The 113562-nt window shown below is 41.0% G+C and overlaps 2 protein-coding genes across 3 annotated transcripts; both read left to right on the forward strand.

The window, feature by feature from the left end:
* The first annotated feature begins 367 nt into the window (after window positions 1-367).
* Window positions 368-64075, forward strand: LOC127584273 (myosin-13-like). Its single transcript, XM_052040928.1, has 20 exons — window positions 368-1717; window positions 4137-4303; window positions 10231-10378; window positions 14315-15022; window positions 30845-30901; window positions 31467-31538; window positions 32296-32425; window positions 34360-34499; window positions 36120-37643; window positions 38501-38593; window positions 38683-38793; window positions 41504-41656; window positions 45356-45532; window positions 48756-48887; window positions 53917-53973; window positions 54232-54408; window positions 56495-56546; window positions 61063-61205; window positions 63898-64005; window positions 64043-64075. Exons 1-20 carry the CDS (start codon window positions 383-385, stop codon window positions 64073-64075), a joined length of 5517 nt encoding a protein of 1838 aa, XP_051896888.1. The 5' UTR covers window positions 368-382.
* LOC127567306 (uncharacterized) lies at window positions 64036-112779 on the forward strand. Of its 2 annotated transcripts, none has more exons than XM_052010034.1 (10): window positions 64036-64140; window positions 67764-68157; window positions 68922-69052; window positions 72470-72523; window positions 76566-76751; window positions 80950-80994; window positions 94231-94365; window positions 102013-102096; window positions 105335-105453; window positions 111672-112779. In XM_052010034.1, the coding sequence occupies exons 1-9, from the start codon at window positions 64099-64101 to the stop codon at window positions 105425-105427; spliced, it is 1164 nt and encodes a 387-aa protein (XP_051865994.1). In that variant the 5' UTR covers window positions 64036-64098; the 3' UTR covers window positions 105428-105453; window positions 111672-112779. The 2 variants fall into 2 exon arrangements, with proteins under 2 accessions (XP_051865994.1, XP_051865993.1); XM_052010033.1 differs by having other exon boundaries at window positions 105335-105423.
* Window positions 112780-113562: the final 783 nt, after the last annotated feature.

Consider the following 113562-nt stretch of genomic DNA (forward strand, 5'->3'; position numbering starts at 1 on the left):
AAGGACTTTTGAAGCTTAAAGACATGAGTGAGAAGGAGCTGACAGAAACTGTCAAGGATCTTGAAGCCCAACTTTTGCAAAACCAAGAGAATCAAAGGCTGCTTAGCTCACGCTGTGCCAAGTTGGATCAATTGACAAAGCAGAAGGAAGATATTGAAAGCAAGCTAGAGGAGAGGTATAACCAGGTGGAGCAGAGCTACAGATAGACAAGGAAAAATTCTGAGGAAGAGTACCAGGAGCAACTCAAAATATTGCTTGATGAGATCAAGGAGCGAGACGAGGCTCATTCCCAGCTTGAGGCGATAAACAAGACTTGCTTCAGAAGATTGAAGAGTTAGAAGAAAGCAGAAATGCTCTTGAATTAAAGACTGCCAAATTAAAAATGGACCTGGAAGAGAGAGTGAACTGTGAGTTGAAGTTAAAAAAGCAATGTTCGGATCTGGAAGAAACGATCCGAGACTGGGAACATTTTGAACAGCAAATGAATGAGCAGTTCAAGCAAGTAGAAGGGAAGCAAAATAGCAAAATTAAGACCCTGAGGAAACAACTTGTGGATAAAGATGAAGCTTTGAGAAAGACCTTCCAGGCAATGGAAGAACTGGAGAGAAGTGCCAAGAATTCAGAGGGCCTGGTTCACGAAAGGCAAGAGGTCTCTCTGGAGGTTCTGAAGGAAAAGGCAGAACTTGAAGCTGAGTTAAGCAGAAAGACAGAGGCTGAAGTAGACCAAGCAGGATTCATTGTGCAGATGAGAAGCAGGTTTGAAATGGAGCTGAGTGCAAAGAGCAAAGAACTGGAACACTTCAAAGATAAAGCCGAGCATTTAACTGAGGAGATTGGCGAATTGCAAGAGCAGCAAAGGCAGCAAAAAGAATCTGAGAGGAAGTTGCAGGAGCGAAACAGGATGCTGGAAGAGCTGATGGAAGAGGTGCAGGAAGGAGAGGCCAGGAGCTTACAGGAAAAGATATCTCGCATGGAGAAGCTGCTCATTATGAAAGAAGAAGCTGAGGAGAAATTTCAGGCAAGGATTTCTAATCAGGAGTCTCTTCTAAAAGCAATGGAAAAGACACAGGGAAGGCTGGCACAACGTAATGAAGAATTGGGTATCAAACAACGTAGAATGAGTGAAGAACTGCATCGATGGAAAATAAAGTGTTCCAACCTTGAGAAGTTTGAAAGGGAAGTTAAAGTTGAAACAAGATGTCAGAGAGACAGGATAAAGGAGTTGGAGACTGCTAAAACTAACCTCGAAGCACAACTTCGAAAGAAAATCTGTGAGTTTGATGAGCTTGACATTTTGAAGAGAAAGGAACAAGCAAATATAATAGCAGAGCTCAACAAAAAGATTGAAGAGCTCGAGTTCAAAGACTCTGCCTGCCAAGTGGCAAGGCAAAATCTCGAAATGCAGTTGAAAAAGAGGATTAAAGAATTTGAAGTTTCTGAGGTGAATGTTAAGAGCCTTAAGAGAAAACTAGAGGAGGCAGAAGAAAAGCAGTGTGAAATAAAGAAAGTAGAAACCGCTCTTCGGCAGGAAAAGAAAGCACTTGAAGCTCAGCTTGCCGAAGAGTCTCAATTGGTCATCTCTTTGGAGGCCATGGTTAAAGAGGAATGCCAACAGTTACAAACTTTGAAGGGAGAACTGCACACTAAAGAAGCAGCTCTACGATCACTACAGGAGGAGCACTCACTGCTGCTGGCCAGAGTTAAGGAATTAGAACAGGTAGGCACAAACTGTGACAGGACCAAAACCTTGGGGCCTGAGAGGGTAATAGCGTGGAGAACAGTTGTAAACCTTGGAGCCTGATTTTTTGAGAAAAGATAACCTCTGTCTCATCAAGCTGAATGATGGCCCCATGCACTGTTTCTGTTGCAGAGGAACATTATTCAGCTTACAGTAAGGTCATTGTCTTAGATGATATGGGATTAGTGCAGGAAAATGCTGTCAAGATGAAAAAAAGATCAACTGGATTTTATTGAATGGCAAAGCAGATACACGGGGTGAATGACCTACTCCTGCTTCTATTTCTTATGGTCTTATAGGGCTTCAATTACCTGAGCTGCAAACCTAATGGTTGCATTATTTGAGCATGGATCTTGGTTTCCAGAGCTTTAATGAGTCAAGTGTTGACATTGGAACCTCTGTCCCCTTGTACCCAGCCTCTCACTTGTTTAAGAGAGATTTAGAGTGAGGGAAGATTTCCAGAAGATGAAATCGCCATGGATGCCTGAAGAATGCAGGTACATTCTGGGACCTGGGTGATGCACTGGGATGTCATTGACCTGCACGATGCACATCGCCAGTGTTCACTGACCTGGTGATTACACAGGCATTAGTAGAGGAGAACCTCTTGCCATTCATGAATTTAGGAAATCATGTGACAGAACCTACAAGGTGGCAAATGAAGAGCCAGCGATGCCTGCAGTCTGTACAGACATTGGAGGCCTGGCTTGGTGGTTCCAGGTGCCCATGAGGAAAGTGTTTCTTGTAGAATGAAGCCATGTGCTTAATATGCTCTGACATATTACTGATATAGGCCCTGATGGCCCAGTTAGTGCCTGAGACAATGAAGTTCAGGGCTAGAAGAGCATGAGATATAGGAGCAGAATCAGGCCATTCGGTCCATCGAGCCTGCTCCACCATTCAATCATGGCTGATTTTTCCAACCCCATTCTCCTGCCTTCTTCCTGTAACCCTGAACCCCCTTACCAATCAAGCCTTTAATACACTCAATGATTTGGCCTCCACAGCCCTCTGTAGCAACAAGTTCTACCGATTCATTGCCCTCTAGCTGAAAGAATTCCTCCTCATCTCAGTTTTAAAGGGATGTCCCTTTATTCTGACCCTGTGCCCTTGGGATCTGAGACTCTCCTACTAATGGAAACATCCTCTCCACGTCCACTCTATCCAGGCCTTTTGGTATCCGGTAGGTTTCCATGGGATCCCCTGTCATCCTTCTGAACTCCATCAAGTACAGGTCCAAAGACATTAAACACTCTTCATATGTTAAGCCTTTCATTCCTGGGATCATTCTTGATCTGCACAGACATGGACTGTGACAGCTCTGGCACTTGGTTCAGTGACTTGCTACAGGAGGACAGAACTGAACCTGTAAATAACATTAGAATGGTGAGTATTCCTTCAAGCACTTTGTCCTTCTGGTTGGTCTCCATGTGGTGCAGTGGCACTGGTGCTATCTCACAGCTCCAACGACCCAGGGACCTGAGGGGCAACTTTTTCACACAGAATGTGGTGTGTACATGAAACGAGCTGCCAGAGGAACCTGTAGAGGCGGGTAAAATTACAATGTTTAAAAGACAGTTACATGGATAGAAAAGGTTTAGAGAGATGTGGGCCAAATGTAGGCAAATGGGTCTAGCTTGGTCGGCATGGATGAGTTAGGCTGAAGGGCTGTTTTCAAGCTGTATGACTCCATGACATCATTCAATCCCTCTAGGTCACCATGGTACAACCCTATTTTGTGTTTATAAAATAATAATATAGTTAGGAGTTGGTCACTGAATACTATTTCTTTGTCACTACTGATACTGATCACATAAAACATTGTAGAATAGAACTAAAAAGCCTTAATTGAAATCTTCCTTAGGGGAAGAAAGCAGTTCAGAGGAACAATTTCAATGATTCCCTTTTTAAGATTTGAATATAAAGGTTGTACATTTGTAATATTGAGACCTAATAGAAGCCTTTGTGCTAATTTTATGTGAAGGCTCTTAATAAGGGCATTGTTGAAGTTCTCATGCTGTAATGTTAGAGTGTTGTATCAATTTCACCTGCCGGTTTGTCCAGTGGAACTGAAAAAGTCATGAATAATGAAAGAACATTTTCACGTCTTTGTTGGAAATGCCATTTTAGCAGCAGGTGACCCCCCCCCCAGTAAACCAACAAAGATTGACTCAGAATGAAAAGAACGTACTGTTCGGAGGCAGGAGAGTCCTCAGCCGAACATCTTTCTTGGGTCCAGTTGATTGCAGTAATATCTTAGGCAGCATTACTGACACTGCAAATGGAGCCCTCTGTCGCTACGGTGCAGGAGTTTAGTTATCACATTATCTCACCCAGGGAGGAAGGTGCAGATGTACTGAGCGTAAACATAACCATTGGTACCCCCTGGCAATTGCAGGGCCTGGAGAAGGCAAAGAGGGAAGGGCCACGCCAAGAGGAATGGGAGACCAAGAAGCGTGAAATTGGTGACATTGACCAGAGGTTGGAGGACTTTGCACAGTCTGAGAAAATACTGAAAGAAACCGTTGGCAACTTCGTAAAGACAGAGACTGCTTTACAAGAAAGGTAATGAAAACAGCTGTGCCACTAATTCTGCTTCTCTTGTTTCCAATGGTTTCAAACTGGTACAGATAAAGGGCCTGTGAGGAGACAAAAGGAACAGCTACAAACAAGTCTCTTGAGTTTCAGCTGCTCTTCTCTGCTTTTGGGTGAGAACACCAGGCCAATGACATAACCACTCTCATTTGAGAGTTATAGCGCAATTCGAGTGGAACTAAAAGTGCCAGATTCTGGAATCAATATAACCATATTGACAGTTATCTGTGGGGAATTCTCAAGAAGAATAATCTAATTTAACCTAAATAAATTTAAAATATCATAAAAGAAAGGTTAAATTTTCTGGCCAATGGGGAAATAAGCATTGTGGGACTGCTTTTTCAGTGAGGCAGTGCAGGTACAATGGGCTGAATAGCCTTGTTCTACATAACTTTAGAGTTTGTATGTCAAGATCCCAAAGCAAAAGCATTGTGGTGAAGCTACGAGAGCTGCTATCTCACAGCTCCAGTGACTCAGGTTCGATCCTGACCTCCAATACTGTCTGTGTGGAATTCGCATGTCCTACCTGTGACTGTGTGGGTTTTTCCTGGGTGATTCCGTTCCTTCGCATATCCCAAGGACCTGCAGGTTGGCAGGTTAATTGGTCATGGTCACTGTAAATTGTCATCTAGTATGTAGATGAATGGTAGAATCTGGAGGGAATTGATAGGAATGTGGAGACAAAAATAAACTGGATTAGCTGGATTGAAAAGAATGAAATAAAAGATTGGTTCCACTTGAATTTGGGAAGATTGAAATATGTAAATAGACAGAAGAAACAGTGAAGATCTACAGTAAAAACAGTCAAGAATGTACTGTGAAAAAAATAAAATATGAATATTACAACTGGGCAGTCAAATAACAATTCTTTCTTAAAATAAAACCAAAGAACTCTCTTCTGTAATTGGTACATGGCCAAATATTAATCTTAAATCTGAGAATGATAGATTTTGTTTTGAACACCTAAATTATATCCTTTTAGATCCAAGACAGAGTAACATCTAACATTACAGACAGTGTTTCAGCTGTCCTTAAATTCTAACACATTTTTCACTACATATAATTTCAACAGTTGTGTTACAATTAATAAAAAATACTACTAGCCAAGCAATTTGAAGCTATTTGATGAATAGAATATTCCTTAAAGTTTTCAATGTTTATTATTGATAAAGCACCTGTAAACAAATTGCAAATGTTATGACTCAATGGATCTTACAGGGAAGAAATAACTAAATGTGTAACTAAGTGGACAGCATAGATATGATGGGCTAAATGGGATCCATTGTGCTGTAAAGCTCCATGAATCGACAATTGTGGGAGACATTACCACTCCAAAAGTGAAGTTACAGCTTTCACTATCAGCCCAACCAGTCCATTAGGAGTTTTTTTGACAACCTTATCAAGCTGAAGTGCTGCCTATAACGTGATGTAAACCCCAAGTCTCTCTGCTCACCCACACTGCCTGGCCTGCTCCCATTCAAAGTGGAATTGTGACTGTTCCTTTCCTTAACTAAGTTTTATCACTTCCCATTTAGTGGTGTTGAACATTATCACCCACATTTTATACGTTCCTACCATTTGATTCACTACTGACCTTTAGGGAAGGAAATCTGTTCTTTTTCTGTTTTGGTACAAATGTGACTCCAGTCCCCTAGAAATCTTAACTACCTCCTGAAGTGCTCCAAAAAGCCATTCTGTTCCAAAGCACTTAGAAAAGGCCAACAAATACAGGCCTTCCCAGCAACATCTCAGGAATGAATTTAAAATATTTCAATATCATTTCTTATATAACTGACAGGAATGACCCCAGACCTGAACCATATCAGACAGCAGTTCCCATTTTAAAATTGACCTTAATTCATTATATTTTCTCATTTTTTTATTTATCACTTTTTCATTATTTGCTTTTGATCATTCTCTTTTACTACCATTCCTTCCTTATTTTCTGCCTTTCTTAAATATATTGGACCAGAAAAATTTTTAAGTGTCCAATTTTTTTCTAAATTATTTACTCTATTTGTACTAGTTCTTGAATGTCTCTTAAATGTCAGAGATATTTAAAACCATTGACAGGCAGCAAAGCTGAGTGGCATGCCTCTTCTGGCTGTCATATCCTGTGGGAGCATTTTAGAGGTGGGTTTCACCACTGGCCTATTGGAAGTCAGGTCTTACCATTGACAAACATGATAGGGCCTCTGCATCTTGAGTGGGTACATTTGATCACAGGACAAATGTAGTTGCTGATTGCAGACAACAGGCCTGTGCAAGAGAGAGCTCCTTCACAATATCCCAACATGCTTATTTTCAAGTTAGGAGTTTGAAAAAGAAAGCAAAATAAATATTTTCATTTTTCCTAATGATGTTGATAAATCCAGCTATTTTAAATAATTCCAGCCAGTTCACTCAGTTTATGAATTTAACCTATTTACAACTTTTCTTTATTTTAATGATTCTTTAGTCTGATTTACCCCTACATTTATGTCAGTACTTTCTCTGATTTATAAATGCTAAATACTGTATAATTTTATTTTCTTGCTGCAAAGTACTAAAACCAGATAGTTAATTGCGTAACTACTATTATCCTCCATTTTCCCTTCACTTTCCTCTAATCTTACTTGAGTTAATTTTGCAATGCCCCCTGCATCCCAGCTTATATATCCAATTATTTCGCACCAATTGGTAGCTTCTCTCCACCATGACCTGGAAATTTATCACTGTCCCTTATCTCCTACATGGATCATAATAACGGTTTCTACTCCCCACCTTGCTCAATATTTCCCATTATATGCAACCTTTCTCCTATCCAACAACCTGTGAGGCAAAATTTGGAACTGTTGGCCCAAATTATGAAAAATAATGGCAGTTTGACCAACGACTGAATCTTCTATTACTATAATGTTTACATAGCTGTTAATGTATCTGCTCATTATCTAGTCCTATGCTTTGGGAATCTCAGTCACAAAATGGAATGTAAAGGAAATGATGTCAGGACATTATAAAGAGCTTTATTGGGGATGGAGGGTAAAATGCTTATAAACTGTTGCAATTTTAGAAACGCAGCAGGCAATTTCTGCAATGCAAGTCTTCACAAACAGCATTGATGCAATGACAAATCTGTTTTAGTGATTCTGGAAGAGGAATAAATATTTGTTTGGATGCTGGAGATAACCCCATTATTTTTCTATTTCTTCACACTATAGGAAAGGTTTTTGCTAAATAAGCTGAATAAACTATGGTAATTAGCTGGTGATGTGTGGAAAAGTATTAGATGTGTCAGAAATTTGACTATTTCTCACCCTATATTTGATAAGGCCTTGTATGATTAATAAATCCAAATAGTTTTTTTTTAATAATACTTGATTTGACACCTTACTTAATTTTATGCTGTTTCTCTACAAATCCATTGCAAAATTCCTGTAGTATTTTATTGGAGAGAAAAACTACAATATAATTTATATTTGGATGTCTATCTTCAATCCACATCCCTTAACTCTCTCCCCACCAATGAACCAGGAGATTCAGTTTTGCTTATTAAAGCAACAGGCCAAGGAAATGGCTTCTTGTCACAATTTTAACATGTTCTTTTCTACAAATCATACAGGGTACATCAACCAACTATGCCTTCAATGTGATTGAAACACCATGTACTACAAATGATTAAGGAATCAGTTCTTGCAAGCTGTCCTTGAGTCACTCAGAAATAGTGTGAGAAACAGGAACCAAAACTGATGACAAGAGTGGTTGTCTGCACTTGGCTGGCTGCTCACTGTGCCATTTTATATCTTAGAAACAGAGCAATCAGAAAGACTTTGAGAGAAAACAGTTGGAGCCCCAAACACAGTATTGTTAGTTTTCTTATTATGTGCAACTCAGGCATGATTTTCGTACAAAAATCACAAGAACTGCAGCATCCAACTTGATCTGGGAAGGATCAATATATTGTCCTACAAGAGCTCAGTTTATACCTCCTCTCCACTTGCTATTTCATGAAAATTGTATATAAACTGCACAAGACATGTAGGATTAGCGTAAATGGATGGTTGATGTTCAGCATTGACTCAGTAGGCCAAAAGGGCTGTTTCCATGTTTGACTCCGTGAACTCGAAAATCCAAGCTCCTTCATTGCCTAAATTAACCAAGCATTATAAGCTCTTTAAAGTACAAATTGTAATCTGTTGAGTATTTGAGAAATACCTCAGACATCTCCAGAACCAGCAGAAATTTCTAGGAGCTGTAATAATAGGAAAAGAAAGAAAAGGACAGAAAGGAGGAAGATGATAAGTGGCCAATAGAGAAGGAAAAATAATTGCTGAAGTTAAAAAAAAGAAATAAAAGCTTGATTAAAAAGCTGGAATTAAAATGTAATCACACCATAACATGGTGAGGAGAGTGGCCTTCATGAGGTTAAAATATAAAAAACAAACTGCAGCTGCTGGAAATCTAAAATAAAAACAGAAACTGCTGGAAATACTCAGCAGTCAGACCTGATGGGGCTTGATGTGCTGAGTATTTCCAGCATTTTCTGTCTTTGCCTTCGTGAAGTTGTCAGACGTGATATACCTGATGGGACAATGAGTTCCTATTTATCAGAAGAAGTTGGTTGAACAGAGCTAGAAAAATAGAATTAATGGAAACTGGAATGGTGAAAGTTGGAGAGAAGTTTAATTGTGAATCAGAGGTCCAAGTCTACAACTGGCACCATTCCCCAGTGTCATGAAGGGGTAAGTTTACAGGTTCAGTCTTTGTTCTACTGTGTTCACACAATGTTGGGCAGAAAGTGGAGGCACTGGGGGAAGCAATGTTGGATGGAAGCCTATAAATGGTTAAAGAATTGCCAATTGGGTCAAATTTAGGAGGAGGCTATCCATCTAATCAGACATCCATAGGCATGACATCCATTGGCGCAAGTTTGAAAAACTGTGGTTAAACAACTATCGAGCTAAATAGTAGGAGTTGGTAAGAAATTAGATAAATGAGCAAAATATTGCAAGGTCATTTTGGTGTTGTTCCAAGGTTTGTAATGACATGGAATCTGCTGTTCTATATAAGTAACATGCAAAGATGAGATTGAAAAAGGTTCTGTCTGTTTTTGTTGATCAACAGATACACAACAGTGATGTTGCAGTATGTATTTCTGTCTTAAAGGTATATGACATACAAAGATCACTGGAAGCTGTCTGGGCATCTCAAAGATGGGGACTCATTCAAGACAGGACAAATTTATGTGCTGGATTGAGCAATCTGGTTCATAGCTGTTCTTCAAGAAAGAACTATACCATAATTAGGCTGGTTTAGCTCCTCTGTGATTCAAGGCTCACCAGTGTGGTTAATTCTCATCTGCACTCTGAAATAGTCCAGCAAACCATTCAGTTCAAGGGCAATTAGGAAAAGATTATGAATGCTATCCCTTGACAAAGAAGCACTCATCTCATGAACCAATAAAAGAGATAGATATCAGTGCACGTATATGTTTTATCACTGGGTTTGAGCTTCAGTGGGGTCCTTAAGGTCTTAATACCTGATTTTAACATGAGTCCTGAATGCGGAAGTAGTCATGGTTCTTGGTAAGAGTCAGGACAGATAAGGCCTGATAAGGCGAGCTGTATGTTGTTTTAGTTTTCCTACCAAACAGCCTGCCAAATGATTAAGAACTCTAAAGTGGTCATTTAATTGGCGATGTTTAATTTAGTAAAGCAAATGTAGCATTAGTAGATGAGAGGAAAATTATTCTTTTGAGGGTGGAAGTAGGGCACATTTATTGGAACAGAATAGTAGAAGTTGGTTCAATTATCCAGCAACTAGGAGTGGCTATGGTGGGAGCTACTCAATATCTAACTTAAGCATTGAATAGTTTTTTTTGACTCAATACAGTTTGTTACCACTAATTGATTGTTTAGAATTCAAGATTTAGAACGGTCGAAACAAAAGCTTCTGGACAAAATCAATGAGTTGATTTCCAAGTCACAGCAATCAACAACCAATGATTCGCAACTCACAGGAAAGCTCCGATGTCTGCAGATTTCAGAGAGGGACCTCAGAAACATGGTAAGGCTTGTTATAAATCTTGGGTCCCAATATTCTTGCTACTCTGATGTTTCTGTGTCACAGCAGCTATCTTCAGCCTGTGAACCATGTGAAGATTCTTCAGTGTCGGGCGTAGAGAGGGCAAATCTGCACAAAATCATGTCTCATCTTCTGAACACCATAACCCCATCACCACCACCACCAAAATCTGTCCATGTGAATCTATTGAGGGAGAGAAGAAAGCCTTTGGTTAATAGAGAAAAAGAAGCTGTCACTTGATTGTAATCAGGAACAGGCACTTTGTTAAATTATTTCCCTGCCACTAGTTAGAAGGTTGGCATAATAAATGAATATATTTGCTTAACTGAATTCAGCAGGCTCTGCACGGATTGGTGTTATATCTTCTCTGTACAGTTCAGTTTCCCACTTTACTGAATATTTAAGTATTAAGGCAGCAAAATGGTGCGGTTGATGGTGTTGCTGCCTCACAGTTCCAGTGATCCAGATCCAGTCCTGACCTCCAGTGCTTCTGTGTAGAGTTTGCATGTTCTCCCTGTAAGTTTCCTCTAGGTGCTCCTGTTTCCTCTCACATCCCAAAGAAGTGTAGTTGTTATCCTAATTGGTCACTGTACATTGCCCCTAGCGTGGGTGAGTGATAGAATCTGAAGGGAATGTGGGGAGAATATATTGGGAGGAGTGAAGGATTAGTGTAATTGAGTGCATGATTGTCAGAACAGACTTGGTGGGCTGTTTCCATGATGTGGCTCTTGGGTAGCAGAGTTGGACACTTCATTATAAGTCTATCTCATTAATTCATGAGAGATGGCCTTATTGCCCATCCTTAATTTCCTTTGGATTGAGTGGTTAAGCGCCAAGTTCATTGCTGTATGCACGGAGTTCGAAACAGACCAGACCTGGAAATATTCTCTAAGGGACATAAATGAACCAGATGTTTTCTATTAAGACAATCTGGCCATCATTACTGATTTTTTTAATTAAATTCCAGATTTGCTTCATTCATTGAGTTTAAATTTTTGTGCTGGTGTGGTGATATTATGACCTCATATTTCTAGATGCTTGATCTAATGCCTAGATTACTTATCCAGTAGATTATCCAACAATTTCAATCTAGTTTCAGTCCAACCAGTAGAAGGTCCTACATTCAGCCAGTTGAACTGGATTAATGAGAGCTTTATATTCCTTCTATCCATTACTTTTAGTGATGTTAATAATAAACTAAAATATGTTCCCCTTGTCACCACCCAACTGGCATTGAGGCCTGTTGATATTGTGGGTTGTGTGTTGTCCCAGGGACTCCTGAGCTTTGTTAGGAGTTGCACGGGTGTGGGGCAGCTAGTGTGCTGAACATATTTATATTTATTTTTACCTTCCTTTGCAAACTGTCTCTTAACTTGCCTCAACTTTATTAAAACATCAAGGCCCCTGTAATGTTCAGCATTCCTACCCTCTGTGTGACCCAGGAGGGCTGTGTACTCCAGGTTGGAATCCATTGATTGTAAATAGTATGAGAAAAGCTGAGCCTTTTTGTATATGACGCACAAAATAGAAAACTGTGTTTCCATTTATTTACTGAGAAGCTCCTAACTTAGAAAACAGATAAACACAGTAATTCTTAAGTTTTTGTAACTCTACACATTGTACATCATATAAACAGGGCAATACAATTTCTCCAATGTTTTGTGTCATATTTATGGTCAGAAAAAATTAGTAATAATAATAGCACGAAGCTGATTTTATTACTGCTATTGCTTCTGACTTTTTTCAGAAAATGTAAGGGTAAATATTTACTAAATTTCAGAAGAATTTTGATAAATCCATTAAAGACCAGTGAATAAAAAGCTGAAAAATAAAAGTTACGATCAAAGAAAAACAGACTAAAAATGATTTTGACCAGTAAAAAATTATCACTGTTGGCCAGAGGGTTGGCAATATATCTGGTAAAATGTCTTTAGTTTACAGTGGAGTTGTATGTATATATAGGGAAAAAATAATGATTTTGTCCTTTTGCTGAAAATTTTTTCCCCAGACTTCCACTGCAGTTTTGTGGGTTCTGAAATGGCTCTTCAGGCCTCTTCCACTGAGGGATAGGAGGAATTTAATGGGGGCGGCATAGGTAGTTTGTGAGGAGGTCTACTCCCACCGCTTATACAGGGCTTCTGTGGCTCTTGATGCAGGGATTCAGGATTCTCAATGCCATCCTGAATGCTGCTCCTCCATTCTGAGTGGTCATGTGTCAGAGGTTCCCAGGAGTCAGTGAGGATATTGCATTTCTTCAAGATGACTTTGAGCACATCCTTGAATCTTTTCTTCTGTCAGCCTGCTAATTTCTTTCCCTGTATAACTAGGGTCTCAATGCTGGGGATATTGGCCAGGGAGAGGGCACTGATGTCTGTTCACCTCCTGTGAAATTGGAGGATTTTGCAGAGGATTATATCTCTCCAGTGCTGAAAATAATGGACAGTGTAAACCTTATTGGCTGCTTCCCCATCCCGCCCACCATCTTTGCCACCACTTCCAATTGTAATGCTAAATACCTTAACACTTCCACTCGATATAGTTTGACTCCATCAATAATTGGGAAGTCCATATGTTTCAAATAATGGTTAGCTAACAGTGGAGACTCTTCAACACAAGCAATCATGAAGTTTTATCTTCTTTGAATATTAGTGTTTGGCTTCCACCAAACTCAAATTATATGACTGACAATCGAACATGAGTGAGTCCAGCATCTAAGCCTCTCCAGAGCTGCCTCATTTGTGCAGCTCTTTCAATTTTTATGTTGTCTATTTATCAGCATTACCTTATTGTTTGTTTTTTCTGGTTTTGTCACTCGTGTGGATCGTAGCACAAAATGAACATGCTTGTAAGTTGGCTTAACGTATTAGTTCCTGGTGCTTGCAACAGTCCTTGTACAGAGTATTACTCTTATTAACATCTGTTTTTTCTTTTGACTTCAGATAATAGATAGAAAGGTAAGAGAAATGTAAAAAGCATAGAGAGTCATAACACCTTGTAAATATGAAGAAGTTTTTAAATGGTTTATTATTTGAGGTATCAAAGATCTGGTTAAAGTTACATACTGGAAATTTTTCATCATATATTTCATTTAAAGAGAGGGTAACTAATCCAGGGCTGCAGCCTCCAGCTCCATTGACCCAGATTTGATACTGACCTTGGGTGCTGTGTGTGTAGAATTTGCAGGTTCTCCCTGTGACTGTGTAGGTTTCCACAAGTGAGTCAGTATCCTCTCACATACAAAAGACATAGGTTAAATTGTCACTGTAAATTAATGTAGGTAACTGGTAATAGAATCAAAGGGGAGTTGACGGGCAGGTGAGAAAAAGTAAGGATTGCTCTGCTTGGAGGCAGCATGGACCCAATGGGCTGAATAGCCTCCTTCTGTGTTGTAATACACAAGTTAAACTCATTCAATGAAGCTATCAGGGAACAGTTCATGTTGGTAGGAGTGACCACCACGTAATTCTTGTGCAGACTAAGTACTTTCTTTGCATGAAAAGTATCATTGCCATATGGTGGTAAATGGGATTAAAGAAAAACAGATCTGGCAGCTCAAAACCAGACAGTCTTGAGGCAAGGTGGGCCATTAGCAAGAGCATTGTTCTTCCTTGTAATCTCTGAACATGTGGTCTATGTGGTCCTAACAATTAAATTAGGTTAGTCTTCAGAATTCTCTGATGTACATCAAATTATCACAAGTGATTTCTGAATATTGGAAATAAAATTAAAGAAAACAATATTTGAGTGAGTTAATTTCATGTTTTGCATCTTTTTCTGACAGTGACTTTGAAGCCACATGTTGTGACCAGCTTGTTTACATGTACTGATATTATGGTTGAAGAGTTAAATATTGTGTTTACTGCAGATGATTGGTGCTGAGTTTGCGATCAATAATCATAATACTCTTCTTCTTCAAAGCTTACAGAAAAAGAGAGGACTGAAGAGGTGCTAAAGGGTAAACTGTGGCGTTTGCAGAGTCAGTTGAGAATGAAGGAGGATGAAATGAATAAGCAGTCCGAGTACTTTGAACACTACAAACAAAGGCAGCAGCAGCTAATGGTGAAGCTGAGGGAACGTGAGCAGTCCTTGCAGAACCAAGTCTTCAAACTGGAGAGAGAGAGAATTGATCTAAATGCCACCAGTATTGTCCTGAAAACTGAGCTACAACAAGTTACAGCAAAGTTCACAAAGCTGGAGAAAGCATGTACCAGGAGGAGCAAAGACCTTTCAGAGCACGATATGGATCTCACCAACATGGAAAGCTGCCTGTTGGATGGAGAGAACCAAATTAAAGAGCAGATTCTGGTCCTGCAGGATGACTTGAAGCGCCTTCTGGAAAAAGAAGCAGCAAATAACCAGGAAAGGGAGCAATTCCGAGAAAGACTTCAACAAGCTGAAGACAATGAGAGCTTCCTGACACGCAAACTGGAAGACTTCCGCTCACGGATCCATGAACTGAAGCTATCGGAGAGCAGCCTGCAAGAGCAAATCGAGGATCTGGAAGAGGAAAATGAGAAGCTCAGAAAAGAACTGAAAGATGTACAGGAGCAAGAAAACTACCTGAATGTGCTGGAAGGTGAAGAAAACCTGGAGAATTTAGTGCAGGACATGAATAAGACCTCATTAGTAAGTACCGATGTCACAGAATGTGAAAAAGCTCTAAGTGAGGTTTTTGTTTTTGGTCTGCAATGTTTCACAATGAAGTTCTGTTATTTTAAAAGAGAGTCTTGACTCTAAAAAGTAATTTTATTTTCATATGTTTCTCTCTACGTCTTACCTTTTGAAGGTGCTTACGATATGCTGTGGTACTTCTGTTGTTTGGGACCATCCTGGCACTTGTTTTTTAAAGATATGAGGAGAAGCAAGAGAGGGAACAGAGGATGGCAACAATTCATCCTCCAGCAGAATTTCTGAGTTGAAGTGCCAGCGTAAGAATTCTAGTGAAAGTGGAGCTTGTGGAAAGGAAGTACAATTGTGTGAACTGTAGGGAATGAGAGCAAAATCTGATCCGGCAGGACTTAAAGCATTTGTACTGGAATTGCAGAACTAAGATATAGTGAGGGATGAATTACGTTGCTGACTTGCCAACCCCTGGAATGGTTTAGCACATGGGCTTCGATAGTCCACGACGTATTTGAAAAATTAGCTCTGACAGCCAAGATTAGAAAATCCTGTTCTCAGGTTTGCAGCTAAAAGGGGATTTAAGAGGTTGTCTTCCTATGGTTTTGAGCCAGGGAAATCATTTCCACCCACACGTCTATGAAGGAGCACCTACCCCGGGGTTCACTGTGGCCGTTCCCAGAGGTGTCTTCCGAATGGAGGTAGAATGAGCAGAGGGATAAGAAATGGGAAGAGAATTACAGTTCAACACTCCTCCAAAGGAGAAGAGGACAAACTGGAAGGTATCCTTTCACCGAGAGGGGCCTGTCCAAAGCCATAAGAACGTGGTTGCTATTACTTTCTGCTTCAGCAGTTCACCAGGAGCAGTGGTCACAGCATTCATTTTGAATGTATTGCCTGTTCTGGAGCCCTCTGTGTTTTGGGGGTGGATCAGTTGTGAAATCTGATCTGGCAGGACCTAAAGCACTTGCACTGGAATTGCTGAACTAAGATGTAGTGAGCGGTGAATTACATTGCTGACTTGTTTGTTTTTACTTTCTCTGGAGGCAAGGCATGAGGGGACTGTTTTTGAGCCCTTGGGAAGAATACAATATTCTTTCATACTTTGTGGGAGGATCTTTTGGTTAGTACTTCTTGATGTGGCAGTGGGGAATAAACAGAGGTTCATCTAAGAACGTTATGGGGAAAGTTAATGGCGAATGAGAGCAAATGTGAGCCAGCATATATACTTGATAGGGGAAATAATAGCCTCCTTCTATGTCATAAGAAAATATGGATATCTGGAGTAGAGTCATGGAGACAGAGATACAGCACAGAAACAAGCCCTTTGACCCACTGTCCCCGCCAACCACCAAACACCCAGTATTTACACTAATCCTACCTTAAGCCATTTTATACTCCCCACATTTCCAAGAACTGCCCCCCTCTCCTCCCCTACCCACTGCAGATTCTACCACACACGAGGGGCAAGTTACAGTGGCTAATTAACCTCCCAACCTGCATGTTTTTGGGATGTGGGAGGAAACCAGACCACCTGCGGGAAACGTATATGGTCACAGGGAGAACGTGCAAACACCACACAGACATCACCCAAGGTTAGGATTGAATCGAGGTCATCAGAGTGAGGCAGTGGCTTAATGAGCTGCACCACTGTGCTGCCTCTGAGTGGAGGGGAGGTATCTTGGCAGCAGGAGCTGGAAGCCAGAGTGTCTTAATGTGAGACATGGAATTTGTTTCCAAAAGGGTTGTTGGAATAGAACATAGAACAGTACAGCACAGAACAGGCCCTTCGGCCCACAATATTGTGCCGACATAGCTATTCCCTCCTACAATACAGAATGCCCATATCCCTCCATTTTCCTCTCATTCATGTGCCCATCCAAGCCAATCTTAAAAGCCTCCAATGAGTTTGCCTCCACCACCCTGTCAGGCAACGCATTCCAGGCATCCACCACTCTCTCAGTAAAAAAACGTACCCCTCATGTCTGTTCTGAGCCTGCCCCCTCTCACCTTAAATGCATGCCCTCTGGAATTGGATTGATCAATAATAGGAAAAAGATATTGCTTGTCCACCCGATCTATGCTCCTCGTAATTTTATACACTTCCAACAGATCACCCCTCAGCCTCTGATGCTCCAGAGAAAAGAGCCCAAGTTTGTCCAGCCTCTCCTGATAGCATATGCCCTCTAATCCAGGCAGCATCCTAGTAAATCTCTTCTGCACCCTCCCTAAAGCCTCAACATCCTTCCTATAGTGAGGTGACTAGAACTGCACGCAGTACTCTAAATGTGGCCTAACCAAAGTTCTATAGAGATGCATCATAACTTCTTGACTCCTATACTCAATACCCCGATTAATGAAAGCAAGCATTCCATAAGCCTTCTTAACCACCCTGTCTACCTGTGTAGCCACTTTCAATGAATCGTAGACTTGCACCCCAAGGTCTCTCTGCTCTTCAACACTGTTAGGGGTCTTGCCCTTAAGAGTATACTGCCTCTTGACATTAGTCCTACCAAGGTGGAACACCTCACGTTTATCCGCGTTAAACTCCATCCGCCATTTCTCTGCCCACATCTGCAGCTGATCTATAATCACACTGTATCCGTCCCCAGTCTTCCACACTGCAAGCTTACTAACCCATCCATCTACATACTCATCCAGGTCATTTATGTACGTCACAAACAGAGTGACAGAAATTCTCAGAGGGAGAAGATATAAAAAAATAACATGGGGGAAGAAGGATAGGCAAATTCCAAAGATGATTAAGATTGAAAGCTGAGGCTGAAAATTGAAGAGGATTTTAACAGGAGGAATTATAAGAACTTACTTTACAATGGCAAATGAATGGCAGGCCATTCAAAGCTCCGTGAAGCTGCCATTGGTTCTTTGCCTGCAGCTACAGTGCTGCAGATGGATGAGGTAAGCAGGGTCGCACAAAGAGCCAGTCTTGGACCAGTGGTGAGTGATAGGGTGGGAGAGGTTAAAGATCCAGTGAGGACTAAGACCATGAAAGCATTTGAACATTGGGTACAAATCTAAGCTGAGGTGCTGCTGGAGTAGGAACTGAAGGTGGATTAGCATATTTCTGTCTTACGTTGGTTAGTCTAAGTGAAGCCAGTTATCCATTGTTTTAATCAGCAATGAAGAATGCCATAATAACCATTGGTATTGAGCTAGGTACAGTCGCATAGCAGTTAGCGTAACGCTTTTACAGCGCCAGCGACCCGGGTTCAATTCCAGCCGCTGTCTGTAAGGAGTTTGTAACTGCGTGGGTTTCCTCCAGGTGCTCCAGTTTCCTCCCATATTCCAAAGACGTATGGGTTAGGAAGTCGTGGGCATGCTATGTTGGCGCCGGAAGCGTGGCGACACTTGTGGGCTGCCCCCAGAACACTCTACGCAAAAGATGTATTTCACTGTGTGTTTCGATGTACATGTGACTAATAAAGAAATCTTATTTTATAATCTTATCTTAGAGCTCCAAGATATTCAGACATGGATGATACAAGTGTCTGTTCTGTAAATGAGGGAATAACAATGGAAATTGGGAGTATAAAGGCTTGGAACTTCTGTTCCCACACCAGCATAAGTGTTGGGATGTAACTGTGCTTCCCTGTGAAGTCCTGGTTTCTAGTGCTGGCGTGGACCTCCTGAGGCAGATGCTGCATCTCCCACTGTGTGGCCAGTGCTGCTGAGCCCTCACAGAGACCTATGGGGCTGCATGAACATCCTCTGGCTTCCCAGTTCTCAGGCAGCCTGCTGATCCTGCACCAATTTAGACCTGAGCCAAGCACACAAGAAAATAGGAGGAAGAGTAGGCCAGCAGGCTGCTCAAGCCTGCCCCGCCATCCAATATGATCACAGCTGATCTATGCTGGTCTCAACTCCCCTTCTGTGTGGATTTCCATAGAGCGTTCTGGGGGCAGCCCACAAGTGTCTCCACACTTCGGGCACCAACATAGCATGCCCACGACTTCCTAACCTGTACGTCTTTTTGGAATGTGGGAGGAAACCGGAGCACCTGGAGGAAACCCATGCAGACACGGGGAGAACGTACAAACTCCTTACAGACAGCGGCTGGAATTGAACCCGGGTCGCTGGCGCTGTAAAGTGTTACGCTAACCGCTACACTACCGTGCCTGTGGAAATTGTCCTTCTGCTTGGCTCTGGTGAGCATGGCTAAAATGCTGTAGAGTTCAAACCATTGTAATAACCTTTTTTGACCTCAAAGTCTTTGACTCTGTCAAGTAAGAGAGATAATGGAGAACCCTTCTGAAATGTGGCTGCCCTTAGAACACCATTACCGTTCTACTTCTGCTGCGCAATGATGTGTAAGTTGTAATCTTAAAAAGCAGGTCCATCATAGACGTAATTCGAGTACAGACCACAGTCAAGCAAGGTCATTGCACCAAAGCTCTTCACAACATTTTGCACTGCAGCACACCACCTAATCTTCAGCAGGTCAGAATCAGATTTATTATCAGTGATATATGATGTGAAATTTGTTGTTTTGCAGCAGCAGTACAGTGCAAGACATAAAAAGCTATAAATTACAAACATAAATAGTGCAAAAACAGGAATAACGAGGTAGTGTTCATGGATCATTCAGAAATGGCAGTGGGGAAGAAGCTGTTCTTGAATCGGAATTTGGTCTTCAGGCTCCTGTACCTCCTTCCTGATGGTAGTAACGAGAAGGGGGCATGTGCCAGATGGTGAGGACCCTTAATGATGGATGGCACCAAATTGAGGCACTGCCTCTTAAGATGTCCTCAACGATGGGGAGGGTTGTGCCCGTGATGGAGCTGGATGAGTCTATAACCCTCTGCAGCCTCTTACGATCCTGTGCATTGGAGGCTCCATACCAGGTGGTGATGCAACCAGTCAGAATGCTCTCCACCGTACATCTGTAGAAATTTGGTTTCTAATTGGGATTCCACAAAATGAGCTGGAAACTGTTCAATGCCAAGATCACCCCCAATCTCAGCCACTGACTTACTGCAGGCAGATGTTGCATGATTTTGTGTCCATTTGGAGGCCACCTCCAAGTCATTGTTGATTCCTTCACTGAGGTCACGGGCCTTGCACTAAATGTTCAGAAGACTAATGCTCTCTACTAACCTGCCTCCTGTGCACAACTCCAACCCCCAATGACAAGGACCCTGGAAATTGTGGGCAACTTTCTATATCTCAAGAATCATCTCTTAGCAGCGGCAGACACGGATGATGAAATTCACTATCATCTTCTGTGTATCAGCCGAGTCTTTGGCCAGTTGAGAAAATGGGTGTTCAAGCACCAAGATCTCAAATCATGCACCAAACTCATTATCTGCCAAGCAGTATTGATTACCACCCTCCTGTACTTTTTAGATTCATGGATGCTCTACAGCAGGTACCTCAAAAGACAGGAGAAGTGTCACCAAACTATCCCTGCAAAATCTTCTATCTCCATTTGAATAGTTGAAGCAATGTCCTCTCCCAAGCTAACATCACCAGAATCCATGTTCCGCTCACATTCAACCAGCTATGATGGATGTTTCTCTTCATCTGCGTGCCTGGCATTAAATCCCAAAATACACACTCTTCTCTGAGCTTTGTCACAGCAAGAGATTTTGTGGGAAACAGAGAGAATGCTTCAAAGACATTCTCAAAGTCTCCTTAAAAGATTGTGGCTGCCTGTTGACCCATCCGAACCCACGGCCCATGACTGCTCGTAGTGGAGAAGGAGCATCCAAGAAGACACCAAACACCTTGAGACACAAATGGTGGGAGCATGCAGAGGTCCTGTGCAAACAGTAATGGAGCAGAGAACATCCCAAGCAATCCTCCCACCCTTCTGACAAGGACTGTCTGCCCCATCTGCAGCAAGGCTTACAGATCCCACACAGGACTCCTCAGCCACCTCAGAACTCCCGGAATTGGAGTTGGAAGCAAATCATTCCCAATTTTGAGAGATTACCTTTGAAAGGAAAGCTGAATTGTGTCTTTTACAGTACAAGTACAAATCTCTCTGCCTGTCTCAATCTTCCTGCCTGTCTGCATTGGGCTAAGTTTTAATATTGTCATTTTTAAAAATTCTAGCAGAACTGTGAACTCCAGTTCAGTTCAGGTGAAGTGCCAGATGAGGGGATTACACTGGAGGTGAGAACAGCTGCTCTGTCTCTTTTCACTCTAGAAATTCTTCTGATGTTGTGACTTTTCAGTCGCTTGAAAATAAAGTTGTGTGGGGTAAGAGAGGCTACAGTTTTGCCATGAACCTGTATCACACTACTGTTTCTGACGCTGAGGTCAGCAGTGTAAATTTAATTCTGTATTCAGCCTGTGACAAATTTATGACTGATGATCAGACTCAAATGGAAAAATGGATGATTCAAAGATGAACTCCAAACAAAAGTGAATGTGCTGGTTAAATGTAAAGTAAATGCATCTGAGTGACAACCAGACAGTTCTATTTAAAGCAATTCTCTCTGGTACCCTGATTAATATTTATACCTTTGCCAATGTCACATAGGAAATCCAAATAAGACAATTGAACTTTAAACGGTCTGGATTCTATGCCTTCCCTGACAATAAGTATAAAAAGGAATACACGTCCCATAGCTGAAACCAATTATTTATCACATTGTATTTGTTTGATCTTGCTCTGCTCAGGTTGGCTGCCACATTCTCTGCATTGCAACAGCGATGACACCTCATTGACCATTAAATATTTTGAGATGTCCCGAGCAGCTAAAAGTCTTTCTTTCTTTCCTTCCATAACTGATGTCATTAGCCTTGAATTTCCTTTGGGTTGCTGTGAAGTCCCAGTATGTGACAAATTCCGCCAAGTTCAAGGATGAAGGAGAAGCTGACCCATGTATTCACCTTGTAAATAATGAAGGAGAAGTTATAACTGAGCTAACTGTTGGGATGCTTATGACATCTATCTAAATGGATTTGAGGTACCCTGTATTGTGCCTCAGATGCTGTCATACAAACTGAAGTGAAAAGATGTATGCTTCTTAACTTTACTGTCAGGGCAGTTGGTTCCTGAAAAAATGCTAGAGAACTTGAAGGTTATGCTACTGATGTCAAAGCCAGTCCTACAGAACCTAATGCTGTGAGACAGCTGAGGTCCAATTTCATTTGTAATGCCTTTGCAGATGCCTAGATGTTTTTATTTCTAGAGTCTCAGATGATTACAGGTGTGTCTTTCCTACCTTATTAAAAGCAAATAGATCCTGAAATCCCTGTGAGGATAAACAGAATAACCTGTGGTCTATCAAAAACTCTTCTCTGTATTCCCAGGCAAAGATTGGTTCCAATTTTTACCAATAATTGATAATTCTTTCTCCTCATGATTAGTTAATTTGAGAATATCTGCACCTCTGGCTCTAGTGGTTAAGTGCAGATAACAGCCATCAAATCCTGTAGTTATATTCTGATTGGATTAAAAATGTTAACAGTTTACAATTATAAAGCACAATTAAACATAGAACATTTAAGCACAGAACAGGCCCTTCGGCCCACAATATTGTGCTGACATAGCTGTTCCCTCCTACCTACAGAATGGCCATATCTCTCCATTTTCCTCTCATTCATGTGCCCATCCAAGCCCCTCTTAAAAGCCCCCAATGAATTTGCCTCCACCACCCTGTCAGACAATGCATTCCAGGCATCCACCACTCTCTGAGTAAAAAACTTACCCCTCATGTCTGTTCTGAACATACTTCCTCTCACCTTAAATGCATGCCCTCTGGTATTGGATCGCTCAATAATGGGAAAAAGATATTGCTTGTCCACCCTATCTATGGCCCTCATAATTTTATACACTTCCAACAGATCACCCCTCAGCCTTCACCGCTCTAGAGAAAAGAGCCCAAGTTTGTCCACCCTCTCCTGATAGCACATGTCCTCTAATCCAGGCAGCTTCCTAGTAAACCTTCTCTGCACCCTCTCTAAAGCCTCGACATCCTTCCTATAGTGAGGTGACCGGAATTGCACGCAGTACTCTAAATGCAGCCCAACCAGAGTTCTATAGAGATGCATCATAACTTCTTGACTCCTATACTCAATACTGATTAATGAAAGCAAGCATTCCATAAGCCTTCCTAACCACCCTATCTACCTGTGTAGCCACTTTCAATGAGCCATGCACTTGCACCCCAAGAGGTCTCTGCTATTCAACACTGTTAAGGATCTTGCCCTTAAGAGTGTACTGCCTCTTGACATTAGTCCTTCCAAGGTGCAACACCTCACAGTTATCCAGGTTAAACTGCATCTGCTATTTCTCTGCCCACATTGAGATAGTTAAACACCCCAAGACCCATCACAGGATCATCATCAAATAAAGTTTGTTGTTCAGACACAGAAAGAAAGATTCGGGGAGATGACCAAGTGCTTGGTCATATAAGTTGGTTTTAAGGAATGTCTTAAAGGAGGAAAGAGAGGTGAAGAGATTTAGGGAGGATAGGATTTTGGTTGCTGAAGACTTGACTGCTAATCGTGGAGAGATTCAAATTGACTATATGCGAGAGGCCAGAGTTTGAGGAATACACTATCTGGGAAGATTCTGGTGATGAACATATTTAGACAAATAGTGAAGGTAAGGCGATGGATGGATTTGAAATCAAGGATGAAAATTTTAAAATTGTATGTTACTTAACCAAGAGCCATTGTGGGTCAGTGAGTACAGGAGAGATGGGTGCTGTTACTTGGTGTGAGTTGGGATATGGGCAAATGGATTTTGGATTAGACTTGTGGAAAAGGTACTGGTAACATAGGGTGAATGAAATCAGGAACCTAAGATGGATATTCATTTTGTGAGGATAGTAGATGTCTTCCAACATTATTAGCAATGCTCTAGCCATGTCCTTCCAAGGTAGAAACAGATTGTGCTGTAACATATAGCATCCCCTGGTTTCAGGATGGATTTCCAAGCTAGGTTGAATCAGCTGATCTCATATTTTGCCTGAAAGTTTGCAGGAGCAGCATTAGGTTTGAGCTCCATTCCGATTGTCCATGAGTCAGCACCTTTAGCAAAGACAGGAACATTGGAAAGTGTATGCCATCACTTGTGGCACCTGGTAGCAAGTTGCTTATTTTTCTTTACACAATACCACATGTTCTTTCTTCTTGGCCATTATAAAAAGTCATGGCACCAGTGGCATCCCTAATAAATTAATGAATATTGGAATGTACCTTGTCAAGCCCACCATGTTGTGGTATTATGGCCAACTGGCAGACTTGCTGATTCTGTGTTGCTTTATAATGTGCTAGCTAAAATATTTGAAGTGCTTTTAGTTTTAGAATGATTTTGTGCATCTTTTTGTCTTTTAAGCTCCAGTTCTAATATTCCAATAACAAATCCTGACCTGCTGAGATGTTCCAGAATTTTCTGTTTGTATTACAAGTCGCATTTCCCTTTTCTGTCTCCTTGGCATCCTCTCCTGTAGATGCTGGTCCATTAATGATTGCAGTTATATCTTTGGATCTATTTCCCTGCTCTGTCAGAACAATTAGCCACATAAAACACTGTCACCAGTGCGGTACTCTGCTCCTTCATTGAGAGCTAGTCCTGGCTGAGCTTAAGTTCATTTTCCTTTGCAAAGTGTTAGATGCAGAGCGTTCATATTGAAAAATAATCTATTTGAGTTCATTTGGTTTTATTGTGGTCTGTCACTTGATCTTATTGTGAAGCTACCCAGTTCTACAATATTAGGAAAAGATGGGATGGATTATGCCCTTATGGTCATGGTTCATGACAGATGTATATCATACCAATACCAATACCAATACCAAGGAAGGAAGAAGTTCAGACTGTCATAATTAAGAGCAGCCTCAATATCTCCATCCCATTCATAGAAGTGAAAGAAAAGTATTACATTAATATAGAACTTAATATAATACAGTCCAGTTAATCAAGTGCTTTGGAAGTATAATCACTCCTGTAAAGTAGGAAATGTGGCAGCCTGGCCCCACAAAATGATAATCTGATAATGAACAATAATCTTCTTAAATAATGGTTGTTGCAGACTAGTTATTGGCCACAGCATTGTTTTCAAGGTAGCAGAGAATCCAGACAGCCTGGAGTTAATGACCTCATCCTGATTATCCTGAATGATGTTGACTGGGAGATGAGTAATAATTAGGCCACCAAGAAAAATCCTGGCTTGTTACTGATTAGAGACTTGATCACTGACAGGGACGTACCCCCAATAAAAACGACCTCCACTCTGTCTGCGGCTGTTATGCCAGAAACCTGCTGCGGACCCCAGCCCTTCCACTTGCTGTGCTGGAAACCTGAAACAAACCCCTGCCCTTTCTGCAGCTGTGCCAGGAACATGGGTGTTGGGAATCTGATGAACCATGGCTCTCCCCGGCATTCCCACAGCAATGAATTTTCCATGGCTCCGTGTGAAGAGGCTGCTGTGACGGCTATTTTTTTGGTGAGCTGGGCCAAGCAGTGTGGCCATTCAATGCTGAGATGTTGGGGGGGGGGGGTGAGGGGGAGGGCTCAGGGATGCACTGTGGCCAGCATGGTGAATGTAGGCTGTTGCTGGGGACAGGCTGTGACTGCTCCATGTGTCAACCCGATCCTGTGGTCTCTCTCTTCACCTGTTGGACACTGTTCATAGAGAGTCATAGAGTCATACAGCATGGAAACATTTCGTTTTCCCCACCAAGTCCGTCCCAGCTATCAACCCCTATTTACATTAATCCTGCATTAATCCCCTTCTTATTCTCCCCACATTCACATCCCCTTCATGGACTCTGTCTATACCTCTCGCTGGCTTGGTGAAGCAGCCAGCATAATCAAAGACCCCACCCACCCAGGCTCCTGTACCTATCAGGCAGAAGGTACAGGAGCTTGAGGGCACGTACCACCAGGCTCAAGGACAGCTTCTATCCCATGGTGATAAGAATATTGAATGGTTCCCTTATACGATGATAAGATTTCTTTATTAGTCATATGTACATCGAAACACACAGTGAAATGCATCTTTTTTGTAGTGTTCTGGGGGCAGCCCACAAGTGTTGCCATGCTTCTGGCGCCAACATAGCATGCCCACAACTTCCTAACCTGTATGTCTTTGGAATGTGGGAGGAAACCGGAGCACCCGGAGGAAACCCACGCAGACACACAGGGAGAACGTACAAGTTCCTTATAGACAGTGGCCAGAATTGAACCCGGGTCACTGGCGCTGTAAAGTGTTACGCTAACCGCTGCACTACTGTGCCGTTACTCTTAACCTCACAGTCTACCTTGCTTGACCTTGCACCTTATTGTCTACCTGCAATACCAGTATCTGTGACACTTTACTCTGTTATCTGTTATTGTTTTTACCCTGATCCACCTCAATGCAGTCTGTACTAACTCAATGTATCTGCACTGTGTAATGAATTGATCTGTACGAATGGTATGCAAGACAAGTTTTTCACTGTACCTCGGTAAAAGTGACAATAATAAACCATTACCAATACGATACCAGATTCTCCCACTCACCTACACACTAAGGACAACTTACAGCAGCCAATTAACCTTTCAACCTGCACATCTGGGAGGAAACCAGAGCACCCGGAGGAGACCCACGCAGTCGCAAACGCTCCACACAGGCAACACCCGAGGTCAGGATTGAACCTGAATCACTGGTGCTGTGAGGCAGCAGCTGTGCCACTGTGCCACTGCTGTTGCAGTCACCCATTCTTTTTGTTTGGTCGTGCATCTCTCCCCAGCCCAGAAATTTCTCCCTAGCAACAAGCTCAGTGGTGATCACTGGCCATTGAACTTGCTATAGTGCAGCAGAACAACAGCTTCCATCTCATCCAAGAGGGGGTGATGTGAGAAACCAGAGATCCTTGGTGGTACTGGCAGTCCCCAGCATTGACCCACACTCGCTGTGCCATCCATAGCGCAGCCATGAGCCCATATCTGAACGGACACATCGCTCTCCCTGACCTGCCCAGCATTAGCCCTCACTGACAGCCTCTCGACACTGAGCTGTGGGCAATTCATTGCAATTGAGGGCAGGGATTCACGTCATTAGTATTAGCCATAAGGAGAGGTTGGACAAACTTGGACTGCTTTCTCTGGAGCATCAGATGCTGAGGGAGGGGCTACCTGATAGAAGTATATAAAATTATAAGAGGCATAGATAGGGTAGATAAGTGTCTTTTTCCCAGGGTGGAAATGTCAAATACTAGAGGGCATAGGTTTAAGGTGAGAGGGGGAAAGTTTAAAAGAGATTTATGAGACAAGTTTTTTTACACAGTTTTTTTAGGTGCCTGGAACAGGCAGCCAGGGGAAGTGGTGGAAGCAGAAACGAAAGCAACGTTTGAGGCATTTAGACAGGCCCATGAACAGACAGGGAATGGAGAGAAACAGAGGACTGCAGATGCTGGAATCTAGATGAAAAACGTGATGCTGGAGGAACTCAGAAGGCCGGGCAGCATCTGTGGAGAAAAGCAGGAGATGGACCATGTGCAGGCAGATGTGCAGTTTAAAATGGCGTCATGGTCGGCACAGACATTGTGGGCTGAAGGGCCTGTTTCTGTGCTGTACTGTTCTATGTTCCCAATGCAGAACTAAGGAGCTTGGGGTTTGTGCAGATTCCTGAACTCGTCTTCCCAGCACAGCAGCCTGAAGCTGTGGGTAGGGCAGGATTTTGTGTCAGGTTCCTGGCTCCCAGGTTCCTAGCACAGCAACAGTGAGCAGGGCAAGGGTTTGTGTGAAGTTCCTGACGTGTCAGTAATGCATCTCTCTCTATATAACCTCACTATAACTCCGTTCAACACCGATTGCATTTACATTCTAGTTCATGGGACTGCATCCCAATCGTTAAGTGAGGTACAAGTGTGCTTACATTGTACATACGGGACAATGTCAGTCTTTGTCAGTCATGCTGAATATCAAATTTGCAGCCCATTTAACCCCACATTCGATTTTATTTTCCAGTGACTTAAAAAAAAAGCAATGCTGAATTTACAGTTTAAATATTAAGAAGTAGAAACTCACCTCAATTGCTTGCACTAAATGCGCTTTGTATTGTGCTCCTCATCCAAAATACCGTTCCACTGAAGTCAATTTAACTAAATTTTGGAACTACAGTACAAGGCACAACCACTGCGGTATTGATGTTTAGCAAAAGCAGCTGAGGTGAATTTCCAACTTGCACCCAGTAGTGATCCACACCAGTGGAGCCAGCGGCCTGATAATATGTTTTATCATTGTTGCTTGGGAAATAATCATTAGCCAGAACCCTGATCGTCAAGATAAGCAGAAGATCCAGACATCCTTGAGATCTCGGTTGATTGTGCTGCGCCCGTGCTTGTATGTTTGAAATTAACTTAAGATGGATGCACAACAGCTTTGGAAAATATCAAATCATTTATAATTGACCTCTCTTTCCAACATTTTGATGGTAGATTATTTAATTGTAAAATACAGATGATTCTGGGGTTTGTGCTCATGGTTCAGATAATATTTAGCAAAATGTTCCTTTATTTACACACTGCTTGTTCAGGTTGTGTTAGAAGCAATCTGTATACGTGAATCACAATTGAGTGATGAATTATTAATTTGTCAATAATGTATGCATGATAAAAGGAGAAGGTGAAAGATCAAGTGAGAATAGATAGAAGAAAAGTGAGAATAGACAAAAAGATGAGTTATATCCAGGGTGGAATCACAGGATCTGAAATAATTAAACAGAGGAGAATTTTTGATTAAAAGAATCAACATGTGATGGAAAAAGAGAAGCTGAAATTTTGAAACCTTATTTCAATAATTAAACAAGCATTACCATCATAAGAATATGTTGAGCATAGACCCATGAAGTCCTGAGTGATGGGAACTGACACTGAAATGCTTGTTTGCTATTGCAGGATATCCTGCAGTAGTCTGGAATAATGACCCAAACTGGGATTAATAAGTAGAAATCACAGGAATCTTTAGATGAAGTCAAATTTGCTTTGTCTTCTGCAATCCAGATAGTCAAATGCCACAACATATGGGCATGGAATAACCCAGCAACAGTGAACGTTTAGTTAAATGTTCAGCACTACTACCACTATTTGTAAATGACAGGAAAAGCTTGTCTGCTTTAGCTATCCAATTAATGGCCATCTATGTTGTCAGGTGATAATGAAGGACCTGTAGTGGCAGACTTGCTGAGCAGGTGGATTGGGTGGTCTGCAACTTGTATTAGGTCATCCCTCGTCCTCCGATGGCCAAAGTGCCCATGCCCAATGTGGATTTTGTTAAGCATTGCACTTGAAGCAGGCCAGAGAGCTTGGCGTTTTGACAGTGTGAGGGATTGGTCATTTCATTCAAAACAGAGATAACTAGATCTATGAATATTAATTGAATGAAATTATTTGGGAATAGTGCAGAAAAGTGGATCTGAATTTGAAGTTCAGCATGATCTTGATAATTCGCGGAGTGGGTTTAGTCAGATGGCCTACTCCTCCTCCTTGTTTTTATGATTTTAACATCTAACAGAGGAACAATGACATTGAGCTGAATGATAGGACAATGTGGAGCAATACTTGGAGTGGATTTGATGCTCCCTAAACCCATTCACCTGGTGGTGTCTGGCTGCAGATCCCTGGTCATTGTAGGGCAGTGTCAGGACAATGAGGTGGTTCAGGGTTCTGCAGCAATGTGGCCAAAGAGTCTAGTGAGCTTCTGCGTCAGCTTGACTCTGGTTTTTATTGGAGACACGAGACTGCAGATGCTAGAATCTGGAGCAACACCCAAGATGCTAGAGGAACTCGGCAGGTCAGGCAGCATCTATGGAGGGAAATGGACGGTCGATGTTTTGGGTCGAGAAGAAAACGTTGACTGTCCATTTCCCTCCATAGATGCTGCCTGACCAGCTGAGTTCCACCAGCATCTTGTGTGTTGCTCTAGCTTTTATTGTTTGGATGTGTGTTGATAAGATGGGGGCTCATAGGAGAGAGTCATGTCTGTGGGGAAGCTCAGGATTTTTGGGTGAGCCAATCATGGTTAAAACTTCCACAGAGGAAAACATTAAGGGCATTCCCAGTGACAGTGACATTCAGAAAAAATTCTAGCATGTGTCCTCTCTGGATTGAAGGAGAGGTGCATAGTCCTGAAGTAGCTCTGCACCTGTCAGTGTCCTGCATGCTTGCGTAAGTGCTGGCGCTTATGCCAGTAATGTTACAGAAGTAGTAAGAACAGAAAACACAATTTGGCTCCTTCAGCCTTGCTGATGTTCTATTTCAACGCCATTTTCCTGGCTTATCCGCAAATTCCTTCATTCTTCAAATATCCAGACATCTGTTAATTTCTATTTACTTAATCAGTACTGAGACTCAGCAGGACTCCTAGGCAGAGAATTCTGAAGATTTACTAGCCTCTGTCTGAAGAAATTTCTCCACATTTCAGTCCGAAGTGGCTACCCTTATTCTGAGGCGGTGATCCAGAGGGGAACATCCACCCTCTTGTGCCCTTCATTTGTTTCAATGAGATATCAGAGAATTATGTCATTGTTACAATCAAAATTCTAGGACTTGGTACAGGGCATGTGTGCAATAGAAGTCTTAAGAAAGGCTCCATCCAATCTTGTCACCAATTTGGCACAGAACCCATTAGGCTGTTGCTAAACCCAAGAGATTATTGGCATTGATATGAATTTCAATAACACAACATGTCGGTGTCAAATCCTGCTGATAAGTCTATAACACCAGTTTCAGTTTTCAGTTGCTTTATGCACATGTATAAGATGAACTTTGTAAGCATGAAGCATATTTGTGCAGGGAGCTGTGAGAGAAAGCACAGCCCCGCCTGTGTTAATAACAATTGTTGAAATAATTATTTTGTTTCCCCTTCAGGCATCTTCAAAGTATAAGCATCTGAACTGCCTCTGCAACGCAGTGTTTCAACATATGGTAAACCTTCTAACGTTTGCTTAGCATGAATTTAATAACATGCAGTTCAAAAATCTTCAGGGAGAAAGATCATAACTTGCTCCTCAGGTATATTAGCTATCATACATGGAACAATGCTGGATTCAGGTGCCAGACCCTAAGGAAGATTTTACTCAGTGTCCAATGGGTTTTAGTTTTCACTGTTCCAACTGAAAGCAACTCAATGTCACACTATAAATAGAGATATCTGAGATTAGCGGTTTCATTGACTTTGTAACTTTATCTCTCATGTAATTTATATCAATAATATAAATACAATCAGAGACTGTTTCTATGCATAAAACTGTGTGGCATACTGAAAAAAACAGAATTATATCAAATGAGGTTTGCTGAGCTATCAGTATTTACCATTGATATAATGTCTTGGGAGTGTTTCTTCCAGATCATCTAACTGAAATTTAAATAGTTTAGATTGGAAAAAAAATTAAAACATATTACACTTTCTCAATTTTTGCGAAGCAGATTATTTGGAGTGAAACATACAAGTTGTCAGTTAATTTGACGTTTTGTTTCCTTCCATCCCTAGGAGGACGAGAGCTCACCCAACACGTACAGAGACCTAAAAAACTCCTTGACCCACTTACGATCTCAGCTGCAGGTAAAAGAATGCTGAATCCGGTTAATGGACTCTCTACTTTTTAGGATACGTTTGCCACGTTTGCCAAACAATTCAGACACGTGATGTGCTATAGATTTCTGTTTTAAATGCGATCAGTGGCTGAGCCTCTGTGGCATTCCTGGGTAGAGAATTCCAAAGATTCACCATCCTTTGGAAAGGCCATTGTTTGTTACCCATCAGTTATCATTGAGAAGGTAGGGTGAACTGTCTTCTTGACCTGCTGCAGTGCATCATCATATTCTGAAGGTCAACTGGGGCAATAAATGCTGGCAGTGTCAGAGAATCTGATATCTATGAAAGAGTGAAGAAGGAATTTTTTATAAACATTGGTGCACTCTTTGCTATAAGCAAAAACTAAATTGTAAGTTAATGACATACATGCTAAAGGGTCAATGGCATCATTATGAAAATGTGAAAATCAAATGTCCATAAATCGAGAAATTGCTACAATTGTTTCTAGCCGGTTTTAACTGACTGAGAGCTTGTTGGATGGCACCTAATACTGACAGATCTTGAGGGAAAAAGATTGAGTGATTCAATAGGTTTTGCTTTTGAGTGGTCCTTATTCCTGATTGCTAATTTTCTTGATCATTTGAGTGAGTTCGTTGGATGTCATTTGTTATTTGCGTCAATCAGGTAAGTACAGCATTTGATTTCAGATTTAATTGATGTAGTTTTTACCATCATACCTCTGAGAACATACGTTTATTAATTCAAATATTTTGGTTCCAAACAGAATGGAGACATCTTATTTAGAGAAGAGTTAATGCAGCAGAAGTGGACAGCTGTACTGGATTCTGCTCGGAACAAGAACACTCAAACTCCCTCCATTGGACAGTGTGTTCAAGAGGCCATGATCCTTGCAAGTGGGACATTGCATTATGAAAGCTTACACTTATCTCTCCAGGCCTTTATTCAGTAACTCTCATGACAAGGACAACTATTAAATAAGAATTTGTTTTAAATGATGCAGATGAGCAAAGACATTTCAGATCTTGTCAGAATTCTAGCATAAGAGCTTTCAGATTTGTTCAGGCAGCTGAATTATTTATTCCTTCCCTTAATGTTGCAAATCATACACAGTTCTTTCTTATGAATGCTATGTTTTTTAATGTTCAGATTTTCTTTTTGAAATTCACAGAAATATTACACAAATATAGTAATTATTATTTTTCAAGCACACGCCCTGTAACTACATGCTTTATCAAAAAGAAAGCTCAGATTCTGCTGTTTGAGTTTCACTCATCTTTTACCACCTTGTGAATGTATTGCTTAGATGAGCACCTTTAGTTTGCTTGGATCAACTATATGTTACTGTATTATGTCTTCTGGCTTAGCTTCCTCTCATGAAAGGAATCATAGTTTGAGTGATAATCGGAGAAATGGCGAATGATCTGAAATTACACTCAGGGATTTTGCAATCATTCCCTGTAGAGCAAAAGCTGCTTAATAATCAGTAGGGCAGGAAGCAAGAATACAAATATGCAGTGGGCCATGTGGCATTTCAATTTAAATAAACCCAAATTTAATTTGACTGAAAAGGAAAACAAAATAAAGCCAAAGAAGCTGAATGACTAAAGAGTTAATATATAGCTACATACTTTGGAAGCCTCGGATTTTTCACAAGCTCCTGCTAACTAAAATATGCCATTACTTGGATACAAAGCACATGTTCTCCATGATCCAATGTAGGTAAATTGAAGAGTAAAATAATTGGTGCACAACAGAAAGAAGAATATATTCCAGATGTGATTGAAATGTAGCTGGGTTATTACTTCTGTACATTTGAGTTTTTCAACAGAAAAAGCTAAGCCCCAAGCTTGCTGCCTTAAAAAGTCTCTACTGCGAAAGCAGAAAGGACTACAGTGTGCAGCAAAGAATCTTCTGGGGTATCCAAACTTTTCCTTGGTATATTTGTGTTGCAAGCTTTGAATCTGCATTTTGTATTTCCTTGGGCCATTGACCTGTTTTAGAGCTTTCTCTCACTGTGGTTAAACATACAGTCATTCAATTGTGTGACCCATGGGGTCATGACAATGAAGTTATCCTTGTGTGAACTAAATAGCATAGTTTCACTCATTACCTCACAGGTGTGTCCATCCTTTTGAAAGATGAACTTTCCAGTGAGGCGCGCCTTTTTCAAAACAAATGCTTAATTCTTAGCGCATGTAATAGATGTTTGAATTTGTCAGAGTGAATTTCATAAAGTACCTTATAACAGAGAAGGACACAAAGCTGCCACATGTCCCTAATATTGTGTTGCAATTTACTCACCATAGTTAATCTTAAGGAATACCTAGGCCTCAAATACACAGGAAGTGAGTTCAATTCCTCTGTGTTTGATGCCTGCTGCAGTTGTCAGTTGAGTCTCAACCGGGAAGAATGTTAAAGACAACATTTGAACCTTCCCCAGCTCTCTATGTTACCTTTTAACCCTGCTACTGCTCTACAAGTTGTAGGTCTCTGACAGTTGCCTCCTGCATGCCCACTGCTCCCATTCCAGTATAATGTCTGTGAATGTCTATTGGAATATCTTGTCTGATCCTTATTGTCTGAATGTGATATGAGATGCAAGAAAACTAACTGGATCTAATTTTCTTTCCTAGAAGTCGTATGTTCTGTAGTAGATTTAATTCATAATGAGCTAAGTTTGTTAACCGAAATATTTTAACAAAATTTAATTGATAATCAGTCTAAATGAACTGATCAATCTGACAGCAGGTTTTAAAAATAAAAATGGTATAATTGACCTGAAAAATATGCTAATATGTTGGTGTACCTTCTGTCTGCTTTCCAGCAGAGCTGGCTTCTGAATGTGCCTGTGGTTACCCTCAGCTGTCTGAGGCTGTAAAGGAAGGGCGTCCTATACCATTGCTTGAAGCAAACTCATGTATGTTGGCGGATCTAATGCAGATTCTTAGGACTGGGGATGTGGAGAAGGTGAGGAGCACCTCTCATGGAATTGCAACTGAATGGAACTGAATAATTTGTGTCTTTGTGTCATTGAGATCAGTTCCCACCCTCCCTTTCCCACACCGGGACCCAGTTCCTACCCTCCCTTTCCCACACTGGGACCCAATTCCCACCCTCCCTTTCCCACACCGGGACCCAGTTCCCACCCTCTTTTCCCACACCAGGACGTTCCCACCCTCCCTTTCCCACACTGGGACCCAGTTCCCAACCTCCCTTTCCCACACCGGGACCCAGTTCCCACCCTCCCTTTCCCACACCGGGACGTTCCCACCCTCCCTTTCCCACACTGGGACCCAGTTCCCACACTCATGTTCCTACACCGGGATGTTCCCACCCTCCCTTTCCTACACTTAGCCCCTGTTCCTGCATTTCCTCTTGCACATCTGGGCACTGGTTCTCGTACTCCCTTTCACACACCAGGGTCTCGGTTCCTGTACCCCCTTCAATTCCCTGGGGTCCTGGCTCCCATGTTCCTTTAAAATTCACCTGGTTCAGTCTACCATGTCACTTTACTTACGGGGGCCTTGTGAATTAAAAGTGTATTGGTGTATTAATAAGGACAACATCCAGGTGTCCAGAAAATGACTAGTCTGGCACCATTAAAGTCCAGGGCACAAAATAAAATTAATATTATTTTTTCCCATCAATATAAAATGAGGAACATACGTACGAAAGGCAAATAAAAGAAAAATAATTAATAGCCTTCTCACATCCCAAAGATGTTTGAGTTGGTGGGTTGGTTGGCCACTGTAAATTGCCCCTAGTGTGCAGCTGAGTGGTAGAATCTGGGGGGAGTTGATGAGAATGGGGGGAGAAGAAAAAATGGGATTAACGTAGGATTAGTTTAAGTGGGTGGTCAATGGTCACTGTGGATTGGGTGGACTGTGGGGCTTGTTTCCTTGCAGTATGACTGTCTGACCTTATGACTCCGTGAACAACTTGGAAAGAGGATTGTTTGCCTTTTTCCATTCCACTCCCTCCACAAACTCCAACTCTCAGTTCTCAAACTTAATCTGTCTCAACTCTTTGGGGAATCTACCAGATCTCCTACTACCCATATCCACAACCCTCCCCTGCCCCAAATATACACACACAGTGAGCAAACTGCAGGGTGGCACAAGTTAGCAGCTCACCAAGTCAAGTTAAATTAAGGCATTCATGGAAATAATGTGGGACTCTTCCACAATGGATGAATAGTGCATTCACTGCAGGTAATTGCAACAGTTGTCTAAGATTGTGTTAAGTTCCTGCTGGGGGGTGTGCAGGGGAGGAAAAGTGGATGTATAACAGAACTTGATTCTTTTTCATCTGCTTCATGCAATTGTCCACAGTTGAAATGATCCCCATTCCATGCACTGCAGTCTTATGTGTTCTGTAACTAAAAAGCATCATTCTTGTTTAATAGATGTACAATTTAAATGGATTTGCTAATACAAGTGCAAAGGTATTTAAAATTAAAAAAGGATACTCACCTGACTTGTGTATTTTGTGAATGTCCATTTAATTTTGATAATTTTGTTCCTGCTGTCTGTTTAATTTACTAATGTAGACAGAGCAATACTTAATTTATCGTTGTCTTAACCTCAGGTCAGAACGGTCCTTCAGCTCCCCGAAACACAAAGAGAACTGGCCGTGCTGTTGGACCCTGAAGTAGGACAATTGGCAGGTTGTGACCTATCATCCTCCATGGTTGAAAAACAAGAGATCAGGCAATGCAGAGGTGCCCTAGCGATTGTCAAGGAATCAGTGAGTGATGCTATCATTCCCGTAGCTACCATTACTGATGAGTTACAGTGTGATCAGTTGGACCCTGGGAGCCAGGAAGCTGCAAAGTTTCTGCCTGCACCTGAGCATGTGGATTGCAATAGCAGTGATGCAGCCAGCTGCATGCTACCAAAGCCCCCTTGCAGCATGAAAAGAGAATCTGCGAGTAGAGGCACAAAGACTGCGACTGAAGAAACCATTGCAAACCTTGAAGCTGAAGTAGGAGAGCTTCAGGCAGAGAAAGCAGGGATGGATCAATGCTTGCAGTGTGTGAGCAATCAGTTACTCGAGTCAGCTGAAGAAAAGAGCAGATTGGAGGAGGAATTATACGCTGCAGGAAGAGAAGTGAACCATTTGGCTCAGAAACTTGAGGCAATAACAAAGGGGAAGATACAGGAAGAAGAATCAATGAAAAACAACTTGAGGAAAGAAAATGAGGTTTTGGAGAAGAGAAATAAAGAGCTTCTAAATGAGATCGCAAAACTGGAATCCAGCCAGCGAGAAATGGAAGCAGAGTTCGAAGAAAAGAGTGAAGAATGTTTGCATAAAATATCTCAACTGAAAGAGGAAAAGAAGAAGATGGAAGACAAGTTTAACTGCATGCAGCAAGAACATGCAGAGAAACTAACAGAGTGTCATCAAAATATTGAAAAATTGAGCACACAAAATGAGGAAATGAAGGGAAGATTATCAGAACTGCAATCCGAGGATAAAACTCTTACTAACATGGTGACAGAACTGAAAGAGGAAGTTGAAAAGCTGATGAAAGAAAATGAACACCTGCTGAACAAAATTAACGAAATGGAGAATGAGAAGATGAGTATGATTCACCAAACAATGCATCATTTAACAGAAGACAATGAACGTCTTTTAGGAAAAGTCAGAGAACTGGAAAATGAACTGGAAAATTACTTCACTGTGAATACTGCAGCAGAAGATAAAATAAGTCAATTGGAAAATGAAAACACCAAGTTGATGAATTTGAAAGAAAATTTAATCAAAGAGCTGAAAGCCCAGGGAGATGCTGAAATAAATAACAAGCAGGACAAGTTAAAGAAAATGTCATCACAACAAAGTGATGCTTTATTACAAGGAGCTACTGGCTGTGACGACAACAGGAAGATGATGTTAAAAGCCAAAAAGATGTGTGAAGTGAAACAAAGCAAGAATGTGATGGAACAGGATGTTGAACTTAATGATGTATTGACTGAGACACCTACAGTGAAGATCACTGGAAGATCTTGTGATCACAAGACCTTGGCATCCAAAGGGAATGCAGAGGATGAAAATCCACTCAATGAAGAAATGAGAACGATTATCGAAACATGCTTGGAAGAAATTGAGATGGTGAATGATGAGGCTTTAAAGGCCATTAATTACTCTGACAAAACCAAATTGTTGGGAAGTATTGTTAAGGGAGGAAAGTGGGAGGAAGACATTATTAGATAAATAAGAAAGCTTAGAAGAATATTTATTATCAAACTTACTGTGCAGTTCTGGTCACCTGCCTACAGGAAAGATGTCAATAAGCTTGAGAGAGTGCAGAGAAAATTTACATGGATGTTGCTGGGACTTGAGTTATAGGGAATGGTTGAAAAGTTTAGGACTTTATCCCCTGGAGCGCAGGAGAATGAAGGGAGATCTTATAGAGGTATATAAAATTATGAGGGGTATAGATAGGGTGAACGCATGCAGGGTTTTTCCCCTCAGGTTGGATAAGACTAGAACTAGAGGTCATAGGTTTAGGGTGAAAGGTGAAGTATTTAAAGGGAATCTGACAGGGAATTTCTTCACTCAGAGGGTGATGCGAGTGTGGAACGAGCTGCCAGCGGAAGTGGTGGATGCGGGTTCAATTGTAGCATTTAAGAGAGGTTTGGATAGGTACATGGGTGAGATATGTTTGGAGGGCTATGGTCCGGGTGCAGGTAGATGGGACTAGGCAGAAAACCATGCCAGCATGGAGTAGATGGGCTGAAGGGCCTGTTTCTGTGTTGTGGTACTCTATGACTCTAACTATCAATTATTTTCATTATTTTTCAAGTTACGTTTGTACTACTGCATTAGTCTGTTTTCCCACCTATTTTAACAAAATAATAGTTTTATAGAAATGTATTTGAATAGGAATAATTTGTTGTTTGGGTAAAACACCAGCTTGCCATTATAAATTGATATATCTTATTAATTAATCAATCCCACACTTAAAGGAAGGAGTCTTATCCCCAGAAGAGCTACTGTTGAGCTACGATAGTCTACAAAAGAAATTGCCAGATGTTGAGAAGTCAGGAGCTACCATCAAGGTAAATTTTTAAAGAACCCTCAAACATTGTCTTTATCTTCCATCACTTTCTTAATCTAGTGAACTTAGTAAAACAATTCTTTTAAATAGCAGGCACAATTGACTTCAGCGGAAGGGAAAAATCCACTTGAGGAACTACTTGAGAAAGCAGAATTGGAGCTGAAGTCTAAACAGGAAAAGCTGGATGATACAAAAACTGAGGTACGTCGACACATTTTATTGGCCTGCTCAATTTATGAATAAGATGATTCTGAATGGACATTCTGCACAGAATTTACTTTATAATTTCCTGCATATTCTTTTGTAGAGATTTACTTGCAGCTTTAGATTTGGTTCCACTGTGTACAATAACCTGTTTTCAGTGGGTAGCTGGTGACATTTCCTGACAGAAGTTCAGGAACATTGATGACGGGTCTCGACCCGAAGCGTCGACTGTTTATTTCCCTCCATAGATGCTGCCTGACCTGCTGAGTTCCTCCAGCATTTTGTGTGGGTTGCTCCAGATTCCAGCATTTGCAGAATCTCTTGTGTTTCAGGAACATCTGTAGTTTTTGAAGGCAAGCATTGGTAGGTTGTCACCATTTCTTCAGCTATGTTTGTGAGCTGAGCCAGTTGTGCCTCCTGCGTGCGATGGGATAATGTTACAGAAGGCCTTGCAGTGCAAATTGACCTCAGTACATTCACACTTGTAAGTTCAGACCTCATGTGCAAGACTGCAGCAAGCACTATCCACAAACTCTGGGCTAATGGTTCATCTCCTATCTGGGTGTCTTTTGCTGTCATCTTAAAAACAAGTTAACCTTGCCATCTGTATCAACAAAACAGATTGCCTCATCAGGTAAAACACTGGTGGATTTTGGAAAAGTTGAGGAGGAGGAAATAGAAAGACTTAACATGTGCAGAAAAGTAATCCACAGAGTATCACAGGGTCAAATATGACACTAAGGTTGCAAACAGTCAGTTTAGTTTCAGACTATTGCCAAGGAGGGGGATGGGGTTGGAAGAATAGAAATATAATTTGTGACAGGGACAATAGACAATGGCTAAGATCTTCCCAATATTTCTGCTCATCTAATATTGGATATTGGGCAAGTGGTCTGTCAATCAGTGCAGTGGTGTTGGTGAGGAATAGCACCCGCTGTATGGAATCTGATGGATGACATGGCAGACTAGCAGTTTGATAACGAGGAATGGGAGAGGGCTGAGGATGGATCTTTGGTGGGGATGGGGTTTGCAGAGATAATGGTACAGGCCCAAAGAGGGGAGCTGACGCAGGTGATTCATGGCTACAGCTGGATAGATAAAGATGGAATCAGGTGAACCCTGTGCAATTCAGCTGGATGATGGTGGATAAGGAGAGTGGTGTGGTCACCTGTGTCAAAGGCACAGCAAGGGACAGGCATACCATGTGACTCTGCCATCCAACGGGATCACAGTATGTCCCCACATATAGATGCACTGTAGTAACGGACCGAAGGCTCAGTGGTCGCCTTTGTTTAGGTGGTGAAGGCATATCTGAAGGAGAGACTAACAGTCCCTGAGGAGAGAGGGCCCTTACATGGTACCAAGAGGGAAGCTGAATGGTTGGTACCTCTGTGGGGAATAGTTTGAGGAAGCAGGAATTGAGTCTCATGGATAAAATGAGGTCAGAGAGCAGGGACTCTGTTAAGAGAGAAACTGGGGAAGGATGGAACTGGGACTAGGGTATGGGTACATGACTTGAGTAGTGGGTTAAGAGTCGGGATGGAGCAGCAGAAGAAATTGCCGGTTAGTTTCATTCTCAGCAACATTCTCCACAAGATGCTTACATATTGTTGGAACTGAGGGTACGAAAGACTGGATTTAAGAGGACGATCTGTATTCAGTAAAAGAAGATGGGGTTGTCTCTGGATTCCAGATTGATACTGGAACACTTCGGCTACCTCGGCAGATGAGAGCAGGGCTCCACGTGGCCCAGCCATATCTGCTGCTAAATGAGTCAATTGGACATCCAGCATATTTATTCCAGATCGTATCCCTTACATTTATAAAAGTACAGATGAGCTGTATCATGTGGAGTGGCTGTACTGAGAGACAGAGTACATGGGTGCTGGCAGTGAACGTGTGACTGAGTTGCAGCCAGCTGCTAGTTAAAACCCATTGAGAACTTTGCATGGCCCCTTCTTTCAACTACAGCCTGAGGTGTCTTTCCTGTCACTTTCTTCAGTACCAGTAATCCGTGCTGTCACTCGGGCTCTGGAGTTTTCTCACTCATCCTCTTTCCTGCTGGCTCCTTAAGGCCTATCGCAATAAAACAAGCTCTTGGGCAGCTCACTGACAGTATTTGTCTGGTAATACTGCACTGAAGAGTTGTGGAAGGTCCACTGTATCGAAGATGATAATATATATATTTAAATTGAAATACGTTTAAATGCTGTATACTTGAATCTATGCACCAAATATTTTAAGTGTCTTCATTTATTGGAGGCATCCCAATTGAGCCTGACTTTATCCTCTCCCAACATCTGCATGTGTGCATTCAAACAGGAATTATTGAATATCCACAGGGAATGAGGTTACATAGAACTTAGATTCTTCGATGATTCTCCCTCTCCCTATTTTAACAATTCTGCACTTCACTGCAGACTAAAGATTGAACCTGGGACTTCTTGGTTTGCAAGGCTCAGTTTGATGTGAGACCCTGTCATTACCATCAGAACCACTGGTGGGAAAGTAGCTCTTCATGTGTGATTTTGTACACTAAAATATGATTGGGATGAAGAATCTTATAATTGTTTGTGTTCTGGCACCTTCATCCTGCTGCACATACTTATTACTCTGAAATATAGGAAATAAAAATGAGAACATCTTGTCACATAATGCATGCAGTTTTTTGAACTGAAGCAGGAATGACTCATGTGATTGATTCCAGGCCCAGAAATGGCATCGAGAGGGGGGCTTGGCAGAAGCTAGATCTGAAGAGATGGAGGAGGACGTAATGCAAGCTTTAACTGAGATAGAAAAGCTGAGGGGAACCACAAAAGAACAAGGGCCTCTGCAAAGGCAAATAAAAGCAATGGAAGAGGTAAAACAAAATGGTTCACCTCTCAGTGAGGAAATTCCTTCTACTGCTGTAACCTCTCTGAAGGTGGCTGGAAGTTCAATTTACACGAGCAATCTTTCAACCTTAGCAGAAATTCTTGGCCTTCATTTTAAAATATATTCTGACAAGGTGACTTACACAAGATGTCAATCTTTTTACAGACGCAATGGAACTCTTTGTATGAGATAGATTGAGCCGTGGCTTCTCAGCTGCAATTCTAAGTCAGTGGAAGGAGTTTTGCCTCAAAATTGGATAGTGTACGAGCACATTTTATATATGCTACAGGATTCAATTTTGATTAAATATCAAACAGAAAAGGAAAACTTACTGTGCCTTCTAATTTATTTGCAATAGTCCTTCCAGTTCATCTGACTTGCTAACACCTGGAGGATTCAGACATGCTTTGTGTAGCCCATATTATTTCAATGGAACATGCCTTTGGACACCACTTCTGGATGTTTGTCCGAACATACATTGCAATCAACTGAATCAGGATGTTAACAGTTAAACACAGGAGGATATATCATGAGGCCTTTGCAGTCTTGACATTCATTTAGTTCAGTAGATTGGAGTTCTGTAACAAATGCTGCAATTACTTTTTATATTGTAAATTAATGCATGTTTCTAGACTGAACTATGAAAAGAGGCAAGTAGCTTTATAAGACTCTGCATTTAAATAAAATAAGGCTTAATTTAAAAATGCTACTGATCTCCCACTATTATTAATAAAGACGCAGCTGACTGCTATTTTCCTCATTTAGGTCCCAGTTACTACAGCAATAGTGCCCTCTATTGAGAACTAGTTCATTAGTGTCTGTGGAATATTATTCCGTACATTTGTCAGGAGTAGGATTTAATGGTGCACTTCACACATTAATGAAATTTGAGAATCCAGATTTGGGGTTCACATTTCAAGAACATGAGCAATAGAAGCTGGTCATCTGACCCCTCATTCCTGCTCCACTACGATGGCGAATCTTTACCTGAATGCTATTTTCCTGCACTAATCCCAGATCGTTTGATTCCCTTAAAATCTCAAACCTAGCATACTCTGCCACTGTCTACTATCTCTATGACAACAAAAGAAATACTTTATAAATTCAGATTAGTGAAATACATGAGTAGTTTGAAAAGAAATTAAAAGCATATATTCATATTTCCTTGTGACATGGAAGGAGGCCACTTGGTCCATCTTGTCTATTCCAGCTCTCAAAGAATTCCTATCAAGCCCATTTCTCCAGTTATTTCCCTGTAACCTACTCTCTCGCAGATACCAGTGACACCCTGATTGTCCTTCAACCTACCTACAGTAATCAATTAACTTACCAGACAGCACATCTTTGGGATGTGGGAGGAAACTGAAGCGCCTGGGGCAGAAACCAACACAATCACAGGGAGAACAGGCACAGACAGTGCTGGAGGTCAAGACTGAACTTGGGTTGCTGGAGCTGTGAGGCAGCCGGAGTACCTGTAGTGTTGCTGTGCCACAGTTTGTGGATGAGAATTGAAAGTAGATTTCATACTGTGACCCTGTATTTATAGTATCTTCTATGAACGCCCATGTGTCAGCAGAGTTTTTCACAATTGTTAAGTATATATGTATTACAGTATTGATAAAATACATATTTTAGAGAAAGCCTCGCTCACTTTCCCCTTACAGTTGACAAGAACAATTAATCACCAGTTTTAGTTTGGTGTTCCTTTACAGTAGCAGCATGGTAGCATAGCAGTTAGCGTAATGCTATTACAGTGCCAGCGATCGGGGTTCAATTCCCGGACTGTGTGTAAGGAGTTTGTATGTTCTCCCCGTGACTGCGTGGGTGTCCTCTGGGTGCTCTGGTTTCCTCCCACATTCCAAAGACCTACGGGTTAGTAGGTTAACATGGGTGTAATTGGGCAGCATGGGCTCGTTGGGCCAGATGGGCCTGTTACTGTGCTGTATAAATAAAGTTTAAATATAACTTAACCTCCTAATATTGGATTGACCTGTTTATTCCCATTTAATTAAAGCATGTCTTGCCTTAGTTGGTTCCCCTTATCAGGCACCTTGTCGTTAATGAGAATGCAGGACAGATTCCCACTCCCAGTAACATGTTGCGCCAGCTCTTAACACATCCCACAGGAGAAGCTTGGTTAACAGTCAGTCCTACCCTTGTAACTTTTCCTAATGGGCAAGATATTTGCCTCCATTTGTCAGTTGAAATCAATGGCAACTACTTCCACTTTACGATGCTTTTAACATGAACATTATCAAGATGACTGCAAAGAAACAGAGAGTACAACAAAACCTGCCCCCTCCCACCCACCTTGATAGCTATTAAGGAGAAACAGCAACTTAGTGCTCTATATCCTCTATATCATCAATCAACATATGATAAACTCTGAAATCATTTGATTACCTGATGCCACACAATATTCACTTTGTTTTGTATTTGATGGCCACTTTGTTACATATTAAGTATTTTGGGGGTATGTATTGTCTGTTGCTAAAAGCTTATTAAACATTGATTTTAATCTATTATAACATGCTGCTTTGATTTAAAAGATATAGTTTTGGTTGCTATACTGAGATCTTTGCTGGATAATGTAAAATCTATCTTTGTGTTTTATTTACACATTAAAATCCAATTACAGAGTCTGGACAATTAAGAAATAGCAAGCACTTGTGTCCAATGAAGTAAATGGCCATAGAATGCAAGTCTAATCATTAGAATAATCAACATATTATTGAGAACGTATTTATATCATGACTACATTTATGAGATAATTTGTCCAGCAGAGGGAGGTACAAGATCTTTTCATGCACTCCAAGTATAGACCAGATACACCTCCGCGTTATATTGTGTGTGTTTACGTTTAGGTGTCTAAAGGTATGTTGGTGTTAATGTGTAGTGGTTATGTGGCTTCTGTAGTGGTTGTGTGGCATGTGAGTGTGTGACTGTGTGAGTCCGTGTTTTTGTCTGTAGTCACATATTTTTCCTTTTCCTGATTTCCTTCCAGCCCAGATTCTGAATCACAAACTGTGAAAATGTTGAATGGTGAGACTAAGGTTCATGCCTATAATCAACTGCAAACAAAATGTGGATGAATTCTTAAAAAAAATGTATAAATCATATCCTTATTAAGTTGGATTAAAATGCAGAAAATCCTTTGAATAGATTGTACAGTTCCAGTAACCATAAATCTATTTGACTAGAGATAAATTAAATCTGGGCCTCATTCTTCATTGATGAAGAATCAGTGATGAAGGGCCTTGATGAAGGGTCGCGACCCGAAGCGTCGACTCTTCATTTCCCTCCATAGATGCTGCCTGACGCGCAGAGTTCCTTCAGCTCCTTTGTGTGTTGCTCGTTCTTCATTCTCTTTGCTTCCATTTTTAAACACTTATGTGTATTGTTGGGAGATTGTGAAATTATAAAGTCGCTTCACCAACCTTGTATTGTGGACTCACAATTTTAGCATAATCTGCAATGCTTGACGTATGTGTCACTGAGGTCCGTTCTGGTTCACAATTTCAACATGAAATTAAATAACTACCAAATACAAATTCTGAGGCTGTTTCAACGGGGATGCTTTTCTGCACAGTGTTTTATGATTTATTGGGAATTGCATTAACCAACAGTGGCAAAAAGTGATAAAAAGGATACTAGCCTCACCTTTTAGTTGTCTGTCCTCTGTCAGAGTGTTCCAGTGAAATCCGTTGGCCAAAAAGCAGACTTCAGCTCTGTGGACATTACAACTCTTCAGCAGCAGATTCTCACGTTGAATTCCCAGCTTAAAGATCAGACAGCTTTGGAGAGGAAGCTTCAGGAATTACAGTTCAAACTGGAACTCCTTCAAAACCAGTTTGACGTAAAGGTAACTCAAGTTTGCAACACATATTCATACCTAGTGTAGGTAGCCCCAATTATGAGCTACTAATGTGATCTTTAAGTTCTTGTCCTTGAATATATTATGTATCTTTTAATATAAAAAAGTCCAAGAAAATGTATGATAAAATAATCATAATCTAATACATAATCCAGATTCCAGCATCTGCAATCTCTTGTGGCTGTCTATATGATGAAACTATCTTTTGCCATTGCTGGTTTGAGGGCTGATGGACACAGACTAAAGTAACATGTGGTTACTCCATTCTGGGGCAGTAACGTGATGTGAGCTGATTATAGTTAGAGCTCATAAAATTAGAGATTATAGTTGGATCTACCAGCATTTGGATAGAATCTGATTAGGAGGAGTCAGCATGGCTTTGTGCATGGAAAGTCATGCTTGATGAACCTTTTAGAGTGTTTGAAGAGGTAACCAAAAAGGTAGATGAGAGTAGGGCAGTGGATGTTGTCTATTCGGACTTCAGCTAGGCCTTCGACAAGGTCCCGCATGGTAGGCTGGTCTGGAAGGTTAGGTCCCAGGGAATCCAGGGAGATCTGGTTAGTGGATTCAAGATTGGCTCAGAGGTAGGAAGCAGAGGGTGGTGGTTGAAGAATTTTTTCTTGGAATGGAGGCCGGTGACTAGTGGTGTGCTGCAGGCGATCGGTGTTGGGACCCTTATTATTCATTATTTATATAAATCATTTGCATGCGAATGCACAAGGCTTGATCAGTAAGTTTGCAGATGACGTGAAGTTAGGAGGTGTTGTTAATAGTGAAGAAGGTTATTGTAGATTACAGGGGGGTCTTGATAAATTAGGGAAGTGAACTGAGGAGTGGCAAATGGATTTCAAAACAGATAAGTGTGAGGTGATGCATTTTGGAAAGTCAAACCAGTGTAGGACTTGTACTATGAATGGTAGGGCACTAGGGAGTGTAATGGAACAGGGGGACTCAAGAGTCCAAGTGTATAGTTCATTGAAAGTGGCATCACAGGTAGACAGAATGGTGAAGAAAGGCGTTTAGCACGCTGGCCTTCATCACTGAGGGCATTGAGTATAGGAGTTGGAACATTATGTTGTAGTTGTACAAGTCATTGGTGAGGTCACACTTGGAGTACTGTGTACAGTTTTGGTCATCCTGTTGTATGAAAGATGTGGTTAAAATGGAAAGAGTACAGAAAAGATTTATGAGGATGTTGCCAGGACTAGAGGGCCTGAGTTAAAGGGAGAAGTTGACCAGGCTAGGTCTTTATTCCCTGGAACGTAGGAGAATGAGGGGCGACATTATAGAAATGTTTAGAATTATGAAAAGCATAGATAAGGTGGATGGTAACAGTCTTTTCCCTCAGGTAGGGGAGTCCAAAACTAGGGGGCATAGATTTAGGGTGAAAGGGGAAAGATTTAAAAGGGAACTGAAGGGCAACTTTTTCATGCAGAGGGTGATGAGTATATGGAATGAGCTGCCAGAGGAAGTGGTTGAGGCAGGTACTATATTAGCATTTAAGAAGCACTTGGAAAAGTGTTTGAAGGTGCAGGGCTCAGAGGGATATAGGCCGAAAGCAGGAAATAGCTGGGTGGGCACCGTGGTCAGCATGGACTGGTTGGGCTGAAGGGCCTGTATCTATGCTGTATTGCTCTATGACTCATAAATTACGGAGCTTGGAGACCACCATTATAATCCCCTACTGGTAACGGGCAGACAATTACTTTTCCTTCACAACTACAAAAGCTCCACGTTGGAATTAATCAATAATGCCTCTTTGTCCATTCATTCCATTACCTTTCAACCTGCTCTGCAATTTCCCATTGGTGATGCACGTTAGACTGACAATCACTCCAATAACTTTCCTAATGTCGAATGTCAGGGTGGCTGCACCTTGGTGTCACCTTGTCCTTTTCAGTCATGGTCTCCTGATCCTGAAGTAACTGGAACCTTGAGGGATTGAGTTGGGACTTCTTGGCTTTGGTTGTTGACCATTTCCTCAATTAGAAGAGTGCCAAAGAAAAGTCTCATTCTTATAACATCTTCAATAGCCACTAATCTTCCTTTTCAATGAATGAAGCACTTCTGAAATTAATTGTAATTGCCAATTAGGAAACATGGCAGCCCATTTGGACACAACAGAACCCACCAAACAGAACCAGATAAGGTGTCCTTAATTATGTTTGAAGGATAAATATGGGGATGACCCTGTTCCTTTTAATAAAATATTATAAGATCTTCTGCATCCACCAGAGAAGGCAGAGAGATCTTTGGTTTAACTTCAGTGTGAAAGGCATCTGTTCCACAAATGAGGTTGCCCATTGATACCACACTTTAATGTCTGCCTAGATGCTGATAAATCTCTAGAATGAACCTTGACCCCATCTTTCTGGATTAAGATTGCTGTCAACTGAATCAGGACTGACATGTAGATGGAGTATTGAATATTTCAAGTCTTTGGAAAGTATTCATAGAGTCATTCAGCACAGAAACAGGTCCTCGAGTCAATACTAACCATCAAGCATCATTTACATTAACCCTACACCAATCCCAATCCCAATTCCCCTCACCCCCCCCCTCAAATTCTACCGCTCACCTACACACAAGGGGCAATTTACAGTGGCCAATTAACTACCAATCAGCACATCTTTGGGATGTGGGAGGAAACTGGAGCACCTGGAGGAAACCCACGCATACACAGGAGAATGTGTAAACTCCACAGACACAGCACCGAAGGTCAGGATTGGATCTGGTCACTGGAGCAGTGAGGCAGCATCTCTACTAGCTGCCCAGTTCTCCTTAGGAGCAGATGAAAAGGGAAATAATTGAGGTTGTTTCCTTCCATTGTGAATGCTCATGCCTTCGTTGGGACTGACCTTCAAGGTCTGGAAGCCATATCAATTACTGGTCACGATATTTCAACTCAAGAATCTTTAAAAGTCTGGATATGAATGCTGAAGAAGTATCAATCTCTGACATTTCATTAAAACAGCTGATTAAAGACATCAAATGACAAGCTTGAATGCATTTACTCTGCACAAGAGTTGCTGCCTCAACCAGATTAAAAGACAGGCTGGGATACATGCATCAATATGGAGAATATCACTGTTTATGCTACAGCAGCAGGGTGCAATGTGTAGTAGAATATTCCATATAGAATTTCATAAGCAAGCACAATTACTGAATGAAAAGCTAATGTTCACTCTACACGTGCATTGTTGCTTTGTAGTCCAAGGTCGAAATGGATCTAAGAATGGAAAACTACTGCATGAAAGGTCAACTTGATGCTTTGGAAGAACACGTCAAAAATGCAGAGAACCTCAGAGCAAAGTACAATGAAATGAAAAGCGAGACAAATGTGGTAGGTCAAATAATTATTTTCCCATTGCAGACCCGCAAGCTTTAATGTTGTTTACAAGCCAACAAAATAATATCCTGCAAGAATATTCTATTTTAAATATATTTAAAAAATCAGGAGATGTAATTAAATCATTATTTTGTAACAATACTTCTACAATTGATAAGAATTTTGATCCTTGGAGCTGATTTTTGCTGTCATGCATTACAACTTCCAAGTGTATCAGAACATCCCTTTCTGACCCAGTTGATTGTTGCTACGTCTCATCAATATTTCAGTTGTGTGGCTGCAGTCTTTTACTTCACCTATAATATTTGAGTGAAGTACAAAGATAGAAAAGAAGTTGATTATCAGAAAGATTTATGCTGTTCTTTCACTGAAACAAAATTGGTTCAGAACATTATAAATCTTTCTCCTATAATTGAAAATATCCTCTAGATGCAGGCAGTTATGATTTTTCCACAGATAGCATATAGAGGAAGTTTGCCATTTGAATCATGTTGCTGATTGTTGGCCATTTGAAATGCTTAAATGATCTGAGTCCCATGACCTTCCAATGCTTTTGTGAAGCTGGAATTTATCAATGGAGTCTCCAATTCATATTCTGATCTCTTCCCCTCTCCCAGTTCCCAGGCTTCTTGATGCCTGATTAGCATAGACTTCCAGCTGTGCACCATGTAACTGGATTTAGTATCTTATTTGATGATTGCTTCTTGAAGTTTAATCATTTTCTTTTCAAACCAAATGTGATTACTAAAGTTTTATTCTATCCGAAGTGGCATATTGCAAGCATATATGTACTTAATAAAAGACGAAATTAAATTTATATCACACACTCCAAAGATATATTGCAGCCAAGTGAATACTTCGAAGTGTTGACATCATTCAGAGTGGCCTGTATGTGTGCAGCAGGGTCACAGATAAGGCAGGTTTTCTGATCGGGCAAGTTTGGAGGGACTAGACTTGTATCCACTTGAGTTTAAAAGAGCGAGAGGGGACTTGACTGAAATAGACAAGGTCCCGAGTGTGGAGAGGATGGGTGTGGAGAGCATGTGGGAGGATCTAGAACTAGAGGCAATGTTTCAAAATAAAGGGCTGCTTTATTTTTCTCAGAAGGTCGTGAATTTTTTTTCTCACATGGTCTTTATCCCTCCATCCCCTGCCTGTTCAATGTTGCTATCGTGTCTACTTCCACCACCTCCCCTGGCAACGGTTTCCAGGCACCTACCACTCTCCATGTAAAAAAAAATGCCTTGTAAATCTCCTTGAAGCTTACTCCCTTTCACCTTAAAGCTATGCCCTCTGGTATTTGACATTTCATCCCTGGGAAAAAGATTCTGACTATCTGCCTTATCTATGCCTCTCGTAATTTTATAAACTTCGATCAGGTTGCCCCTCAGAATTTAGTGCTTTAGAGAAAGTAGTCTAATTTTGTCCAACCTCTCCTTATAGCTGATACTCTCTAATCCAGGCAACATCCTGGTGAAGCTCTTGCTGCACCTTCTCCAAAGCCTCAACACCCTTCCTGTAATGTGGTGACCAGAATTGCACACTATACTCCAAATGTGGCCTAACCAAAGTTTTATACAGCTGTAACATGACTTCTCAACATTTATATTCAACAACCTGACTAATGAAGGCAAGCATGCCGTACACCTTCTTTATCGCCCTATCTACATGTGTTGCCACTTTCAGGGATCGAAGGACTTGGACCCCAAGATCTCTCTGTACATCAATGCCTCTAAGAGTTCTGCCATTTATTGTATACTTTCCTCTTATGTTTGACCTCCCAAAGTGCAACACCTCACACTCGTCTGGACTAAACTCCATCTGCCATTTCTCCACCCATATTTCCAACCGATCTATATCCTGCTGTATCCTTTGACAACTTTCATCACTATCCACAGCTCCACAAATTTTTGTGTTGTCTCCAAACTTACTAATTAGCCCACCTACATTTTTGTCCAAATCATTCATATATATCACAAATGACAGAGGTCCCAGCACTGATCCTTACACAACACTGCTGTCACAGTCCTCCAGTCAGAATAATACCCCTACACCGCTACCCTCTGTGGCCAAGCCGATTTTGAATCCAACCTAGTGACTGTGGATCCCTTGTGCCTTATTCTTCTGGATCAGTCTACCGTGAGGGACCTTATTGAATGCTTTACTGAAGTCCATATATATAACATCCACTGCCCTATCTTCATCAATTATCTTCATCACCTCCTCACAAAACCCAATCAAGTTTGCAAGACATGACCTCCCCTGCACAAAGCCATGCTGACTTTCTCTAATAAGGTCCATGCTTTTCCAGATCTGATGAAACACTGAGTAAATATCCTTCAGTATCTTCTCCAATAATTTCCCTACCACTCATGTAAAGCTCACGACCTATAGTTTGCTGGATTATCCCTATTGCCCTATATAAAGAAATAACATTGGCTATTCTCCAGTCCTCTGGGACCTCATCTATGATTAAAGAGGATAAAAAGCTCTCTGTCAAGGCTCCAGCAATCTCCTCTCTTGCCTCCCTCAATAACCTGGGATAGATCCCATTAAGCGCTGGGGACTTATCCACCTTAATGTTCTTCACAACATCCAACACCTCCTCCTCCTTGCCCTTGACTATCAGTATACCCCTCCCTGATCTCACTGTCTTCCATGTCCATCTCCTTGGTGAATACCGATGTGAAGTGCTCGTTTACTACCTCACCCACTTCCTCTGGCTCCAGGCATCAGCTATGAATTATTGAATTGCGGAGCAGGCTCAAGGATTAGTGGCCTACTCCTGCTCCTAATTCACATATCCTTATATTTATATAATAGAGTGGCCAAGGAAATGGCTTTGGTGATGTTGGTGGAGATAAAAATGCTGACCAGGAGAACTCCTCTGTTCTTTTTCAAGTAGGACCATTAGATGTTTTACATTCTGTTGAGAGGGTGGACAGATTATCAGTGGTGCACAGCTTTAATGTGTTGGACATATGTGGCCCATGAGAAGGCTTGCATTGGCTTGTCTTAGTGAGAGGCAAGCCTACCCGCTCCCCCCCCCAATCACCCCCACCATGCCTGCTGATCCCTTATCCACAGTCATGGAGGATGGAAACTTGTCTTTGGCCCACTGACTCCACACCAACCATCAACCACACATTTGTACTAATGCTACATTAATCCCATTGTTGAATCTCCCCATATTGTCATTCAATCCCTGCAGATTCACCTGCACATTAGGGGCAATTTACAGTGGCCAATTAACCTACCAACCTGCACATCTTTGGAGTGAGAGAGGAAACTGGGGCACGCAGAAACCCAGGCATTGACAGGGAGAATTTGCAAATTCCACACAGACAGCACCTGAGGTCAGGATTGAACCCAGGTCTCTGATGCTTCCTTGGTTACATTTGACACCAGATCCATCAGAGGAGGAAGCCCTGGAGTCATTAACATTTACTCCAGACCCATGAAGTCTCATAATGTTAGGTCAAATGTGGGCAAGGAAACCCCTTGCTGATTACCAACTATGGTCCTCAATTGATGAATGTGGATGCATCTGCCCACAACAGTATTGGTAGAAGACCACTGCCCAGTCCTTGTAGAGACAAAAGTCCCTTCATCACGCCAAGGACACCTTTCATCTCGTGTGGCTAAATGATACTAAGTGGGATAGACTCAGAATAGTTCTGAATAAATTTAATAAAATGGTCAGGCTGCTAAATAGGTCAGAATTCTTGTAGCATCACCCAAACCTGCACAATCCACTGGGCAAGTAGGGAATTAAAATTCCTTGTAATGTTGTCTCCAATTCAAAAACCATTTGTATCTAACTGCCCAATGTCCCTTATCTCTATCACTATCCCAATTCAACTGCTTTTAAAACTTTGGCCCATGCAGTTTTGATGACTCAAATTCTTTCACTGTCAGTTTCCCACCATTGGCAATAAATTATTGAGTTCCCTTTGAATTACTGACTGAAAATCCCCCTTAACTCTTCTTTTTCTCTCAATCACCTCCTCTTAAAAACACTTCTCCACACCTCTCTCTTTGTCCAGGTTTTAGTTCATCTCCTGTGAGCTCCTCCTCCTTGGCATGGCACTCACTCCCATGCAACCCAGGGTTTTTTGTTTATCTTGAGCATATTTGCCCAGAAATTGTTCAGTAGGTTGAGTTGCACTACCTCGGAAATTCAAACAGGGAATTCCCATTGTGAATCACCCTCATGCAGGTGAGCTGTTTTCCACCTTGGATACGGACATAATGGCACCATTCCCAGTACTTGTTTAGACCACTGGTGAGAGAAATTAGGTTATGTTGATCCCTTGAGCTGCTTTCTCTGCAGTTGTGCCATTTAAAGGGAACTCCCTGAGCAAGCTTGGGCCTGGTGCTGGAAACCCAACTTGGGTAGATCCACCCTTAGTAATATACTGGTTCGAGTTCAGACCTCCCAGTCACCCCATCATTCTACCACCATTGTACCAGCCTCCACAAGCTTGCTGCCCTTAGCTGACTTGTGCCAGGTACCAATCATTGAAGCCCACCCATCCTCACACAGTGGTTCCATGATCAAAACAATAGTTGGTGCACAACACAGTGACTGATTAACACACCTCTTCCATAGCCAAGGAAATTCTCAGCCTCTTCCACACTGACTCTGCTCCAACCTCTTCCTCAGGCTGCAGAAACCCTGATGCTGACTTTTACCAATGTGATGATTATTTCTTTAGTGACCTCTCCAAGTCATTTTGCTTCCTCCAGTCCACAAAGGACCACCATAACAGAAGCTGCTGCCACATCCAAGATCTCCTCTGGTCTTTCCAAACTCTGCCAGTTCTCTGTGTACTGCCCTTGTTCCTTTCTTCGAACATAGCAAGCCTGCTTTATCATTGGACTCTGTCAGGGCTCAGTTTTTTTTCCCCTCGTTCGTATACAAGTGCTTTGGGATGTTGTCCCACTCATTGGGAACATTATAGAGATATTGCAAGTTAAGACAACATTCATCAATTTAAAACAAAGTCTGTTTCTTTTTCAGTTTGGGGGACTGCAAAGTGAAAATGCAAAATCCAAGCTGCTGATAGCTCCACTCAAGGTATCCCATGAGTTCAATAAGTAGTTCACATATCTGAAGATTTTTATCACATTAATTAATTTGCTAACGGCAAGATACATTTTTATTTATCACTGCTTTTCTTCTATGCTTTTTCTCCGAATTTTTGTCCTGCAGTTTTACACAGTGTTAAACCTGTCTGCTTCATTTATTCATTAATGTCTTTAAGAATGTTGCAGTAGGTTGGGAAAGCCCTCAATAAATGCATGTAACATCCCGTTTGTTGTGCTCCACTTACAGGCAAAGCTGTCCTGCCTGATTCAGAAATGCCTTTGCAGGAACAGTCTCATTGTACATTTAGTGAGGGAACTGTACCAGCATGGCTTTCCTAATGCAGGTTTGATAGAAGAGGCTGAAGATATGTTGAATGACACTGCAATCCTGGAGTACACCCGCCTGTTTCTGTCATCACAACAGGTAGGAGGCTGGGTCTGCAGAATATGCAACCTAACGTCAATATGCATTTGTTACTCCCTTCTCCCGCGTATCTTGGGTCATTTCCCTCCATTGGGGACACATTATAAATTCAAGTTATTGTTATTGATAAGCAGAAGTAATATAAAAGAAGAGCCATCTGAACTAATAATGCTGCAGATAGACTGCACCAATGCCTTTTAATGTTACAGCTCCATATAAAGGAGAGATTGAACAAACTTGGATTGTCTGAGGCTGAGGGGAAACCTGATGGAGGATTATAAAATTATGAGAGGCATAGAGAGGGTAGATAGATTCTTTTTCCCAGGATAGAAATATCAAATACTGGACAGCATAGCTTTAAGGTGAGAGGGGGGAAGTTTAAAGGAGATGTGTTTTTTTTACACAGAGAGTTGAGGGTGCCTGGAATGTGCTGCCAGGGGTGGTAGTGGAAACAGACATGATTGTGGCACTTAAGAGACATTTAGATAGGCAGATGAGCATGCAGGGAATGGAGGGATGTGGATCATGTGCAGGGAGATAGGTTCAGTTTAATTTGGCATTGTGTTCAGCACAGATATCATAGGCCACAGGGCCTGTTCCTGTACTGTTCTATGTTCTATTGATGAGATTTAATTACAGATTTTATTACTTAATTACAACAAGGTTTGTTAATGTTGAAGTCTGTTTATTATTTAGGATGTGTAGCTGTGTTGTGATATTGGCTTTGCTGCTTGTAGTTCATGAGTTATTTCCTGTAGAAGGCCTGTGGTCTGTAACAGGCTGATGTTGAGTGAAGCCGATGGGCCTTTTAGATCCTCTTAGATCCAGTCTGCCAGTCAGTCTAAAACTTACACCTACCATTTATCCCAAAGTTATGCTTTTCACAATTGGATTTGGAAGGCCCTTTCACAGATACAAGAAGGTCTTATTGACTGGGTGGATGGAAAGGGGGATTGATTGAGTAGCAGTCTTATGATCCAAATTGCAATGTGAATTTCAGCACTGCTCTGTGATGTCCAAATAATTATATCCTTGTATCCTTGTGCGAATTGAACTTTGGATATTCTGGCTTGCCGTTAGTATGATCATTGTTTTTTCAATCAATACATAAAGGGAAACTCTTAAATATAATCATAACTATTATTTTGCATGTTCACCTTATTGTGTGGTAAAGTGAGTTCATAACTTGAAACTACTTTTACTTCACACAATTCATCTTTGAAGAAATCAAAATTTTGTACATGCCAAAAAGATCTCGATCACTCTGCTCTCCCTCTCTCATCAGTCCTGTATCACGGCTCTCTCAATCCCCAATACTCATTCTGCTCTCCCTTGCACCTTTGACCCAGTCATACCTGTTTCACTCAAATCTCCCTTCGTCCCATCATCTTCTCCACCAACAGCCACGCTAAACCTCAGTCCTGGCTCCCACTAATCACTCTCGCAGCTCTAGCTCACCCTACTCTTTGTTAAAGTACCCACGGCACAGAAGCAGATCCATGCTAATGCTTTTACTCAGTATAGCATCCTCAGGTACTAAACACCTACCTACCATGCTGTTATGTCCATCTATTCCCATCTCCCCCATCTATATGTTACGTCTCCCTGAATCCATTATTTCTATCTGCTTCAATTATTGCACGTGACTGTGAGTTCTGCATTCTCACCACTCTGTGAGAGGAAATTTCTCCTAAGTTGTGGCCATTTGTTACAAATCCACTCTCACTGGAATTTCTCACACTACACTCTATGGCCTCTTTATTGTTCTAAAGACTGTAACAGGTTTACTGCTAGTTTTCTATTTTCCAGAGGAAAGATTTGCATTCTGGCAAATCTTTGATCAAGTAGAACAGCGAATGCATTTCACAAGTTTCATGTCTGTAAAGTGCTTCATGATGTCTGGAAAAGCAATGCGTGAGATGCCACATCAATGCAAATCTGTCTTTTCATCCCTGATAGTTACATCCTTCCAATCCAGGATGTTTTAGGAAAAGGACCAAAATCTGAACAAAATCACCCAAATCTTGTAGAAGAGGGCAGTTTGAGTTCTAATCTTCCCTAACTTAATTACGGTCCTTTGTTTTAGGGGAACATGAACAATAATACAACACCAGCTGGAATTCCTAAACAAGATCAAGGTCAGTAATGGGTATCCTAATTACATTAAAGAAAGATCATGTTCTCTGTAGACAGAAGCTTAGTCCTGAGTTAATTCAGAAGAACTCATTGGAATTTGTATACACTTAAGTCATCCATGAGGACAACAGTGATTGACTGATGTTTTCCTATCCCACCTACCCCACTGTAATTACTGTCACTTACTGCCATGCCACTTATCATTACTGAGCTAGAAGGACAGAGAGGTAACCTGTTCCCTGGAGTCACCCATTCCCAGATGTTGGAGAGCATTGCACATTGCTTTGTAATGACTCTTATGTTCGCCCTACCATCGAAGGATTGTAGATGGCCATGTCCAGATCAGATGCTTCAAGAAAGAGTATTGTGGCTACAGATCTGTTAGGCCCCAATATTCTATGATAAATGAATTGAAATACTGGCATGCTGTCAAACTGTACTATTCAGAAGTTAAAAACAAACTGTTGGAGGACCTCAATGGGTTGAGCAGCATCTATGCAGGTTCTCGAACTGAAATGTTGACTATTCCTTTCCCTCTATAGATGCTGCTCAACCCACTGAGTTACTCCAGCAGTTTGGGGTTTTTTTTTGCTCCAAATTCCAGCCTGTGCAGTCTTTTGTGTCTCTGTTCAGGGGTTAAAGGTTATTTCACTCAATCCCTTGAGATATGATGAACAACACGTTTGTTTAAGTGAAGCATAAAGCAGAATAACCTCTGAGTAGTCAAAAGCCAGACAGAGTATACTTTGTATATTTATTATTTCAGAACTGAGCTTTAAACCTGACTACAAGAACATCTCTTTCATTGGTGCATTTCACCCATTTACAAATTTGGTCAAAATATATTCTTTAAATTACTGCAAAAGTAATTCAAAACATTTTCAAAAACATTGGGTCTTGTCACTAAGAAGAAAGATTGGAATAGTTAAAGGTTCAATGCTGTGCTCCCAATATAGGGATACATGCATTTTTTCATGTGATACTGAGTTACACAGTGCACAAAAGCACAACAGTTTGTTCAGAATTAGCTGAGGTTGTGTTCAGGGAGCTACTTTGTATCTGTCAAAGATTTCTTTTAACCTCATGCCTTGTACTCATGGCCATAACTTCACATACTGGAATTTCACATCACACTTTAAAGCCTTTACATTGTCTCAAAGACATTTAATGGATCAGTTGTTAGTTTTTCTAATTTCCAGAGGGATGACTTGCATCCTGATCAACCTTTGAAACAGCAGGACAGTGACCACATTCCTGTGTTGTGATGGGGGAAGGGGGAAAAGTGGAGGAAATCAATTCCAACTTATAACTACTATCCAGTGATCTTCCTGGAAAGTATGTACTTATGGATGCTGAGCAGTAAGTTTGGGTTCAGCAACTAGTTGGACCACCCTTCCTGTAGTGCGGTGACCAGAACTGCACACACTTTGGAGTATTGTGTACAGTTCTGGTCACCGCACTACAGGAAGGATAGGTTAGTCAGAGTGCAGAAGAGATTCACCAGAATGTTGCCTGGAATGGACAGCTGTAGTTATAACAAGAGATTGGATAAACCGGGTTTATTCTCACTGGAACGTAGGGGGCTGAGGGATGACACTATAGAGGTTTATAAAATTATGAGGGGCAGAGATAGGATGTATTGTACTTTTTCCTGGGTAGGGGAGTCTAGAACTAGAGGGCACAGGTTTAAGGTTAGAGGAGAGAAATTTAAAGGAGATCTAAAGGGTAAGATTCTCATATAGGATGGTGGTTATCTGGAACAAGCTGCTAGATGAGGTGCTAGAATCAGATACAATTACAATGTTTAGAAGGCCTTTGGACAGGTAGTTGGATAGGAAAGGCTTAGAGGCAAATGGGCATGGATGATTTGGGCAGAAATGGCCCATTTCTGTGTTGTATGATTCTATGATACAACATGATAAGCAGTAAATATCTGTTTAATGCCTCCCACAATAAGTGGTGAGTGGTCATTCTTTAGCAGAGATGAATCACAGCTAGGGAGTTGCAGGGATAAGATATTAATTCTTGAAATATAGCTACTTGTATATATGCTAAGATTGGAGGTTGTATGTTATGTTCTGTCGTAGGTAAATTCTGACACTTAGCGACTCTGACATTTCAAGAGGACTAGAATATAAAAGCAGGGATGTAATGCTGAGGCTTTATAAGGTGTTGGTCAGACCACCTTTGGAGTATTGTGAGCAGTTTTGGGCCCCATATCTAAGGAAGGATGTGCTGGTGTTGGAGAGGGTCCAGAGGAGGTTTATAAGAATGATTCTAGGAATGAAAGGGTTAATGCATGGGGAGTGTTTGATGGCTCTGGGCCTCGCTAGAGTTTAGTAGGATGAGAGAGGATCTCAATGAAACCTACTGAATATTGTAAGGCCTGGATAGAGTGGACATGGAGAGGATGTTTCCAGTCGTGGGAGAGACTAGGACCAGAGGGCACAGCCTCAGAATAGAAGGACATTCCTTTAGAACGGAGGCAAGGAGGAATTTCTTTAGAAAGCGGGTGGTGTATCTGTGGAATTCATTGCCACAGGCAGCTGTGGAGGCCAAATAAAGGACCTATCAACCTTCATTTTAAATATACTCAATTTAAAATGGAGGTTGATAGGTCCTTTATTAGTAAGGGCATCAAGGGTTACGGGGAGAAGGCAGGAGAATGGGATTGAGAGGGAAAAATAAAGCAGCCATGACTGAATGGTGGCACAGACTCGATGGGCGGAATGGCCTATTTCTGCTCCTATGTCTTGTGGTCATATGGTCAAAATGTAAGCAGAAAGGTAAGGAAACAATGACTTTCAGTGTAAGATTTATTTAAAAATATTGATTTGCATGAAAGATTTAATATTATTGAATGATTTCTAGCAATTGTTCTATAAATATCAGTCCTGTTTGGATTAAACTATTCAGGCAGGCATTGGTTGGTTTGATATTCTTGATCTATAAATACAACTAGCTGATGTTAATCATTGCAAAAAGAAAATATACAAGGCTAGAAATTCAATTGCATTGGGCTGGATTGTGTTGATCCTAACCCACACCTTATGGGCATCAGCGTGCTAGTTCTGCATTACATTTTTACACCTTGGCAATTCCCCTCTCTATGGTGGCATTTTTGCCACAGCCATTCCGTGGAGTACAGTGGGCTGCCTGTGCTCCCAGAAGGTCTTTTCACTGTTTCCAAATATCTCCAATGAGCAGAGACTTTAATCATTTTTTTAAAAAGTTTAAAAAATAAGTTTATTTAAAAATGCATGACCCTATTATAAATTCATTAATAACAGATATACATTGAATTAATGTGACTAAATTTTTCATAAACAAGTGAGGTTGTGAAATGTGGCTGGTGTAAAGTTGAGGGGCCAGATATGAAGTGCACATGGCCCCCTTGGTTCAACTTACAGAATGCCTCTTCACACAGTACCAAGCTGGATCTGTTGAATAGCTGATAGTTAGTTCCAGTACAATGGCTACTTCCATGTCACTTTGCACACTTTGGAATTACAATTTCCACATTGGGAAAGCATGAGAAGATGATATTCTCCCATACAATGCTCTGTTTGGAACATTGAAGGGAGCTTGGTCTAAATTAACCCAGACTAGCCATCAATGGTCACTCCCAGGACAATTAGATCTTACCAATGCAACACTTCTTTTGGAATCCTTATGAGATGATTCCAGGTACTTTCATCAATTCCAACCACTCCATTTCACTCAAACCTCCAATATTCTAACCATCCAGCTGCACAATTCACCAAAGCTCATGGTGGAGACTTCAATCTACAAGGCCCCTCCCCCAAGATTTGACCTCATTTCCACCCTCAATCCTTGGCCAATCATTGACCCAATCCTGGATCACTTTCCTGATCCTTGACGAATCATCAGCTTGATTTCTCTTCCTTCCTCTTCTACCTCTGATCACACAAGCATGCGCTCCAATTCTCCCTCCCCAATGTGATCATTACACTGATTTTTATAAATCCTTGTTTTTGTGGAGCTACGTCAGTAAGACCTCCCCACCTTGACTTTTAATCTCCTTTTTTATCTAATACTTCTGTTCCTTGGCTGCCACATCTGCTGTCTGTTGCTAGCCACTTGGTTCGACAGGTCTAGATTTAAAAAAAAAACAGGCCATGTTGGAGAGAGAAACAGGGTTAATGTTTCAAGTCGATGATGCTCTCTCCACAGATGCTGCCTGACCTGCTGAGTATTTCCAATGTCTGCTGCTTTTATTTCAGATTTCCAGCATCTGCACTATTTGATTTTAGCATCCAGATAAGCCTCTCCCCATTAAGTCACCAACCAGGGCACTGGAAACTTCAGTATAGTTCATGTTCTGTAGAACAAATTCCTTACCTTAAAAGCTAAAAAGGCAGCCATTCAATAATAATTTAAGAATGCACAAAATAAATGACTTCCAGAAACAAAACTATTCAAGAAAAATATACATTGAAAAATAGAATTAAATTAGGAAGTAATTTGTACTGAAGAGTTGTTGTCTCTATATTTTAGGTTTGAGCCCTTGTTTTCCAAGGTCTCTCTCTCATGGAAGCCAAGGCTTTGCTGATTCTAGAACATCTTTGACCCACAGGGCATGTGTGGCCACTGCTGACTATCATCCTAATCCTCACATGCCCCACACTGTGCTGCCAGTGGTAAGTCATTCCCAGTTTGGGATTGAACTGCTTCACTCTCTGTTCTCCTTTCATTTCCTCAAGCCCTTTTATCTTATAACCACACTGAACAAGGCTATTAGGGCCATCAGGACCATGCTGGCTCCCAGCAGTGCAATCCCATTCACCCCATTTCGCCTCTCCTACCAAAGGGATATTTACAGTGGCCAGTTAACCTTTAGCTTCGGGTCACCAGTAGTGTAGCGGTTAGTGTAACACTATTACAGCGCCAGCGAACCGGGTTCAATTCCGGTCGCTGTCTGTAAGGAGTTTGTACGTTCTCCCTATGTGTCTGTGAGGGTTTCCTCCGGGTGCTCTGGTTTCCTCCCACATTCCAAAGGCGTACAGGTTAGGAAGTTGTGGGCGTACTATGTTGGTGCTGGAAGCATGGCGACATTTGCGGGCTGCCCCCAGAACACTCTATGCAAAAGATGCATTTCACTGTGTGTTTCGATGTACATGTGACTAAAAAAGATATCTTCTTCCAACTAAGCAGCTAAAATAGTTTCCTTATGTTGAATCATGATGCATAATGATGACCCCTATGAAATGAAATAGTGAGGGGGAGAAATGTGGCTGGTTCATAGCCTTCCTGCTGGAGGAAAATATTCTGTTAAAAATTGGAAAATGCAGTGAATGAGTTGAAAACTGTCCTGACCAGTTGGCTGATAACTGGGTAATTGGAATATTGGCAAAAACTGGGTTCTGAGCAGGATCTTTGTAACTCAGGTTATAACTTAGGGGTTTTTATTTTCCTCATTTTTTCTTTCCTTTCTAGTGAACACCCATTGGGACCTGATGTTTAGATGTTCAGGTACAAAGATTAAGAACTGTTACCAGTGTACAAGTTAGGTATGAAACTTAGCTCACAGTGGTCTTGGTTTGGGTCACTTTCTCCTATTTTGTTTGGGATTTTATATAATTTGCCAAAGCAGGGATATATAACTATTTCAAAGTGAATTATAAAATAGCAAATGCAATAAATTTATACATTCTGCAAAAATTGCAAAATACAATATTGCTCAGCAAACTTCCAAAGATCAACAAGATGGCTGTTTGAATGAATTCTCCCCACGAAGATTAATCAGATGAAAAATTTGGATAGCATTCATTAAAGTCCAACATTTGCAGTAACTTTAGTATCTCACATATTTATCTTCTAAGCTGTCAGAGTAATTCTACACTAAAAGTAAATGCATTAGAAGCTGTCTTCCGTAACTGACGATTGCAGACTAAACTATCCTGGATACTAATGGGATGAAAGACATTCTTCTGACAGCTATGAAGGATTATAAGTGAAATTTAAAGAGCCTGGTTAATTCTCTTTTGATGTGAGGTGGTATCAGTGCAAATATATGTGATTTGTCTGGCTGGCACAAATAGGAAACAAAGGAATCCCGATGCTGCACTACACACAGCCCCTAATAAGATGGCCACGGGTGTTCCAGGCCTTGCACCTGGAATCCACAGAGAATTCAGGATTTCACTGTTGTTATTGAGAATGATTTAGGATTTAATTTCATAGGCAACTTATCCTTAGGTGTCCAGTAGTTGCTTTCTATTCTCTGCTTAATTCTGGCACTATCTCTGTGGCGTACAGTAGTCTTGACAATGTGGGTGGACAACACCTGCTTCTTCGTGTCTTTTTCTATGAGGTACGTAACAGATGCTGACATCAGGAGTTGGGCACTGAAGGCTGGGGGCACTGAAGACTAGGGGATTGAAGGCGGAGGCATTGAGGGTTGGGGCCTTGAAGATGGGTGTCTGGAAGACCAAAACATGAAAAGCCAGGGACATTGAAGATCAGGACACCGAGGGTCAGGGATTGAGGGTCAGGAGATTGAAGGTCAGGGCATCAGAGGTTGAACATGCAGTCAGATGGTAAGGGAAGTCCAGAGGTGTGATTGGACCAAGGTCCAGTGAGGGGGACAGAGGGTAAGATGTCAGAGACACAATCAGGAGTTGCAACTGATATCAGCAGGTGGGAGTGGGGGCTAGGGTGGGAGCAAAGATGAAGAAAAATCTTAAACCAGATCCTACCTTCCAGGACGCTGATGCCTCTGACTCTTCACTACAGACTAGGTAGGCCAGTCCCTGTTAAGTAACGCTTGACAACACCTGCATCTGTGTGAATGGCCTGTGCTGCTCACAACCCTAGGATGTGTGTTTCAATTTTGTGTGTGTCATCACAACACACCCACACGCTCCATGCACATGCAAGTTGGACAAGTAGAGGACCTAGAACTTATTTTGGAAGATAAATGACCTGCACACAAAGGATCTGCTCAGATTTAGTGACTGGATTTTAGATTAGATTCTTCTGCGTAGCACACAAAAATATTTGCTCTGTGAAAGAATAACTTTGCAACTGAACTGCTTAGAATTCACACTTCAGTGTTTAGAATCCTGCTTTAATACTTCACTTCCCAGCTCCCAGTTCAGCTGCAGATCTTCAACCCTATGGGATCCTCAGAGCCACTGGGGAATTTTTCCTCTGACTCACAAAGATAAATTTCAGCCAACTTTATAAGACTCACTTTCTGCAAAGGAAAATGTTTATTGTTCTCAGCTGCAGCTTACGTACCTTGTTGAAATTTAACCTCAGGGAAATGAATACAACAATGGGCTTTATTATGAGATGTGCGATAAAGTGTCAACATTTTCTATCCTTTAGCTGACTCTATCTGCTGGAGATGTAGTACATGTCATTGGGAAGGCAGACAGCCATGGGATGTACCCTGCTGAAGTGAACGGGAGACTGGGATTGGTTCCAGTTGCAATTGTAGAGGAGATAGACGAACTTCATCAAATGTGTTCAGCATGCAGTGATGCTTCACCAAGTCCCAGAATAAGCAGCCCAGGAAGAACCGAAGCAATGAGGGAACAGCTCCAACATACGCAGAGCAACAATCGGCAGGTCAGTAATTCTCAAATGATTTTGCTAAAGTGTTAAAATCTTTAATTGTGCTTAGGGATTGAAAACAAACTACAAACGTGATTTGAAAGGAGGAGTGATTCAAATTTTATTTTCTCTCTCCTTCCCCATTTGGGAAAAATCCTGGACCTCTTTTGGTACCTTAGACAATTGCAAATCTGCAGTTTATCACACCATGCCATCAATCATCGGTGTCAACCTACAGCACCGTGGCTTTATCAAGCCTGCCTTCCCCGGACAAGCAGAGAACAATTGGAGGCTAATACTGAACCACTTTGAAAGCTGAGATTTCTCTAATTTTTAAGGGCTCTGTGGTACTTGAATTATTTTGTTACTTAATTTGTCTGATGTTGGTTTTCGTAAGTATATTGGTAGCTTTGTGGGGACCAAGTAACCTATTCACAAAATAAAGCAAGTACATTGGATTGGGTGGAGCCAATTTTTATGTGCTACAGTATCCAAGTTTCAAAGAAAAATAAAACATTATGTAAAATGGGAGCTTATTGTGAGCTGTACAAAGATTTTCCTTCTGGGTCAATGCATCTTTTTTTACTGTGATCTTCATTGGGAAAGGGTTAAAAGGATGACAAATCAATGATGGATTATCTGCTGCATCCCAAATAGCAACAGGGACATCATGTGACAGCTGTGCACTGGGTCGGATGATAGATTGCATCTCTCAACGATGCTCTTCGATTATATGACAGTGAGCAGCCTTTCCATGTGCAGGCCATCTACCTGAAAACCTCTGATGTTCTTCCTTGTCTCCCTCCTCTTCATTCTGCCCTTCTTTGGCTTGACTGTCTTATATAGCATCATCATCACTAGATTGGTATTGGTATTGGTTTATTATTGTCACTTGTACCGAGGTACAGTGAAAGCCTGTCTTACAAACCGATCGTACAGGTCAATTCATTACACAGTGCAGTTACATTGAGTTAGTACAAAGTGCATTGATGTAGTACAGGTAAAAACAGTAACAGTACAGAGTAAAGTCTCACAGCTACAGAGAAAGTGCAGTGCAATAAGGTGCAATGTCACAACAAGGTAGATCGTGAGGTCAGAGTCCATCTCATTGTATAAGGGAACCGTTCAAGTCTTATCACAGTGGGGTAGAAGCTGTCCTTAAGTCTGGTGGTACATGCCCTCAGGCACCTGTATCTTCTGCCCGATGGAAGAGGAGAGAAGAGAGAATGACCCGGGTGGGTGGGGTCTTTGATTATGCTGGCTGCTACACCAAGACAACGAGAGGTAAAGACAGAGTCCAAGATGGGGAGGCTGGTGTCCGTGAGGCACTGGGCTGTGTCCACAACTCTCTGCAGCTTCTTGCGGTCCTGGGCAGAGCAGTTGCCATACCAAGTCGTGATACATCCAGATAGGATGCTTTCTATGGTGCATCGGTAAAAGTTGGTGAGAGTCAAAGGGGACAAACCAAATTTCTTTAGCCACCTGAGGAAGTAGAGGCACTGGTGAGCTTTCTTGGCTGTGGCATCTACATGATTTGACCAGGACAGGCTGTTGGTGATGTTCACACCCAGGAACTTGAAGGTCTCAACCCTCTTGACCTCAGCACCATTGATGTAGATTGTGAAACAAGCGGTGAATCACTATAAAACTCTTCACTTTCTTATCCGAGTACCACAGGTCCACGCTGACCAGTGATGCATCTAAACCTGTGTTCCAGGACCTCGGTAGTCTACACAATGATAATCCACATGAGTGCTCAGCTGCTTCTAGGGTTACTCTTAGCCACTGACAATCTTGCTTCACCAAAGTGCAGAATTACACAAGTAACAATATAGTGTTTGTTGTCACAGCTGTAATTATAAATGTTTAGCATATGGATGGAACTAAATAACGTGTGAAAGATAATGGCATTCTTGTTGCTGTATGAATAATATGAAAGCAGAAAGTCCTCGTTTAGTCATCTCAACAACTGACTTTTTATTATTGGCTTCTCTGAATTACAACTTACCCAGAACAATCCAACACTTATCTCATACTCTCCACTGTCATCAACACAATATTTTCATTGCTTCATTTATAAAGATAAGAGACTATATTAAGGTCTTCCTGGGAGCCAGAATAGGCAGAAGTGGTGGGGTGAGCAGAGGAAATCAGAAGGTGAATGTTAGGAAGAACGGCAATGCTCTGTGTGATTAAGATAATGAAAGGTGAAGATGCTCATGTGGGAGATAATATAGGAACAGTAAGTTTTCCTGGCTGCATTGTGTGGCTGTGAAGGTTATGATCCTCAAGCAGAATGTGACATATTCTGTACTCACGATACAGGTAAACAATGGAACAGAGAAGGCAATCGTGCTTGCTAAAGTCAGGAATGCAGGAAACAGCAGCAGGCAAGCAATAATAGAGTAGATGAAATGGTTTACCTCACTATGAGACATAACTCTGTTTAGTTAATAGCTATTGAATTATGAAGAATCAAATGTCAATGGGATAAAAACAGACATTGGTATGTAGTTGATATAATTGTTATCTGTAGAGACCCCACCCATCAGGTCACTAGGACTTGGCACAGAGACATGGCAACCGGGTGATGGATTGGGCAGGGATGTTCACTGATCAAATGTGTCGCTAACAGGAGGGAAGCCAAACAGGAGTTAGAAGCAGTGAGGCTGAGCTGCAATCGTATCACTTGTTGTTTATAATCTTGACCAGTCCTGATGCTGTGGGAAGGGAGGAATGTCATGAGTGGGAAGTTTTGGGAATGTAAGAGTGAGGCTGTAACTGGTTTAGAGTTTGGGGGAATAAGTAAAGCTTAGAAATGGGCAATAACAAAAACACTTCTTCCTGAAGTTGGTGACTGTAACTTTGTAGCACTTAACAGAAGGTTGGAAGTGGTAGATATGAGATTGATGATGGGAGCATGGAAGCTGGAACTGTTCAGGTTTTTGTGCATGGGATAATTCTGAGAGGATTGGAAGGACAGAATGAAGCATGAACAAAGAGAAGGTATTTAATTAGTAAAGGGATTGTGGGTTGCTTTGATTGGAGGTATAAAGGATACAGAGACACATATGGATGGCTTTGAAATTATATCCATAAAGACTTTTGGAGTGTGATGCTTAAGCTGAGGTTGAGATTCATGAAGTTTAGAAGAATTCTTCAAGATATCAAGGATATAGATAAATCAGTACTTCCATTAGATGAATAAAATCCCTCACCAAAAGCTGATCAATTAAATACAATTAAAGGTTTGAAGTAATAAAGGTGACTACTAAAATTTGGCATGGGCCAATAGGTTGCTCAGAGGGATTGAAGTACTGTTGCCTTCTCTTTCTGACTGAATGGTTAATTGATGCAACCAATTCAACACAAACTATCTTTAAATCACATCTTAAATGTGTAATATCATCAGGTTAGTACCTAAGGTCTTGTTGCTGGTATTTTTATGAAATCCCTTAGTTAATGATATTTCAACCACAAAGGGTCAAGTGGTATGGGGAGAGGGGGAGAAAGGAGTGTTGAGGCCAAGATTGGATCAGCCACGATCTTTCTGAATGGCAGAGCACTCTCGACAGGTTATTTGGCCTACTCCTGCTATCTGTTCTCATGTTCTAATGTGAATCATATTCCCACTGTAGGTGGCCTCCACAGAACCAAGTCATGGTTCACTGTCCACTCCTTCTACAAGTAACAAAGATGCTTCTCAGCTCCGCGTATCAAGTTTACACAATGAATTGGAACGTACAAAAGTAAAGGCTCATCTGCAAGCTCGAGAAAAGGGGAAGGAGAGACTGCGCCCATCAAAGTTTGCTGAGCAATTTTACTGCAGCTCTGAAGATTGCTTTGAGATCCCGTATGGCCAGGCATGCAATGATTCAAGTGACTTAAGAAGCATAATGAGCTCTGGAGAGACTGACATACATCTGGGAATGACAGCAAGTAGCAATCTGTCAGATAGGTTTGCGTTAGATCTTAAAGGGCACAGCAAGAAGCATCCATATGGTGGATGGAGACCGTCAAAGGTGGCACAAGGTAATGGATTCATTCTCATCTGCAGAGAATATTTATGAATTGAATAGACTTCTCCCTGATTTGTGATAACTAGTTTGATGAGAACACTTCTTCCAGAAATTCCCAGTTGGTTATATCAGGAGTGGAAGCTCTTTCTTTCTCTTATTAGATCTCTGATGGCAAAAGGGTGCAACTGGGGAGTTAATAAGTTAGGAATTTTCACTTTTCAGCACAGTACAACCCAACTGAGGATAAATCAGCGACTCTTGGTATGATTGAGTTTCACCTAGGGTAAGGAGTGGTGAAGACTCTGGGGGCAGTATGGATGGACCCTTGAAATAAATACTTACCTTTCATTTATTGGCTCAGCCCCCTTCCACACTGGACAATATGTGTTAGAGCTGCTCAATCCCAATCTCATTGAACTCTGCCATTGCAGACGAGCTTTGGAGAACTATACAGAGAGGTCTGACTATCCTCTGGATCAGTGCAGTTTAAGTGTCCTACTATTGATCCAGAAGACTCAGGAGGGTCACCTAGCCATTGGCTCCACACACTAGTAAGTGTAGATCAAATCTATAGGTGTTAAGCTGGGACGAAAGGGTCAGATATTGTAAAAAGTAGACCAAGTTTAACAATGGTCTAAGAGAAATGTACATCATCAATGCCAGTAGTGTGTAGGTTTTTTTTAATGTTCCTCTGACAACCAAGTCTGGAACAGTTTACTTGCTTTATGGGGCTTCTGTTTTATTCACAAGTTTTGTATTAACATCTCTTTTCTCCAGAGCCTCCTGCTCCAGTTGATTCAGTGCATATTACTGACACAGTTGGCCAGAATGCCCTGATGATTGTTTGGGAGCAGCCTTCTATGGATGAAACGGAATGCAGCAATGGAACATTTGTTCAAGGTTACAGGGTGCGTAGGAGACTAATACGTGCAAAATAATTTGAATTATTTGAAACTTGGAGTTGTAAAAACAGAAGGTAGTATTTCAGAACTCTGATGTTTTAAGAAAGCAGGCTTCCAATGAAATTGAATTTATGATTACTTCAGATCAGTAAAACTTAATTGCCTCAGGTTTAAGATGGTGTATGATCCCGTGCTCAATGTAATATTAGTTGTGACTGGCTGGTGGAAATGTTAGGAGCTCTGCCTCTGCAGAGAAGGAGCAACAAACACAACACTGGAGGAACTCAGCGAGTCAGGCAGCATCTGTGGAGGGAAATGGACTGTCGATGTTTCAGGTCCATTTCCCCCCACAGATCTTACCTGACCTGCTGAGTTCCTCCAGCATTGTGTTTGTTGCTTCAGAATCCAGCATCTGCGGCTTCTTGCGTCCCTATTAGACAAGAATCCAACTTGCATTATCTCTCTTAATTTGAATGATAGAGTAATGCTAAATTAGTTATTCCAGGCAAATGCTCAATTAGTGATACAACTTTCCCATAAGTACAGCAACTTAAAACAAAACCAAACTTCAATTCAAAGCATGAAAGTGGTCCTTAAATTCTAGTACTTTTTTCTGGAATTTCATGTATTGTGTAATAAGAGCTGCTTATGTCCGGTTGCCATGTGTCACTAGATCAGTGTTCTAGAGGTAGAGAGCTGTTGTTTTGTTGCCCTACCATTGAACTACATGCAAAATAACAGCTTACAACTTCTGTATACAAGTCTATTAGTTGTGCAACATAAAACTACTGCAGAGAAGATTATGTATAGACTATGGAATCTGAAGAGCTGCTCAGAAGACAATGGTCTATTCAGTGATTCCCTGCATCCCAAGATGTGATTAGTGCCTTTGGATTATTCCTAGGCATGCCATGCCTTTCTGATCATATACAATTTATTTACAATGTTCTGAAGACGGTGAATTAGTATCTGTCAACACATTCCACTTGATTGATGTGAAATGACATTCCAACTGACAGACAATCATTACTCCAAGATCCAACCGTCATTTTCCCTTCTCTCATAAAGATCCAGGATCATGTTGATGCACAGTTATATTGGTGCTCACAGTTCTTTGGTACCTTATCCAAGTAATGGCGTTGGCAGAAGAGTAAGCAAGTGTGGTCTATACAGTTAAAAAACCAAAGGTGGAAGGGCACATAGGTCACTCACCAACTAAAACTGGTGGCCTTCACAAGAGGGTTATTGTAAGCTTAGATGCAGGCGTGATAGAGGTGGAGCTAAGAGAGGAAGGCGAATTGCATTTTTGATTAGGGAGAACATCATGCCAGTTGTTAGGATATTCATGGGGAACATCCATTGAGGCTATATAGGTAGAATTTTGGAATAAGGAGGGGGTGATCACTTTGGTGGAATTGTACCATAAGCTCCCCAGTAGTTAGTGGGAATTAGAGGGGCAAATATGCAGAGAGATTGCAGATAGCTATAGGAATAATAGGGTTGTAATAGTAGGTGATTCTAACTTGCCTAACATTGACTGGGACTGCCATGGTACAAAGAGATTAGATAGGACAGAATTTGTTTAGTGTGTCCAAGAAAGTTTTCTCAAGCAGTACCTATGGAGAGGGGGTAACACTCGACCCCCAACTGGGGGAGAACTTTGGGACCAGTGACCATAATTCTATTAGTTTAAAAATAGTTATGGAAAAAAGATAGGACTGGTCCACAAATTAAAATCCAAAATTAGGGCAAGTCTAATTTTGATGGCAGTAGACATAAACTTGCAAAGGTTGATTGGGAAAGGCTGTTAGCAGGTAAAGGGACATCTAGCTAGTGGGAGGCTTTTAAAATTGAGATAGTTCAGGCCCAACATGTTCCTGTTAGAGTGAAGGGCAATGCTGGCAGGATTAGGGAAGCCTGTTGACGAGGGATATTGAGGCTCTGGTCTGGAAAAAGGAGGCATATGTCAGGTATAGGCAGCTGGGATCAAGCAAATCCCCTGAGAAGTATAAGGGATGTAGGAGTACACTTAAGATGGAAATCAGGGGGGCAAAAAGGTGACATGAGATATCCTCGACAGATAAGGTAAAAGAGAATCCTAAGAGAATCTGTAAGTATATTAAGAGCAAAAGGGTAACTAGGGAGAGAATAGGTCCCTTAAGAATCAATGTGGTTGTCTATGTGTGCAGCCACGTAAGATGGATGAGGTCTTAAATGAATAATTCTTGTCTGTATTTACCATGGAGAAGGTCGTGGAAGCTAGGGGGTTCTGGGAGAACAGTGATGTCCCGAAACACATTGATATTGCGAAAGAGGAGAGGTTGGCGGTCTTGAGGCGCATAAAGGTGGATCAATCCCCTGTGTCTGACCAAATGTATCCTATGAAACTGTGGGAAGCAAGGGAAGAAATTTCTGGGCCCTGGCAGAGATTTTTGTATCTTCTTTAGCCACGGGTAATGTACCAGAAGACTGGAGGGTGCTGATGTTGTGCTTTTATTTAAGAAGGATGTGATTAATTTGGAGAGAATGCAGAAAAGTTTCACAAGGATATTGCCAGGACTGGAGGGCTTGAGTGATGAGGAGAGACTGGATAGGCTGGGACTGTTTTCCCTGGAGTGATAAAGGCTGAACGGTAACCTTATAGAGGTTTATCAAGTCATGAAGGGCATAGAAAAGGTGGATTTTCACAGTCTTTTTCCAAGGGTGGGGAATCTAAGACTAGAGACCATAGGTTTAAGGTGAGAGGGGAAAGATTTAAAGGGGACCTGAGAGGCAAGTTTTCCTCACAGAGTTGGTGGGTATGTGGAACGAGCTGCCAGAGGAAGTGGTAGAGGTGGGCACAATTATGAAGTTTAAAATACATTTGGACAGGTACATGGACAGGAAAGGTTTCGAAGGATATGGGCCAAATGGGACCAGCTCAGGAAGGCACCTTGGTCAGCAAGGACAAGTTGGACCGAAAGGCCTGTTTCCATGCTGTATAACTCCATGACTCTAAAATTAGTTTTACTGTCATAGCTGGATAGAATTGAGAATCACTCTAACTTTTCAAACCCACATTTTATCAGTGCCAATTGTGGTCATCTCCCTCTGATTATTCTTCCAATTATCTTTTTTTTTCTTGAGTTATTCTTAATGTATGCTGCTCTCTGCATTTCTCAGTCTGCTGAAACCAAGATTATTGGATGGTCTGCTATCTTGACCTTTCTCCCCAGGAATTTGAAGCTGTTTAATGCCTCTTTCCTCCTTTCCTCCAACAACTTTAGGCGTTTAAAAATTAATTCTGGACGTATTTCCTTTTCAAACCTAATGGTATCGAAGACCTTCCAATGTCACAGACTTCTGTTATTCGCAAATGGTTTTCAATCTTACAATAAATTGTTAAAATTTCCTTCAAACTGTGATGTTTATTTTACTTGGCAGATATTCATCGATGGAGAGTTTCACAAGTCAGTAAAGGGATCGGATTGCACAAAGGTGAGTTTTTTTTAATCCACTCACACTATTCACTGTTATGTCTAAGAAAGGACTGTTTTCCTTTCCTTAAATTAAATATTTAATTTCTGAGAGTGCTCCCAAAATGTATTTTAAACATTCAATTGTGAAATGTTATCCTGTAATAAAGATCTGTGAGATTTTATCATCAAGAAAAAATGTTTGAAATTGTACTGTATTATTTCAGTATATGATTGAGTATTTATGGTCTGTTTTGTTGGATGTAAAGCATTATATATATAGAAATACATTCTGGAGAGTACCAGACAAAAGATCACAATTTATAATTGCCAATGTTCAATTGAAATACAAAGAATATCCTGAAAGGATTATAAAAATTGATGTCTTTCAAACATATAAACCATCTACATTGAGTAATACAGCATTTTTTACATTATAGGGTAATATGCAGAGAAGCCCTCATTGTGTCTAGCCACATCTAATTAAATCTTTGACTAACCTAGTACTGTGAAATCCAATGGTCCCAACATGTCTATATATTATCAGCACCATTAAGGTTGTCATCCTCTAATTATTCTTCCTATTTGTTCTTTGTTAATCTCCTTCCTGCATTCCTTAGGGAATTGAAATCAAGACTCATTGCATGGTCTGCTACCTGCACTCCCTCTTTTCAAGGAATTGTTGATTTTTTGCATTTTGTTTTTTGTTTTGTGGAGTGGTAGGTGATAGATTCCCATCACGTTCTATTACTTGCCAGAAGCATATATGCTGTGCTGTACAAAATGCAGGTTCCAACTAGCCATATGGGACAATGGGAGATTTCCTAAGTGTTTGCAGGAATAGTTCATAGCCCCTTTTCCTGGGAGAATGTTGAAGAATCCTGTGCCTTTGAAGGAAAACCAAGACAAAACTTTCATAAAAAGCAGATGAAATCCTTTCCCTTGTCATTAGTATTTATCTATGTATCACATCATATCTTGTTGTCACACAAAAACAAGTGAATCATTTTTATTGTAGACAATGGCCAAGAAATTGATCCATTTGTTGGAGACTGTACAGTCTACTAAAGCTCCAATGCAGCCCCAAGAATTTGCTGCCAAAATTAGGATTGAAAGGGAGATGGAAACTAAGCTGCTAAGAATGTACCACAGTGGTTACAAATTAATGCTTTGCATTTCAAAATATATTAATACTTTGTAGCACATAGGAGATTTTTGAAATCCAAAATTTGCACTTAAAGGAGTAAGTTTGCACTTACGAGCAGCTTAGCTGTTTGTTAAATTGACCCTTACACAAGAATTGCAATGAATCGTAAGAAGGGAGAAGGACAGCTTCTACCCCACTGTGATAAGACTATTGAACAGTTCTCTTATACGAGGAGATGGACTCTGACCTCACAATCTACCTTGTTGTGACCTTGCACCTTATTGTCTATCTGCACTGCACTTCCTCTGTAGCTGTGACACTTTACTCTGTACTGTTATCGTTTTTACCTGTACTACCTCAATGCACTCTGTACTAACTCAATGTAACTGCACTGTGTAATGAATTGACCTGTACAATTGGTATGCAAGACAAGTTTTCACTGTAGCTCGGTACAAGTGACAATAATAAACTAAAACCAATACCAATATTTGGCACAGCCAGATGCTGAAAGCATGAGCTACCAACAAAGGTTATGAATGATACCAGGCATCTGAGAGCTAAGTGCGCAGGATAAGCAAGCATGTAATTCTTTATTCAATCAGACTGAAGGATTGAGAAAGTGAGAGCACGCAAAGGCAGTGTAAATTGAATATCAAGTAACCTACAGAGGACAAATAGAGAGAGAAGATTGTTTCCACAGAGGAAGAGGCAGAAGGAAGATTGAAAGGGTTTTTTTTAACTTTAAAATTTATACTTTAAAATCTTCAACAATTAAAATATGAAAGAGTGACATCCCTTAGTTCATTGGTGCCCATGTTAATTATTTAATAATAGTTAACACTTTGATGTGATTAACAGGGTTTTAGCCTGAAATGAATAAGAGTTAATTTTCTCTGGGAAGTGCAGCGACCTCACCACTCAATGCATTGTAGCAGTTGAGGCAGAGCTGTACATCTTGACAAGTGCCTTTTAGATATCTGTGCATGATCACTCATCCTACCTTGTCTGTCGTCTTTGCCCATTTACAATGAAATCCTGATAAGCACCATTAGTCTCATTATATTCTTTCCAAACTCTGTACTAGGCCCTTAATCGTTCCCACCATCGAGAGCTGTAGCAGACTATTTAAAGTTTAAATGGCTCAAAAGCCATACATGAAAGGAATTAAACATCTTCTCTTGCCATGGCCACAAGGGATAATGCAAAGCTATCATGGGCCAATGTATTCTCACCTGGTGTGTCCCCAGTGGAGATTGTCAGCCTTAGATAATGAGCCAGGGATCAGAAAACTAACCATTGTCAGAGGCATTTTCCTGTATTTGGTGGAGGCCATGCCAAAGGTGCCTTAATTCCAAAACAGTCCCTAGTGCTTTGGGTTGGCAAGGCATAATCAACAGAATATCTGTTTGATAATTGAATGTCCTTTCAATATGCCGACCTGTAAATGGATGTGCAGACTGAACATTATTCCTGGATTCTGATAGGAGGTAAGTAGGGACCTGGTGAAGCATACCATCTGCAGATTAGAAAATAAATGAGTCTCCCTATTATGCAGAATATCTAGGACAGTTAATACCACCAGGAAATGAATTATTAAGCAGTGAGTAATAGTGTGGTACTTTTGTCTTTTAAAATATCAGAAAGAAACATCAAAAGGGGACAAATATCAATAATAGGCTTTCTAATGGTGATACCACCTCCATGTGACCTGAAGGGTTTCAATAGTATTCCATTGTCACCTTTCATGCTCTGAGCTCCATCTCATTGTTTTCAGTGAGACCTCAAGTTTCATCAGCCCTAATTTTAATCAGAACAAATGTCTTCAAATTGTAGTCTATATTCCAGTTATCCCCGGTAGGAAATTTTAATTTTTCAACAAAGAGTTGCTCCACAGTGTTCGTACACAGTGGGCCAAAGGGCCTGATTCCATGCCCCATGACTGTAAGACTCCTTGACAATCAGCATCAGCACTGCATCAGTTTCACAAAAGGCTTCATTTTAATGGATGATTTCCCGCCTGTCACTTCACTGTTCATTCTGTTCATTTCAGATTATCATAAGTTACAACATAGATAAATAAAAGCTCCATTCTTCTCAGTCAGGTTTTTGGAAATGGCCTTCGATCTTTATCCTCTGATAAATGACCGCTTTGCTACTGCAAACTGCTGTTCTCTATTTAAACCTTCATGATTTTGAACCTCTCCACAAATTGGTTCTTAACAATCCCTGCTGTTTTTCCGGTTTCTCTGCATAACTGAAGTCCCACTTCCCTGGCACCTTTCTGGTAACTCCTGTATGAATTTTTAAAAGCCTTCTGTCCTTGTCCTGTCATCTTCAGATATTTGCATGCCACCATTGTGTCATGTACTGGGTGTGCAGGGTTCTTTTATTTAGTTTGGTCCTTCACTAGAATGGTTACATAAACACTGATGCACGTGGGGTCAAGAACCAGTGCAAAGAAGGCTTATACTGGGCAGGTAAGCAATATAAACTGGCAGTGATATCATCACATTGTGCACCCTGATTATGGTCAGTCACATGGTTTGGTATCTGTTAACCAGCTGGAGTTGTACAGTTACAATTCATACTGTGAACATGCCGTACTATGAGTACCATAAATATTGTGAAAATGCCACATGTGCATCTCCAGGTATCTCTGTTTCTATTCCCTCTAAAATTGCGCCAGGTGTTTCATAATGGCTTGACTTAGCTCTCCGATTAAAAGGGAAACTCTTGTACTTGTCTGCATGAAGCTGTATCTGCCATATATGTGTATGCAAACTTCACTGTGCTGCGCTCTGTAAGTCTGTTACCATCCTCCTGATTGCTTACTACATTTTAAAGTTTGGTGTCATTTGTATATATAAAAATAATATAGATGTCATTTAAGTGAAATTGTTTCCTTCATGTGTTACAGGCCGTGTTGGAAGGTCTTGACTTAAGTGTGCCATTTCAAGTCAGTGTCCAGACTGTTGGAGTCAATGGGCTGGTTTCTGGGAAGGTTCATGTCCCATTTCTGAATTGCCGGCCACATAAAGTTTTATCAGGACAGCCCTGCCTTGCACCATCCGGTCAGGCCGGTGAGAGGTCTGAGCTACCAGAGGTACAAAGCACACAGCTCGCACACAGTCTGCACGTGGTACTAAGCGAAAGAATTTTCATAATCTGACACCAAGTTAAAAGTATTCTTTGTAAACTGGACCTCATTTAGTGCAGAGGTTGCATTGCTAAGAACAAAAGCAGCGGTGGCGACAGCACTAAAAGGAGTCACTGCAACATTATATAACAAGGGTTTATTACTGACAGTGCTGCTGTACAGGAACATGGTGTAAACCTCTTTCTCAGGTGTTCCTGCAGCAGACAATTGCCCATGGCTCGGTTGTGCCAAGGCTGCCTGTGAGGGCTGGTGTTGGCTGAGTTGGGCCAAACAGTGAGATGTGAACACAACACAAGAAAAGAGGAGCAGGAGTAGGCCACCTGCCCCCTCATGCCTGCTCTGCCATTCAATGTGATCATGATTGACCAGGCCTCAACTTCTCTTGTGTGGGACTCGGTGCTGCCCCCTGGCTGTCATGGTGAGTGCAGGCCATTGCTGGGGACTGGCAGCATCTGCTCCATGTGTTGACTGACCAATAAGAGAAACTGTCATCTGTCAACAGTCCCCAGCAATGGCCCACACTCACTGTGTCAACTAGGGTGCAGCCCAGAGCCCCACATCTCATTGCTGAGTAACATCGCCACTCACCTTGGTCCGCCCAACACCAGACCTCACAGGCAGTCTCTCCATGTTGAGCCATGGGTGATTCTTCATTGCAGGAGCACCAGCAGAGGGTTTCTTGGCACAGCAGAGTGCAGCCTGAGTGGCTTTTTGTTTTTAGGTACTTACCTGTGAGTGTTCAGACTCCAATACCAAGAGTGCTATAACGGCAATCCTCTGCCGGATAGTTCTTAAAGGAATTGCAAATGCCACATTGCCTCAGAAGACAGTTTACAAGGCTAGTGATATAATATTATTGCAGCTATAATATCCAATGTGGACCTTTTTTTTCCTTTTCATGGGAACATTGGGATAAACTGGGTTTGTGAATCTGAGCAACAGGAGAAGTTGAATTCTGCTCATTTTGTTAGCAACCTTTGCAACTACTGCTGTATTATTATAGAGTCAAGGAGTCATACAGCACGGACACAGTAGTGTAACGGTTAGCGTGACACTATTACAGCGCCAGTGACCCGGGTTCAATTCCCGCCGCTGTCTGTAAGGAGTTTGTACGTTCTCCCCGTGTCTGCGTGTGTTTCCTCTGGGTGCTCCGGTTTCCTCCCACATTCCAAAGCCATACAGGTTAGGAGCTGTGGGCATGCTATGTTTGTGCCGGAACAGTGGCGACACTTGTGGGCTGCCCCCAGCACATTCTCAGTAACGCAAAAAGACGCATTTCACTGTGTGTCTCAATGTACATGTGACTAATAAATAAATGTCTTATCTTATATCTTATAATAGCATATATATATTGTAAATGAGCCCTTCGGGCCAACTGGTCCATGCCAACCAAAATTCTCATCTAAGTTAGCCCCATTTGTCTGCATTTGGCCCATATCTCTCTCAACCTTTCCTATCCATGTACCTGTCCAAGTACCTTTTAAATGTTGTTAATGTGCCTGCCTCAACCACTTCCTCTGGCAGCTCATTCCATATACTGACCACCCTTGGGTGGAAAAAGTTGCCCCTCAAGTTCCAATTAAATATCTCCCCTCTCCCCTCTCCCTTCTCACCTTAAACCCATGCCCTCTAGTTCTTGATTCCACAACCCTGGGGAAAGACTGTGCACATTTACCCTATCTATACCCCTCGTGATTTTATACACCTCTCTAAGATCACCCCTCATTCTCCTATACTCCAATGAAAAAAGTTGCAACCTGCTCAACCTCTCTCCTAACTCAGTCTCTCAAGTCCCGACAACGTCCTTGTAAATCTCCTCTGCACTCTTTCCAGCTTAATGGCATCTTTCCTATAGCAAGCCGACCAAAACTGAACATGATATTCCAAATGTGGCCTCAGCAATGTCTTGTACAACTGCAACATGACATCCCAACTTCTATACTCAGTGCCCTGACTAATGAAGGTCATAACTTTGGAATAAAAATAATATTGATGTCATATCTTTTCAAGTTATTAAATGTGACAGTTGAGGATACAGCAATTCTATCCAAACAAGGAATTAGATGAAGTAATAAAACAACGGTTACAGAGCAGGCAGGGATTGGGAGTTGATCATGATGCTGGTTAGTGTTGGCTTAGGCATTGGTTTGCCTCACAACTGAAATATCCAACAACAAGTTTGTTTGTGGATGGCAGTTGGAAATTGGATTAGCAAAAAAGAAATCTCACTTTTTTATGCAGAATAAGTGCTCTGCGCCTATTTTGAAATCTAGACATATTTCTAGTAGAAGATATGCCCATCAGGAAACTAGACTGGGTACTTCCTGTTGTAATTCACCCTGAGTTGACACCTCATTTTAGGCGTGTTCAGTGTTACTCTTGTTGTGAACTGCTGTACTGCATTTGCAAGGTCAACTGAGCTGTGAACAACTTTGCAATACTGGTACTGAGATTGATGATGGTCTTTCTTATGTTATCCTTTTTCAATGTATTGAATGTCTTGCTGGACTAACTTAGAGAAAACCATATTGCAGTGAGTCAGGAGTAACCAGTCCAGACAAAGACAGCAGATTTCCTCCTCTAACGGCCATTAGTGAACCTGATGGATATTTTGACAATCCAGAAGATTTATGTTTTTTTCAGTGCTGCTGTGTTGGCATTTGAACTTGTGACTCTGGTTAGTTAAGCCAGGCCTTTAGATTACTGGTCTGGTAATTTAGCTACAGCACTACCACTGTACCCATGCATGTTGAGACCGTGAAAACTGCTATATAAATGCAAACGTTTCTCTTTGTGTTTTAACCAGCTCAATAACATATGTCTAATGCCATCATTTAATGCCTATAGTTTCTCATTTCTTTTATGTGTTCTTCTACCACTGATGTCCTTTCCCACTTCTGAGTTCTCTCTTCTGCTTTATGCCCTCATTACAAATTTGTCTAGCCACAGATGCTTACTTGGATAAGATCTTGATTAAAATCTGTTCTCTCAACTGCCTTAATGGTGATTTTCTTTTTTCACTCATTATTTTTCTTCCCTCTGCCACTTAAAATACAGTTCTCCTAGTAACACATTAAGGCAGTGGAGAGAAGAAATCTTAATCGAGATGTAGAATCAGTACAAAAATAACAAAGGGCAAAAAATACTGCTGGGAGCAGTTTAATGGCCTCGTAACACAAATCAATTGACAGACTATAAATCAGAATATTAAGAATATTAGCAAGAGTAATGTAAAATTTAAAGTTGCAGGAAGCACGTCTCACAGAATTTTTTAAAAAGACTACATCATTTACAAATGCCCTTAATTTTATCTGTGGTGCTTGTAGTGGTAATCCTAAAGAATGATTTGCATTCATGTAAAGCTTTATTGCAGCTTTCAGAGAATACTCAATGTGCCGCTTGCAAAATGAAATATGTTAAAATATGAGTGTTGTTGTGCGGTCAAGTCTGGAAACAGCAGTGAGATAAAGGATGAAGTGAGGGAAAACATCAGAACTTCTCTTGATATCCTGGTGTAAGTCCTTGGTTCTCACCCTGCCGTTGCTCTAAACTGGTGGCATCGCCTTCAGCTCTGCTGCAGCTGCCCCTGTGCTGCAGAGTGACTCCCTGGGGGTCCATTGTGGCAGCACAGAGGTTTCTCAGCTCAGGCTGGCAAATTTATTCTCTGAGCCTCCACTGGGTTAAACCTGCACAAACACAGCAGTTCCCATTCCAGTGAATGGGAGACATTGGCTGTGGCAAGAAAGGGATGTAGTTACCTCTTTGCTATTTATTTGCAGTTAGCTTTCAATGTTCTAAATTCATGTTTTTAGTATTTGAAATGTAAAAAATAGTAAATGCTTTTAACAGATTTTTTTTACAACTCAAAGTGTCACTATTTATGAATGTCAAAGACATTTGCATTCAGTCAGTGAACACTGACAGTTTTGATAGCAGAGCCTGGGCATGGGGTTACTATGAGTGCACAGGCCCTGTGCTGCTTTCAGAGCTGGGAACCAGGCTCCCAATGGAAGACTGGGCCAAGGGCTATACTTGAACAAAAGGCATGGCCCAGGGGCAGGAAACAGTGGTTTTGGAGAAATGGAAGATCTATCTTATTGTTTGATTCAATGCTCATGAAACATCTTTTTTTCTTTCTTTTTAGGAAACTAGATTCACATTCCTGCCAACACAGTCTATGTGGAGAAAGGTAAGACTAAATTAACGACATAAATTTATGTTCTCAAATAATAAGCGATCTATCCAGTGCAATGGAACTCTTGGGCTGGAGTTATTAGATCACTAAGAGATCAGAATCTGAAATATAAGTAGAGGACGCTATGAATTTAACTTTATCCAGTCCTGATTGAGCTTGTTGGTCCAGAGAATAAAGACCTGTGTGGCAGGGTAGCAAGCTATGGGTGGCACAGTGGTGCAGCAATGAGATCCGCTGCTTCACAGCTCCAACAACTCAGTTCAATCTTGACTTCTGGTGCTATCTGTGTGGAGTTTGCATGTTCTCCCTGTTACTGCATGGGTTTCCTCCCACATCCTAAAAATGTGACTGTGGAAGGTTAATTAGGCACTATACATTGCCCCTTGTGTGCAGATGAGTGGTAGAATCTGGGGGGAGGAGAATGTGTGAAGGATATAATGGATCAGCGTAGGATTAGTGTAAAAGTGGGTGCATGATAGTTGGCTGTATCTCTCTATAACTCTATGCAATTAGAAAGCCCATTTTGGTTCCTGTGTCATGCAATTAGTTAACCACAGCTAGAACATCAGTCAGGTCAGATCACCACAACATCCCTGGAGCTGAGGAGGAGAAAAGCAGTTATCCCTAACTGTAGAGCAGGTGTAGACTCTGAATCTGTGGTGTTCCTTTCTGGGAACTAGTTCCCTGGAAGCTCCTATGTTCTGTCATTCAATCCTGCATAATAAGGTGGTCTTGAGAATGATTTTTCTTGTTAGGTTTTATCACAGCTCAGTGCACCTGTGCATTGCAGTACTGGTAATTAATCAATGTCAGACACGACCTCTTGCTTATCTGAGCAAGCGCCGTGGCTGTAGTAATTTCTCAGATGCATCCACTACAAAGAAATGGTTGTCTCATTGTTAACCAGACTAATAATGTATTGAAAATCAAAAAAAAATGCAGATGCTGGAAATCTGAAATAAAAACGGAAATGTTGGAAATAGTCAGCAGGTTCGACTAATGATATGTTGAATTCTAATCAGACTTTGGTGTATTAATATTCCTGATACTAGATTAACAAGATGATAATCAAATGATCTTCTGTGCTAATTGCCAGTTCTGTTCTATTCCACTAACTTCCATTAATTTCTATTCTCATAGAGTTTTGATACCCAGACCAAAGCTCTCCTGTTTTACTGGACAGTTAGAAGAGTCAAAATGATCCCTGCTCTATTGTGTATTCAAAGCTACTACTTCTGCAGAGTGATTAATGCGTTTACTATTGTTATTGGTGTTTGGAATCATTTTGATGTTTGTAACATTATGTAGTCTCGTCACATGGGATATCTGAGAAGCAATGGCCAAGTGATTAATCAGAACTGGCTTCCTCTCCTTCCCAATGTTTATTAGAGATTAATGGGCGGATAATCCATCAAGCCAGTATTCCAACAAAAGGTATATGTTCATCTGCTTTTAGCAGCTGCTTTGTCCAACTAATGAAACAGTTTTGACAGACGCTGTGTTTATACATAGTAGTAGTCATAGCAACAGTGAACATTAAGAGTTGGTGTAGTTTTGTCCTTCAAAGAAAGACAAGCCTCCCCTCCCCCTCCTCTAAGCACAATCACTACATGACATAGACTGAAAGGGATTTGGACAAAAACCTGACCTCAATGTTTGATTGGGATGGTGCTATGCTTTTGTGTGATATGTAACAGAATTTTATCAAAAGCTTGCTCCATATTTCTTTTCTGGATTCTTTGTGCTATTTATAGAGACCATGGCATAAAACAGCATCCAATGCACATCTTGACATCTGTGCCATTGGATGCCCACCAACCAAGCCTCCAAGCCAATGAACTAAGCTCCACCTGTAATTGAAAGCCATAAAAAACTGCAGATGCTGAAAACTGAAATAAAAAATCAAAATGCTGGAAACACTCAGCAGGTCAGGCAGCATCTATGGGAAGAGAAACAAAGTTAACGTTTCAAGTTGAAGAGCCTTCATCAGAACCAGGATAGTGAGAAAACAAGTTAGTTTTAAATTTGTTGATTAAATATTGAGGGAAGTTAGAAAGAGGGTAAACAAACAAAGGGATGTAACAACAGTGAAATGCAGGTCAAGCTGTTGCTGAGACCTTGAACCAAAAGGGGGATGCTGGAAGTGCCCAGGGTAACAGGCAGTGTCTGTGTAGAGAGAAAAAATAAAGGTAATGTTACTTTTATTTGCTCGACTCACTGAATTCCTCCAGCAGTTTGTTTTTTTACTCCAGATTCTAGCATCTGCAGTTTCTTATGTCTCCAACGTAATATTACAATTGGATAATCTATCTGATACAGATAGATCAAGCAGGTTATCTGAAGTTGTTGAGTGCTGAAGACTAAAAAGATAGATGACCGTGCAGCAGAACTGGACAATCCTGATACAATCAGAAGAAGCAAGTTATCTAAATTAGATATCGAGTTCTTAAGGCTGCAGATGAAAGATGAGATGCTGTTCCTCAAGTTTATGTTGGGTCTTGTTGAAACAGTGCAGGAGTAGACAGACAGATGGATCAGTGTGGGAGTGGGATAGAGAAGTAAAGTGACCACTCCGTCTGTGGCCTCCTGTGCTGTTCCAATGAGGCTTAATGTAAGCTTGAGGAACAACTGATCATCTTCCATCTGCAGCCTTAAGAACTCGATATCTAATTTAGATAACTTGCTTCTTCTGATTGTGTCAGGATTGTCCAGTTCTGCTGTATGGTCATCTATCTTTTTCTGATTGTATCAGAATTGGCCACTTCTGCTGTATGTTTATCCATCTGTATCTATACGGTTATCCAGTTGTAATTGTAACTCTGGGCATTTCTAGCATTCTCCTTTTAGTTTTTGATCTCAGCAGAGGCTTGGAGCTGCTTTTTGCAACTTCATTGTGTTCCTTTGTTTCATTAATCTGTCACTCAGATGGCTCTGTATACAGTGGAATCATCTCAGCAACTATGGCCTCACCATATCACAGACATTCTCTTTGTCTAACCATCCCCTTATGCAACCTGTTTTCTGACTATCCCAGTTCTGATGAAGAGTCTTCTACCTGAAACACTGTTTTCTTTCTACAGATGCTCTTTGACCTGCTGAGTGGTTACAACCTTTCCATTTTCTATTTGTAGCATTCCCCTCCCCCGCATCTTCTGACTAATCTGAACTGCTCACCCTGATTGGCATCTCAACTGACCAAAATCATCCCCCAAATTCTTTCCTTGATGCCCTCTGCTTCACTGATCAGCTCTCTGTCTAACCCACACCACCCTCCAACCTATCCACACTGCTGCCCATGCAATCCTCCCTCTGATTGATTCTTTTTCCACCATGCCCCATCTCTGACCATCTCCTTATCCCTATCCCCCTCTCCCCACTCCACCAACAGTGACCCAATCCTCTTCCCAACTGACTTCCCATCCAATCCTCACTCCGTCCTCTCCTCCCCTGCCCCCACTCCACTACTCAGTGCAGGGACCTTATAGGTAGAAGGCTTTGTGCAATGTGAAGTATACGAGGCCCTGTCTATCCTTTGTGATACCTTGGATCATTTGAGAAAAGGAATACTGCTGCCAAGGGGACCTTGCACTGTACTGCTGTGGCCCCCTATATGGTGCCACTCTAGTGCACTGTTTCAGCCACATTATGATTATTCTTAAACGCAAAATTCTCTGAGCAGGCCTGGGATTGTAAAACAAAAAAAAGCTCTAAATATCTTGATGTGTGAAGACATTTGTGAGAAGCAATTGCGTCAGCTCAAAGATGATTCAGTGGGTATAACTACTGGCCTGTTTGCTTGTTTGTGAATGACAAAGATCTCAATGTTATGCCAAGCTCTCTCACAGTTTATTCATGCTACCCAGAGATAATACAACAGGCATTTACAGTTCTTAGCTGGGGTTCACTTTATTCCTTTAAGTGGCCTTTCAGTCATGTGCATTTATGTGGTCACTGTTTCCGGAAGGACTGGGTTCAGTTGTAGTGACGGTTGTAGGTTACCTAGTGCCATATATTCTTTACAATATTTAGACACAAAGAATGAGCACTTGGTCACAGTACTGCAGAGTTGCCAATACTTGTAGAGACACTTTCAATGTGGGCAATTGTGAAGAAAAATAAGCCAAAAATGCTCCACACAGTTTTAGTGTCAGTGTGGATGCAGGCAAAGTAAGTATATTATTAGATTCTGTTGAGCATATCTTAATGCTTGTACTCTGGGAATGTTCAAAACATTTAGCAAACTTCGTTAATATAGCAGTTTAATGTAGTAATATGCAGGAACATAATATTTGACTGTGAGCAAAATAAAGGGAAATTGGGACAAGTGACCAAAAGGTAGGTTTAAGCTGGTGTCTTGAAGAAGGAAAGAGACAAAGAGAAATTTTAGTGATAGAATTCCTAAGCTTGTCTAGGCAGCTGTAGACATGGTCACCAATGGCAGAACAATGAAACCAAAGGTTATCAGGGTGAAGACATATGGAGGTATCATTGGAGGTGACAAAGTTGGGAAGGTACAGAGTGTTCAGAAAAAAAGGCTGAGAATTTTAAAATAGTTGTGTTGCTGGACCTGGAACCAGTGTAGACTAGTACAAGGTATAATATGCATCACGGTAAGATCAGGGAATAGAGAAATATTATTTTAGATAGAATCAGAGAAACTTAAGGCATGGCTGGAGTTAGTTTGACCCATCGTATCCATGGCAGACAAAAGGAGGTATGAAGGCTGATCCCATTCCTCAGCTGTCAATCTTTAGCCATGTAGGTCATGGTACATTAAGTGCTTATTCTGGTACTTGTTAAATGTGATGAGGATTTCTGCTTGTATTGGCCTTTCTGGTAACGAGTTCCAGATCCGCACCATTTCTTGACTGAAAAAGAAGTCCTCAAATCCCCTTTAATCCTTCCATTTGTTACCTTATTGTGCCCCCTCCCCTCCACTCCAGTTCTTAAGGTCTCTGTGAAGGAAAATAGGTCCTTCCTATTCAGACTGTCTAAATCCTTTATAATCTTGTATACATTGATTTAATTTCCCTCACCCCACTGGGTTTCAAAGAAAGCAAACCCAACCTAACTAATCTTCCTCATGAGTAAACTTCTCTGGTGCTTTTAAAATCTTGCCTTAAGAACAATGCAACAACAAAATCCATAAAAGGACACCTTGGTGGTGCCTAACCTCTTGGAATTATTTTAATATGCTAGTACAAGCTGAACCCCTCACTATCCCCTTGCATGTTAAATGACATGCAATATCTGATCAAAAGGGTGAGGATCCCCGAGCCTGGAATTCCTGCTCCTGATCCAGAGTCGAGATCCGGAGTTCATATGATGACCAGTACACACACTGTGTGCTGACGCATACCTTTCACAGGGATTCAAGCCAACTGTGCAAGCCCAGAGATTTCTTCAGGCTCTGTGGAAGGATCATAGGAGAAAAGTGGCTGGCCTTTAAATACCAGGAATGGGATTAAAAGGGAGCCAGGCTCGGCAACCCTCCCACAGAAAGAGTAAACAAAAGGACTGGGTATTCATTCCTTATGGTAAAAGAATTTCAGAGCAGTCACTTAAATGGGCTAAAGGAGTATTGTATCCATGGGAACAGATTATGGGGAAATCTGGACAACTTCCACCTTCTGTCCAATGGAAAAGGTTTGGTGGTGAGAAATCTCACAAGAAAAGAATTAAAAGAAGGGATCTGATTCCCAACAAGGAATCTATTGAGAAAATCTGGGGAGGAATCGGCTTCTAATTAACGAGTGTGATTGACTCTGATTGTGATAATCTGTTAATGTTCTTAAAACAAATGATGTGATAGGTTCAAAACTAACCAGTTTGAGTTTATGCAGTTTGTTGGTGCTCTCTTAGATCCAATTGTTTTATCCTGTTTAGAAATGTGGATGACCTTGAAATTGGTTCATGCTGGCCTGCCACACTAACAGGACACAGGAGCATGCACTTAAATGTTATTGACCCAATAATTATCAGAATGCTTAATGCCTGTTTCAGGCCTGGGTCTCCTTTTCTGGATTTGCCAGTAAAAGAGGATGCATGGTTCTAGCTCGCAGTAAGTGTGCATGCTCCACCTCAGTATTGGATGCCTGGGCAATTATTTTGCATCTGGAAAGCAGGCATACAGCAGGCAGGTTTTGAGGCCATTAAATCCCCTGTGCCTTCCTGGTCCTTCTCCATGCTGCAATTTATTTCTGCACTTCAATGTTACGAAGAATGTGATACTGCCTGTTAACTGGTTTCCCTATTGGTGCACCCATGTGACTATTCTAAATCCCAAAATGAATGGCACGTCAGTGTTGCCATGGTAATAGAGTAACTCACTATTTAGACTTTTCTCTTTGAACTAGTCATTTGACAGACATACATTTTAGTGATTTGTGTGTGAGCAAGTTAATTTTTAGATCTGTTTTCTAGAGCTGTTCAAATTAATTTGGTTCAAAGTACAAATATATTTCAGAGAAATTATTGATATTAATTCAGTCCTTTACATTTAATAAATGTTATTTAATCAGATTAACACAGCAGTTATATATTTATCAGCTTATTTTAATTTGTATTTTGTTGTACCTGCAAAAGCAGCCAAAAGATGGCATTTATAGCTTGCTGTGACCCTTGAGATAATTTTTCTTCAGACATTGTAGGACAGGCAAACATCAGATGACCTGGAATAATTATTCCAATCATTCTATAGGAACAGGTAAAGAGCAGGTTGCAGTGGAGATCAGCTGAAGGAATTTTGCTCCAAAATACTCAGTAATGTGTAATAAAATATAAGATAAGATAATGAAATATAATAGAATGTAGCATTCCTATTCTAAGGGATTACATTTATTCTCATTTGATAGTGCTGGGTTATTTTTCAAATGGGATCATCATGTTCTGCCAATATGTTGCTCAGTTCTGTGGGACTAATTGAGGACACAATAAGAAGAACATGAGATGCCTTGGAGACTGGGGATCGGAAGATGCTAATGGCAGAACCTCTTCTCTGTGAGCATTCCCACTTGTGTGAACCAACTAGATTTACTACCCGCTAAGTGGGAATGGGAAGTTTGAACAGTTGGAGTCGCAGTCTGGAGATGGGGGTTGGGGGTGGGTGGGGCTTAAAGTGGATATGGGGGCTCCAGGAGGATTGAGGCTGGTGATTATGGAAATACAAGCTTTGGAGGTTCCTCTTAGACAACAAAAGTAATTAGAACATAGAACATGGAACAGTACAGCACAGGAATGGGCCCTTCAGTCCATGATATTGTGCCAAACTACTTAAATTAGTAATCAAATGTCCAACTAAGCTGACCTCTTCTGCCTACACAATGTCCATATCCCTCCATTTCCAGCACATTCATGTGCCTACCTAAGAGCCTCTTCAACATCCCTATCATATTTGCCTCCACCACAATCCCTGGTAGCGCATTCCAGGCACCCACCGATTGCCCTGCACATTTCCTTTGAATTTACCCCCCCTCACCTTAAATGCATGCCCTCTGGTATTAGACATTTCAACCATGGGAGAAAGATACTGACTGCCTACTCTATCTATGCCTCTTATAATCTTATAAACCTCTATCAGATCTCCCCTCAGCCTTCATTGCTCCAGAGAAAACAACCCAAGTTTGTCTAATCTCCCCTTATAGCACATGCCCTCCAATCCAGGCAGCATCCTGATAAACCTCTTCTGCATCCCTTCCAAAGCCTCCATATCCTTCCTGTAATGGGGCGACCAGAATTGAGTCCAATACTCCAGATGTGGCCTAGCTAGAGTTTATAAAGCTGCAACATAACTTCCTGACTCTTGAACTCAGTTCCTCGACTAACAAAGGCAAGCACGCCATACGCCTTCTTTACCACCCTATCAACCTGTGTAGCCACTTTCAGGCAGCTATGGACTTGGACTGCAAAATCCCTCTACATATCAACACTGTTAAGGGTCTTTCCATTAACAATGTACTGTCCCTTTACATTTGATCTCCCAAAGTGCAACACCTCACATTTGGCCAGGTTAAACTCCATCTGCCATTTCTCCACCCATATCTGCAACTGATCTATATCCTGCTGTATCCTTTGCCAGTCCTCTACACTATCCACAACATCACCAATCTTTGTATTATCTGCAAACTTACTAACCCACCCATTTACATTTTTCATCCAGGTCATTTATATATATCACGAACAGCCCGGGTCCCGGTACAGAACCCTGCAGAACACCATTAGTCCCAGACCTCCAGCCAGACTAAGTCCAATCCTCCACTACCCTCTGTCTTCTGTGGGCAAGCCATTTCTGAATCTAAACGGCCAATTCACTGTGGATCCCATGCATCTTAATCTTCTGGATGAGCCTCCCGTGAGGGACCTTGTCAAATGCCTTACTAAAATCCATGCACACAACGTCCACAGCTCTACCTTCATCAATCACCTTACTCACCTCCTCAAAAAACTCAATCAAGTTAGTAAGACGCAACTTGCCCCGCACAAAGCCATGCTGACTGTCACTAATTAGGCCATGGTTTTCCAAATGCTCATAAATCTTATCCCTAAGAATCTGCTCCAGTAACTTCCCTACCACTGTTGTGAGAGTCGCCAGTCTATAATTTCCAGGATTATCCCTATTTACCTTCTTGAATGATGGAACAACATTAGCTACTCACCAGTCCTCTGGGACTTTGCCTGTGGCCAGAAAGGACACGAAAATCTTGGTCAAGGCCCCAGCAATCTCATCTTACCTCTCTGATTAACCTGGGGTATATCCCATCAGGCCCTGAGGACTTATCCACCTTAATGTTCCTTAAGAGACCCAACACTACCTCCTTCTTTATCTCAAAATGCCCTAGCATGCTCCACACTGATCTTCCTATCCTTCTCCTTGGTAAATACTGATACAACGTACTCATTTAGGACCTTTCTGACCTCCTCTGCCTCCAAGCACATGTTCCTTCCTTTATCCTTGAGTGGTCCTACCTGCTCCCTTGTTATCCTCTTGCTCTTGATGTATGTATAGAATGCCTTGGGATTCACTCTAATCCTACTTGCCAAGGAGTTTTCATGGTCCCTCCTGGCTTTGCTAATTCCCTTCTTGAGTTCTTTTCTGGCTTCTTTATAATCCACAAGGGCCCTGTTTGATTTTAGTTTTCTAAACCTTGCATATATGCTTCCTTTTCCTTCTTGACTAAATTCACCACCTTTCTTGTCGTCCAAGGTTCCCTTACCTTGCCATCCTTGTCCTTCCTTCTTACTGGATCATACCTGTCCTGTACTCTCTGCAGTTGGTCTTTAAACACCCTCCACATGTCAGATGTGGACTTGCCCAAAAACAGCTGTTCCCAATTAACTCTCCCTAGTTCCTGCCTAATACTCTCATAATTTGCCCTGCTCCAATTTAATACTCTCCTGCAAGGTCCATACTTATCTTTACCTATAGCTGTCTTAAAATTTAAGGAGTTGTGGTCACTGTTCTCCCACCGAAAGGTCAGTCACCTGGCCAGGCTCATTACCCAACATCAGGTCCAGTATGGCCCCTCCTATTGTTGAACTATCTACATCTTGATTTAAGAAACCCTCCCGGATGCACCTAACAAATTCTGCCCTGTCTAAACCTCTTGCACTAAGGAGGTCCCAGTCTATATTAGGGAAGTTGAAGTCACCCACTACAATAACCCTGTTGTTTTTACACCTTTCCCTAATCTGCCTGCATACCTATTCCAATTCGCAAATGCTAACCCTGGCCAGTCAACTCCTGCCACTGTGTCACCACAAAGACTGCGAGATGCCACAACCTCAAGTAAAGACTACATCACAGTGCCAATGGCATCACTGGGCAGTGATACTTGAACATTGTACCATGACCATAGAACATAGAACATTACAACACAGTACAGGCCCTTTGGCCCATGATGTTGTGCTGACATTTTATCCTGCTCTAAGATCTATCTAACCCTTCCCTTCCACATTGCCCTCCATTTCTTTATTGTTCATGTGTCTAAGAGTCTCTTAAATGTCCCTAATGTATCTGCCCCCACAACCTCTGCCAGCAGTGTGTTCCATGCACCCACCACTCTCTGTGTAAAAAAAAACTTACGTCTGACATTTCCACCCCCCATACCTTCCTCCAATCACCTTAAAATTATGCCCCCTCCTGTTAGCCATTTTCGCACTGGGGAAAAGTCTCTGACTGTCCACTTGATCTATGCCTCTTATCATCTTGTACACCTTTATCAAGTCACCTCTCATCCTCCTTTGTTCCAAAGAGAAAAGCCCTAGCTCATTCAACCTATCCTCATAAGACATGATCTCCAATCCAGGCAGCATCCTGGTAAATCTCCTCTGCACCCTCTCTAAACCTTCCACATCCTTCCTATAATAAGGCGACCAGAACTGAACACAATACTCCAAGTGTGGTCAAATAGAGTTCTATAGAGCTGCAACATTACCTCTTGAACTCAATACCCCGACTAATGAAGGCCAACAGACCATACGCCTTCTTAATAACCCTATTGACCTGCACGGCAACCTTGAGGGATCTATGGACGTGGACCCCAAGATCCCTCTGTTCCTCCACTGCTAAGTCCTGCCATTAACCTTGTATTCTGCCTTCATATTCGCTCTCCCGAAGTGTATCACTTCACACTTTTCTGGGTTGAACTCCATCTGCCACTTCTCAGCCCAGCTCTGCATCCTATCAATGTCCTGTTGTAATCTACAGCAACCAGTACCATGACCACTGCCATATCTTCCCGCTCCCACCAACCCCAATTCTGATATCCAGGAGCTCCACTCCCACCCACACAAAGGCCTATTTTGCTATTGTATTAAGCCTGTATCTTGAGCCATTAGGTTGAATTTTTAAATTTTAACCCAATATACATGCCTCTAACAGTGGGCATGATGATGTTAAAATCCTGACCTAAATATATTAATACCATTTGCAGAAAAGTAGGACAACTTCTGAGTTAATTAATCCTGAGGTGTTAAAAAACTTTGGTTCCTGAGGTGTGATGCTCATGCAAGCTGAGAAGGCATATTTAATCAGGTGATCATTTTTCTAACTGACCTCATGCAATGAATGCTAACTTACTGCCAAGGTTAAGGGAAGATTTAACCGTGGTGATCAAACCCCCAAGCAGCTTTTGATACTTACACGTAAAAAATGCTGGAGGAACTCAGCAGGTCAGGCAGCATCTAGGGAGATTGGGGAGGGGGGAGAGGATGAATAGCATCGGAAGCTGGGATGTGATAGACTGAAGATGATGGAATCTGATTGGAGAGGAAAGTGGAGCATGGAGTAAAGGGAAGGAGGTGGGGAGGGTGGAGGGGAGTAGTAGGAGGAGCGCGTGGGTGATGTTAAAATCCTGCCACTCCTCCCACACACTCCTTCGACCTATCACCCCCCAGCTTTGACACCACTTCCACTCTCCTCCCTCCCCCATCTACCCATCAACTCCTCACCTGGATCCACCCATCTCCTGCCAGCTCTTGCTCCACCCCTTCCCCCCACCCTTTTATACCGGCTATCTCCCCTCTAACCTTCAATCCAGATGAAGGGTCTCAACCCAAAACACCGACTGTCCATTTCCCTCCATAGATGCTGCCTGACCCGCTGAGTTCCTCCAGTGTTTTGTGCGTTGCTCCAGGTTCCAGTATCTGCAGGCTCCTGTGTCTGCCAGCTTTTGAAAGTTGTTCTGTATCTGCTGGCTAAAGGAGATGCAGATGTAGGCTAGGCAAAGCTGACAAAGGAATCCGCAGTGAGATAAGAATTGTCCTTTTGCAGCAAATGGTTGAGATTTAGAATTCATTGCCTAAAAGGCAAGTGGAAGCAAATTCCATAATAGCATTGAAGATGAAATTGGATATGTAAATGAAGGGGGAAATCTTCCAAGGTGATGGGCAACAAGCAAGGAGCTGGGAGTACCAGGTAGCACTTTTAAGGAACTGGCTTAGCTGTGATGGACCAAATGGCCTCCTTCTGTGCTTCATCATAATATGATTCTATAATTCTACAGCTGATTTACAAGCAGACCATAAACATAGATATGCTAAGATGTCTCCCCTCCTGCAAAGAAATGGTTGCACATAGGTTATGGCGGGCAGTCTAGAAATCAAATGAGTGCAAGCAGCAGAAATTTTTAATGTGATAGGGGCAGTCTCACTGGTTACAGGATGCTTTCTTCTTAAATTCTAGATTAAGTATTACATTTATCTAATTACATCCAACAGTTACTTCTTTTCCTTTGCAATTTAATGATTTAAATTCTGAAGGTTTTTTCTTTCAAAGTAATTAAAATCACTAAGATGCTTCAATAGTGGCTGAGAAATGTTATCACATGATGCAGTGATTTTGTGCACCAGGTGATCAAATTTGACCAAAAACCCAACTGTTAAACTTAGTGCTGAGTGTAGAAAGTGGCATTCCTGGCACTGACTGAGTGCATTTCTGGAAGTTTATTTGGCTCCTTTGATGTGCCTACAAACGGAAGCTGCCCAGAATGACTTTACACTGCATGAAACATATGGTCTGACATCAAAATGGTTCCGCCGTTACAGTAAGGAAGAGGGCTTGTGCATTGAAGCATGTCTTTACTGGAGAGTTAGCATGTGCTTTTGCATAAGGATTTCAATAGTGTAAGGAAAACAAAATATTTCAATAGCAGGAAAACAAAATATTCCCTATTTTGTAAAATAGTGAAACCATGGCACTGCTTGAAGCACTGCCAACTATGAAACAGTGGACTGAGCACAGAACTTTATTCTAATATTAGATCTACTGAGGGAGTGCACCACTGACGTAGATGCCATCTTTCAGATGAGACATTGGCTCAGCTGGCCTTTCAAATAGATATTACAGATTCCATAGCACTACATTGAAGAGTAGAAGGGGAGTTATCATTTGGCTCAAAGCAATATTTATTACTCAATCAACGTTACTGAAGAAAACAGATGAATTGATCATAATTAAATTGTTGAACACAAAATGATGCCCATGTTTCCTACCTTATAACAGCGTCTGCACTTCGCAGGTGCTTCATTCGGCCGTGTAAGGCACTTTGGGATGTTGTGACTCCTTTTATAACATACATGTGCAGTGTGGGTTATTGAATGTTTCATCAGTCATCTATGCTGGACATTTCATAGCCTCATCATGTCAGGATTTTTCATTACTGCGCAAAGTCTGCATTTTTGAACATACCTAGGGGTTTAGTAAATATAACTGGTATTATTTCTATTTTTCAGTTCATTGCTGTTTATGACTATAATCCATTGCAAGACAGCCCCAATATTCATCCAAGCCATGAACTGGCTTTTAAAGAGGGTGATACCATTTGGGTGTATGGAAAGCAAAGAAGAAATGGCTTCTGTGAGGCAGAGGTAAGCAACTTATATTACTTTGATGTTGCATTGTGTATCACTTAGAAACTTCAGACTTCAATGTAAGAGGGTTTAGAGAAAGAGTTTCAGAGTTCCAGGAATGATACAGCATATGAAGAATAACAAACAGAAGAGACTCTGTTGTCAATTCGACCTGTATTGTGAAACTGTGTATGCACTCTGCACCCCACATTGTTATCTCAATGGAGAGAAAGAAAACCTCACAAAATCCCACAGGAATTTAGGGAAGAAAATCTGGGGAATTTCTTTCATGCTCTCATCATGAGCTAAGCCCAAGGATCACCCTGGGCCTGATAATATTACACTTTATTTGTCTTTACTACAACTCGTTTCCACACCAGCTTCACGACAGCAGTTAAAAACAGATTCAGCCCTTCGTTAAGGAACATATCAGAACAACTTTCACCACACAAGATTCACTTTTTCCTGGGAAAATGACCAACCCATGATACCTAACTGAGATCTGGCCTTACATTGGTATCCACTAGTTCTCTCCAACCCATTTACTTGGAAGAAACTGACACGGAAAGAATAGGTTCCATTGGCAACCAAGTGACAATCTGTGCATGGAGCCAAAGGAAGAAGGAGGTAGGTGGGATCTTAAATGAATACTTCTCATCAGTATTCATTATGGAGAAGGACATTGTAGTTGGAGGGTGACAGTGGAACAAATTACCATGGAAAAAGAGGAACTATTGGATGCATTAGCAAACTGCAGGTGGATAAATCCCCAGGGCCTGATGAGATGTATCCTAAGCTGCTGTGGAGGGCAAGGTAGGAGATTGCTGCAGCTCTTAACAGTTTATCAAATCATAGGAGAGATACCAAGTGAGTGGAGGGCAGCAAGTGTGGTATCTTTATTCGAGAAGGGCAGTGGGGATAAGACAGGCCTGTGAGTCTAACATCAGTCGTCGGGACATTATTGGAAAATTTCTGAGGGACAGTATTAATCTGCACTTGAATGATCAGGGATGGTCCATATGGCTTTGTTAATGGGAGATCCAATCTGACTAATTTGATTGATTTTTTTTGATGAGGTGACGAAGTGTGTTAATGAGGGTAGTACACTTGACGTAGTCTACCTAGATTTTAATAAGGACTTTGACCAGGTCCACAAGGTAAGAACCCATAGGATCCAGGACAGTTTGGCAAGTTGGATCTGAAATTGGCAAGGTGATAGGAGGCAGAGGGTGCTGGTGGGGGGTGGGGGAAGACCAGTGGTGCACTGCAACAGTTAGTGCCGAGTCTTTCTGCTGTTTTTTATGCATATTAACAATCTGGATGTGAATATAGGATGTATCATTAGTAGGTTTGTAGGTGACAGGAAGATTGGTGGTTTTGTTGGTGGTAATGAGGATAATCTTCAGCTATGCAATAATATTGTTGGTACGATGGGCAGAGAAATAGCAGATGGAATTTTATCCTGGGAAATGTGTGGTGATGTAATTAGGAGATCAAGTAAGGATAATACATACACAATGAATGGTATCAAAAGTGAGATGTGTACCTGCCTACTGTTTATAGGTTCCATTCTAAGTTACAAACTTCCCTAACTCAGACAAATTGTCTTTTCTTCCTCATCACTGGGTCAGAGTCCTCGAATTCTTTGCCCAACTGCACCATGACAGCACCTTCACCAAAAAGATTGTAACAGTTCTAGAAGGCGGCTCACCAACTCAGGGGTGATAACTGCTGGCCTTGCCAACAATACTCACATTCTGGTTATTAAAAAGTGCTAATTAACTTTGGTACTTGCTGATTTATTATCATATGGTATTCTAATATCATGATTCATGCTTGTCAAGAGAAGAGTGCCTTACTGTAATAATTGTCATTTATTTCTCCACCCATTTGCTGATATTCTCTGCTCTTTTCTGCATCCAATTTAAAGCCTGCCAGATTTTCTGGATTGTACAAATTTTCAAAACAGGATCAACTTTTGGCTGATCATCAAACGTTAAGTTCCTTTTGATCGATGACTGGCATCATTATCAAGACAGATACCATTGTGAAGCTTTAAAGCCCTCTCCCATTCCATAGGCCATAAAATAAACAAAGGATCATTCATAAATCAGAACTGATTTCACTCACTTTCCAGAAAGCTTTCAATAACTGTTACATTGTGTGAAAATTACTCCAGTGTAGGCTATACTTTCTTCTTTACACAATAAGCAGCTTAGAAGAGTGAAGATGTCAACTATTTATCCCCAACAGTATGTGAATAAGTGGCACAGAATCCCAGCGAACTGGAGCTTCCATGACATTAGAATGAACTTAAACAAGAATGACCAATTCCATACTGGGATATTTATGCTGCAGGGGCAATGGAAATAAAATTAGTGAAAAACAATCAACAAGTTGCAAACTAAAATTAGACAGGTATTTTGCAAGAATGAGATTGAAAGATGTCCAAGACCCTACATAGAATCCGTACTTAATTGGATTAATTAAGACTGAGTAGCCAACAGCATGGCTAACAAAATTTTGAACTCCACAGTGATAGAATTCAAGTCAGGAGAAGCTGCCTTCGTGATAAACAGCCCTCATGTCTTAGTGCACTTGCAGTAGTCCATCTAGTTCTGGTTGCAGGAAGACAGGGGAGAAGTTTAAGCTGTGAAGGCAGGGCTGGGTAGAGCCACGGGGCTAATATCTTTTTGCTGAAGATCTGAGTTATGAGAAAGGACTAGAGAAAGGATTGTATTCATGCTTTACCACAGAGTAAATGCTACATGAAATCTGGAAAACTATTTAAAGTTAAATATACAATTGTAGGACTTTATGGATTAGATTGCATATGAATTGTGGAATTAATAGGGCCTGGTTGGATAAATCCTGGCATTTATGCTGCAATATGTTTGGTTAGGTAAGATTGGAACCATGCATCTCCTGCATTTCTTCCCTACCTTGCCTTGTGGAGTCCTTCAAGAATTTATCCTTGGCCCTTTTATTTTCAGCATCCAAGTGCTGGTCCTTGCAGAAAGCACATACCTAAACAACACCCAACTCTACTTCTCCGTCACCTCTACACCTGGACATTGCATTAGCTGACTTCTTCACATGAGTTTTACATGAGTCAGTGTTTCCACCTTAGTGATTGAGAAGCATAAGCCCATGATTTCAGCCCTGGCTGCAAGCTTTATTCTTTACATTCCCCGGCCATCATCTAAGGCTGAATACGTGGGCAGCTTTTGACAGATAATAACATGATGATTTTAATGATTGTCGTCATAATTTCAGCATTTTATTTAGATGCTGGAAGTTCCTTTGAGTGTTGCATTCTGAGGCATCACCAGTAAGAGGGACAATTGTGTGAAAGACCCATGACGCTATTTTGAATAGTGCGGTCACTTTGGCTAGTGTTTATTCCTCGACCTATGCTGTTAAATCTGTTAATGTGGTCAGTAGTTCATTGCTGCTTGCTGATGCTTGCTGTGTGTAATATGGTGCTGGCTTTCCTCTATTATGCCAATAACTACACTTCACAAGGACACCATTGGGATGTCCTGAGATTGTGAAAGGTGCTAGTTAAGTGCAAGGTTTACCAATTTCTATTCTCATAAGCAATTTATCCAGTCATTTATTTCACTACTGTGTGAGGTATCCAGCTGTTTTCTGATTGGCTGTTGCAACAAATAGCTGTCAACCAACTTGGGGCATCCTGAGATTTTGTAAGAAATAAAGGTTTGCATTTATCTTGTTCCTTTTATTACCTCCTCCTCTAAATCTGGCCTTAAAACACAACACATTAGTTACCCTTCATAATAAGTGCTTCATTATCTCAGGATCCATTTTTGTTTGTAAATGATTTTGTGATTTTTCTCACTAAGTATTTAAGATGCTAGTTAAATGTGTTGTTGCTGGCATATCTCCCAACCCTTATAATTATATTTGACCCTGGAATGCTAACTGTGGAAAATTGTTTGTATTTTGTTGATATTATAGTATCTTTATCCATAACATCTCATTGGGAAAAGAACCATAACTTATAATAACTATCTCACCTCATTCTCCACTCTTTCTCCCATCACCAGAACCTCACCAAAACACATTAATTCCATCCCCAATCCCCATTAATGACTGAGTTGTAGAAACAACATTTGAAGATTAATAATTTTGGACCTGCTAGATTATCTTTTATTTACAGAATTATTATCCTATACATATGCAAATGTGCAACCCTATTAATTATGACCCACATGAGCAGCAGAAGAAAAAAGTAACTGTTCCCACAGCCTTATCAAATATATATTATTAGCATGTTTTCTTTTAAGTAACTTGAATTTCCATGGCAACATGGTGAAAACCTGCCATGATAAACTGTTGCCATAGCAATCTTAGCTAGCCAATTATACTATAAGCCAATTAGTACTATGGCATGCATCAAATATCCTTTTCCTCTGTTTTAAGGCAGTATCTAATTGTAGCTGTACTAAAAGCTCTCGACAAATATATTCTCCAAAGCTGTTCATCAATGTGTTGTGTTGAGAATGTCTGTGGGTTACAGTCTCCTGCATACAACAACATAACTCTTTGTAAGATTTCCTTGTTTAGTGTTTATAATTAAATCATAAGCATGGCCACTCAGAATATGTTTACAACACCATTATCAATGAATGACTTTCACAAATGCTATAATCATTTCAGAAATGAACAATAGAAATATAAATGTTCAATCACGTAGCACATCCAATACTCACTGGAATTTCGAAGAATGAGAGGCGATCTTATAAATTTTGAGGGGGCTTTTGTAGCAGATAGGGATTATATTCCTTGATGGGAAATCTCAAACTAGGGACATAGTTTCAGATTAAACAGGTGCCCATTTGAGACAGAGATGAGGAAGAATTTGTCCTCTCAGAGGGTCATGAATCTTTGGAAATCTCTATGCCAGAGGCTGTCGATGCTGAGACATTGATTACATTCAAGTCTGAGATAAACAGATTTTTGGTTGAAAGGGGAGTCGAGGGTTATGGAGAACAGGCAGGAAAGTGGTACTGAGACCAAGATCAGATTAGCCATGATCTTATTGAATAGAAGATGAAGTTAAAGAAGCTGAAAGGCCTATTCCTGCTCATTTTTTCTTATGTTCTTTTGTTCTTATGTCCTTTCCTGCGATCCACAGTTAAATTGATCTGTAAGATCAATTGTAAAGCACAACAAACATTATCATGCATGTAAGTTTGTGGTGTGTCCGTGCATGGAGGATGCTGGATATATAGCTATGAATGCAGTCAGTGTTGAATGCAGAATGAATGTTGTTACTCGCACACCCTAGAGTAAATATGCAGTAAAGAAATAGTGTCATCCTACAAACTGGAAGGATCATTTGTTAAGGACTCTGTTACAGAAAGCAATAATGAATGCAGCTCTCTTCCATCAGTGGAGGGGTGGAGACCTCAGTGCCCAAGCCTGTCCCTGAGCCTGACCTGCTGACATCCAAGACTGTAGCTAACAGGCCTTAACTCTGATACCTACAGCCGACAAGCAGGTGAGAGGTGGGGGAGGAGGACGCTCTGGAAAGAGAGAAAGTTAGAAGGGGGGAGGAAATGAGAGAGAAAAAGAGAAAAAAAATGGGAGGCGAGAGAGAGAGAGAGACCAGAGGAGATAATGGGTAGGGGAGAGAGAAAAGCATAGAAGGAGAAAGAGAGAGGGAGAAAGGAGGAGTAGGAGAGAGAAAAGTAGAGAGAGGGAATAAGAGTGGAAGGGGGAGGTATATGTATGGAAGAGGGAGGAGATACAGCATAGAGACTGGATTTGGCTCCTTTGCTTGAAAGATGGGAGTGGTTTGATTTGGTGGACACTCTCTGGCTCCTGTGCTATCAGTCTATTTCCTTAGATGTAGTTTCTCTCATATGCAGTTATGAAGACTGTACTGAAGGCTTCTTTACTGTGTTGGAAATTGTGAACCATGTTTGAGAGAATAGTTCTTTGCCAGGATAACTTAAACTCGCATGATGGGCAGGTGATGATGTCAATTTGTAACTTGTGGGTGCACAAAATGCATTTTCTGAAATCCTTTTAGAAGCAGTAACTGAAAGAAGCTGTGACTTATTGTTTGATGCACAGTGCATTCATTATTGCCTCAAAGAATCCGGTTAAGGAAAATTCTCCTAACCTCTGCAACGCACTCTAAATTTGCATTGCTTTGGTATGTCCCACTGAGGACACAAATTGCAGTTATAATTTAGAGATACAATAGAGTTGCAATGTGTCATTAATGTTTAAATACATACGTAGTTGGTTCATTGATAAAGTAATGAAAGCTTTGAATCAATACCTATTAATAAGGCATTGTTATGTTAATTCACATTTTCCCAATGCTAAGTATTAAATTAAGCCTGGATCTGTGGAGACTTTCTAAATTTATTATGTTTCAATCTGCGTTCCTGATGTTGCTGGAGGCTTTCCAGCTCTTTTGTGTAATGTGTCACTATATTGAAAAGGTTCTTTGCTAGCTCACTTTTGTTTTGAATGGACTGTTAAACAGCAGGTTTGACCCAGTGTTGTCCTCCTGAGAATTTGGCTGATGATCTAAATAAAGATGCGGCCTTACATTTAAAAAAAATCTCAAACGTACAAAGCTGGCTTTGTGTTGAATGGAAAGCTGTTGTCTGTAAAATGTACTGCACTCTGTTTTGTTAAGTAACCCTTAGTACCACCCCTCCCTTCCCATCCCTGTGGTACAGAAAAGTAATGTTACTTTTTGCTCTTTTCTCTAGAATATAATGGTTTCTATTTTCCCTAATCCTTAGTAATGTAAGAGCCAAATGACTCTAATAGAGCTTTGCAGCTTGTGGGTTGGTAGATTCTGTGCAAGTAAACCAGACAATATAAAAGCTGAATTTACCACTCAATAGTTGGAAGGATTAAACAAAAAGTGTGTTTTTCCCCTAAACTGGGTGCGACTCTTATTTTCAGATCATCACACAGTCTCCTAACATACACACAAAATAAATCTTCAGATCCTGAATTTTTGTGAAGGTTGTCTTTCTCTGCTACAGGGACTATGAACCAATTCTCTTTATTTTGTTTTGGCAAACGTTATTTTTAAATGAGGTAAATGCTAACAGGGAACAGGGCTGGTTTTGTACATTCCCTTGGTTTTCTACTGTGATCCGGTGGACTTGCTGTAGTCAGCAGATACTCTGTTTTGTAGGCATTCTGGTAGTGGTTCCACCTGTGGTGACAGGCTGCTTCCAGGGACATGACATCAGAGTGTTGCAGCTGAGGAAGTGAAGCAAATTTTAATATTGGTGCGCTGGCTGAATAATATCAGTTGCCCTGCAACAGAATGTATGTAATTTGTGGGCCATTTAAAGATTCCACCTTGTTAATAATGGTGCCCATAAAACTGTTCATCTTTTTGTCCCCAAATTGCTGGAAGTGTGGGATGATAATATCAAGATCGTAGAAACAGACAAAGGAGGAGGAATAAGCCATTCAGTCCTTTGAGCCTGCTATGCTACTCTTTCTCCCCATATCCCTTTATTTCTTTAGCCATAAGGACTATATATCAAACCTTCTTGAATATTATTATCTCAATGGCAGTAGCTCTGAATCTTCTGACCAGTTTTCACTATATGGGAGAGAATGCAGATAATTCTAAAATGTTTCCTGTGTTTGCAGGTTCACGGAAGGTATGGTCTAGTACCAATCTGTTTCCTTGAGGACACCAGCACTGGATTGCCAAATACATTGAAGCAAAAAGCAGTAAGTGGCATATATTTTGTCAGATAGTTCACCAAATATTTTTCGCTTTGTCCTGCACATTAGGCGAGCTAATGGAGCTAAAGACCCTGGACACGATGGCCTGCAAACTAGGTTCTTAAAGGAAGTAGCTGCAATGATGGAGGATGTATTGGTTGTCAGCTACTAACATTCCTCAGATTCTAGAAAGGTCCCATATAATTGGAATACAGCTGACGTAATGCTGCTGTCCAAGAAAGGAAGAAGGTAGAAAGCAGGAAACTATAGCCATCACTAATTCCAAAAGTTTTGAAATCCATTATTAAGGAGGTAATAGCATGATAGTTAGAAAAACATAAAACAATCAGGCAAAATCAACATGATTTTAGAGAAGATAATTGATAAGTTACTGAAGTTATTTGAGGATATAACAAATTGGGTGGATAAAGGGAAAGCTGTATAGGGATTTTCAGAAAGCATTTGATAAAGTGCCACATAAAGGGTAAGTTCGCAACATAAGAGTGTGTGAGGCTGGGGTAATACATTGGATTAGAGGATTGACTATCAGGATGCAGAGTGTCTGAATAAATGGGTCACTCTAGGAATGGCAATCAGTAACTTGTGAGGTGCCATGGCAATCAGTGCTGGCCCCTCACTTATTTACAATATACATTAATGACTTGGGTGAAGGGACTGAGTGTGCTGCAGCTAAATTTGCAGATGATGCAAGGATAGGTGGGTTAACAAGTTGTGAGAAGGGCATGAAGAGCTTGTAAAGGGATATTGATAAGTGAGTGGGCTAGAAATGGGTAGATGGAATACAATATGGGAGAATGTGAGGGTATCTACTTTAGAAGGAAGACTGAAAATGCAGAATATTATTTAAATGAACTAAAACTACAAAATCTGGTAGAAAGGGATCCGGGAACTCTAGTATATGAAACACAAAATGTGGGTATGTAGATACAAAAAGTAATTAATAAGGTTAATGAATGTTGACCTTTATTACAAGGGATATGGAGCATAAAATTAGGGAAGTTTTAATGCAGCTTTACAGGATGCTGGTGAGACTGCGCCTGACATATTAAGTATAGTTTTGGTCTCCACATTTATGGAAGGATTTATTTGCATTAGAAACAATGCCAAGAAGGTTCACTAGGTTGATTCCTGGGATGAAGGGGTTGATGTTTGAAGAGAGGTTGGGCCTAACTCAGAAGAGAGATGGTCTTATTGAAACTTAAAATTCTGAGGGGGATTGACAGGGTATTGGTATTGGTTTATTATTGTCACTTGCACCAAGGTACAGTGAAAAACTTGTCCTGCATACCGATTGTACAGGTCAATTCATTACACAGTGCAGTTACTTTGAGTTAGTACAGAGTGCATTGAGGTAGTACAGGTAAAAACAATAACATTACAGAGTAAAGTGTTACAGCTAAAGAGGAAGTGCAGTGCAGGTAGACAATAAGGTGCAAGGTCACAGCAAGGTAGATGGTGAGGTCAAGAGTCCATCTCCTCGTATAAGGGAACCGTTCAATAGTCTTATCACAGTGGACGCTAAGAGGATGTTTCTCCAAATGGGGGTATCTAGAACTGGGTTCATAGTCCATTTCATTTGCACAGCAAAGAATGAATTTTGTTGCACATCTCCTAAATTTTGTGTCAGAACATTCTATGTCTCCATCAGTGATGCTCTTGTCTCTCTACCCCTGCATTATCTGGGAGGCTGGGGTAGTGAGTAGAAATTGGATTTTCCAGACCATGTAGATATTGGTGTACACATTTACATTTTTTCCTTTAATTGTTATATATTAAGGTTCTGTCCATCTGGAAAATTTCTTTGGAAAGATATTATGACTAGTAACTCATCCATTGTTACTAGACAAAATCCTAACAATTCAATTACAAGTAAATTGTATCCTTTATGTTTTTATTTTCAGTGATATTAACTACCCTGTCACCGTCTATAGAATGGAAATTAATTCCACTCCCATCATCATCATTAAGGTTCCTATTATTAAAATTCTGGCAAAAATAATAATTCTTGACATACCAGTGGTAATTAAGGCAAGAGTCATTATTTAGTGGAATGGACTGGGCTGCCAATGATGTATGTGGGAGGAGTGATGGGTAGTTTGAGAAATTTTTATCAGCAGATTCAATGGAGCATTGGGTAAAAACCTGAGGAAGGACATGTTAGAGTGAGAATATCTCTAGGACTTGAGGTTGGTCTGACAGACTAGAATGGTCTTCACTGATCCTTTACATTGCTATGTCTTTAAGATCTAGTTACCTTTACAGGAGATCAGGTGAATGATAACAAATGCAACTTGAGTGATCCAAGGCCTCTTGACATGTTGGGTAGTTTTCCTATTTGATGCAGTCACTAGTATAAATGTTAGAAGGTGTACTTTTATGCAAGCAATTAATACAGAAGCTGATATTTTTTGAGATCATGTATATTGACCTGACTTTAGTGGATGCCCTGTGTTATTGCCATCTGGGCTTGGAAGTTCACTTTTGGGATGAACAGTTAGGAACTGTTTGCTTTAACAGAAATTGAATGCCTGCAATCAGTTCAAGGGCAAGATGGAATTAAAATATGTGGCTCCTTTAAATAACTCATTGATCGGCCTCACTGACTGCAGGGGGTATTTTGTTTTAATGCTTTGTCCAGCATTTCCTGATTATCCTCCCTTGCTTTCTACCTGTGGATAGATATAGGAAGAAGGATGAGCACTTTCTGGTTCCTGTAATGGACTGGACTGGCACACGAGTCTTTTAGATGTTGAAGACATGCATAAAAAATAGGAAGCAGGCACATCTGTTTAATGTTTCTGTCCCATTGTTGAGCTGATAATCCTGCAGGTTGCTCATGCATTGTCAAACCCACTGATATTCATTCCGTTGAAACCAACTACAGTGTACCCCTGGGTTGTGGCACTTTGGGTAATGGAAATTCACCCTTTATGGGATGCACAAATCATTACCAAAAAAATTTGAGATACAGAATAAAGATTATCTCTTACAGAATTTCAGTGAGGGAAAAAAAACCTAAATAAACACTAAATGCAATAGTAACAACAAATTTTGTCAATTTTTGTCAAGGGTTTGCGTTACGGAAAATCGTGATATGGATGATTTTCTCAGAACACAACCCCTCTGTAATGTGGGGTGTACTGCACTTATGTAATAGTCATCGATCTACTCCATCGAATTGTTAATTCATCAGTACGGTTTTCAGCAACCTTTTATCTTCCAGCCCTGGTCAGTTAGTACACCTCCAGGATATGATGGGATGCCCAAGCTATCTAGCTCCTCAGAATACCTCCACAAGCAAAACTCAAACAGGTGACTATTGATGAGAAGAGTATGAATGTGGTAAGTTTGTTTACAAACACATCTAGATAAAAATTTGTCATTGCTCGCTTGCATTAAACTCAATCAAAGGCACTGATTCTTACAAGTGGACTACAGCACGCAGCTGCAACTATATTGTGTGTTTAGCACAAGTGCCAGTGAATGAATATTTAAAATGCCATTATATACACTTATGAAAAGACAACTGATTGAAACACTCAATTAAATACCCTTTACATGTTTCAATTTGTTGCATGTGGCTTGATGTTTTGGTACTACAAATTCATCTCAAAATACAGGTGTGTTCTGATCAAACCACAGTTATTTGGCTGAATGAGCCCCATTGAGACCCACAAATGCATTCTCAGTGATCCGATAGTGGTTTCTTAGAAGGCAGATCACTAATCAGTTGAATTCCTTTGGGGTGAATACAAAGCATCAGAAATATTGGAAGTGTGGCCTGAGGGGCAAAGCAAAACTTGTGAATAGAAAATCTATTGAGCAGATCCTTCAATATTTCAGTGATAGGTTTTACAATAGTGAGACCAAAAAAGATGCAAATTAATTTAAAGCAGAGTACAAGCGCAGGTACACTCATTCTCAATGACTATTTCCTTCAAGTGATCACAATGGAAAATATGCTCTCCCCATATAAAGCTAGCCAAGGCAAAATTTATGGCTTTTATATAAATGAAAATCCTATAAAAATTAAATGATTCAAAACAATAAATCTACTACGATAGATGCTAATTCTCCTTATGGCAAAGAAGGTTAGGGAGAAGATATCTGAAGCACCAATGATCACTGAGGGAGTCATTGGGTAGAAAAGAAGCCCAACAAGATTAGAAACAGGCCCTGATGAAAACAACAAATAAGTCAAACAGGAAACTGCAGTCTTTCTTCAATTCCATTTAAAGATTGAGGAAAAATAGCTTGACCAGAAGTCAGGATGGCTTCCAGAAGAGAAATAATCAAATACAAGCTTCTCTGACTTTTGCAGGAAAGTGAAGGAAGAAATAACATCTACTCTGGAATTTACTAAGCTCTAGTGTACGCTAAACTTATCTTTCTGGAAGGTGTTTAACCAGGTTTCACAAAAGAGTTTTCTTTAAATAAAATTCCACTGGGATTTGGGCTAAATATTGAGCATGGATATGAAAGTGAAGTGCAGAAACTTGGTGCAGCAAAATATTGATTGCGATGAAACAGGAGTCATTGATTGAACCACTTCTTTTTCTAATTTGCATCCATAGGTTGGATCTGTAAAATATAGTGCAATTTATTCAAGTGTGCAATTTATATTGGACTAGGTCAGTGGAACTGCAGTTCAGGAATTACAGAGTAATTTGAGGAAATATAAATGCAGGAAGATGAAATTTAATACAATATGGTATAAAGTGCTGCACATGGAGTAAACAACAGTCAATCTATGTACTCTGTGAACTTTATTGAAGTGAATGAGGTTGGAATTCTATAAGTCCAAGAGTTACAGTAGCCTTGACAATGCACAATCAATGTGGAACGACACTCAACAACGTTAAGCATACTAGTCGAAAGAGTAGAATACAGGTCAAAAGGAGGACTGATCAAACTGTACATGGGTTGGTCAGAACACATCGATGGTATTATTTTCAATTCTGGTCATCAAGGCACAGGGCAGACATCTGGTTTATAGAAGTGCTGCAAAGACGAGCCAAAAGCTAATACCCAGGAGTGGAAACTGAAGTTCGAAGAGAACACTAGAGAAACACAGGGGTAGAAGTATCTCCTCTATTGTACGTGTGAAATATGCAATGTAGTAACTAAGGAACAGAACTTATTCGGCAGTGTAATACCACTGGCAGATAAGATTAAGGAAAATCCCAAAATATTTTATAAGTATAGTACAGGCAATAGTATTGGTAACCAGGGAAGAGTAGGGATTATTATGAACCAAAATGTAAGTCTTTGCATGGAACCAGTGGACATAGGTGAAGTCTTAAATGACTACTTTTTTTGCCATTCAGGGGACGTGGGCTTTGTAGGGTAGGCCGGCGCTTAATTGTCCATCCCTAATTGCCCTTGAGAATGTGGTGCTGAACTGCCTTCTCGAACCACTCTCGTCCTAGAGGTGTGGGTATACCCACAATGCCGTAAGTCAACAGTCGAGTTTCTTGTCATATGCACAAGTACATGTATGCACAGGTGCAATGAAAAACTTACTTGCAGCAGAATTCCTAAGAAAAACATAAATTAATCATAAATTATACACAATTTTTACAAGAAAGAACACAATTAGAACAAAAATAACAAAGTCAACTTTAGTGTAAAGTGATCAAAGTGGTCATGGTGTTGCTAAACTGTAGTGATTAGGGTTTTGTCGGTTGGTTAAAAAACCAAATGGTTGAAGGGAAAAAACTGTTCTTTCACCTGGTCGTGTGGGATTTCAGGCTTCTGTACCTCCTGCCTGATGGTAGCTGCAAAAAGATAGCATGGCTGGGATGGTGGGGATCTTTGAACAGAACTTATTAAGCAGTGTAATACCACTGATGTTGCCTTCTTGAGGCAGCATCTCCTGCAGGTACTACCAATGGTAGTGAGGGATGTGCCATGATATATTAGGCAGAGTCCACCACTTTCTGCAGCCTCTTGCATTTCTGTGCATTGGAATTGCTGTACCAGACCATGATGCAACCAGTCAGGAGACTTTCAACAGTACATCTGCAGAAGCTTGAGTGTTCGGCGGCAAGCCAAACCTCCTTAACCTTCTAAGAAAGTAAAGACGCTGACATGCTTTCCCTAGAGTTAAAGGATTTTGACCCCGCAATCATGAAGCAGTGGGAATAATATTTCCAAGTCAGGATGGTGCATGGCTTGGAGGGCAACTTCCAGGTGTTTGCTGACTCCATATTTTTTCTGTCCTTGTCCTTCTAGTTGGTAGAGGTTGTGGGTTTGGAAGGTGTTGTCTAAGGGGTCTTGGTCAGTTTCTGCAGTATGTTCTGTAGATTGTACAAACTGCATCAGTGACGGAGTGAGTGAATGGTTGTTGATGGGGTATCTATCAAGTGGGCTGCTATGTCCTATATAGTTGAGCTTCTTGAGTGTTGTTGAAGCTACACTCATCCAGGCAAATGGAGGATAGTCTATCACACTTCTGACTTGTACTCTGTAGATAGTGGACAGGCTTTGGGGAGTTGGAAGGTGAGTTACTTGCCACAGGGTTCCTAGCCTCTGACCTGCTCTTGTAGCCACATTGTGTATATGGCTACTCCAGTTCAGTTTCTGGTCAATGGTAACCCCCAGGGTATTGATAGTGGGAGATTCAGTGATGGTAGGGTCATTGAATGTCAGGGGGTGATGGCTAGATTTTCTCTTGTTGGATATGGTCATTGCCCTGGTACTTTGTGGCACGAATGTCACTTCTTGGAGAAGGCCATTGTTATTGGAGAGTTCAGGGAGGGGTTGATGAGACTCTAGAACATGATGTCATTAAGAAGGAGGTATAGATGTCTTAGCAAGTTTAAAGGTGGATAAATCCCCAGGACCTGATAAAATGTATCCCAGGCTGCTGTGGGAGGCAAGGACTGCTAGGGCTGTGATAGAGATTTTAAATCTGCATTGGCTACGTACAGGTGAGGTGTCAGGTGACTGGAAAACAGCAAATATAGTACCATTATTCAAGAAGGACACCTGCCATATGCCAGGTAATTAGACCTATGAGTCTAATGTCAGTCATAGGGAAGTTGTTGGAAAAAAATTTCTGAGGGACAGGATCAATCTGCACTTGGAGAGGCAGGAAATAACCAGAGGTAGTCAGCATGGTTTTTATAAGGGGAGATCCTGGCTGACCAATATGACTGAATTTTTCAATAATGTAACAATAAGTATTGCTGAAGGCCATGAGGTTGATGTAGTCTGCATGGGCTTCAGAAAGGCCTTTAGTTAGGTCCAACATAGGAGACTGGTACCAAAGGTTAGAACACATGGGATCCAGGGCAGTAGAGTGTGATATTGAAGAGTTGTTTTCCTGACTTGAAGCCCGTGACCTGTAGGGATCCACCGTGACCTTCACTGTTTTTCATAAACATTAACAATTTAGATATGAGTGTTGGAGGTATGATTAGTGAGTTGCAGATGACAATAAAACTGTAAATATTGCTGATAGTGAGGAGGATAGTTGCAGCCTACAGGGAGAAATCTATCCGTTAGTAAGATGATCAGAGCAATGGCAGATGGAACTTAATCCAGTTAAGTGTGAGGTGATTAATAAGGACAGGACATACACAATGAATGGTAGCCCAAGGAATATTGAGGAATTCCTAGGGCTACCATTGAATTTGAATTGTTATCCTCAGTTGTTCCCATGAGAGGGAACTCGATGTCCATGAAGACAGCAACACTGTAGATCAGATGGTGGAGAGGACATGTAATATACTTGGCTCCATTAGCCAGGGCATAAAATATAAAAGCAGGGAGGTTATGATGCAACCTTATACAACATTGGTTAGGACACAGCTGGAGTACTGCGTTCAGTTCTGGTAGCCATGCTGTAGGAAAGGCATAATTACACTGGAGAGGGTGCAGAGGAGATTCACCAGGATGTTGCCGAGGAGGGACCATTTTAATTATCAGGCTGGGATTGTTTCGCTTGAAGTGGAAGAGGTGACGGGGAACTGACAGACGTATACAAAATGATGAGGCTCATAGATAGTAGGAAACTTTTCCCCTCTGCAGAGGTATCTAAAACTTGAGGGCATATGTTTAGGGTCAGAGATAAGAGGTTTAGAGAAGACCTGAGAAAGAACTTTTTCACCCAGAAGGTGTTTGGAATCTGGAACACAGTGGCTGAGTGGGTGGAAAAGGCAGGTACTCTCACAACATTTAAGTATCTGGACGAACACTTCAATCGCCAATGCAGAGAAGGCCACGTACCAGGTGCTAGTAATTGGGATTAGAATAGATAGATACTTGCTGGTGCACATGGACATGATAGACTGAAGGCCCTGTTTCTGTGCTGTATGACTCTGACTCTATAACATCATGCATTTAGCATATATAACGGAGGGCAAATCCATGGCATTTTCAGCCTTGAAAGAAACATTTGAGAGCTTGTCTTATGGAGGCATTAATACCACAGGAGATGGGTGAGTTTGGTCGGGCATGTTATAAGTGGGAATGCCTTCATGCAAGTAAGATGGTCCAAGCAAGTACAGAAGAAAAAACCTAGACTAATGTGTCCAAAGCTAATGGTCTTCTCCAGACCTGGAAAGGGACCACAGGCACAAGCATATTTACAAAGGGGTGGGGACGGACCAGGTTAAGGGTGGGTGATGGTGGGGCTGGGGCTGGTCACTGGTTAACTCTGAATGTTCTGCAGCTGTCCAACGGCGCATGTTGATGATCTAACCATACCCATGGTGAAAAGCTGGTAGCTACTGTGAGGCCTCAGCCTTAAACCAAAAGCTGCAGATGAAACGAGGGTAAATGGTAGCTGATGATCTTGGCAATTTGATAACATTATTGCACAATGTACTTTCCACAAACATTGTGTTAGATTGGAACCTTCAAACAACGGTGAGGGATTCCTATTGATCGGTAGTGGCTGAAATTCCTATTAAAATCATATGAAGTACCAAACAAACAAGGTATTGGTATTAAAAATAACAACAACCATGCCTGTGTATAGAGTGTAAAATGTAACTGACTCAGTAAATTGTCTGACAGGTAACAGAGGGTAAAATTGTCAATGGCTGATTATGAAATATCTTGGTGTACAATCCAGATAGTAGAACAGTTATTGATCTTTTTATTTCTTGTCCTGCTACCACACATTGCAGACCTTCTCTTGTCTCCCCTACTTCCCCTTTATTGGTATTTAAATATCTATTTATCCCTAACTTTTCCCAGTTCTTATGGAAAATCAGTAACTTGAAATGTTAACTCTATCTCCTGTCAGATGCTGCCTGACCAGCTAAGTATTTCCAACATTTTCCACTTTAATTTCAAATCTCAAACATATGTAGTATTTTATTTTGGTTTGGTAAAACATTTATGAAGCTAACTCGGTATTTTGTACAGATTTATAGTGTGGTTGCACTGAAAATCTGTGTCACAATTTATCTGTCTCAAGGCTTTAGTCATAATAACAGTCAATCTATGGGAAGTGCTGTGCTAGGCATTATATACATATACAACATGCAATAAAGTTATACATTTTACATTTTTAACAAATTGTGTTTATTTTTTTTAAATGTTTGCAGGTATGAAGTTTAAAGAATGCAGGCTTTGTCTGGAAGGTCTAAACATGCACTGCTGTTTGTCAAAGAAACTTCTTTAGAAAATCTTCTATGAATTGCTGCAGTCTCTGAGTACAGGCTGGGAGTCTCTGCTGAATGATTTTTTTTCTCCACTCCCAATTAGGTGCTAAATCCCAACAAAGCTGCAGCCTTGAATTAATCTTTGCCTTTAATTTGTTGCCAGGTATTTAATTCTCATACTACCTCTCCACCTTAGTCCAATTTTGTATTCCTTGCCAAAATTCCAGATTGTTGCACTTGGTCTTTTGTGTCAAATGTCCTGGTGCACTTTTCATTTTTTTTTAGAATAAAAAAACAGAGTTAGTAGCTAACTAAACATGAAATAAAATGGAACCAATCTGAATTCTAAATAGAATGGAAAAGTATTGCAGTGCCATTGTTCTGCTTCTGAAAACAGATAAAGAACAGCACATTTATTTTAGAAATAACGAAGCTCAGCATATAATATTGCCTATTCAATCACTGTAAGTTTTAAACATATTGTATAGGTGTATGCATCTAATATTTAATGTATTTTAGTTAATGATCAATATCTTGGAGAAAGAGAAAACAGAAGACCCTCCCGTTGAATTAATTCACACAACCCATTTAATCGTGTAAATGCATCTTCTGTTATTATGTGACCGTTGGGTGTTGAAATCTGTACAAGTGCTGAAGATGAAGGAACAAAACCATGCATAGCTTTCCTGGTGGCACTTTTTTAAAAAAAACATTCTTTTTGAGCACAGCTTTCAGTAAACAAATTTGTTTAACATTTCACTTCTTTTGAAGTGTATCTCAGGACTGTTCAGGGGCAATAGTGCTTTCTTGTCATTTGTTCTATATTTGTATATTATGTGTACAGTTTAAGACTGCTTGTTTGCACTTTTCATTGTCTATTGCACCTGAATAAGAAATGTACTTTTAAATTTATTTTTAAAAAAATGAAACTGCACTACGAGATCAGTTTAAAAAAAGTAAAACTTCTGTTCTTAAATTTGCGCTTGCAAGTAAATTCCTTCTAATACATAGACAATAAGTCTGAAAGGATAGTTTATTGATGGCTGCTGTATTGAACAACCTTTGTATTTGACAATAAAACAAAATAATAGTAATGACAGCTCTTTCCATGATGGCCTAGAAATACTCTTGAATAATTCTTTAGGATTCTCTGACAGTCCATTGAAAAATGCATGAACAATTAGACACTGGAAATTTTTGACATTAAAGTTTTCCCCAAACGCCTTAGTTTACTTAGGCTCCAATGATGGTATGTGCTAACTGTATTGAAAAGTTAACATACATATAATAGTTTATGCCATACTTTTCCACAGGCAACATGTTTCCCATTGAACCATCATGATTGAAACATGATTAATGTCAGTTATATTCTGTACCATTTAATGAGGTAGCAGTAAACGCTAAACCTTTACTGACTGGTAAAGAATGTGGAAAGGGTAGCCAGTGTTTTTTCTTGCATGAGACAAACTTGTTCTGCTGAAGTGAGGAAATGGAACAAATGAAGGTGTCCCTTTGCACTCCCTTTCTTCCAACCTCTTGTAATGTTTGTTAATATGATACTGCAGTGCATGAATTGTTGATATTGTACGGTGGCCTTGTGAAAAACAGCAAATCTAAACTTTAATCTGCTTACATAAAACCAGCGGATGTGAATCAATCTTCACATCTATACTTTTTTTTAACTGGTGTGACAAAAGAAGTGTATGTAAATATGTGCACCCCAGAGCAGGTTTTCATTTTGTTTTTACACATTGTATATAAACAGACATGCCTAGAGATTCACCCTTGCTCAGTTGCACTTAATACTCTCTATTGTAGCATGAGTGTTTTGGAA

The sequence above is a fragment of the Pristis pectinata genome, chromosome 2 (assembly GCF_009764475.1).
Source record: "Pristis pectinata isolate sPriPec2 chromosome 2, sPriPec2.1.pri, whole genome shotgun sequence".
Classification (NCBI taxonomy): domain Eukaryota; kingdom Metazoa; phylum Chordata; class Chondrichthyes; order Rhinopristiformes; family Pristidae; genus Pristis; species Pristis pectinata.

What these genes read in the sequence shown, in the direction of transcription:
- LOC127584273 (XM_052040928.1), top strand. Translation starts at nt 383, where the DNA reads ATGGACCTGGAAGAGAGAGTGAACTGTGAGTTGAAGTTAAAAAAGCAA. An exon ending in TGGATGATACAAAAACTGAG is followed by an intron (nt 38,794 to 41,503) that starts GTACGTCGACAC and finishes GATTGATTCCAG; the next exon opens with GCCCAGAAATGGCATCGAGA. An exon ending in AAAACCAGTTTGACGTAAAG is followed by an intron (nt 45,533 to 48,755) that starts GTAACTCAAGTT and finishes GTTGCTTTGTAG; the next exon opens with TCCAAGGTCGAAATGGATCT.
- LOC127567306 (XM_052010033.1), top strand. Translation starts at nt 64,099, where the DNA reads ATGAGGGAACAGCTCCAACATACGCAGAGCAACAATCGGCAG. An exon ending in AGGGATCGGATTGCACAAAG is followed by an intron (nt 72,524 to 76,565) that starts GTGAGTTTTTTT and finishes CATGTGTTACAG; the next exon opens with GCCGTGTTGGAAGGTCTTGA. An exon ending in ATGGCTTCTGTGAGGCAGAG is followed by an intron (nt 94,366 to 102,012) that starts GTAAGCAACTTA and finishes CTGTGTTTGCAG; the next exon opens with GTTCACGGAAGGTATGGTCT.